This window comes from Talpa occidentalis, unplaced genomic scaffold (assembly GCF_014898055.3).
Source record: "Talpa occidentalis isolate TD23 unplaced genomic scaffold, MPIMG_talOcc4v2.1 talOcc4.7, whole genome shotgun sequence".
Lineage (NCBI taxonomy): Eukaryota > Metazoa > Chordata > Mammalia > Eulipotyphla > Talpidae > Talpa > Talpa occidentalis.
In genome coordinates this window covers 3,472,635-3,575,758 of record NW_023605083.1, presented here as the reverse complement: position 1 = coordinate 3,575,758, position 103,124 = coordinate 3,472,635, and the positions used below count along the sequence as shown (strand labels likewise).

The window sequence follows — 103,124 nt, the reverse complement described above, 5'->3', positions numbered from 1 at the left end:
AGAAAATCCCTGAAAAGGCAAATTAGAATGGTAATCAGGATGAGAGAATGGGTAGAGGAAGAAGGCATTGAGGTCTGAGTGGTGTAAGAACAGTGTCAGCCAGACTGGGAGAGCACAGCTAAACCAATTACCATCTGAATTTATAAGTCCCAGTGCTAAATTTGGGCACAGGCTTTCATCCACTCTGTGTCCAGTACCTCCCAGCGACGACTTATGAGGCCAGTAACTAAGCTCAGCACCATTTCTCAACCCAGCGGGATTATTTCTAAAATACATAATAAAGTAACAATGTCTGACACTTGGCGTTGCTGCTGTAGTTTGACCCTAATAGCAATAATAGCAATTGCAGAAAATGCGTCGTCCGCCCCACAGATCAGCGTTTTCTTGATTCTGAACAGCACAGTGGGGAGGCTATGGGCTTCGAAGCAAGCTCAGTCTGGGCCCAAATTGTGACTCCCGCACAGACCAGTGGCCTTCAGGTCCCGTCTCTGCCGTGTGTCTGGGTCACGACCGGTAACCCAACAACCTGGGCCTTTTCTCGGAGTTTTCCTTAACGTGACTCCGTGTCCACCTGTGAAGCGGGGCCTTTATTCCAGCTCCTCTGAGGCAAGTGCGGTTTCCTTAATGAGCCAGCCCCTTGATGTCCCGAGGAAAGTGAATTCCTTAGCCGTGTCGATACTTTCCAGTCGTCTGTGTTTTCGGCAGTTAGTTTCTGGGGGTACGGGGTGGGGTGGGGATATTGCTGGGCGGGGGCGGGCGCAAAGGAGCTCGATTTCCAGCGGCCAGGCCGATTGCCTCCCCTTTAGGCTCGAGGACGCAATCCAAGTCCGGCTCTGGGAAAATCCAATCCGCAGTTTTCCGCTTGCTTTGGCTCCTCGCCGGTCTTGCTACCGCTCCGGGGAGACGTGGGCCAGCCCTGGGCCGGGCGGCGAGAGTCCACCGGCCCCGGGAGGGCGGGCCCGAGCCTCCGGAGCCGGGAACAGAGCGCGGGCGGGGCGGGTGCCGCGGGACTACAAGTCCCGGCAGGCCCCGCGGGCTGCGCCGAGAGCGATTGGCTGGCAGCTCTAGTCCGACCGCCCCTCGCCGGCCAATGGGATGGAAGAGGGCGACCTGACCCGGTTCTCGAGGACCAATAGCCGTGCAGAGGAGGCGGGTGCTTCCTGACCGCTCACCTTGCGAAGGGGAAAAAATCACACTTAAAAGGTCGCGCGGGGCCGGGCGCCGGCGGCCTGGGAGGCCGGAGTCGGAAGACGCCTCGGCGCCCCCCGAAAGCGCCGCCAAGAGGGTTCGGGTCCCCGCGAGGGGCGCGCCGGACGTCGCCGGGGGCGGGGCCGGGGGCGGGGCCTGGCCTCGTTGTGGAGCGGCTCGTAACCATCATGGCGGCCGCGGGGGTCGGTGCCTGTCCCTGAGCGACGCCGGAGCCGGAGCGGGCCCCGCGGCTGAGCGGCCCCTCCGTGGTCCACGGCCCCTGCCCGAGCGGGGAGGCTGGGCTCCGCGGCGGAGCTCGGGGCATGTGACTGCTCGGCGGCGGCGGCGACCTCGTCGGGGCCGGGGGAGGGGGCGTCTCGGGCAGAGACCCCCGGGCCGGGGGCGGCTGAGGCGGCCGGGCCTCCGCCCCCCTCCGCCCGCCCCCCGCCGTCGGGGCCGCGGGAGCCCTGCGTCCCTGACAGCCCCGCCCCGACTCTGGGACCCCGGGGGTGGTCGCGGTTTCCTCCAGACCTGGGACGCCCCGTTTCCTGAGGCGTGAAGGAGCGTCGCCCCGAGTAAGCCGCCCGCCCCCCCCGCCCCCGCCCCGGCAGCCGCCCTCTTCCCCGGCCGCCCCTCGCTCCGACCCGGCCCCGAGTTTGGCCTCGGAGTCCCCCCATTCAATCCCCTCCCCGCTGTCAAGCGACCTCCCCTGACCCAGGTTGCGCCCGCGAGCCTCTCATGCCCTGACTTCTCCATGTCACCCCCGGCCCCGTTTCTCTCAGCCCAGCCACAAACTTTAATGCAAAGGAAAAGCCTGGACTGGTTTCACAGGCCTTTTAAAAAGCGGACTTAAAAGTTGCTGGCGGTGCATTCCTGCTCGTCTGCGTGGAGGGCGCGCTCGCCGAAGTCGGGGTGACCCGTGGCCTTTTCCGGAGGGCAGGGTAGAGGAGCAGGGCCAGTGGGGCAGGAAATGTGTCGGAAGATGAAGAAGCTGAGCTAGGGGGTGGGTGACTTCCACAGGAAGAGTTCTGGAGCAGTTTCCAAAGACGATCTACATTTCCTTTATGTGTGGGAAGCAAATGCTGGCGTGTGACTGACCCTCTTACCGCATCCCCTGTGAATATTTCTGTTTAGGTTTTCTTCTCGAAAAGAAACGGCTGCAGCCAGTAACAGACTCAAAAGCAAGCAGCTTTGGGGTAGCATTGCAATGCCATTACTTGGAGTTGATCAACTGCAAAAATAATCAGAACTCCTGTTTACACGCCCCTCAAGTGTGCTGCTCCCTGCTGTGCTAGAAGATGTCCTCTTGGTGATGGACCTGTCACTGCCCAGCAGGGACGCGGTGAATGTGAAAACCTCACGTATGTACTGTCTCCCCTCTGCACTCACTGACCTTCTGGAATAGCTTGAACCCTCTTCTGGAAAGGGGCGCCTATCCGTACTTTATGGGGCAGCAGCCTGGAAAAGTTCTTGGGGACCAGAGGAGGCCAAGTCTGCCCGCCCTGCACTTCATCAAAGGAGCAGGGAAGAAGGAGTCGTCGAGGCATGGGGGGCCGCACTGCAATGTTTTTGTGGAGCACGGTGAGTCTTTCGAGCTTGCTACTTCTGTCTTTCCTTCCGCGGTCAGCCGGGGAGCGCCTGGGGAGCTTTGGAACTGCAGGTTTGTGGGGTTCTTGCCAGTTTGCCCGGAAACTTGCTGGCCGTGGTTATCTCTCTTCTGTGTATAAGAAAAAGCTACTTAGTGACTCTGTGGCTTTATTCAGAACCTCTCGGAGTTACTTACTTATTTCTGGCCCGATTCCCTTTCTAACTTATTCACGGTGGACCTTGGACAAGGCAATTTACAGTTCCAGTTTCCCTAGGAGGTTGGACTTATCAGAGGCTTCTCAATTTGAGGATTCGGCTCTGGCCCGAAGCCCAGGCTCGTCCTCTGAGAACAGGGATCCTTCCCTGCTTCATCTACCAAGCGCCTGTAATCATCTCCTCAAAGCAGTTTGCCCTCCCCCCCCAAACAAAAAGGTTAAGACCCACAGTGTCTAGGTGACAGGAGTACCCTTGGCTTTTTCACGAGTTGGACTCAAAAATGCTCTTTGGATGGATGGGATGGAAGGATGGAGCATCATTCCTCCTCTTCAAGGGGACCTGCTGCCCAGTTCGCCACTCACGCACAGTGCTCAGGGATGGACTTCCATGGGGCTGGGATTCCCTGGTTAGGATGACACTTGGGGCAAGAAAGGTTGTCTTGAACGTTTTGATGACTGTTCATTCCCAGTCATTCTGTGTGAGATTTTAAGGCAGAGGGTCAGCCCCAAACCAATTCTTGGGGTCCTGTTTGCACTGTGGCAGCAGCCATGCTTCGGACTCTGTACTCCGTAGCAACAGAAGATACCAGTTGAGCTCACCCGCCCCATAAGCAAACGGAATTGTGGAAGTGGCAGATACTTTGAAATTCAGCCACTCCGCCTGTTGACAACCCGTGTCTGCAGTACACAGAGGTCTCTGTTCCGAGAACTTGTACTTGATAGACGAGGCTTTGCTTTCTCACAGAAAAAGATCCACCCTGTCCAAAATTATTTGATTTTGAAATACTCCATATATTTTAGCACGGCTTTTAGATAGGTAAATGTGGTCATGTGTTGTGGCGCTTCCTGAAGACAGGATTTATGAATTTTTTGCATTTTTAACTAGTGATGACCCTTCAGCTTTAGTGCAATTGATAGACTTTTTGGAGCGCTTTCGGTGAACATCAGAATGTAATTTTTCCAGTGATCCCACCTCTGGGAAACTCCTGGTGTAGAATAGCAGAGTCCTCTAGGTGCTTCCCATGCCCCTCGTGGGTCAGGAGGTTAAAACTGCTTTAGAACTGGTGCAGTTCTGACGGTGCTGAAGTAATGAAGGCCCCTTAGCGCGGTAGGGCTGGGGCAGCTCTCTGTGCTAGCAGCCGCTGCAGTCTGCCCGCCGTGCACTCTGTGGGGCGAAATCTACTTTCACTAAGGATGTCCTTGGTGAAGCAGCCAAAATTGTTGACTTTATTAACTCTTGATCCTTGTGGTTTTTTAAAAAGATTTATTTTTATTTATTTATGCATACAAGAATGGGGGAGGGGAGGTGAGCGGATTCACCAGAGAGAGTGGGGAGCAGAACAGGCGGATCTGCTGAAATGCACTGCTGAGGGGAGCGGCGGGGAGACAGGAGAGGTCTGCTGCGCCATGTGGGCGGCTCCCTGGCCAGGGATGGAACTCGCGCCGCGGTGGTTGCGGACAGCCTCATAGTGCTGAGATTCAACCCCTTGCGCCACCAGGGAGGCCCTTGATCCTTGTGTTTTTATCTGTGTGTTCTGTGAGATGGAATGGGAAGTATACATCCAGCATATCTGATGTGTACTGGAGGACAGCAGTTATCTCTAGGAAGGCTACACGGGCAGTTGTTTTAGTTGCAAGCTGAACTAGCTGCTTTTTTTTTCATGGACTGCCAGTTTTACTTGCAACTGTGACAGACACAGTATGGTTATTCAGCCTAAAGAAATGTATAAAGAAACCTTTTCAGGAAAACAACTGGTAGTATCTGTTGCCACTGACAAAATTTCAGCTTTCCAGTGAAAATCACAATTTCGGAAAGCCTCTGTCTGCTATTACGATGTAGCAATTCATGGTAATGTTTACATATATGAGATATTTTGGAATCTTGTGATGAAATGTATTATTTGGATGATTTACATAATTCAGCAAACTGATAGGTTCTAAATGATCCCCATATATTATAAAATAATGCACAGATAAAAGATCCACGAAGGTACAAGATGGCTAGTGGATTTTTATATAGCAGAATACAGAAGTTCATTGATAAAGTTTTAAATCCTACATTGCAATTAACCTTTAAGAAACTGCACCTCACTGGGTTTTGGTGCAGTTTCACAAAAGAATAGCCACAGTTACCTAAAAAGGCCACATTGGGGAGGAGAGCACTTATTTTTCAGTAATAATAAAAATACCTTTAAACAGCCAAATAAATACGTAGTTTAAACATTTCAGTTTAAACCTCTTACATGGTAAATGTTGACGAGGAAAGCCTTTTGGCGCCCTTATTAATTTTCAGGAGTGTGAAGAGGTCCTGATGCTGGAGCGTCTTGTGGAGAACGCAGGGGGTGTTGATGGCAGGCGGGTGGCCAAGTGCTGACAGTGAAAGGGGTCCATGCAGTTTTTAAAGAAAAAAAATTTGGAGACCAGTCTGCAGAGTATGGCCTCATTTTGTAACACAAAGCTTATTTATGTACTTGAGTGTGCATGAACTCAAATGTGGCAAGACTTAGAGTAGTTGTTGTCTCTAGGGTCTTGGGGTTTAGGTGGAATGGAAGAAAACTTGGATGTTTCATTTTGCATTTGTGATGTTCCAGATTTCTTTTTACAACAAATTTGTGTTAAATATGAGGATATAAAAACCCAATTGATGCCGTCCAACCAAATAGTCACTTCTGTGGGGCACCTGTTTTTGAACACATTTCTTATGTCATATTTTACTGTTAAGTCAAATCAATTTTTTGGCACCTTGTCTATTCTTTTTCTAGGGGAATAAGGTCTTACTTTGTGTTACAAATTGTTCTTGACCTTTTCATGGGCAGATCTTTCTAGAGTTGGTTAATATCCATATAGATTAGATTAAGAAACTTTGTCATGAATGTAGTGTTGGAGCAGGCAGACACTACTCTCACCGGCAGGTTGGCGAGAGTCTGAAGGCAGAGGGCAGATGGTCACTTTTTACCAGAACTTCAGGGTCAAAGAGCTTGTGGTAGGGACGGGGAAGTGAGGAAAACAAGACATTATTTCATGGCCCATTTCAGTGTCTTGACTAAAGAAAATTCTGATAGGAGAGTTGATAAAACAATTGAAAGTATTTCGAGTAAACTTTTTTCCTTAGCATTTCCTTTTTCAGTCAGTATTTATTGAGCTCATGCTATGCGCCAGGTAGTATTTTAGTCACTGGTGGCACATTCGTGAACAGAAAACATCTCCTTGCTCTGTTTGAACTTCCCTACTAGTGGGAGGAGACAGACCACAAGCCAAAGGCGTGAGATACAGAGTACAGGAGTTGGTGATGAGTGCTGGGGAGAAAAGTAACACAAAAGAGGGGAAAAGCCATGTTCTGTCGCGGGGTGTGATGTTAGGTCTGGCGCAGAGAAACCCGACTGAGGAGGGAGCATTTGAGTAAAGATCTGAAGGCAGGAGATGGAGGGAACAAGCCATGAAAACAATGGGGTAAAAGCCTTTCAGGCAGAGAGGTTCAGGGTGCACAGGCCCCGAGGCAGACCACGCTTAGATGGTTGGAGAAGAAAAAGCCCAGAGTGGCTGGAGCAGAGAGCGCCGGGAGAGCTATGGGAGACAGGATGGGGTGGGGAGAGAAGGGCTGGAGAATGTGGCCTTGTTGTCCATATCAAGGATTTTGACTTGGACGCATGTGGTTTGGGAAGGCTTTGGGGCGTGCTGAGAGAGGAGTAACAGGACGTCATTCATGCTTTAATAAACTCTCTGCTGCTGAGGGGACTGCACTCAGGGGTTATTGCACTGTCTGAAGAAGGATGAGGAGGCTTGGCCCGTGATGGGGGGTGGGTGTTGGGGCGGGGAGAGTGAAGGGGTCAGATTCTGAATAGACCTGGAGGGGAGCTGTGCCGTGTGAGAAAGTCAAGGGTGAGTCCAAGGTGTCTGGACTAATAACTGGAAGGGTGGCGTTGCCTTTTAGTGAGATAGAGGAGCAGGAGTTTTGGTAGCGGGTGATGCAAATCGGAAACTTCTTTTAGGGCGTGTCACGTTTGAGATGTCTGCCTGGCACTTGGGCTTTGTCGAACAGGCAGTTGAGTCTCAGAGCTTAAATTCAGAGAAGCCGCGCTGGCCTGGGAGCCATGAGGGTGTTGATGGTATTTAAAGCTGTGAGAAGATTGTACTTTCACGCCTACAGTTTGCACAGCTAGAGAATGGAGAGTCTCGCTATGTGTCTTTCATACATGGAAGGTGGCGTTCAGGAGCTTGTGAAATTAAGACTTTCCACTTTTATGTAGGATTGGTTTGAATCTTTTTTGAGGGGGCTGACACTTAAGTTTTGCACGGAAATGATTCTAATTCATCTTGAAGTTTTCAATCCCATTTTCTCTGGATTTTTTTCTAAGTCAAAGTTGCAGATTTTGCAAAATCTGCGCACATTTTCCCCTACTTTTCTGGGTGGAGAATGTTTTAAATGTAAAATAATTTCCATTTTAAAAGTTTTGTAATGCTTTTTGGGTTAAGTGCTTAAAAAGCTGAAGCTTTTTTTAAACAAATTATTTCTGGATTTTCTAATTTTAAATTGGCACAGCTCTGTCCTTATTTATTTCATGTATGTCAAATGTCTTCTTAGGAGCTTAGGTGAGAAATGATTTTGAAAAATTGTCTGCTCTCAGTTTGAATCCGCTTTACACTTCTCAAATAAAGCTTCATTCGAGGTCAGAGGGCAGGGACTTGACAGGTCAGCACTGTGGCTTCCTCACTGCTGAGGGATGCCAGGCACCTCACGGGCAGACACTGTGGTGGAAACAGGCAGCAAGGAAGTCCAAGCCTTAGAGAGGTTGGAAAGATTGCATCCGGGAACTTATGGGGGGGCTGGATTATGGCACGTGAACTGTGAAAATGCAAAGTTGTGTGTAGTTTTCCTGAAACTTTTTTGCCCATATGCTTGTAACATAGAGGGAAGTAGAAATTTCGGTTGTGTGCAAGGAGGGTCATCAACGACAGTTGAACCAAAAGAATTTGTCCCTCATTTAAGTGAAGCATCCTAGCAAAGACAATAAAAATTGTCCGTATAATTGTCAGCAGAAATTGGAGAAAACCAAATAATTTTGTCTGGTTTAAGAGCCCCACTGTGCTGTGTTCAGCTCTCCACGGGTATACCCCGTGTTGTGAGGTATTTTTTGAGTGGGACGAAAAGGGATGAGTTCACAAGCTGGAGCTGGGAATTATACCCACCGGAGTATGTCAAGCTTATTATTTGGGTCTAGGGGTGAAAAGATTCAAGTTGCTACCTGGAAGGTACACTTCAGTGAAGGAAGCCTCCCCCAAGGCTAGGGGCGCAGCCCCGGCCTATTCCTGGCCTCTTGCCTTTCGGTGCTGTGCCCGGCTTCACCCTCCTGTGCCCTTCACCTGCTTGTCTTTCAAAGCTGCTTGGGCCCCTCAGCCAGGCGCCATGGAGCACGCACTCACTCAGGTGACCTGCCCCAGCAGCCTGGAGTCCCAGTTCTGGGAGGTGGCTCTCAGCTGAGCTCCCTCTCTGCACCTTGGCTGGCAAGCACCCCAGGCAGGAAGTTGGAGGGAGCGTTATTTTCTTCTGGCCAGCTTCATGGCACTGCCTTGCCTGTGGTCTCAAATAGGCACTTCAGATTTGCATTTGCTTCGGGCAAAAGGATATCTGCTGTTTGTGACTAGGCCTGGCCAGAAGCAGTTCAGTTCTTCTGTACTTCCACCTGAGCAAACTTTTTTTTTGGTGATTTTTTTTTCCACTCAGCATTATTTTCGCAATAGTCATTGATGATGTTGCAGGTAACATTACTTTGTTCGATTTCCTTGTTATTTAGTGATCTCGTATTAATATTCAAGAGTTTATTTCCCCCCGAGTTATTTTTTAAAGAGAAATGGCAAACTATTGTATGTGTATAGAAGGGTAGTCTAGTTGTCCTCTGGAGGGCCTCTCAGCTTCTTCCTCTGGGTAGACAGAGATACCACCTCAGTCTCTTACCCCACTGCCCTGGCCACCTGCCCCACCTCCTTGGCATCCTGGCTGCCAGGGCCTCCCTCAGCTTGTTCCCCTGGCACCCAAGAGAGCAGCACAGCTGGAAGGCCATGAGCAGCTCCCATATCCATGCTGTCATTGATGGACATCCGGGTTTTCTTCAGTTTGGGCTGCGTAAGAACACCGCTGTGAACACCCTTTCTTGTGTTTATACTCCTCCCAGGACTGTCGCTTTCCAGTGACTCTGACTACCCGGTGGAGTAAAACCTCCAGTTTAGCTCTTTAAGATTGTCTTAGCTGTTCTTGAGCCTATGTTTCCAAATGCAATTTAGAATCAGTTTTATCAATTTCTGTACCCAAACAGAAACACCCGTCAGGATTTCCTACTGGAGTTACACTTAGCCTTGAAATGACTCTGACTCCAGGAATGGAATATAAAGACTTCTTATTGATGAGGCCACTTTTTTTTTTTTTTTAACTGTTAATGGTAAAGCCTATGTATGGTCCCTATAAACTGGTGCAGTTTTCAAGCTCTCTGCTTCTTCCACAGTCACCCTGCTGTCATTTAAAAAATTGTTCTTCTTTGACACTTAGCGCGTGGTTCCTAGACGGGGGCAGCCGTGGTGATTCGTCTTCAGTGGCCGAGCGCTGGCCTTTCACAGCCTGCATGCTCAGTGGGTGTGGAGCTAAGTCTATAATTGGGTGTTTATCTCTGTGCCCACTCTGTAGCAGGTACTGTGTCAGTCGGGGGTTGCACAGCAGATTTCCCCAGAACAAGGGGCCGAGACAGCCAACACAAGACTCTTTGTCGTGGGGACCGCCACTGGCCATCTGCTTGGGAGAAGGTCGCCTCAACAGTGTGGGTTCCATTCGCAGACGGGCTGAGCCCAGGCACTTGCTCCTGTGACCACTGCTGTTAAGCACTGTGTGGGGCGGGGGCAGGGGGGGGCGGGGGGTGGTGGTGGCGCCCAGCAGCTCCCTTCATCCCAGTTCTCTCCTTCGTACAGTGTGGCTACTTCTGGCCACTCACTGAGTCTGGACGTGTGGTACAGGCGTGTCAGGCTGAAACGCTCTGCGAAACCATTTTTATTGGTTTCTTTTTGATCCTGCCAGGATTTTTTTTTCTTTTGCAAATACAAGCAAATATGCACGTATTATGCAAAACTAGCATTTAGGCTATTATCATTTTATCCTTTCCTTTCTTTCCTCTTAATATGTCCTCCTCATCACTGCCTTTTGTTCTTTTAATGACTGCGTTGTAGTCTTCTATTTTGGAGGTGACGTTGTTTCAAATGATCCCTTATTTCTGGGCATCCGGGTCATTTTCAGTCTTTAGCTATTGCAGACAACACTGCAAGAATAACCCTCTGTCCTTCTGGACCGTGCAGGTGTAGCTAGCTGCGGGAGAGACTCCCACAAGTGGGAGTGCTGGGCGGATGGGAAATGCATGTGTGATTTTCATTAGTAGGTCCATGGTATAGTAGTAAGTAGCTAGCTGGGGTCAGTCAGTGATCGCTCGCAGTGTAGTTACTATATTGGTGGCTACTGCTCCCCAGTGCCCTTCAGCAAACACTTGTGCTGGTTCACACTCCCGTCACTTTAATGTCTGAGAGCAGCTGCAAACCCAAAGCCTCAAAGAGAGTGTGTTGTCAAGCTTTGGACCTTTCGCCAGCCTGAAATATAAGGAGTATCATGTGGTTTACTTGGTGGCTTAGGAGTGGAGTGAGCATTTTACCGCACTGGAGGTGCCTACACATTTATCTTTCTGTGAACCACCCACCAGGCTCTGCGCAGCAGATCCTGAAGTAGGGACTGCATGTATTATGCAAAACTAGCCTGGCTGGCTGCACCGCTCATGGGACTGCCGCATCCTTAGCCCAGAGAGGGTCCTGGTAGGTGGTTTTCAGCCCTAACCTAACTGTAGGTAGAATTTCCTTAGGGGCTTAGAAAGACTGTGCCAGGTGCCTCCCAGGGGCTGATGGGTAGGTCTGGGGGAGGTGTGGGCACCTGCTTTTGTTCTGTTTTTGAGTAAGGAGGGGCTTTATTCAGAAGGCCAAGAGCCGGGGTGGGGTGAAGGGACTGTTGGAGGGCAGAGGGTGTGCTCTGATCAGGAGGCCTGCCAGCCGCTTCTTGGTTTTGGTTTTGGTTTGAATTCCCCAGGTGCTTCTGACTGCAGGCTCCAGGGTCACTGCTCCAGTGGGTCTGAGCATTTTAAAGTGACCCAGCCTGACTGGAAGCAAGGCCTCTTCTTCCCTGGTCTTCCCTGGGAGCCAGTGTCAAGCGCTGGGAAAATGGGGCTGCTACATCTGGCTCCCTCTGGACTTTGGGTTATGGGACCCGATCATTTCCTTATTGCCGATGCCATCTTGATTGGGCTCACACGCTCTTAGTGGGGCAGCCAGTGTTGCCCCTTACCTCTCCCGATCACTGTGCCAGCTAGCGCCATAAAATATGCTGCTGGAATACCTTGGATAGTGGCACTTTGTTAGAGATAATGTTACTTTATGGCCTTCAAGCCCCATCCTGGGTGGTGGTGGCCTGGTGGCTCTCTCTTCAGGAAACTGGCAGGCCAACCAGTGCCGGTCCTGCTGCTCCTGCCTGTCCCTGCACTTGGCTCCTCCGAGCCACGTGTAAAGAGCACAGGACCTCTGGTTGGAGGAACTTTCATGTTTGTTCCAGGCTGTGTTGCGTAGAAGTCCTAGGCTGCAAAAGCCTGCGGAGGGTAAAGCTGCCCGAGAGGCTGAGGCTGGTGAGGAACTCAGTGCAGTCCCAGGGCCTCCTTGAAGCCCACTCTGACCGCTGTTTCCCTACGTGTTAAAACAGCTCTGACCTCAAAGAGTGTCCATACTTGAAGAATGATGTTTGATTAGGAGGAAAGTAAAGAAATAAGTCCTAGCGCACAGAACCTCAAGGCTTAAGGTACAATCACGAGGCTGCCCGAGGGGGAATGAACCCGCACAGGGCAGAGCTGGCTTTCCATGGCCTTCCCCGTCTGGGCAGAGCACTGGAAGGTCCCTCCTGGCCCTGGGCACTCACTTTTGCTCTGCGGCGTGGAAAACATGAAGGCTAAGAGTCCATCGTGTCAGCGCATCTGGAGAGTTTGTTTTATTGAGACAAACTCAAGCAGTCGCTGGGAGGAGGTGGTCTGTGTAGATGGAGAATACATGAAAATGTTGAAGCATGGGATTCTGTTTCACCATGTATGGGGGTAGGAATCATTCCTACCCCCACCGCCATTCAAAACAAAATCTATTGTTCAGTGGGTACAATGTCAGGAAAAAAATTTTCCCCGTAGAGTATCTCTTTTGGTGATAAAGGAGCCTTTTCAGCCCAGCAGGAGAAACAGATCCCGTGAACCCCAGAGAAGCATGCTGGGGCTCAGTTGGTTGGCAGTGAGCTGCCTGTCATGCTGGCAACATATATGGCAGCTGATCCATGTTCGTACCAGTGTCAGTTAAACTGAATTCTTAGTGTTTCCCGGTTTTTGGAGAACTTTTTTAAAGTTTAATTAAGATATGGGCTTATGGAGAAAAGTGTCCAGGAGGTATCAGGAAAGTTTTTTTGTTTTTTGCTTTTAAAGATTTATTTATTTATGCATACGAGACCTGGGGTACAGGCCAGAGATGTGGGGGGTGAGAGGATTCACCAGAGACAGAGTGGGGAACAGAACAGGTGGACTGACAGAAATACACTGCTGAGGGGAGCAGCGGGCGAGACAGGAGAGGTCTGCTGTGCCATGTGGTTTCTCTCTGGCCGGCTAGGGATCGAACTCGTGCTGCAGAGGCTGCAGATTACTTCATAGTGTGGTGCTTAACCCCTTGTGCCACCAGGGAGGCCCAAGGTTTTTTATTTTTAAAATAACTACGTTTGGTAGAAATAGAACAACATACATTCATCTTAATTACTCAGTCAAGGAAGATTCGATTCAGAAAGTGCTTTGCAGTTCAGTCAGTGTGATCAGTGCAACTTTCATTCCTGTTCAAATGACAATCAGCCTCTCCCGGTCGAATTACTAGTAATCAGAGCAGGAGACACAGGTGTGCCGGGATCCTTTGGGCTGAGTGCTCCCGGTGACAAGGTAGTGCTCCTGGTGGGTTTTACACGTTGGTCAGACCCTGGGTGAGACGTTCCACTGCTGGCCGGAAGCCGCACCTTTGCGCTGTGAGGGTGTATACATGGTGTGGCTGGCGAGTCAGCTTCTTTGGTCGAAGAGAAGTTTTTAACTTAAACCGGCCAGTGGAGCAGTTACCAGCAAGTTCCTGAATCGTGTAATGAAGGACCATAAACACACAGCTCGGGGCTCTGGAGTGTCCTCTAGTCACAGGGCTGCAGCAGACCGGGGTGGCTCCCTGGTGCTCAGGTTCAGAGTCCCATCGGGGTGCTGGCTGTTCTGCTGGGCGTGGGTGCTGGCCTGAGATGCCCTGAAGCTAAGGCAATGCCCTGGCAGAGGGAGGAGCGAGGGCAGCCTGTAGGAGAGTGCACTTTGGCCAGGATCTGGGGTTATCCCCAAGCAGGACTCCTCTGCCCTGAGGCATTTATGTGCCATACAGAGACACAAGCAAGGGAAGGAAATGGGGCGCGAAAGGAGCTGGAGAGGGCCCGGGGAAGGGGTCCCCGTGATCCGGCACGCACAGCACAGTGCCAGGTGGGGTGTGTGCCCGGCTCCCACCTTCGTGGGCTGGGGTCCCTCTCTTGTTGCTTTGTTCTGGCGTGAGGCGCCTTTCGAGGTCTCTCCCAGGTCACAGTGTGTGCGTGCTGTCTGGTTGGCCCTGGTTTTGGCTAAACTCAAAAGATGGCCGCTTGTGAGGGGCGTGGGTATGCTGTGCTGCTTAACTGGTCTGCTCCCGTGGTGCTGGGGTCACTGTGCAGAGGCGCAGCCAGCGCTTCTGGCCCCGAGACAGGAGCTCTCCTGACAGCCTCTGAGAAGCGGGGGAGCCGCTTCTGCGCTGACTGGAAGCGAAGCCCATCCCCACGAGAGCTCGTCCGTGCCTCGCACGTGTGTAGAAAGCTGGGGCCGCTGCTGACGTGGAGATGGTGGGCTGTGTATAAAGGACCCGTCTGGGCACCGTCCCGTGTTCCCGGCTGTTGCAGCTGCCGTTCGGGTGTTTGCCCCGCTGGGCGCTTGCGCTGCCAGGGGACGCCAGCGCCCTGTTCTAAGTGCAGTCGCGGTTTGGGGCTCTGTAGGGCGACACGCTCTGTGGGTCCCATTATGAAGAGCAATATTCTGTTTTTTAAAAAATCATGTGCATTTATCATCAAACTTTTTTTTGAGCAAGCAGGCATGTTCTATATATGTGCCTGTGCATGGAGACGTACACTTTCATGTGTGAGTATATGCCGCTATGTCAACATTGTAGATCTTACAAAGCGTTCATAAAATAAAAATTAAAATGATGAAATTGATGGTATTTTAAATATTTAAAACTTTTATTTAACGTGTTAATGGTATAAATTTTTTTTTTTTCTAAAATATTGCTGAGGGCGCGCCGGCCCACCTCTCCTCCCGCCAGCCTGTCAGCCGGCCACGCTCCTCCATGTCCGCCCCCCTCGCTGAGACAAATCCCGGTGCCCTGTTAGCCCGTTACTAGTTTTGTGTTTCTGTATTCCCATTGGAAAGCAGGCTAAGGGTATTTTTAGAAATCACATACTCTGTACAAGTATGACTCTTTTAAATTATAACAGGAATTTTATCTTTAAGACAGATTTTAGTGCTGCTCTTATTTTTCTGTTCTCTCATTCACCAACTTTCTTGTGGAAGTTCCTGTCACAAGCCTTCTTTGTATAGCTCATTGCACCAAATCAGTGAGTGATTTTTTTTTTTACCCTGGGAGAGACTAAAATTTTGAGTAATTGTTTGCTTTTATAAACCAGATTTTGCTCTATCTTCATCTAGAAAGAAGTCTTTTCTCCTTGGTTTCCTCACTATTCCTTTTACAGAGGGAACATTGAAATCACATTGGGTGGCCTGCCTTGTGTTAGAAGTTTGGAAATTGAATGCTTTCCACTGTTTGCTTTCTGGAGACAGCGTGGGCCAGGAGTCAGGTGGGCAGGTGAGAAGGGCACTCTGCGCTGAGACGCCCGTTGGCCTTTTGGGTGCTGTGCTGGGCGCCGGAAGGACCAGCTTCTCCATTTCTTACATGTATTTGGTCTTCGCAGTTTCCTGCTCACGGCTCCCCCTGGAACTTCCTGCCTGTCTGTGTGTGAAAGGTGTCTGAAGGTTATGTTAATGAAGGTGACTTTTGGAAAACACCTGAAAGGGGAGAGCTGGGGTGTGCCTGAGACTGTGACCAGGTGTCTGCAGGGAGGGGCAAGTCTTGGGAGGCTGAATCCTTAACCCGAGAAGTCTGATAGACTCTGGGTCGGTGGTGTGAGAGTGGAGTTCACATGGAGAGACCTTGAGGAGCTGGAGTCTTCTCCTTAGCGCGGGGGAGCCCTAGCACCCGCACTCCCACTGGACATGTCTGGCAGGGCCACCCACCAGTGTGGGGACTACCCCTGCCCTGGACCTGGGTTGTGTCCCGTGTGGGTGGTCTTTCCCTGGCCTGCTTAAATGGCACCCCAGGTTTTGGTCTGTAGTTATCTATAGAAGGAAACACATTAAGCAAACAATAGCAAAGTTCTTGGTATCTCCTTGTTTTCCCTTCCTCCCTCCTGCCCACAAGTTCTGGCTTTTGATAGGAAATGGAAAGTCCCTGAGTAGGGAAAATGACTTCCACACTTGGATTTCTCATTTTAGAGTTCTTTGCCCCAGAGTTCAGCCTGAATTCTTTTGAAAGTGGATCGCAGTCCTTGTTCTTTGAAATGCATGTAGAAGGTTTAGCAGTGTTGAAATTTGGCGTTTTTTATCCTATAAAACTCCTGAATTATTGGAAGGAAGAGAGGAAGGCGAGAAGGACCGGAGGAAGGAAGACCTGGAAAGGTCATTTTCTAAGCACAGCCCCTCTAGGTGCTGAGAGCACAGCGGTCTCTCCAACCTCTCCGCGTCTCTGCTTCTAGATGTGCAAAGTGGGAACTGGTGGGACTTTTGATAAGAGAATTAAATTAGGTATTTGTTTATTAGTGCCCGGCACTGGGTTAGCACCTAACAAATAATAATTATTGCCTCTATTAGTATTTGCAATCTAGAACAACTGTCACCCATGAGCAGGCCAAAAAGCACTAAACCAAAGGATGGGTAAGAAATAAACTGTGGTATAATCACATTGTGCTGAGCACCTTGCCTGCGATGAGGTTGTTGTCATTAAAGATTATACAACCTGTGAACTATATCTGGAACTATATCTGAGCATAGGAAGACACTGGAGTGCCCCTCTAAAGAAAATTCTAGAGAAAATCCATACTTGACTCTAAGCACTTTTAAGTCCTTAAAAGGTGGCTGGGGGATGGGAACAAGAGATCTTTCTTTCATCCACTCCAGGGGGTTGTACTGGGAACCTCCTTGCTGTCTGGTGCTCAGGGGGGCCTTTTGCCGGGAGAAGCAGCTCCTGGGCCAGAGACTGCTCTTCTTTCCTTCTTGCATCTTCAGTCTGGTCCTTCAGTCTGGTCCTTCCGTCTGCTGCTGCTTGCTCAGCACACTTCCCTCCTTTGGCCCTTTGCTCAGCGCACACAGGTTTCACCGCGGAACCTGCAGAGAAGACAGACCGGGGCACAGTGTGGTCTGCCGTGGCCGCGGGCAGTCTGTTGGAGGTGAGGGCTGAGGTTTGTGAGCGTGTGTGGCCGTTGGCACAACCTAGAATTACTCAGGAAAGCAAACTTTCATTTTCCCTGGTCTACCACACTGTTTGTACTTTTTCCTTATGTTGTTGTGATGGATAGTTTTCCTCATGACCGTGTGGGACTCTGTCAGTTTGAAGGAATTGAAAGCAAATCTTACGTTCTGCGCCACCGGCTATTTGGAGATGGGTTTTCCGGGCCTTCGCTCTCCTCCCCGGTGCCTCGCATCATCAGCCCCGCTGCCCTTTCATGCCGGCTCCCCTCACACCGCAGGGTGAAGAGAACAGGCAGATTTCTTTGTGGTTCCTTTCACAGAGGAGCATTTGGGGCTCCAGTTCTTAAGTTTGTGTGTAACTCCGAAGCGAAAGTGGGGTCCAAATGCCTTGGGAGAATTCTTCTGGCACGGAAGTGCCCGTGTTACTGTGCTGGTGCTGAAGCAGCGGGAGGTGCAGCGAGAGCGAGGGCTGGCGGTGGAGGCTGTAGCCCCGGCCACCACGGCAGTGTGCAGAGGCCAGCGCCCCAGGGCCCCTCCTCCGGCAGGCCCACCCTCGCGGCCCCTCCCCCACCACCTCCAGTCTGTTCCTGGCACTGTATTTTGTCTTTTTAAAGGGATAATGGAGGGCCTCCCCGGTGGCGCAGCGGTTGAGCGCTGGCTTGCGAAGCTGCCTGCAGCCTCCTTGGCGCCGGTTCGATCCCCGGCTGCTCCCCGGCCACCGGAGGAGGGTCCCCCATGGCGCGCAGACCTCTCCTGCCGCCCGCTGCTCCCCTCAGCAGTGCGCTTCGGTCCTTCTGCCCCCGCTGTTCTGCTCCCCGCTCTGGCTCTGATGAATTCTCTCACCCTCCCGCGCTTCTGACTGTACCCAGTGCTTGGATAAATAAACAAACAAATAAACAAACAAACAAATAAATAAATAAAAGAGATAATGGAGCCATCCAGTCTGTGGCCTTCTCAGTGGGCCTCTTTCAGGGAGCTGAGCACCTTGAGACCCGCCCCGCGCCCTGGCCGCAGTGCCGCCCTCTCCCGGCCGGCTGCCCCCACGTCGCCGCCTGGGCTCCGGCAGTTTGGTCGTTCATCTGTGCGCGGACCTGTCGGCTGGTGCCAGTTATTGATGATTATAAATAGAGTTGTTATAAGCCTTTGTTTGCAGTTTTTGTGGGAACATTGATTTTCAATTCACTTAGCATTATTTGTTTCCTAGGGCTGCTGAAACAAATTGCCCCCAATTGGGGGACTTAAAACAGTAGAAATTTACCTCCCGGCTGTTCTGCAAGCCAGGAGTCTGAAGTTAGTGCTGCTGAGCTGAAGTCACGGTGTGGGCGGGGCCGGCCTCCTCCGGCTTCTGGAGGCCCCTGCCTCGCCTGGCTCCAGCCTCGCTCCCCTTGTCACCTCCTTCTCCCTGGGCCTCCCCCTTATAAGGAGGCTTGTTTCGGTACCAGGTCCACCAGGATAATCCAGGATATCCTCCCTGGCTCAAGAGCCTGAAGTTAATCACAGCCACAAACGTTCTTTCTTAGCCAGAGCAGGTAACTCACACAGGCTCCGGGTTGTAGTATCTGGCAGAGGGCGTTTTTTTCAGCCTGTCACACTTGGGTCCAGACCTGGGGGTGAGCATCACTAGACCATGTGCCAAGCGCAGGCTTAGTTTCATCAGAAACTGCCCGGCAGCCTTGTGCGCAGTGTTACTGGGATTTTCGATTTTAACCATACTAGGGAGTATGTTCTTATGGTTCTAATGTGCATTTTCCTGATGGCTGATGATGCTGAGCCTCCTCCATGTGAAAACTGTGAGTCTTTGAATTTTGCTTTTCTTTTGCCCTCCTGAGTGCATGCGAGGAGGTCAGGATACAGAAAGAGCATGGTCGGAGCTCAGCACCATGACACTGGGGCTCTCGTCATCCATCTTGCGTCATCTGTTCAATTTCTACATGAAGTTTTGTCTGTGTTGGTGCGATAGGTGCTTGATTGTAATTGAAGAAGTGACTCTTACATAGCTTTGTAATGAATAGTAAAAAGTCTAAATCACAGTGACTCTACCAGGTTTTAATTTTTATTTTTATTTTAAATTTATGTTATTAATTCATGCATACAAGAACTGGCTAGAGGTGTGTGTGGGGGGTGTGTGTGTGTGTGTGTGTGTGTGTGTGTGTGTATTCACCAGAGACAGAGCGGGGAGCAGAACAGGTGGATCTACGAAAATCCACTGCTGAAGGGAGCAGCAAGGAGACAGGAGAGGTCTGCCGCGCCATGTGGGTCAGCTCCCTGGCCAAGGATCGAACTCTTGCTGCAGTGACTGGTAATAGCTTGATAGTGCTGAGACTTTATCCCCTGTGTCACCAGATAGGTACCTTTACCAGATTTCAAATAAAGGCCTTTGCGCACACAGACTCTCCTTTCTTGCTGCTCTCAGGAGCAGTTCACAGGGCTGAGGGCCGCTGTGATCACTGTTAGATGATAAATCTTTTACACTAGATTTCAAGTACTAACCATTTATTTTGTCCCGAAGAAGTGATTTATAGTAATAAGTGATACTAAATTCTCTTTTGGCCCTTGACTGAGCCCAACACAGTAGCTTCTGTTGCCTGAATTCTTAGAGTTATAAGGGGGAATTGAATGAATGATGGTGATGATCTGAGGATTAAAAACCTCACTTCAGAAAGGCAAGGCAGAGCAGCACAAGCGACTGATGCAGAATAAATGATGTATCCTGTGTTGCTCTGATTGTGTTCATTTTAATATAACATGTGGGGTTTAATATACATAAATAGTGCAAGGTTCAACCTCTGGAAACTGAGGAGTGCTTTGTTTTAAATGGTCATGACTCAGAAAATGGGATTACTTGGCCTTTCCTTGCTCACCTAGAAGCTACCCTGCCCAAAGACTCCTGATCTGCTAAGTTATCAACCATCTGGGCTTTAAAGTCTGTCACCATGACCAAACATTTGCTGTTTGTAAAGATTTGCTTCTTGCTCTGGTTCTGATACTGAAAGCCGTGTGATCTTGGAGAAGGCACTTAGCTGGTAGCATGGAACTGCGGCCCACTTTTTCCATCTGGCAAATGTGGATGACAATATACTCTTTCTTTGCTCCCTCCCAGGGTTGTCAGAGGTGGAGATGAGCTGATGTCTGTGAAAGAGCTTTGGAAACTGGAGCATGTACAGGATTATTATTATTTCATGAAACTGTTCATTTTTCTTCATAATCTGAGACATAAGGTCTCTATTCAAGTGCTAACACTTGTGGGGGATCTTCTCGTCTACTTAGTAAATGCCAAGTAAAATTAGATACTTAGAGGCTGGCTGGGAAAGACTCTTTCATTCCTGACTTTTCAACTTGTTTCTTCTGCATCTTGACAATTAAATAGTACGGGTGAATTCAAGAGGAGAAAAAAAGCCTCCCTGTAACATTCAGCTGCTCTCTTGGTGGGACTGGGGTGATGGTGGGGCTGGGGGAGGGGGAGAGTGTTGGCAGGATAAGAAACAGGTTTTATCTTTTCCTGAAAGATGTTGGAAATATGAAAAACGCAGGCATACAATGTTTAAGACTATGTAAATGGCACCATCCTGTGCATATCATGGAAACTTGCCTTTTAAATTCACACTGTATTTAAGATTTACCTGGGTAGATGCATCTAGACGTAGGTCCTCATTTTAACTGCTCTGTGGAGGTTTCCAAAGTATGATTAAGCCATACTTTATCCATTCTCCCTTCCGGGCTGCTGAGATTGCTCCCAGCGCTACAGCGACACCCCTCTGCACCCCCAGTGCACACGTGCGAGCCTCAGGGTGGTGAATTGAGCAGATGGGCTGGGCTTTGCTATGGTAATAAGCACCCCTCAAATCACAGTCTCTTTACTGAGAAGTTTGTCTTTTGTGCGTGTGAGTGTGGGTTGTTTCAGGGACCCCAGCTGATGGAGACCCCAGCATCCTTTGGCTGCGCCACTGCAATGTGCAGCCTCCTTGATGGCAAGGAAGGGCAAGCAGGGAGGTTGTTTAGTTTAGTTTTCCAACCTGGAAGGGTCACAAGGTCATTTCCTGTTGCGTTCCACATCCAGAACTAGGTGCAAGGTCTCACCCCTCTGCCGTGGGCAAGGAAATGTCGCCTGCCGTGTGCTCAGGAAAGGGAAGGACATCAGTTGTTTGTGGGCGCCAGTTGTGTCCTCCAACGACAGACACCGCAGGGGTGGCTCTGACTGCCCGGTCCTGTGTGTGTATCACCCTGTGGGCCGCTGCCGCGCCACTCAAGCCCCAGACAGGGGCAGCTTGTTCTTTTCTGATTAGCTGATTTTGAAATTTTGAGTTTGGGAGCCCTTTTGTCTTAAATTACAACTTGTGGATCATAGACTTTTATTTTTTTAGCGTTAATAAAGCGCAAGGTGGACATGAGAACATCAACTATTTTTATAAATCTAGAAGAGGGGTTTCTGCTAGTCTGGTTTCAGCTATAGAGAAAAGAACCTACTATAGCCAGTTTTGCTGGATGTGGACTTACTATAGCATATTAAATAGCTAACGTATTTATTGGGAAGACTGAAAAAGCAGGTTCTGGATGGAGCTTCAGGAATGAGTCCCACGATCACGCCGCAGCCCTGGGCCACCACGGCAGCTGAAGCCTCTCAGTCATTGGCAGGTGCCAGCTCTGGTCCCCTGCTACAGCCAAGACTGCTCCTGCTTGGGGCCAGGCTCTCCCTCCGCGGAGTAGGTGTCTTGTGTCCTCCACTCAGCCCTCAAGCAAACACCTCAACTTAGGGGGCCTTGTTCTGCCCAGAAAGCCAGTGCTTCCACAGTGAGCTCGCCCCTGCAGCAGCTTCCACATCTCAAGTGCCTGTGTTGGAGGGTGAAATTTAAATCACTCTCAGGCCCTAGCCGCAGGACCGTCAGTGGCACCTGGGTTCTCGCTTCTGGACACTAGCGGGTGGAATGGGCACTGAGTGCCAGTCCAGCACATTCACCCCGAGGTCTTGCCCTGAGAGTATACATAGAGATTAGGGAAGCTTGAGGCCTGGGACTTCATGCACACTTTTGTGAAGGTGCCAAGGACATTTTTCTGTGGCAGGAGGCTGTCCCATCGTTAGATTCTCAAAGGAGCTGATGACCCAACAAAAAGTAAGCACTGGGGTGCTTCCCTGTGGTTCTGTGATCAGTGCCCAGACTCTGAAATCAGGTGGGCCCAGGTTTGAATCCTGTCTCTGCTTACTGGCCATAAGGCCTTGGCCGTGTCACTTCACTTCTCTAAACCTGATTTTCTCTGCTTGAAAATGGGGCTCTTAGTTCCCGTCTCCTAGGTTGTCACATGTGTGAGTACAGAGAGCACGTAAACGCCTGCTGTGTTGCCTAGCCTGGAACATGCCACCTGCAAAGAGGAAATTCTTCCTTTCATTTAGTCATCCTTCAAAAGCAGGCAGCCAGCGTGAACACTGCTGTGTTGCCAGCTCTGTGGAGAGCGCCTCGTCACTCCTGCGCTTCGTGTCTGACGGGGCTTAGATGTTGCCTCGATCCCACTGCGCCCCCTGCTACTGCCTGGTCTTCATCACAGTTTCATAATTGCCTCTCTGTCACTTTCTTTTAAATGTCTTTAGAGCAGAGGTTGTGTTGTGCCTATCACATAGTAGATGTTCATTAAATATTCATTAAGTGAATGAATGAATCATGAGTAGTTAAAGAAACTGGGTGATATCTTGGCTCGGCAAAGGAGAGGCTAAGGGAAGATATGTTAGTTGCCTGAAAATATTTGAAGAGCTGTCATGTAGAGGGGAGTTGAGCTCACGCCACACTGCTGTGGCAGGCGGAACTAGGAGGGGGAGGGAAGCTGTGGCTCCCTGAACAGAGCTCTCAGACGGTGAGAGGACACGAGGAGACGGGCAACGGGGAGAAGGGCAGACGCCTTGGAAGACAAGGGTCACTCTGTCCTGGGGATGGTCAGAGGGAGGTGAGATGTGAAGATAAAGGTGGAGTCCAAGACCGTGGGCTTCTCTGAGTGCCTTTACAGGGAGCAGACAGGGAATAACCTCTCCTGAGCACCTAGTCAGGCAGAGAAGCGGAAAGTACATTAGGAACAGCTTGGGGATTTAGGGAAGGGTGTGGGCTAAAGCAGGAAAGACATGTTTGGGTTGATTCAGAGGTGACCTGGAGGGCCAAGCCAAAGATTTTGGAGCTGTGGCGGACAGTGAGGGTCACAGATGGTTCCCAGGAGGATGCTGGCACCGTGAGGCACCCTCAGTACTTAGGACAGCACATGGTACATACTAGGAGTTGGATAAATAGCTGTTGAAGGCATTTGTTTAAAGATCAGAGCTGTGATTTAGCAAAATTAATCCTTAAACCAAGCTTAATTGGGGGTTGGAAGGGCGAACACTGAAGGAGAGCCCGAAGAAAGGGGATGACCCAGAGCCGTCTGACGTCTGACGGCACTGACTGGAGAGGGGGCAGAGATGGCTGATTTTGGTGGTGAGCCGTGGAGACATCACAGAAGTCCCAGGGCGCCTCCTGGTAGCGCTTCCTCAGCGGAAGGGGAGGCTTTGGGCTCGGGACTTGCTGCGGTAGAGGGCTTGTCTGTCCCTTCCCCCGACGGCTGGACCTGTGTCCTCTCTCTCATCATGTCTGGGAAGTCTGGGTCTCTGCAGAGAACCCACCATAAAGGCCAGAAAAACTGCCTGGTAGGAATATTTTCTGTGGTCCCGCCAGACCTCCGGGTTTCCCGCTCACTCACAGGTGTGCTTGACGTGCGAGCTGCAGTAGCGCGTCGTTAGGAGGCCCTCTTCACCGCGCTCCCTCTTTCCACCTTGGAAAAAGCAAAGCTCTGTTTCCTTTGGACGTTGCCGCAGGTGCTGGTGCTCCTTTCCCTGGCCGGTGGGGTCTGTGGAAGCCTGACCGTCTGGGTGGAACCAGCCCCAGGACCTTTGTCTGGACGCTGCCCTCCCCGGTTTCCAGGGACGGAGTCGGTGACCGTCCCCTGAAGGGGGTGACCAGGAGGACAGGGCACTCTGCTGGGCTCGTGTCTCCCAAGGCTGGTCAGGCTGGTGGATGGGGGTCCCCATCGTGCGTGCCGTTTAGTGTTTCAGAGGAAGCCCTTGAAGCGCTTCCTCCCCGAGAACAGGGCGGCACTTAGGGAGCAGACATGTGAGCGGGTTATAAATGCCACTGGCAGCAAATGGGTCCAGATTCATTCTGATGTAGCAAAGCGGCTGAATTGGGGAGGTTTCGTGTTTTCTCCCTTCCCTTTCTCCTTGACATTTGACAGCCAGGTTAGCACCAAGGCTTTCTGGTCGTTTCCTCCTGGAGGACTGCTTCTTGGGCTTTCTGTGTTTGGAGGGATTTATTTTTATTTATTTATACATACAAGAACTGGGATGTAGCCAGAGATGTGGGAGGTGGAGGACTCACCAGGGACAGAGTGGGGAACAGAACAGGCAGATTGACCCAAGTACACTGCTGAGGGGAGCAGCGGGGAGACGGGAGAGGTCTGCTGCACCATGTGGGTCTCTCCCTGGCCGGGGGTCAAACTCATGCTGCAGAGGCTGCGGACAGCTTTATAGGTTGTGTCTTAACCCCTTGCACCACCAGGGAGGCTGGAGGGATATTTAAATGAATTATTTGGCCTAATGAAATCTAGACAGTGGCCTCTGACTTCCACACACTATTGCCCCATCTTTAGATTTCAAATGAGCTACTTCAGTGGGGCTTCCGGTTCTTCACGGCTTTGAAAACATTTCGCATCTCTAGCACGGCAGGCGGGTCCTCTCTCAGCTGTTTTTCAGCATTGCTATAAATGGAAGTTTTCCTGTTCCAAACCACCGAAGTACCTCACGCTCTAACATTTCTTCCTCACCTTTGGGATTATCTTGATAGTTCTTTGCCAAAAAAGAGAAGTTTGGGCTCGGAGAGTAGAGGGGAGGGGTCTGTTTCTGTGATTGCTACTTCGCGGTGATCTTTCTATGTCTGAGAGAAACTTCTGGCCAGGAGGGTCCGCTGCCCCTAGCCTTTGCCGAGACAGCATTGGCGGGCTGTGTCCTAAGCTGGGACAGCTAACGGTGGCTACTTTGACTTGACTGTAAGAAGGCGTTGAGGTGTGTGTGACTGTTGGTGTTTAAAAGGAAATAAAAACAATGCCCCTTCTTGCCTCATGCTCATGCCTATGGAATTTGGGCGTTTGGAATCCTCCAGGCTCTCAGCCCAGGCAGAGCTGGCTCCTCGGGCACTGCCTGCCCTAGGCACTGCCCAGTGCACCCTGGGGACAGCGGCCTGTTACCGAGTGCTGGTGGAGGGAGGGACTTGGCACTTTCGTTCTGCAGGATTTGCCTCTGACCCTGCAAGAAGGCAGTTCGGGGCCGGAGCTTTCTTTAGAAATGAAGAAACTGAGGCTGGCTTGAATTCACACTCTGAGCTCAGTTCTAAACAGAACAAGTTGTTCTAAACAGTCTCTGAGACTGCCCACTTGGGGAGAGCTCATCCCTCGAGGAGGGTGCGCCAGATGGTGGGGCGTTGACAAGCCCCGCTTCCTGTGGAGAACCTGGATTTTGGAGACATGGAGGGGTTTGAGGAGACTGTGAGAAGGTCCAGAAGCCGTGGCCCCTCCTCCGCTCTCCCGGCTTTGTCTCTTCTCCCTCAGTTTCCCCTCCATCCCCTTAGCTGTAAAATGGGACTCACAAGCCTTCCTGGGAGGGATGTTGTCCCTATTACTCAGCCGCGTCACCAGCTGGGGATGAGAGCTGCTCAGTGCTGGGTGCCGGACGCCCTGTTTCCATCCTGATTTGCGAAGCAGCCAAGAGTTTGGGTCCAGACATGGGGTGGAGCGCTGACTCCGTCTTTACTAGCTGTCAGATTTAGCTAGTTATTTCAGCCAAAATCCTGTCAATTTCTCTGGGTTCGGGAGGCTGACTAAGGAGAGGGCGTTATCTCATTCATCGGAGTGGAGATAGGCCTGTCAAGGTGCCTTCCAAGGTCGTCGGGGCAGTGGGCTGGGGTAACTGCACCCCACCAGCTCAAGTGGAAGGAGCATGAGTGTTTCCCCCGACATCAGCCATTGAGTGTAATAGCTGTCGAGCTCCATTGTGTGTCTGAGCCTCCCCTAGGGGCTTGCCTGAAGGCTTGGCTCAACCTCCCCAGCTGCTCCTCAGGCCCAGCGTTGTTAGCCACACGCTCATCTGCTGAAACTGACTTACGGAGCTGTCTCCATGTGCACCGGGACCGGACCACGCTGAGGTGGCTTAGTTTTTTTAAAAAATATATTTTTATTTTTATTTATGTATACAAGAACTGGGGTGCAGGCCAGAGGTGCAGGGGGTGGGAGGATTCACCAGAGACAGAGTGGGGAACAGAACAGGCTGATTGACTGAAATCCACTGCTGAGGGGAGCAGCGGGGAGACAGGAGAGGTCTGTTGCGCCATGTGGGTAGCTCCCTGGCCCAGGATCGAATTCTTGCCACAGTGGCTGGTGATAGCTTGATAGTGCTGAGACTTTAACCCCTGCGCGAGGCGGCTTAGTTTTAACCATTTACCTGGTTGAACTGCTGTGAACTGCTACAAACCTTATGCTTGGGCCATGGACTGGTCAGGCCAGCTCTGCCACGCCTCGCTGGTACATCTTACTGCGGTTGAGGTGCCAGTTACTGTACCAAGGATGAGCAGAGGCAGCCTTTGGTCTCTTAACCTCCTTAAAGCCAGCCTTGTAGTGGGGGCTTCCACTGCTGAGAACTGGAACATGATTACCAATCAGAAGCTCCTGTCCTTCCATCCAGCAGGAGAGGTCTGTTGTCCTTCCAAGTCTCACAAATGCCGGTGGTTCTTAAAAGCAGGGCATATTCTGATCTTTTGCAAAATCATAACTGACCTTATAAAGAGCCCTGAAAAAGTTAGATGACTTTTCTGCTTAAATGTTAGGATCATGAATTCTTATACCGCTTCTCTACTTTTTAAGGAAGAAATTTCTTATAAATTTTTTGGGGTTAAATTAATTTCTCCCCTTTTTTATGGCTGTTCCTGGCCTCTGGCCTGTCATTAGAGTCCCATCCCTGACTTCAGGTTGGAAAGTGGAATCCGTCTTTTCTCCAGCTGTGGGCCCTGCCCTACCTGGAAGCCTCTCACAGCCTTTTCTCTTTGCGGAGGGAGTATCTTTGATCTGAAACAAGATCAGGACCAGGAGAACAAAATCTGAAATCTGAACGAAAAGCTGAAATACCCTGTTTTAATCACTTTCCCTTTTTTGGGGGTAAGATTTAATTTATTATTTATTTTTGGGTAGAAGAACTAGAATGTAGGTCAGAGGTGCAGGGTCCTGGGGGAGGGGGGCGAAAGAATTTACCAGAGACAGAGTTGGGGGCAGAACAGGCGGATCCACTGAAGTAGACCGCTGCAGGGAGCAGCGGGGAGACAGGAGAGGTCTGCTGCGCCCTGTGGGTCAGCTCCCTGGCCGGGGATCGAACTCAGGCTGCAGCAGAGGGCCATTGTGGTGGTAGTGCTGAGACTTAACCCCTAGGCCACCAGGGAGGCCCTTCAGTTTCCCTTTTTATTATAGAAAGAGTGCTGGACATTAACGAGTACAAAGCGACTCTCCGCTGTCAGGTGGGTGAGCTGCGCTCCTTCCGCACCCTTGAGAGGCTGCAGCAAGGTCACCAGATATGCAGTTAACCTTCCCGGCCTCTGCAAATGTTTAGTGACCTATCCAGTAATCTTTTCAGAAAGAAATTTTTTTTTAGTACATGGAAAGGTTTAGTTTCTTTTTCATAAATGAAAATGATTTTATATTTATCTCTATAAGAGAGTGTTCATAGTTTAAAAAGAAAATTGAGAAGTATAAAAAGAGAGAATGAAGAAAGTAAAAATCACCTTCAATCCCATTACTTCGAGATAACCACAGCTTTGCTTGTGAGACCTTTCAGATTCTTTCCTCTTCTTAGAATTACACTCCACTTACACAGAAGATTCCCTATTAGAGCTGCTCTTCTTATTTGCTTAAAAAAAAACCCATAACGATTTATTGTAAACATTGTCCCTGCCATTGAATATAGAACACGGAAGCTTTTCATTTTGTGTTGTGCACATGGGTGCACACTGTGCAGTGGCTGTATGTGCCTGGAGTTCTTTTTGACTGAGCTTTACAAGGAAAAAGCATCAGCCATGGGCAGTGTGCAGTGCATCAGGCATGGTGCACCGTGCAGACAGCGCCTCACCGCCGTCCCTCCACGAGGCCCTGCGTGCCGGCCTCCTTGCGGATGCGCCTGCTCTCAGCCTTCCTGCCTTCCAGCTTATTTTTCATACAGAAACCTGAATAATCTTTGAGGAATGCAAATGAGATCATATTGTCCTTTGCATAAAACCCTCTAGTAGCTTCTCTTTCTACATCAACTGAAAACAAAAGGCTGAACTGAGGTCTGTTTTGTGTGCCCAGCATCCCCTCAAGCTGTGTTGGCCCACCTTGCTAGTCCTTGCATATGACAGCTGTTTTTTTTTTTAATTTATTTATTTATGCATCCAAGAATGGGGGTACAGGCCACAGGTATGCAGGAGTGAGAGGATTCACCAGCGACAGAGTGGGGAGCACAACAGGCAGACTGACTGAAATACACTGCTGAGGGGAGCAGCAGGTGAGCCAGGAGAGGTCTGCTGCGCCATGTGGGTGAGCAGTCTGGCTGGGGATAGCTTCAGTGCTGAGAATTAACCCCTTGCGCCGCCAGGGAGGCCCTATGACATCTGTTTCAACCACAGGGCCTTTGCACTTCTCTCTTGTTCCTCTGTTCCTAGATGGTGGAGATGTTTTCATTTATATCCCAGTTCAAATTGAATTCAAATGAGATGAGCCCCATAATACATGTATTAATATTAGTACTGTAGGAAGTTTTAATAATTTAGCCATGTATAGAATAGCCCATGTCACCTGTAATCCTACTATCTACTCTTACCACTTTTGTGATTCTTTTTATTTTATTCACTCCTTTTATTCATTCTTTTGACACAATACCTGGGATATGCGGGGTATGTTGTCCTGGTGCTTGGTGGGGGACAAGCATCACAAAGGGCAGGCACGACTGACCTCTGCGAGGCTTGCTGGGCGTCCGTCCTCCTGCGCAGGAGGCTGCGTGGTGTGACTGTCAGGACTCAGACCCCGGAGCTGGGCTAGCAGGCTTGACAGACTAGTTCGGCCACTGATAGTCATGTGACTGTGCGCTTGTGCCCAGAGCATTCCCCCATCAGTGTCACCTGTTCTGCATGATGAACCACCTCAAAATGTCGAGGCGCAAAGCAACAAATACGTCTTACCTCATGGTGCCCGTGCCAGGGGTTCCGAGGAGGGTGGCCTGGGTGGTTCGGCTTGTGGCCTCCACTGCGGCTGCGGCCTAGATGTCAGTTGAGCTGCGTCATCTACCAGCCTGCTGGGTGGGAGGCCTGGGCCAGGGCAGCTCGTCCAAAGGGCGGGCAAGGTGGTGCTGGCCATTCCTGGCCGCGCACAGCCCTCTTCACAGGCTGCTCGAGTGTCCCCGATCCAGCCTCCAGGAGACCACTGGGCAAAAGCCACAAAGCCTGTTAGGAAGTCACGCTGGCACTGTGCACTGTCTGGTCACTTACACTGGTCAGCGAGGGAAGGGATTAAACAGGAGAGTCGGGAGGCACCATTTTGGAGACTGGCTTCCCTCTTGGCTGTGAAATGTGCACAGTGGCCCGCATGTCCTGGGTGCATAAAGAGGGGTACATGAGGAAAGGGCCTGGGGCATAGGAAGCATTTGGCAAATCTTAGTTGTGGTGGTGACATCGTTATCACCACCACCTCTGCCTGCCCAGGGGCCCCGGGCCCAAATACTTGGGCCAGAGGAGGGCAGGAAGGGCACCCCTGGAAAGAGGCATTGTAGCCGGCGTGGTGGAACATTCTAGGCAGAGGATGTGAAGGTCTTGAGTGGGCAGGCCATGGAGGGGTCAGGGGCAAGTGGGGGTGAGGCGGGCGGAGGCCAGGTACGCCCAGCCACAGATTGCCCTTTAGGAAGTTTTTTTCCCTCTGTACCTCAGTAGCTCAGTTTACCCAGAAGCCGGCAGAGAAAAGGGGCTGAGTTTTCTGGGATGCATTTGTCCTATAAAGTGAGATTTTTGTATCCTTCACAAAAACCTGAGCTCTTGAAGTTTGTCCCCCCCCCGCCCCCGGGAAGAAGCTGGGTCTGCTGGTTGGGTCTGAGGTGCTGTCCACCTTTGCGCTTGTGGAAATGCCTCTTCCATTGGGGGGCCATGTTCTGTGTCAATCGTGTGTTCGGTTTCCTCAGCAGGATCAGATTCTCCTTCTGGTGAACATGTCCAGAACCTTGCCATCTGTTCAGATTTCCCCTTCCCTGGGGTAAAGTGTATTGTGTTTTGTGTTTCTGACACCTTGGGTTTAGATTAATTCAGTCCTTCCAGAGGATTCTATCAAAAGTAGAGTGAATAGTGTGCTTAGGAGCCTGATCCCCAGTCACCCCAGAGGTCGGGGTTCCCCACCCTACTTCTTTGTGGGGAAACTGCCCATATCCCCACGCAGGGCACCTGACAGAGGCTCCTGTGGCCGGCTGTGGCGCCTCCTGGGCCTCTGCTGGTGCGCACTTAGGCCGTTTGCTGTTTTCTCCCAGAATCTCTGTGACCCGCTGTTGTACTTTCTCATTATTACCGTGGGGTATAACAGAGGTGGCGCTCCACAGCAGAAGAGTAAGTTCTTTTGGAAGTACTTCAAGCTCCGCCTCTGGAAGGTGTCGTTCTGCTTACCTGTGTGCTGACGACGGCAGGTGTTCATGAAGGGAGCAAGTCCAAGGCTACTTGACCTCACAGCCCCCTATTTCTAACCTGCCTCTTAGGTCCCCCAAGAACCTCTTCTGTTTTATTTTTCATGCCACAGGTTTAATGTGTTCACAAATGCTGGACGTTTCGAAAGGTCCGTAAGTCTGTTGGCATAACAACCTGCCAGGTCTGCCTGGTTTGGCCCCGGCCGTGGGAATCAACCATATGTGCTTGCTGCTGGTGGCAGAGCCCGCCTGCTGGCAGAATCAGGTTAAGAGAGCAGTGACAAGGACCGTATCTGTCTCCTTTGAGTACCTCTCTGAGGAGAGAACAGATAAGCAGAGAATTGGGTGAATTCTTCAGATCGTAGTGGGCAGGATGGAGACCAAGTGGGTGCAGGTCATCGCCCACGACAAGTTTCCCAGGAGCCTCAGACTGAGGGCCCCAGGCCGGGGCGTGCTGGTCGCTCTGAAGAATGTGGCCCTGGCATTCCAAAGGCACATACCAAGCACACTCGCCTCCCCCAGCACCCTGCCAGCTTGCTCGCAGTCACGCTGCACAACCAGAGGAGCCACGTGACCACCGCGTGGAGCAGGGGACGCCTCGGTGTCCGGGAGAGACTGTCACCCGCAGCCAGTGGCGCCCCGCCCGGGGTGGCTTCTAACGGGAAGCGGAGAGCCGAGTCGGCGGGCGGTGGGCAGTGGTGTCGGTGTCGGATGTGCCTCATCAGGTACAGCCGGGGGTGTAGCCTGCAGTTGTGAAGACCAGACCCGGAGGGGCTTGGAGGGCCCTCCCCCCCATGCTAGGCTCCCATGAGACGTTCTAGTCTTCATACTCTAGCCCCAACCTCTTCTGTGACTGCTCTCGCTCCTTAAATTTTGTGATAATTTGTAAAATAGAGTCCGGCGTGTTCACGTAGCTGATGGCGCAGAGTGGCTGCCGCTCCCTTAGGCCGCTCTGGAAATAGGGGAGACTGTGCACAGTCCCGGCCCCCACGCCTTGGAGCAGCCTCTTCTTTTCCTCTTTCCTCCTGGAGAGAAAGGTGGGTGGCAGGATTCACCCGGTCGGCGCGCTTGTGAGCCTGGAGAGCAGCTCTGCCCGAGGAGGGCACAGCCTCCCGGAGGCTCGGCCCGCTGCCAGCAGCGGCGTGGGGCCCGCGGACAGTCGGTGTTGCCGTCACTCGCCGGTAATGGACGGTTAAATGTGTTCCAGTTGTTCTGAGTTCGACTTTTCACAGAAGCCCTAATTTAATTCTCCCGCCGATCCTGCGCCGGGCATGGAGCACATCAGTTCTCCGAGCCGCACTCCCCCTCCTGGGACAAGTAAGCTCTGGGCCGGGTTGGGCATGGAGAGGAAGCCTCGTCCGGTTTTGTTGAACTTTCACGGGGAGCGCCTGCTTCTGAGAACATGACCAGGCTTTAATTTGGAGAGCCAGACTGTGGCCCTGGTCTTTTCTTGTATTGCAGCTTTTTTTTTTTTTTAAGATGTATTTATTTATGCATGCAAGAGCTGGGTGCAGGCCAGAGGTGCGGGTGGGGGGGGGGGGGCTGTGAAATGATTCACCAGAGACAGAGCGGGGAGCAGAACAGGCAGATCCACTGAAACACACTGCTGAGGGGAGCAGCGGGGAGACAGCAGAGGTCTGCTGCGCCATGTGGGTAGCTCCCTGGCCGGGGATCAACTCGTGCTGTGCAGCAGTGGCTGCGGATAGCTTGATCGTGCTGAGACTTTAACCTCTGCGCCGCCAGGCCCACATTTCAGCTTTTTAAGTGGAGTTTATTGAGGAATGATTTCTATACAGCGTAAACGTACTCTCTCTAGTGCCCAGTTCTGTGCACTTTGACGGACACATACGCTTATGAGGTTACCCCCACATTCAAGATGGAGAACGGTGAGTGCCATCCCTCCGAAACTCCCTGTGCTGCCCTGGGTAGTCCCCCTTCCCTTGGCCCCCATGACTGGCGATGGCCATTGATTTGTCTTCTGTTCTTACAGCTTTGCCTTTTCCAGAATGGCATAGAGATGGAATCATAGAGTGTGTGGACTTTGCGCCGGGCTCTGTCGCTCAGCATTGAGAGTCATCCTCATGTGCAGGTCCCTCATCCGTGTCAGCGGGCGGCCCCCCTCAAGGGGATGTGCCAGTTTATCTATCCCCTCACCAATTTAAGAACATGGACTGTGAGCTGCTGCTCTTACCCTCATTTCTACCAATGTGCCTTCTTTTTTTTTAACCCTAGAAGATTATTGATATTTGTAACGCACACTGTTGTTTCAAACCCTCCTATGAGACAAGCTGGAGGTTTGAAATTGATATTTGACACATACAGTGTTTATTTACTAAAGCGTGCCAGCACTGTTCTAAATATGGCTTTACAAATATTTATAAAGTGCTTAGAATAGCTGCAGGCACGTAGTAAGTGCTAAATATGTGTTTGTAAAATAGATAAAAAATTTAAAGTTGCCAAGTAGTTTGCTTTTGCTTTTCATATTGAAAAGAGGGGCTGGGGGAGTCCAGGGCAGAGGCAGGAGACGGGCTGTGGGCCGTGCACCGTCGCTTCCCCCTTCCCCTGGGCCCGGTCACAGGCTTGGTGCCTTGGGTGATTGACTTTTTCTGGTTCCCATGAACATAATGACAATCATAATCTAAATCTTCCTGAAGGGAACAGATAAAATCTGTATTGCAGTATTTTAACTCTAAATTTTGGTCATTGCAAAAGTAATATTAAAAAATATCCTAGAAAATGTGCCTCTGTCTACTCTTTTGACGTGGGTTATTTCCTGTCTTGTCAAGTATAGCTGGTCCTAGTGTGTCTTTATTAAAGGTGTGCAAAAACATTCACCACAAGGCGGCGCTCTCTGAAAGAAAGAAAACTAAATGTTGAAAGTCAGCCTTTGAGTTTTATGCATGGAATTAAGTAAAGGCAGCTGGAATGCCAAGTCACGTTCTATATATTTGTGCTTTGAGTTTTGGGAGACAAACAGGGAAATAGACTCCTGTCGTTTTATTGGCTCAGCAACTTACGCAGATGTCAGAGTATAGGAACGTTTGTTCTTTCTTAAACACTATGGCATATTCAGTGTACATTCACTGATGCTGTACTTTTAAAATGTTCCAAATAGCTTCACTTGGAAACTTGTGTGCTTGACAGGGACAAGAAATACATCTGTAAAGAAAATATGGGTATTTCTCCTTTAAAAATTGTTGTTTTAAAAAAAAATGTCGCCTGGTCATTGTAGGGAGTACAATTTAACATTTCAGCTGTGATTCTCTTGAAACTGAGTGTACCTGCCTTACAGTTTTGGCTGAATTCTTCTACGCTGTTGTTACCACGACTGGCTGGATTTAAGTTATTTGCATTAAATGGGGGGGGTGGCCTGACCCTTATGCATCTTTGCAAGATATAGCCCATCATGTAGCTCTCCCTTTAGGATTTTACTTCTGCTTATGTGCACCGATTCATTTCCCAGTCTTGATTGTTTATTCACACGAGCACAAGGGATTGTGCTGGAGCCGCGGGAGACGCAGAGATGGTTCTGATGGTCAGGAATCCAATAGAGAAGATGGAACCCCTGAACCTGTAATTCAACTTTGGGACTCCATTTCATTCCCATTGTCATCTGGGTCAGAAGAGTCATATGATTGAGAGGGAAGAGGGACTGTTCCTCATTAAAGTGGCTGGTCAGGGAGAAGTGTGGGAGTGGGCTCTTGGAGGCGGGGATCAGAAGGGAGAGGGAGGCAGCATTTGGGCAGAGGAAGAGGCCCAGAGTAAGGAGGCCACGCCACACGGAAGGTGACTGCAGAAAGGAGGGTGCAGAGGACGCAGATTCGGGCCAGAGGGAATGCCCCAAGCAGAGCACGAGGAGAGGAAATACAGGGTGTGTGGGGTTAGATCAGGATTTAGCTCTGTGTGCACTCCCAAGGGTTTGTTTCATTGTTGAAGGATTTGGGGTGGGGTGGGGTGGGGGCAACATGATAAAACTTCAGGAGAATTTGGATTGCTTTCAGACACAGTTCTGAGGGAGACTTTTGCTGGCAATGCGACAGATTAACTATTCTGAAGATCCACCTAATAACACTGAGGCATGATGTTTAAAATGTGACAAACATCCTTTTTTTCATGAACAGCTGAACTTTCAAGAAAGGAGGATAATCCTCAAAACCCCGAAAATAAACGACACATTGAAAATAAAAGGGGCAAGCGAAAACTGCAGCTGTCTTGAGTCATTTGTTGAATTCAGTTACCAAGAGCCTTTTTTCCCAGAGTTTTGCTGGTGTGTACTTAACATACAGGGAACTGCACATATTCACAAGGTATGATTTGATAAATTATGACATGTGTACATGCTCATGAAATCACTACAATTGAGATAACGAAAATATCAGTCATCCCAGGCCACAGGCAATAGTCCCACATGGCGCGCAGACCTCTGGTGCTCCGCCCGCTGCTCCCCTCAGCAGTGTATTTATGTTGTCTGCCTGTTCTGTTCCCCGCTTTGGCTCTGGTGAATCCTCTCACCTTCCTGCGCCTCTGAACTGTACCCCAGCTCTTGCATAAAAATAAATAAATCTTGGGACCTCCCTGGTGGCGCAAGGGGTTAAGCACCACACTATGAGGCAATTCGCAGCCTCTGCAGCATGAGTTCGATCCCCGGTAAATCCTCTCACCCACCGTCCCTCGCATCTCTGGCCTGTACCCCAGCTCTTGTATGCATAAATAAATAAATCTTTAAAAAAATTGGGAGAAATGCATTTATTAAAAAAAAAAAAAGAGAGATCCTTGGTTAGAGTTCCCAGATACTTGGTAGAAGTCAATGCCTATCCTTTTGAGTATACCTACGTTTAACCCCATCTTAGACTACGATTCCCACAGATGAAGATGAACTCATAATCCAAAACTTCAAAACACAGGGAAACAAACAGGAATAGAGAGCAGGAAAAAAAAGTAGCAAAACAAAAGTGTTGATATTAGAATTATCAAATTTGGAATGTAAAATAATAGTTAAAAAGCTGTTTTTCTTCATTGTTACGGGGTTTTCCTTTTTTAATTTATTTGTTGTAATTTAAAGGTATCGCATGCAAGAGAGAGGGAATGCACACAGGTGCTCAGCTGCCACCTTGCCCTGAAACCCAGTGTTGCTGGATACCTTGGATGGTTCAGGAGGGCTACTGCAGATAGGGAGAATAGGCCACAAAGTCAAATATTTATTAGCCTCTTGGATATTACCCAGAGTTGATTTCGTATTTTTTTAATATATTTTTTACATCATTCTTCATTTTTTCACAATGTATGCATTTTCATCTTGGTTATATTCCCCATACAATTCCCACCCCCCTTGTGTTGTTCCTACTCCCTTCTCTCCCCCTCCTCCCCATAGTGTATCTCTGGTTTATAGTTGCTTGTTGATTTTGATTTTTACTTTATTATAATTAGTCTTTTTCCCGATCACTTATTTAGGTTTTCTAAATTCCTGCTATGAAAAAATACAGAATGCTTCACGAATTTGCGTGTCATCCTTGCGTAGGGGCCATGCTAATCTTCTCTGTATAGTTTCAATTTTAGTATTTGTGCTGCTGAAGAGAGCACTGATTTTGTATTTTTTTTTTTTTAAAGATTTATTTATCCACACAAGAACCGGGGTACAGGCCAGATTCGTGGGAGGGTGAGAGGATTCACTAGAGCCAGAGCGGGGAACAGAACAGGCAGACTGAGGAAATACACTGCTGAGGGGAGCAGCAGGCACGACAGAAGAGGTCTGCATGCCATGTGGGACCCTCGCCCGCCGGCGGGGATCGAACCGGCGCTGCAGAGGCTGCGGACAGCTTCACAGTGCTGCGCTCAACCATCTGCGCCACCAGGGGAGGCCCTGATTTTGTACTTTTTAAGAATCCCTGGGAACTTGAAATTTTTTCTCCTTGAAAATTAACAAAAACAGTTTGTGGCATATAGGGAAGAAAAATGGTTTCTAATTATTGAGAATTATGATTGAGATTTAAATATTATATTGATGACAACTGAGACATTTTAAAAAACCTAAGAATTGATTTCTAATTACTTGTTCACAAAACAGCCCCCCCACCCCACCCCGTGACGTGATAAAGGCTTTGGCCTAAGCAGCTGCCAGGTGAATGAAAGTCATTCTGGAGCAGAAGTGGCATTAACAGCCCTGGAGACGCACATGCAGTTTGTTAAGATGATTCAAAGTAGTTATGGCAACAAAGATCAACAGAGGGGGAAAGAGGAGATACTGGAAAAGCAGCAGCACATTTTAGTAACAGTCATTATTCACAGTGGCGACGTTGTTTACTATAAAAATTCCATCCTCCTCTGCCTCTTTGCTGGCCTCCGCCATTTTTTACTTTATGTGGAGCTCGCTGATTCACGGCCGGATGCTGTTCATTTTCACCTCAAAACAACGTCAGTGAAGTTCCAGATATGTGGAACACTTTGGTCCCAGCTAGTAAGTCACGAGAGGACTAATACTGTTTAATCCTTTCTGCGCGGGAAAGGGGAGCTGAGAAATTGACAGAAGTGGATCCAAAGTGGTGCATTTGGTGGGGAAATGCTCCAGCTAAGCAACATGGCCACTGTGAGAACAGCAGTGAGCTGTGTGGAGACACCCTGTGAGTGACCAGCTGGGCCGGAATCTACCTGGGCTTTAAAGCAGGCTCATGCTCTTGATGCTTTAGGTGGCTGATGCCTTGATAAAGATAAATTAGAAATATGGTGAAGTTGCACTTATTTTGAGAGCTACTACTGGCAAAGCCCAACATTTAGCTTGGTTACAAGAGGTTTTATTATGTTCGGCCGTGTTAGCAGAGCCCACACTGCTTTCAGGCACCAGGGGTGCCTTTTTATTTTTTTTAATTCCCCGTACAATTGCAACCCCCTAATTTTGACCCCAATCCCTCCTTTCCCCGCCCCCCCCCAAAGTGTGTCTCTGGTTCATAGTTGTTTGTTGACCCAGGGGTGCCTTCAAATTTTATAATTTGAATGTTCTCAAAAGAACAGTGAAAATGATCAACCCTAAATGTAAACTGCTTTTTGCAAAGACACATTTTATGTTGGCTTATCTTCTAGTTTTGGTTTGTCCATTTTAGGAAGGCAGCTGTAGGCCCTTTGGACATACAGTGAACCAGGACGCTCAGGTTACCTGGGCCCAGGCTCGGATACAGCCTTGTTTACCTCGGGTGTATTGAGCCAGTCTCCAGGTGGGACCTCGGACAGCTGTAGTGTGGGACTCTGCACACTCCGTGGTTATACTGTTCCAGGCCCTTCCTTGCTTCAGGCCTTGCCAGCTGCCTTTTCTAGGTGAACTGCCCCCTCCCCACCCTTCCCACGTCTGCAGCATTCCTCTTCCTGCTGACCCCACCAGGCCTGACAGTGCATGTTGCTTTCACGGGGACCTTTCCAGTCTCAGTCAGATTCTCTGGCACTTTCCACCCTTACAGCCCACCCCACTGGGATAGCAGTTATTGAAAGCCTCCCTCTTTCACTAGACCTTGAGTTCTGTGCAGGGTGGGCTGTGATCGTCCTGCCCTGCTCCCGATGCTCCTCGAGCCTGGCGTGCGCCCAGCACGGGTGCTCTTCTTTCCTGATGGCTGGGAGGATGGCCTGCCGTGCCAGCCCTGTTGGTTACCGCTTGTACTCACTGCTGGTGAGTGCAGCTGGGGGCTGATTTAAGGGGTTCAGCGAGCCATTCAGGGCGTCTACTCAGGTGGGAAGAAATACTGAGCTCTAGCTAGCTAGCCGTTATTTCTGACAATGGGTAGGAGAGCATGGGTCATTGAAGTGGCGCTCACACACCCTACGAGTTTTCTTTTTTCTTTTACTTTTCTACATAAAAAGACTAGCGGTAACTCCACTTGCGTGGGATACCCGCATGGGAGAATTTGAACTAGATTTCTGGTTCCCGTTCTTAGCACATGAGCAAGTAAGCCCAGGAACGTTGATTGGACTCCCTGTGGGCAAGTGAAGGTGGATACAAGTTCCGGAAGAGGCGAGTTCCGAAAAGATTTAGAAAATCTGGGCGCTGTTTCCCCAGCTGAAGGCAGTCCCCAGCCCGGGAGAACTTCCTCATCACCTGCCCAGGCCCGGGGAGTCTACGAACAGGGCCTGATGGATGGGTCGGCTCCGCAGGCAGCGGGCTGGACACACGCAGTCTGTCCTGCAGTTGTGCAGAGAAGCTCACTTGCGTCATTCTGAAGATGCAGTGAGTCAGCGCGATCCCCAGAGAGCAGGAATGGCCTCAAACAGAAACTTGGAATGAAAAATAGCTGTGAGTTTAAAGACATAGTACTTTCTTCCTATGACTTCATTTGGTAATGGGCAGATTAATTCACAGGAAAAAACCTTCCTTTAATGGCGGGCCTCCGACCCGTGTGGAATGATGGTTTTCCTTCACTTTCCCTGTGCAGCCTGTTCATAGAGGACATCCAGTTGGGTGCTTGGTTTGGGGGTGGGGGGCGCTATTAGAATATTCTTTCCCTATTCACTTGCCCAGTGTGGAGTCACCCTGCTCCCCACCCCAGCTGCTCTGGGCTGCAGGGGAATGCCAGTGTGCTTCTCTTGGGTCCTTCTTGACCTTCAGTCATGTTGACACGCTTTGGGAGTTTCAGCGGAGAAGAATCAGCAGAGGGGAATCTTTTCATTTCATTTTACACTGACTGTGTAGGTACTAGTTCAGCTTGAAATTTACAGTGGTATCTTGACAGAGTTGCAGATAACCTCTTGCCATCACAGACATCAAGGGGGTTATCCAAATTCCTACTCAAAAATGTCTTTTATATTAGCAGATTTGCCAGCTGCTTTATTATCTGTTTGTATGTATATTATTTCAGCTTCTTCTGAGATTAGCGAATTCCCAGTGGAATTTTTCCCTTAACCCTGTAAGTGCATTGCCTTTTTTCCCCCTCTGGCCTCCTCAGCAGGGAGGTTTCTGGACAGGAAATGAAAGAGGAGAACAATACAGAATTTGCAGAAAAATACAGAATAATGCAGTGGCTTTCAAACACCGTGACCTGCATGAGGAAGACATAGTCTGCTGACACTGTGTTTCCGGGTCTGTTTCTGAAGAAAGTCTGAACTAACACCCCTTTTATGGAGCATAATGCTATTTTCTATTTTCACTTTTAAAAATGCTGGCTAACTAGTGGATTTCATGGCCAAGATTGAGTCCTGACCCAACTTTGAAGAGACTGGTAGTGTAGAGTGTAGGCTACCTAGATTTAAATCCTGGCTCCCTCCTACTCACATGGGAACACACGGCCACTGGATTGTCCTCTGAAGCTTTGGCTCTGACTCCTGTGACGTGGGAGTGGTGATGACAGCGACCGAGAGGGTGCGGAGACAGAGGGCACCAAGCGCTAGCCCGGCCCGCGCGCAGCCCCCGTGGCGCTGGCCTGGCCGTCCTTGCTGAGACGCAGCTGCTTTGGCTTCACAGGATGTTGTGGCCCTTCCTTCCCTGAGGATGCTGCGAAGGACGGAGTGCGTTTATCAAGAGGACCTATTAGTTTCTTAATTTTATTATGAAAATTTTCAAACAGATAGAAAGTTGTGCAGAGAGTAACCTATGTATCCCTCGCCGAGATTTATCAGCGTGACACCCGCTCCGCCCTCCCCACTCCGTTTCACCAGCCGCCTAGCACTCGCCCACAGGCTCACGGCAGCCGGAACAAGGACGTCTTCTCACCGGGCACCGTCCTTAGGCATAAGACACAGCCTCAGTGCACTGCGTTCTCCGGCAGGCACGCCTCGCTCAGGTTCCCCCTTGCCGGGAACATGAAAGTGTGAACCATTCAGAGAACGCAGGGTGTCCCCCGTGGCTCCTGCAGCTCCACGCCCCGGGGGTGGAGGTCCCCGCTTGCCAGGAGCACACTCGTGTGCGGCGCCAGGCCTGTGGGCGCCTTCCCACCCCTCCGGGACTGGCTGTTGGAGGTGGTGGTCGTCCACCCTTGTGGGGCAGTGGCCCAGCAGTTAGCTCACTGCCCCGGGGTGGCATCCTTCACCTTGCCTGTTCACGAAGACGTGGGGAGAACGGGGCAAAAAGATATACCCCAAAATGCAAAGTGGCTGAGCAGTAGGCTACATCTGAATTTAAATAGCTGTGAATTAAGGCTCTTGGTTGGAATTAAACTGTGTCCAGGTAGGAATTTAAGTTCTTCCCTCAAATTGGGAATGACAGGGATGGCTTTTTTTTTTTTTAAAGATTTGTTTATTTATGCATACAAGAACTGGGGTACAGGCCAGAAGTGTGGGGGGTGAGAGGATTCACTAGAGACAAAGTGGGGAACAGAACAGGCAGACTGAAGTACACTGCTGAGGGGAGCAGCGGGGAGACAGGAAAGGTCTGCTGCGCTGTGTGGGTAGCTTCCTGGCTGGGGATCGAACTCGTGCTGCAGAGGCTGCGGACAGCTTTGCAGGTTATATCTTAACCCCTTGAGCCACCAGGGAGGCCCCAGGGATGGCTTTTAAGGAGAGAATTTAAGATGCACGGCCTGGAAGTTTGGACATGTGTATTTTTAAAGTAAACATTCACACAGGAATTAAAGCAACTAGAGGAAGTGTCCAGTAAAAAGTAAGGACTTAACACCTTGCTAGTTTCTTTTGGATTTTTCCAGAGCTACCTTAATTAACTCTAAAAAGTACATATCTCATTTAAAAAGCCTGTCAAATGAGGGTGGCTGTCATAAACAGCAGAATGCCATGGTTTGGTTGGTATGCGGTTTAATGGCATGCAGAGAGAGGCTTACCTAGCAGTGGCATGATGGGATGTAATAGATCATTCAAGGTAGGGGTGTGTGTGTGTGTGTGTGTGTGTGTGTGTGTGTGTGTGTGTATGTGTGTTTTGCTCCCCCTTTTCAGACACATGGGAACGTAGTGGGGCCACAGGTTTGCATTCTGCAGAGATACTGTGCCTTTGAAATCACCCATAGGGCCTCCCCTGGTGGCGCAGGTGGTTGAGTGCCGTGCTGTGAAACTGTCCGCAGCCTCTGCAGCGTGGGTCCCACATGGCGCAGCAGACCTCTCCTGTCCTGCCCGCTGCTCCTCTCAGCAGTGTATTTCATCAGTCTGCCTGTTCTGTTCCCCGCTCTGTTTCTGGTGAATCCTCTCACCCTCCTGTGCATTTGGCCTGTACCCCGGTTCTTGTATAAATAAATAAATAACTCTTTTAAAAAATAAATAAAACCACCCATAGGGCTTCCTTGTAAGTTGCTGTCTTGTAGTGGGGAGAAGCAAGAGGAGGTGTTTTAATCAGCCTATTCATAGGTCTCAGATTTCTTTGGTTTAAATACTAACTTTTGGGTCCCTTTGGAGGGTTTCCTACCCTCCCCCCGCTGTTTCCCATTAAAAAAGAGCTTCTGGGTGTCTTGGGGGCTTATGAGCTCTTAGGGGACGAGGAGGGTACTTGGCCGTGCTCGCCTGCTCTCCCGGCCCTTTGTGCAGGTGTCCCCTGAGGGGTAACTTGCAACCTGCGTTTTCTTCTTTGCCACCACCAGGTCCAGGAGACAGCCCTGGCTTAGCCTTCCCGCTGAGCTCCTTAGCAGGCCTGGCTCCTTAGCAGGCTTGGTTGCTGCTCGCAGGGCAGAAAGGAAGGCCACGCTCCTCTTACCACACACGTAAGGGAACCGTGCTGGAGTCGTGCCCGCCCCGCCTCTGCTTGGTTCCGTGCTGTCCAGTGCTGGTGGTGGGAGGTTGCAGCCGCAAGGTGATCTCCCAGAGTTTCCATCAGGAACTGGGGCAAAAGCCCCATTATTTCCCTCTCCCTCTCAGTACCTGTTAGCCTCCAGCCCTGACCTCCAGCTGCCAGTTAGCCACATGTTGCCCCTCATCTGCACATCTGTTCTCTGCCCTGCTTTGTGGCGTGGGATTTGAATCCTGTAACCTCGCCTCTGTCAGCTGGCTGAATGCTAGACTCGGTTAAGAGGGGCGGAGAGGCCTCCTCCTGGCGCTGGTCCTCAGTGGGCTGTGTTCAGGACACCGAGGGGCTGCGGCCCCAGCTGCAGCTGCTCACAGCCTTGCAAGGTTTCTCCATCCGCGCGGCCACTCCCAGGGGCCCCGCTGCGTCATGCCGGTAGTGGCTGTGTGTGCGAGTGTGTGTGTGCAGCCGTGCCCTCTGCAGCGCTCTGAGTCCCATCCTTGGGCTGAAGGGAAGGCTCGTCTAAGTTCCTAGTTCCTTCTGTGTTTTCTCTCCCTCGGCCCTGGTTGTCTGGTACTGGTCCTGGTGGGTTTGGGGCGGGGAGATCCTGGCTTGGCTTGTGAGTGGGGAAAGCGCAGCTCAGAGTCCGGGCCCCGGGGAGATGTAAACAGCTTTGCCAGTCCTTTGCCAGGCAATGTAATGGACAACTTTGCCAGTCCATTCGGCCCCATAATTTGTTGTGCCAGTTAGACAAATGGAGAATCTGGGAAAACAGAGCGCCCTCGTGGCCGTTGTGTTGGCTGACACCTCTTTATATGCAGTTTTCCCTGTTCCAATTGTTGGTCTGGTTTCTGTCCCTGACTGGCCCCTGACGGCTGCAGCACGTCTGCCCTCAGAAGTGTGCAGGGGCGGGGGGGGGGGTGGTGGCGGTGGTGGTGATGACACACTGTGTGGCTGTTTGCTTCTTCCTCTCTCCACACTCTGCAGTGATGGAAGGGCTGGGCCTTCTACTTCTTTCTTCTGGATGGAGCTCCTCTTACGTCATTTCCTCCTCCCCTGGTGCCGTAAACATCTCTGCCAGCTTGTCATGGAAGGGCATGTAAGTTACTTTGCCAACACAAACAGTCGTACAGTGAAAATATGGCTTATTTTGAAAGCAGTCATTAGCTTTAAAAGCTAGTTATCACATAGTAACTTAATAAGTGAAAATAATTTGGACCAATAATGTTGGAGGAAAAGGGAAGAAATGGCTAGTCAGAATGAAAGACTAAATTACTGTTTCTGGCTTTATTATTTTTATATTTCGAAGTGCTGTTATCAGACACACTCACACACACGTAGGGTTGTTGTGCCTGTTTGTTGAATGGACCCTTTGCGGTTTTTAACCTTCCTCTCTGCCCTTCACGTTCCTTGTTCTGGTCTGTGTCACCATCACGTCATCTCTTTTGATAATGCTCACACACTATTTCTTTTCTCCGTCCTTTTGCTGACCTGCCTCTGTATCCCTTGTACCTGTGTCTCTTACCTGGCGATGACTTGCTCTTTGCTTTTTTTCTTGGAGTCAGACTCTTGGTGGGGGAGCAGGGAGCGTCCTGGTCCCAGGAGCTTACTCATGGCCCGTGTGCCTGCCCTCCATGTGCCATGGAGTGGAGAAGGGGCAGGGGTCTTGGGTGGGATGGAATGTCCCCTGTTCCTGCCTCCCGGGGGGCAGAAGATACGTACTTCTGCCAGCGTAGGATCTAGCACACAAAGACTTTGTACCTCACCACCAGAATCCATAGATCTTTACCCGTGTTCCAGGGGCAGGGAAAGTTCCTTGCCCTTCCCCGAGTGAGCAGGGCTTTTGCGTTGTCTGAGAGAAGGATCTAGAAAGTGGTCACACTTTCATTGCAGCTCAGTATTGAGGGTGCTCTCTCCAGTCTGTTCTGCTCCCGGGCTGTCTCACCAGCACCTGGTAGAGGCCCCACCGGAGGGAGCTTGCAAGTGAGTTCAGACAACCCCTCACGTCTGGGCCTCCATGGGATTACCAGGTCATTCGTGACTTTATAAGAATTCATTAAAATTAAAGCTGTTTTTTCCTGACTAATTTAATGGCATCCACCTCTTTATCCTGCGCTCTTGAAAGGTCACACAGCTTGCATGTCTTAGCTCCTCGGGGGGACTTGGCACTCTTTAGAATTCAGTTCACTTGGTTACCTTGTGACCTCAGCTCTCTGAGTAGTTCAGGAGAAGTTAAGAAAAATCAAGGTTTTATAGATTATCTAGTTTTTTCTTGTTAGGATGGGAATGATGTTCTCATGTGGTTTTTCTGTCACAAGTAGGTATAGTACTCTCTGTTATTTCTTCACCTGTTCCTTAGCAGAATTTTAGAGGTAACATGGAGTTTCGGGGTCCTCACTGATCAATGCAGTTTGCTAATGCAAACTTACAATTTACAAGAATTCCCACATGACCTTTACTTTGATTTATCAGTTTTTAACAGGTTGCCCCATTAAATCTGTTTTATGATTCTTCACATGCGCGCACATGTGTGTGTGTGTGTGTGTGTGTGTGTGTGTGTGTGTGTATTCTGTAAAATTTGTTTTCTCTGGGTCAGTTGAGATTAGGTTATAACGTTTTGTCCCTTTGTGCTTTATTGCTTTCAGTGTATTTCCTTAGAACAAGGATATTCTCATCTTTAACTATGGTATAGTTATCAACTTTAGGAAATTTAAGTTTGACAACAATAATTTTATTTAGTCTACAGCTGTACTTCATTTTTCTCACTAATGCCCCTTCATTTTCCCACTAATGCCCTCGTTTGTGCAGGATTCAGTCCAGGATCTTGAATTGTGTTAATTTGTTGTGTTAATTTGTTGTTGTTAATCTACTGTACTCTATGTTTCTCATATAACACTGATATTTTTAAAGAATGTGGCCTGGTAACCTTATAGAATTTCTGTCAATTTGAGTTTGTGTGATATTTACTTATGTTTAGATTCAAGTTACCCATTCCTGATTAGAACAGTGCAGAAGTCAGGTGTCTTTTTCATCGTGTCACACCCATTGGTGCACACAATGTCCCTCTGCCCGAGAACTGTGCAGTGGAGGGAGTAGTGTATCTGGGACAGGCTTGGGGCTCTTAGAGTGGAGAAAGGGGTCAGTGAGCCAAGAACATTTCTTGTGAAGCCAAGATTTGAGAGAGGCGGACACATGGATCAAGCAGCAAGGAAACGATGTTTCACCTCAGGATTTGGGTATAGGGCAAAGGAAAAAAAAATGACATGGGAGAGTTTGTGGTTCCTGACCAGCTTCCACTGGGAAATGATTTTATACTATGTGTGTGGCCCCCAATAACTTCAAGTTGGATTTGACTTAAAGTGGACCTTTAGTTTTAGATTTTTAGAGTCTCTAGGCACTTGGCAGAAGAAAATTGAAGTCTTCTCTGGACTCAGAGTTCTCATAGGTCATTCCAACTAATGGGAACACACCATAAAAGAAAACAGATCCTCCTTCCCCCACCTGAAACAGAAAAAATATGTCATGCACAGGAGTCAATTGAAACAAGAGTAAACCCTCACCTCTAAATACTGGATGGTCTCTCTTGTAGCAGGAATTTAGAAAACTTAAATAAGGGACCAGGAAAAAGACTAATTAGAATAATTATAATAAAGTGAAAATAAAAATCAACAGGCAACTATAAACCAGAGACACACTACGGGGGGTGGGGGGAAGGGAGTAGGATCAAAACGAAGGGGGTGTGAGTTGTATGGGGACTATAACCAAGATGAAAATGCATACATCATGCACAAATGAAAAATAATGTAAAAAATATATAAAATAAAGATTTCAGGCATTGAAAATATTGGAGATAGAATAAAATTCATTTAGTGCTTTTGAGGAAACAAAAGAAGGAATTGAAAATATGAGTAAAGAAAAAGATACCATAAAAAATAACCAGACAAATTTATTTTAAAAACCAAATATGTGCAGAAGTGAAAAGCATAATCACTGAAATAAATTCAAGGTGAGGTTAAATATCATAAGCGATAGCACTGAAAAGAGAAATAAGTGAAAGATAAATCTGAACAAGTATTACAGACTGCAGGATAGACAGACACGACATGGAAAATCCGCGAGGTTAAAAACCAAGGTTATGGCAAGAGGGCCCCACTTAGGGTTAACTGGAGTTCTGGAAGAAAATGCTACGGGGAATGGGAAAGAAGCGATCCTGAAAGAGACAGCGGGTGAGGATGTTTGTGATAAACAAGCACACTTCCCTGCACCTCGTGGAGACTAGTGCAGCAGTATAAACAGAGAGCCACGTAACATTTAAAAGTCCCAAGTGTAACAAGCTGTTAAAATATGTTCTGTACTTCTGTGTTGACAAATATACCTTCATACCCACCTCCAGGGCCAGGCTTAAATTTAGAGTTCTTGGACTCCACAAAGTTCCACACTGACATGTGGCAGAAGGCCGGGGCGAGACCCTGGTCTGTGACCCAGAGCTCTTCCCTTGCTCCCCAGCTTTATCAATGAACTGTGTGGTGAGGAGTCTCCCGCACACGTATAGACATTCCAGCCCGCGTATCTAAGCACTGTTCACACTCTCCCAAATGTGCCGCTTGCGAGCACCCCTGGCCTGTGCCCACACTGCTGGTGCATCCACTTTCAGAACAGACCTGGGAAAGAGGTCCATGCAAACCCTGAATATGGGCTTGGAGCTGATTAGGTCGGGAACCCGGGACCCTAACTCAAAACTCAGAATATGGTTGTTAGGCCCTGGGTAGGCACATGCCCTGAGCATAGAATCCAGGGCAGGGTCCCAGAAGGTTGGTCGTCAGCTTCAGGAAGGTCATCAAGTCTGAAAACCCTCAAAAGGAAAAGAAAAGAAAACCTGCGAGCCTATAGAATGTCAAAGATAAAAGATTCTGAAAGGACAGATTCCCAACAAAGGAACAACAATTAGAATGATGACTGACTTTCCTGCAGTGGAAGCAGAAGCCCTTGTAGAAGGGCATCTCTAAGACATGGTAGAATCCAAAAGAGGCGGAAAAAATAGCAGTCAGCTTAGAGTCATGGAACCTTGAAACTTTTAAGAATGAGAATGATTTTCAGACATTTTCTGATAAATGAAGACAAAGGGACTTTACCACTGAGAATTTATCACTACATGACATGCCCAAGGATGTTCTATTTCAGGAAGGGAAATGACCCCAAGAAAAAAGGTTTAAAATTTGAGAAGTCATCAGAAAGACCCAAAGAGGTGTATTCATTTACCTGGAATCACAGACAATTTACAGCTGATCCTGGACTTAAACCCAAATCTGTCTTGAGGAATGGAAGTAAGAAATGCAGTGGAAACCAGAATAGCATCTCCACCCGGGAGGAGACACTGGCCTGGGTTTACTTCTGAGCTCAGCGCCGCATTTTCACCAGAATGCACTCAGGCCAAGTCCAGCACCTTCTGGGGGTTCGCGCTCAGCTTCTCAGTACTCAGGCTTTGTTTAGTACTGGATTATGGTGGACTTTGTAACCGGGGACGCCCACCTCATTGGGGGTTTCTTGATGCCTTTCAGGACATTGTTTTTCTTGTCCTCTCCATGCATTTTAGAAATTTTAAACTATTTCTTCAGGGAAACAACGAACCCATACCAGCTGCATTGTTAATTGCTTTTTTTGATTTGAATGTTAGTACTAGACTTCGCCTGTTGTTTAGATGCAGGCAAACCCGGCTAATGAATGCGGCTTCCAACCTAAGTCACCATTACCCTGCAGATGACATTGGATCATGGTGTATTATTCTCTTGTTGATGTAAGTGCTTCACACTGCAGAGTTTATGCCTGCTCTTAGGTCTTTTTTTCTTTTTACCTGTGGACTTAAAACCATAAAATTAGCAGAATGTTATCGTCAAAAGACTTTGTTTTATGAACTAGCTGATTTATTTTATTCATTGCATGAGCTTAGGCAGAATCTTTTTTTTTTTAAGGCCAAGTTTAAGATACCTTAGACCATGGAAATGTGTGTGTTTCCTGGCCTGTTCTATCTTTCGAAAGCCAGATTTCATCAAAACAAATGAATCACTGTTTTTTCTTCCTTCATCATCCCCTAATTGGTTTCCAAAATAAAATGATTAATGGCCGCATTTCTCAAGTGCACTGTTTTGATTACAGCCCTTACTGGCTATACTGGTGGTACATTGGGTAACGCTTTTTCAAAACTGGTGACCACATGTGTAAGGGCAGGAAGGGGCACAGGGCAGGTTTTCTGACCCAGCAGACCAGGTAAAGGAGGAGTCAGAGTCCTCAGTGGTTTTGCAGGTCTTTTATTTAGATTTACCAGGCATATGGCAGGCAGGGGTGCCGGGGGGGCCGGGAGGCTGGCTCTCCTCCCAGCCCCCAGCAAATCCTCACTCTCTGTGCCTCTCTGGCATTCTCTCTGCTTCTCTTCTTCTTCTCTCGGCTTCTGCTCGTTCTTGGCTTCTGCTGGCATCCCCGTGATGCCGCCCTTATAAACTCAGCCTCTCAGCCCAGGTGTACCCACTCAGGTGCCCGCCATTAGGCATGCACTCAGGACCACAGGGTTCCCTCATCTGTCCTAATGGCAGGAGGGCAGAAAAGCCTGATACTTTTACCTTACCCTACAACATGGCTTCAGCATGGGTTACCCAGATTTGTTGCCACTAGAAGTCTTCAAACGACCAAGCTTCTAACCTTGTGTTTTGGTTATAAGTTAAGGAAAATGATTTTGAATAATGAATCCTCGGTTGTGATCCAGGCTCCATATTTCTTGAGCTCTGTTTTAGTTTCCAGAGAGAGCCTCTTTCTAATTAATGGAGTTTTGAGCCATCCATTGTGTGCAAGCATCGTTAGGCCACCCTCTGGCAGAAGATGCTGATTATTTCTGACTGCAGGGCCCCTCTGTCCTGGTACCCGCAAAAGAGCAGCTCTCTTCACATTCTCCAGCACTTGAGGTGATGAGTGGTACAGAAGAATCGGCTGGCTGGGCTCACTGGTGCCACCCAAGGGCTTCTTTCGAGCAGCCACTGACACCACACCCTTGGTCCACGGGTGACTGTTCCTTGCCACGCTGCCCATGGCTCGCCGGCCATCGCAGGTTCCGCCTGTATCAACAGGGAGGAATAATTACCCGACACGATGAAGTGGGTGGATTTAGAATTCCGCTTCCGATGGCATTGACCCTTAATGCAGCTGGTTTCACTTAATACGTTTTGTTTAAACAAACCCTGTCCCTGGAAATGGTTTCAGAATAGTCTGTTCCTATGCTCTGACTTTTAAAAAGATTTTCCCAACAATATCATAAGTGCGTGAGCATGACAGATTAGAAGATTTTCCTTCGTTGTTATAGTTATGAATGGATCGTGTCCAGATAGGATACATTGATTATCATATTTAGTAGCTGAGAGATTTAATTTGGTGCCTTTATTCTGTAAAACTGGCCAAATTCTTTTTGTTGTTTAAGTGTGTTCCCCCTTAAGGGACTCTGATGTCTAGAAATCTAGACTGAAAAACAGATAAACTAGAGATGAGTGTTCTTTGTAAATATGAAAAATTCTTCACAAAAAGGCCAGTGATGGGCTAATTAGTAACCATTATATTTCCAGTGGTATATAGATTTCTATTTTAGATATAAGACCACATAATTTAGATTAAATTTAACAAAACTGAGTGGAAGTACAAATAAGATATTAGTTTCTACTATGGCTTCAGAAACAAGGTTGTATCACTTTATTTAAATTGTTGATGAAAGAACCTTACGAAATTGTAGTTTAAAAAACACACAACTCAATCGCTTCTCGGCCTTTTGGCTAAGATCAAGTGTAAAAAACACACAACTCATAAAGAACTTTTTGTATAAACTTCCATTTTCTTGTATTCTCCCATAGGATTTATTCTAGTCTTCGGAGAACTTATCTCAGTTTGTAATTATACATTAATTAGTGTGATACTTTGTTCAATACCCCTGCCTCCTGGACTCCCTTAACACAGGGACCATGCCTGTCTTGAACTTTATCAGTGCACAGTGGTATCCGCTGGCACTGGTAGGTGTTAGTAGGAACCCAGGGAATGGACGAGTGAGTGAGTGAATGAGTAAAACTCGCCCTGGAGTGCAGCACAGCAGGCGCTTCCTAGTCGGCTTTACCGGAATGAACTCCCCTCATTAAGTTGGGAATGAACTTCCCTCATTAAGTTGGGAATGAACTTCCCTTAAGTACCGCCTGGTAGCCACATACAGAGCTCCCAACAGCTTGCTGGTTAACATTTAGATCTTTGTTGCCAACACCTTTATTATTTGTGTCTGGCAGCTATTCCACTGTCCATATAGGAATTTTTGGCAACTACAAGGACACAGGCTATTTTCCACTCCCAGGGCTGGTGCCTTCGGGCTTCCAGGAGCAGGTCTCTGTTGCCAGGCACCGCGGCCCTGTTCTCAGGCTCCAGCCGAGTCAGGGACCAGACCCAGAGGCCTGCCCTTTTTCACCTCCTTTTCTTCCTTTCCCGCTCTCTGAATGTCATTTCTTCAGCAGTTCAGAATTGATACAGCTTCCAGAAACTTCCAGTAAACAAATGGTTAGGTTTTTTGGGTTTTTTTTAAGATTTATTTATTTATTTATTTAAGCACTGAGTACAGTCAGAAGCATGGGAGGGTGAGAGAATTCACCAGAGCCAGAGCGGGGAGCAGAGCAGGCAGAAGGACCGAAGTACACTGCTGAGGGGATCAGCGGGTGGCAGGAGAGGTCTGCGCGCCATGCGGGACCCTCCTCTGGTGGCCGGGGAGCAGCTGGGGATTGAACCTACACTGCAGAGGCCACGGGCAGCTTCGCGCTCAACCACTGCGCCACCAGGGAGGCCCTGGGTAGCTTGTATTCTTGCTCCAATGAGTACATTTTGATTGTAATTGTTTTGATTACCAAGCTAATATTTGCCCATTATTTTATTTTTTTAATTTTAATTTTATTTTTATATTCCCCATACAATTGCAACCCCCTTATTTTGACCCTAATCCCTCCTTTCCCCGCCCCCCAACCCCCGTAGAGTGTCTCTGGTTCATAGTTGTTTGTTGATTTTGATTTTTACTTTCTTATAGTTATTCTTTTTCCTGGTCCCTTATTTAAGTTTTCTAGATTCCTGCGATGAGTGAGACCATCTGGGATTTTTCTTGTTCTTTCTGGCTTATTTCGCTGAGCATGATCCCTTCCAGCTCCATCCATGTTGCTGCAAACTGCATGTGTTTATCTTTTTGATTGCTGAGTAATATTCCATGGTGCATATGTACCACATCTTCTTGATCCAGTCATCTATTTTTGTATTTGCCCATTATTTTAAGTAAGCATTCCTGCCATGGGTAACCCCTGCTCTTTGTCGAATAGTCACTATACCTTTACCCCAATGTCTGGACTGTTTAAGGAATTTCTTTCTAGGTTGTATTTTGAAAACATTTTATCCTGCACCTTCATATAAAAGTGGATGTTTTGCTTCTCAGAATGCAATTTAATTTACTTTGCAGACATAACTAATAAAAGGCAGAGAAGACATTATATCCAGTGGTAAGGGTGAGGCTACAAAAAGGGCGTTAGTGATGACCGCTAAGTTATTGCTTGCAGTGAAATCTGTAACGTATCCTGTCAAGTTCGTCTAAAGTTGCTAAGTGTATGACTGGATTAGAATAGGTAGTTGAGTGACGAAAACAGAAACTTGCGCCCAAATACAAAATATAAACATGGATATACAATCTCTAAGAGCCCTTTGGCAACTCAAGAGTGATCCCCAAACTCTCACTACTGAGAACACTTAAAACACAGGGGAGGCACAGTACGAGAGACACCTGTGTCACCATCACACTTTTTCTACTTAGAAATCCTGAGGCCCTTTGCCATGGTTTGTGTTCTGGGTGAATCAGGCACATGAGCCTTCAAATATCTGTCCCCTCCGGGTCTCATAGGGCCAAAGGAGCCCCGATGGCACAGCCCTGCTTCGGCACCACTCTTGTCCTTCCACCAGTCAGACCACTCAGAGTGCACCATGCACCGGGGAGCCCCAACTCTGGGCAGTGGGTTCCCCTGAGTAATGGGGCTTTGAGGGAAGAAAATAGTATTTTTATTGAAATCATTTACTTACAGTAGAAGTCACCCCTTTAGTGCTGGCGCTGTGCATTCTGACATCACCTCCCCAATGCAGCCCTGCCCTGCCTCCACCATGCCTCCTTCTTCTGGCTACCCACCCCCTCTCAGCCCCAGCAGCCACTTCTGACTTTCCATCCCTAGAATTTTGCCTGTTACAGAGTATCACATGCAGGCTCCAAGCAGACCGCTGCAATAATACAAGTACTACGACAAGGCAAGTCATGGATTTTTTGGTTTCCCAGTGCATATAAACATGATGTTTGCACTATACTGTCGCCAGGTAAGTGTGGGCCAGCCTTGCTCCCCCAAAATGTATGCACCTCAATAGAACAGGACACAGACACGGTGAGCAGAGGCTGTCAGAAAAGTGGTGCCAATAACCTGCGCCAAGCAGGGGACCCAGACCCCCGATTCGCAGTAAAGCAGGATATGCCAGTGGAATGTGGGATTAGAAAGTGAGGAGCCATCAGCCATGATGCATTTGACTCACCCATGCTGTTGCGTGTGATCCGCACCGTGCACGCCGCCTGCTGGGTGGTGTCCCGCATGCGCAGGGTCCGAGGTGTGAGTATCCATCCTCCTGCTCATCTGCTGTCACGAGCTATTATTACCAAAAGACATCTGAGTGTCCGGTTTTTGATGCTTTGGAGTGAAGCTCCTGTAAACATTCACATGCAGCCTTGGGGTGAAACTTAACTTTCACTTCTCCTGGGTAAATGATGAGGAATGGACTTGCTGAGTCACGTGTTCAGTGGATGCTGGGCTTAGGAGAAGCTGCCAGGCGGTTTTACAGGGTGACCGTACCATTTTGCATCCCATCCGCTGCTCACACCAACTGCTCTGCCTTCTCGTCGGCACGTGGCATCTCTCTCAGTCAGCGCCGGGACTTTTCATGCTCTTAAAAGTGTTTTTAGATGACTGGAAATTTTAATTTATGCTGAGGTTCAGTTATCCATTATTTCTCTAATGTTTCATGTTTCAGGTATTGTGCGTAAGGAATCTTTGCCTAATCTAGTCACAAGGATTTTCTTTTCTGTTGCTTTTCTAGAAATTTCCTAAGTTTTTATTGAACATGTAGGCTTCTGACCACTTTGCATGTGGTGCAAGGTATTGATTTGCAGGTGGATGCCCAGTGGCCTAGTAGCCTGGGTTCAAAAGACTATTCTTTTTCTGTTGAGTTTTCTTGGCACCTTTGCAGAGAAGTGACAGAGCACATATGTGAGGTCACATGTATGTTTTTAATTGATTTTTAAGCTTCTTAAGAAAAATGGTGACAAGGAAGTGCTTCCACTGTGTGCACTGCCGCTTTCCCTACCGGGAGACCTTTGGCAGACCCGGCCTCTGCGGGCTCCTGTAGCCCTGCGCGGGCCCTTGGTAGCCAGGCTTGCCCACATTTGGACTTTGCTTTGGTGTCTGCTCCTCCCGCTGCCTCACCTCTCGGTCAAGACTGTACATTGAGGCCTGAAAGTGTGTTTCCTTTTTACCATCTTCAGCACCACTGGCTCCACGGAATGGACCGTTCTCAGATCTGTGACTGACAAGTCAAATCTTTGACACGGAATGATGAGTCAGGAGTTTCATGGGCACTGTGCAGTCAGATGAGACCAAGACGTGAAGGAGACCCAGTTCTCTTCACAGCAGAAGCTGTTGCTCGTTCTGCTGTGCCACGTGACTGTTCTGCCGCCTGTGTGGGGTTGGCCTGTGAAGTCAGGCACATTTGGGTCATTGGTGGGGTCTCAGCATCAGAGAACACTTGGCTTCTGGAGTCTTCTCTTGGGGAATTCCTTCTCAGAGGGCTTCGGCCACAACACTGCCTCCGGGCATAAGCGCCTCCTCGGCTTCCCTTCAGTGGCTTCGGAAGTCAGATAGCTGAGCAGAAAGACTGGCCAGCGCTGTGAATTATTGATTAACTTGTGCAATTTCTTTGTTTATTAGAAGCTGGAGACTCATGAAATATTTATTGTTAATAAATTCCAATATTTAATTGATTGTTTCTCCTCTCAGCACTTTGGAAACATTTACCGCATAGAAATTTCCTACGGAGGATCTTAAGCATTATTATTAACGTTTTGCTCTCAATCTACCGTGACACTCCATTTCTATGAGATTTAGCCATTGGGACTGTATTGTCCAGAAAGGGGGGGTGGTGCCGTGTGACTGGAAAGCTGCGGCTGCTGAGACGCACTCCCCGCGCCTCCTGAGAATCGGGGTGCGTGTCTGTGCGCTTCCAGCTCTGCGATTTCTCTGTTTTAACCTACCTGCGCCACACCTCTTGGCCAGCCGGGTCCTGATTCTGTCCATATGTACGGAGCCTTTTGTGGACACTCCTTAGCCACACTGAGAGTCGGGAGGTGTCAGAACGGGGGGAACACTTTCGCTGTCATCGCTGGGAACACAGTTCTCATCGGAAGCATCCTCTGCCAGGTGCCAGCCACGCGAGCGGCGGGACAGTCTGGCATGGAACTGAGCACACGCCCCGCTTGCGTTTCTCATCCTTTGTCTCATGTTAGTGACATCCAGCTAGAACAAGCTGTCAAAGCACACGTGCTTTCTCCCTCTTTAGTAACAGTTTGTGAGGCATAATTTACATGCCAGCTACCACCGTCTTAGGGAGGTGTGGGTCATTTCTCCATCGCCACCGGCCAGCTTTAGAACATCTCCATCATCCCTGCCAACCCCTCTGCCCCGGGGCTGTGTCTCGCACCGGCCCCAGGCAGCAGCCCACGGCCTCTGCAGATCTGCCTGCTCTGAGCTCACGGTGAATTCGCGCTGTAACCGCGCGTGGCCCTTTCCTGCCACAGGATGGCCTGCACATGCCGGCCTTCGCTCCTCTGCGGTGTTGAGTGCTGCACCTTTCTTTGGATGGGCATCTGGCTGTCCATTCGCCCATCCGTGGACCTGTAGGCTGTTTCCAGTATGTGACTGTTGTGCGTAGTGCTGCTGTGAACACGCGTGTGTCAGTCTTTGGGTGGGGGTGTGTTCTCATTTCTCTGGGGCAGATTCCTAGGAGTAGGATTGCTGGGTCTTGTGTTCCACTTTTAAGAAACTGCCGTACTATTTTCTAGAGTAGCTGTACCATTTTACATTCCCACCAGCAACGTTTGAACCTTCCAGTCTCCCCCCATCCCAGCAGCACTTGGCTTTATCTGCTTTTGCTGATGATTGCATAGCTGTGTGAGTGGCTGTGAGGGCGTATCTCCTTATGAGTTTAGCTTCCATTTCTTGCCGAGCATCTGTTCATGTGCTGTTACCCACTTGTGTGACATGTCTTCTTGGGGATATGTCATGTGGGAGCTTTTACTCATTTTTTTTAAAAGATTTCTTTTTATTTATTTATGCGTACAAGAACTGGGGTGCAGGCCAGAGGTGGGGGGGTAGAGAGGATTCACCAGAGACAGAGTGGGGAGCAGAACAGGCAGGGGTACTGAAATCCACTGCTGAGGGAGCAGTGGGGAGACAGGAGAGGTCTGCTGCGCCATATGGGTCAGCCGGGGATCAGACTCATGGTGATCAGACTCATGCCACAGTGACTGGTGACAGCTTGATAGTGCTGAGACTTTAACCCCTTGTGCCAGTAGGGAGGCCCCTTTTACTCATTTTTTAGTTGGTTTGCATATTGTCTTATCAAGTGGTAAGAGTTTCTGTTCTGGATACATGTTCTTTAACAGATATAAGATAGAATATGTGTTTCTTTTTTTTCTTAAACCTTCATCACACCCGTGCCAGACGTTGTGGAAAGGGAAAGGAACAGGTGATTTGGGGAGATTTCAGATTTATGCCTGTGGAAGCTGTTCATTTAGCATTATCACCCTGGAGCCTTAATGGCTGTTATAAAAGATGCAAAATCCCAGTGGTTTAAACAAGCTCAGTGTTGACTCCTCTCCCCTATGGCAGGCAGAGGTTGGCAGCCATAGGAGTGTGCGGGGACGCCACAGGGTCAAACACTTCCATCTTGTTCTTTTAAGATGTGGATTCTAGCTCAGGATCCAAATGGCCACTGTGCCTTCCAGCTATCCCGTCCCCCTGAAGCAGTGAGAGGGGCCATGCCCATTCCTTTTAAGAACCAGGCCCAGAAGGCCTACATTTCTGCTCACTCACCATTGAATTGGTCACATGGTAAAGCCTGGGTGCCAGAGAGGCTGGGAAATGTACTCTTTATGCGCGGGCAGAGTGTCCATCTAAAACTTAGGGGTTGAGAGTGAGAGAGAACAGAAGGAGGGTCCCCCATAACCAGTCTGTGTGGGATTCCCATTCATTTTCTTTTTAAAGATTGATTGATTTATACAAGCACTGGGTACAGTCAGAAGCGCGGGAGGGTGAGAGAATTCACCAGAGCCAGAGCGGGGAGCAGAGCAGGCAGAAGGACTGAAGCACACTGCTGAGGGGAGCAGCGGGCGGCAGGAGAGGTCTGCGCGGCCATGTGGGACCCTCCTCTGGTGGCAGGGGAGCAGCCGGGGATCGAACCGGCGCTGCAGAGGCTGCGGGCAGCTTCGCAACCCAGCGCTCAAGCGCTGCGCCACCGGGGAGGTCCCCCATTCATTTTTAATCAAAGAAAGTCTAATTGATGTGAATTATTGGCCTAAACTTTGTTGAGGAGTTAATTTTACTATCGTTTTAGAATTGCACCAGAACATTCTTTATGGTGAGGTGGCCATAAATAGGAACATTGCTTAGGAAATGTGAAAATAACCTAGGAATTAAATAGATTTGGGGGTTGCTGTACTGGATGTGGATGTTATATTCATAAGATGATAGGAAAGAAGGCAGACAAGGGCAGCTTCTAGAAGGCCGGGTGCTCTTTGAAAGCAGAACTCTGTTTTATAACCTTTTCAAGTGGCTCTTTCCTTCAGACATCACTGCAGTGCCCTCAGTGACAGTTTCTCCAGCATTCGCCGTGGCCGCCGTGGTCTCCTTTCTTCTTGGGTTAACATGCCAGACCCTTGCTTTAGGAGGAGGAGCAGTCCTGTGTCATCTTGAGGTGCCATTGCTTCTCTGAGGACAATGGGGATTTCTAACAAGCAGGAAGAAATCTTCTGGATCCATTTGTCCTTTGTGTGTGTTTAAAAACCTTGACAACAAAACAAATTGGTACTGAATGTTTGCAAGAAACAAACATAACCCTCCTTTAGTGTTTCATTTCTAGGCTTTCAGCCTTGGCAACGATTACCAAGAGATCTGCTTCCTGGGTGCAGTTCTAGGCCACAGAGGGGCCCTCATACCAAGGGGTTTGTGCTTTCAGAGCCTGTTACAGCTGCCCCAGAGATAACTTGGATAAACACGGGCTCCTCCACGTACCCCCTAATCCCTGCTGGGGCTCACGCTGCGGGGAACTTCAGACAACTTGTTTTCTTTCCCTTCTCACCCTTCTCCCCACTCTCCCCTCCAGCTGCCTTCCTCCCCACCCCCAAAGTAATGTGATCGCCTAGGCCTGGTCTGCTGCTTTCGCAGATTCTTTCAGTCTAAGAGAAGAGAGGAAAAAAATTAACCCCTGGTTTCCCAGTTCAAAGTTAACAAAACTATAAAAGCCAAGAGCAATGTGTTTGAAAGTAAAAGTAATACTCCTAGTTAGTAACCCACTCTGGGGCTTTTCTTTGAGCAATTGTTTCTATGTAAAGTATGCTTAATTTGCATTATTAAAAAGATAATAGTTTGAAGCCTTTTTGTGATGTTGCTATTTTTGATTTGTTGATATCCTGGTCTTTATTTAGTATTCAGGTTAAAAACAAAACTATTCATAATTTAAAATAAGATTCTGTTGCATTTATTTCAAAAGTTAACCAAAAGAAAGGGACAAAGACAATTTGTGAAAACACTCAAAACCTCTTCAAATTGAATTTAAGCACTTGAAGTTTAATGAGACTATCCCAAACTATTTTTGCTTAATAACATCTGTTTATAACTTAACTTTAAGGTACGGTGTCGTAATTGGATTTGAGAACTCGGGGTTTGGTTGTTTGATTCTCCACCACCCGCAAAATTAAGATTTGAAACCTGTAGTTTACAATAAATTTTAGGTTTTTAACCTGGTGTCCTAAAACTGGCCTGACAGTTTTTAATTATAGGCACTTAGGGGGTAATATATAATGGAGGAAAATCTAACATGTTACTTGGAGATTTGGGTTTGTGGCTCTGCCACTAACTTGCTGCGCAAACCTTGGGCAAGTTATTTAACCTGTCTGTGCCTCAGTTGTCTCTCATCTGTAAAATGAGCAAAATAGATTCTGATTTAAAATGTTTACAGATTGAAGGACCTGTTGGTTGTTTTTTTTTTTATTATTATTATATGATTTGAAAACATGTTTTTATCTCTATTCCCTCCCCAAGTTTTACTGATAAGACCATAAAGACAGGTATCAAAGTGAAAATGCATGAAAACCAAAAGATAAGTGAGTAAGAAAGATGAACACATTCTTAGAAAATGGAAGGCAGTCACAGTGGTATTAGATATAGCAGAATTGGGGAAGCAAAAGCTTAATTTCTTCTTTTTTAAAAAAAAATTTATTTATTTATGCATACAAGAACAGGGGTGCCCAGGGCCAGAGGTGCCCAGGGTGGGGGTGAGAGGATTCACCAGAGATAGAGTGGACAACAGAACAGGCACATTGACTGAAATACACTGCTGAGGGGAGCAACTGGCGAGACGGGAGAGGTCTGTTGGGCTGTATGGGTCAGCTCTCTGTCAGGGGATCGAACCTGTACTGCATTGGCTACGGGTAGCTTCATAGTGCTGCGACTCAACCCCTTGCACCACCAGGGAGGCCCCTGTTTGCGTCTTAAGAACCGAGTGGGAGAACCAGAAATTAGAGGCAATGTTGTAGCTGGGTCTATAGCTACAACTGAAGAAATCAGTTGGAAGCCTATAAAGGAAGTGTTCAGACTTTTCACATCCTTCCTCAGCTTCCCTCCTCACCTACTTGACTGGAGGTGTCATATTGAGAACTTGCCCTATAAAGACAATGGACCCAGGGGCATTTCCTCAGCATGGGTGCCGACAAGGCATGGGGCTGAAAACTGTAGGTGGGCAAGAACAGATTTTTTTTTTTAAATCTGCATACTGAACAGTGGGATTCTTTTTTTTTTTTTAAAGATTTATTTGTTCATGCATACAAGAACCAGGGTATAGGCCAGATGTGCGGGAGGGTGAGAGGATTCACCAGAGACAAAGCAGGGTACAGAACAGGCAGCCTGACTGAAATATACTGCTGAGGGGAGTAGCGGGCAAGACAGGAGAGGAGATCGCCCGCCGGAATCGAACCCATGCTGCAGAGGCTGCGGACAACTTCACAGTGCTGCATTCAACCACCTGCGCCACCAAGGAGGCCCTGAACAGTGAGATCCTTAGCCCTCAACCCATCCCTGTGAGCCAGGGCCTTAACAGAGAAGTCATAGAAAGATTCTTTTCTGGGGGAAAAGTAAAAATTGAATGGCCCTGGAGAAAAGCCCCACCCATACCAACATTTGGGGATTCTCTTTATGATGGCTGTTTCAGGATAGAACTGCCAAAAAAAAAAAAAGAGAGAGAATTTAGGAAACAGTAAATATCAGGAAAAATTTCAGAGCATAGTCACATGTATGTTTTCTAGAGCTAGAGCTCTGGATTAGCCCCCAAGTGCCTGGCATAATTAATACAGGAAAAAAGACTCACACTGAGCCATAGCATTGTGAAATGTCAGAACTCCAAAGGATTAGAAGATCCTAAAAACATCCAAAGAGAAAAGCAGGTCATATGTTCAGGATCAAGAATCAGAGTATGATTGTATTTCTAAACAATAATACTGAAAACTAGAAGATAGAGAAATACTTTCAAAGTTCAGTGGGAAAAAATTATTTTCAAGCTAGAATTCTATACCCAGCCAAACTATCCCAAACTTTGTCATGCACCCAGGGTGTTTGTTGTTGTTGTTGCTGTTTTTTAAGGACTCTATTGGAATTTTTTTTAAGTTTCTTTTTTTAAATTTTATTTATACAAGAACCGGGGTACAGGCCAGATGTGCAGGAGGGTGAGAGGATTCACCAGAGACAGTGGGGAACAGAACAGGCAGATTGCTGGAAGCACACTGCTGAGGGGAGCAGCGGGCAAGACAGGAGAGGTCTGCTCGCCATGTGGGTTGCTCCGAGGCTGGTGGGGATCGAACCAGCACTGCAGATGCTGCAGACAGCTTCACAGTGCTCCACTCAACTGCCCGCACCACCAGGGAGGCCCTCTATTGGAATTTTATTCCAGCAAAACAAGGATGTAAGAAAGTAAATAGAACCAATATTTAGAGTTTGGCAAAATACTCTTAGGTATTTGACAGATCTTTGAAATATTGGAGGAGGGAATAGTAATTGGTTTATATAGAAGACAAATCAAATGAATAAAATCAAGGCAATATTTGCAAGATAAAGTTATATAATAAAGGAAATATCATAGTATGTTATTGTCAGAGCAATGAACAATATTTACATCATAATAATGTAAATACTATTAGTGTGACTAAAAGTTGTGATTTTTTTTCTACTGTTTAAGGAGGTTGGAGGAAATGATAGTCTTATAGCTGTAGTTAGCAGAAGATGTGGAAAACTGATGAATCCAGAAGCAACAATATGAGGATGTTAGAAATCTGAAGGAGGCTGCTTCTGGGGAAACAAACCAGGTTGTGGAATTGGGGACTGCTGTTTTTATTACAAGAGTTTGATTTTTAATCATGTGTGTATATTATTTTGATTGAAAATAAAAATTAGTGAAAATAAAATGGGCATATTAATAATACCCATTTCCTCCTGGAGAAAAATTGTCTACTAGTTATGTTTGGCTTATTAATTATAAAAATGTATTAGAGTTTTGCTGTAATGAGATTTTCTGGAAAGTGGATTTACTTTAAGGTAGTTCAATTTGCCCCCCCCCCCCCCCCGCTGAGAACTGTAAGCCTGGAAATAACAAGAGGATTAACAAATAGCATAATCTGAAAGACAATTGTGTGTTCAGCCTGCACATCCAGTCCTGGGTTTGAAGCAGGCCCCACTAAAGATGTGGGGTGTGGAGCTGGTGTTTGCCACAAAGCTGTGGTTGCAAAACCTTGGCTTTAGGATTAAAGTTAGGACTCTGTGTGACATTTGAACCTTAGTTGCTACTCCTACCCCATGGCTAGTATTTCTTTCCTTTAATAAAATAAATTGATTTCCTTGGAAAATCTCCAGACTGCTTTCATTCCCTCAGACTGCTTTCTGGAATCATTTTCACATATCACTTTTGTTAATTTTAGCTCTTGACTTAGTCCCAGTAAGTCTTGGGCAGGAACACGAACCATCACCTGATATAGAGTCTTCTCTTTTGGAAATCACACTTGCTACTGTTTATTGAGCAACTTCTATCATTACCTTTTGTCTAATCTTCATAGCCCTCCAAGAAAGCTACTTTTACTCCCACCCACCCAGTTTTACATGTGAGGCTCCGAGAGGGGAAGTTGCTTGTCCAAGCCACCACAGTTAGTGGCAAATCTGAGTTTTGGAACCAGGTTGCCTGTATTGTAGCTAGCCTCCTTGCCTTGCTTCCCCTCTTTCCCCAGTTTGCCCCACCCAGAGTCACCAGGCCTGTGTGACACTTGACCAACAAGTAGTATCATCCTACTGGAAATTTCTGAGACTTAAAGAGGCATGCGTGTCCTTTTACAGCAGCAAAAATAGGTCAATGTGGCCATTTACTAAGCTGTGTTCTCCTGCATTTGGGTGCACACTGGGCCCCCAGCTCTCACCAGACTGTGTTTGCAGCAGAGAAAGTGGGCTTTGTGGGCATGAACACGTGGAATAGCATGCCCATCCCCAAGGGCTTTGCTCCTCCCCTCTGGCTTTGCTAGTGTGATCCACCTTTCGCTTAAATTGCAAATTACGTATTTTGGAAAGTTCGAGTACTTTGGACTTGACTACTTCCGAGATATGTGAACTTGAATACCAACCTCCCCCTCAGTTTTCTTATCTGTGAAATGGATTTAAACCACACAAAGTTCATGGGGTTGTTGTGAGGCTTGAGGTAGGTGCCCAGCACATCTTTGGTGCCGTTAAAATTCAATTCCTTTCCCAAGCTGAATGCAGCTCAGCAAACAGTAGCTCATAGTTTTTCCCATTTCTTTCTTTGTTTTTTTTAAAGTTAATGACTTAAGGTTGAAGGTTGCTTAGAAGGAGTACTTCCTGGGCTTTTCGTCATTCTAGTAAGAAAATTAAGTCCCTCCTTTATTTGCCATCACAGAGTCTCACAAGCCTCGGTGTGGTTGTGTAGACTTCAGCCTTGTTTTCAACATTTGTTGCTGCTAATTCAGTGTTCTGCCAGACCTGTTGATGCAGAGTTTTATAACATTTTTTAAAGATTTGGACACAGTTTATGAGCATTAGTCATTTTAAGAGGATGTAAGAGGAGAAGGTCATTTCAGACTCAAGATAGACTATTAGTAATAATCATCAGCTTTTAAAAACAAAGTTACCTCCCGATATGAAGTACATACATGCAAATAGATTTCTGGGCTTATATTAACTGATAGTATCCATGCTTATGGTTAGAAATGCAAGAAATGCCCAGTAATGTGTAATTCTTGACACTAAGCTGCCAGTACACATACTACCCTGCTACATAACAACAGTTAGCCCCACGCCCTTTGCCTTTCCAGAATCGCACCAACACAGGCATCGCATTTTCAGCTTGTTTGTACCGGTGGCGTTTTTTGGATTTTATTTTTGGCATTACACTCGGAGGTGGAGAGAGTCGAGCCAACACTAAATAAATCAGCAGTCATGACACACTGTCTCTCTGCCAGCAGCAGTGCTCCCAGATTCTAGAGAGCACCCACAACCCTTGCACTTGTCTCCCCATGACCAGGTTCCCTGCGCCACCCTCCCTGACCTGCTTTCTTGGGTGCTCATGAAGCCTGACCTAGTACCATGACACTAACTGTAGGTCCCTCAGCTACAGGAAAAACACATTTTGTGCATGGATCAGAATTTGGCAGAACACTTGTGAAAAGTTAATGACCCCTGGCTGAGAATCCCTGTGACATACGCTACTCACATCCAGTCCAATCTTGAATTTTTATGTGCTATTTTTGGGAGACCTAAGCAAAGATCTTGTTACTTAGCCATTCCTGGTATACTGAAGAAACCCGGGATTTTGTCCTTACAGGATAGGCTGGAAATTACAACGTTTGAGTCCAGCGTGGCTTCTGGGGCTGATCACTGGGTCTCAACCCAGGCTTCCTCTGAAAGCCTTCCACATGACCCCCTTAGTCACTTAACCAAAGAGCACATCTGCAAAGCGCTAATCGACTTGGAATTTATTCCAGGTTGGAGGGGCCTGCATAAGCCACTGGTCAGGAGGAGCCTGATGGTCTTGGGGCCAGACCCACCTGGGTGAGCCCAGCACTGCCTGTTCAGCTATTAGGGCCTTGGGCAAGGTGCTTGACTTCCCTCAACTTAAGGGTAATAATCCCATTTTCCTCATAGTGCAAATACACTGCTGTCAGGTAGGGAGCTGGCTTCTCACAAGGCTGACAAGTGTGAGATCTGCACACACTGAGCTGCATTGTTCAGGGGCTCCAGAGGGAAGAAAGTAACTGTCTCCCTGTTGCAATTTAGTTAACTGACACTATTGATTAAATAAATTGTGTTTCCTATTGTTATTGAAATGTATCTGATTTTTATTAAATTATCTGGTATGGGTAGGTTCCCCATTGCGTCCCACAGATCTGGATTTCTGGTTTCGTGCCAAGTAACACATTATTGTGATTATTGTTATTTTAACATGTTACAGCATTGTCTGTTTCACTCATAACCATAGCTGTAAAAAGATTTGCGCCCAACACAGCAGTGAAATGGGTTTTGAACAACCCCCTGGAGGGGGCACGTTTTCTGCGGAAGAAAAGGACGCCAAGGGGGAGATGCAGGCCCTGCCTCTGGAGCCGCCGCGGACACTGAATTCCCTTCGCAGGGACTCGGGCATCCGACCTTGGGCGTCTCTCCTGCCCCAGCCCCGCGGGGCGGGATGTGGGGTTCGACCAAGGTGCTGCATACCTGTGCGCCGTCCCGTGGGCTCACGCGCCGGCTGTGCAGTCCTCCGACACCCCTCGAGCTAGCTCCCCCAGAGTGAGCTCGCGGAGCAGACGAGCGACCCGGACTGGCAATTCCAGAGGAATGTGCATTATTCACCAAGTTCTCCAGCCCAGAGCTCGCCGGCGCCACGCACGTGCGGGCGGGGCGGGGGGCTCGGCCCGGGGTGCGGCTCGGCCCGGGGTGCGGCCCCCGCCAGCCAGGGCCGCCCGCAACGCCCGCGCCTCCTCGGGGTGTGGGGCCGCGCGCCCCGGCGCCAGGAGCCGCGAGCCGCGTCCCCGCGGGGCTCCGGGGCGGGCGGGCGGGCGGGCGGGGCGGGGCGGCGCCGAGCGGGTTAAGGCGGCGGGGGCGGGCCTCGCGGGCCGGGCCGGGCCCTTTGTTAACCGGCGCGCCCGGAGCGGGACGGAGACGCGGCGGGGCGGGCGCGGGCGGCATGGCGGGGCCGCGGGGGCGCGGGACGGCGCGCGGGGCCAGCGGGGCCAGCGGGGCGGGCCGGGCCTGAGCGGGCCGCGGAGCGAGGGGGGCCGGCCCGACGCCGCCGGCGCGCGAAGATGCTGGAGATCTGCCTGAAGCTGGTGGGCTGCAAGTCCAAGAAGGGGCTCTCCTCGTCCTCCAGCTGCTACCTGGAAGGTGAGCGCCCGCCGCGGCCGCCGCCGGGCCTGCCCGGGCCTGGCCGGCGCCCCCGCCCGCGGGAACCCACGTCCGCCCGCGGGCGCGGCCCCACCGCGGGGCGCCCCGAGAAACTTGGCGAAAGCGCCCCCGCGGGCCTCCGGGGCCTGCGCCCACGCGTGGGGCGTCCACGTTGCGCGGGAAGTGGGGGTCAGAAAGGGCCCGGTGGTTGTGAACGTGATTTCCGTGGAGCGTCCGCACAAAGGGACGCGGCTCTACCATGTATGGACAGTTTCGCGCTCCCGGCCCCTCCACCATCTTCCCTGCGCGCCGCGGAGCGGCCAGGCCTGGGGCGGGCTCCGTGGGAGCAAGGGCGGGCGCGGCTCCTCGGGAGGCCTTTCCGGCGAGCCTGGCAGGGTCGGGGCGGGAGGGGGCCGCGCGCCCCTGGGCCAAGCCGCGGGGAGGCCCGCGCCTGGGCTCGCCCTGCGCGCCTCTTCCCCGGCCTCTTCCCGGCCGCAGTGTTTTCTTCCTGTTACTTGTCTTTCGTTTTTTGTCCTAATAAGGGGACAGCTGAAGGGAAGGAAAAAGCACATTGAGGATGCGGGGTCCTCCTCCTGCAGCGTCAAGATGGGTCTGAAGTTGGTCCGACGTGCGGTCTGGTCACCCCAGGTTGTTGCCTTCATCAGAAAGGCCGGGGCCTCTGGAGGCCCAGGGGCCCGCGCCTGCGGTTGCGTTCTGTTCATCCAGAATCCAGGCTGGGACAGGACGGCGGCGCTCGCTGTGAGCGAGGACCCTGCTGTGGAGCCCTCCGGGGCCATGTGGGCTTCATGGAGAAGGACGTGGGCCTCCTTGGTGGCTCACCCCGTTTTTGCTTTCCTTCCATCTTTGTTTTTCCCCATCTTTTGACCTGAGGACCCACCTGGGGTGAACACGGGTGATACAGGTGAACCCCAAGCTGTGTCTATGCAGGCCCCCTTCCCTCTATGGGATTTCCGGCCTTGGCAGCAGGAAGAGATGGTTTATTTGCCCCTAAAAGTTGGCATCTGAGCAGGCAAAACCCACTTCAGTTAATACCTCAATTATTTTTCTAGATGCTCAAAATTCTGAGGGCATTCTCGTTTACATCTGTGACAAGTTAGTGTTAGGCCTTAGCATCTCCATTTTGCAGATGACTGCCCCCCCCCAGTGGATGAATGGACTTTTGTAACCGCCTGGAGGAAAGTTTAGGTCACTGCAAAGCTGTGACAGGGTTTTGTTTTCCTGGGGACACACTGGAGATTGGTGCTTGTACCTGGCTGGTTTAATTGTTGGGGGGTGGGGGGCTCCAAGTGTCTTATTCCAGCAGGTCTCAAAATAATGCTGACTCAGATCTCAAAACAGTTCTGGAGCAGCAGCTGCCTGGGGTCAGGGCAGCACCCAGGAAGGTGTCTCCCTGGATTCCTTCCTGTGAGTGTGCTCTCCTTATTTCTTCGTTATGTTTAATTAGAGTAAGTAAACGCAATCCTTGTTTTGTAGTTGAGAGACGTTAGGGCGTCCTTAGCTCAGCCATCGTTTAAAAATTGGATGTGCTCTTAGTTCTTGGGGGAAACAGTTGCGACATCTGGATAAGCAATCCAGCCTTTCTGTTTTCACTGACATCCTAAATCAATCAATCAGTGTTTATTGACACCCACTTGGGGCCCAGGCTTCTCAGGTCACGGAGAGAATTGAATGTGGTCAGAGTTTCCATTGTTCTGTCTCAGAAGGTTGAATTGTGCCTTGCTGGCCTGGGGCCATCCCTTACAGGCTCTGAGTGGGGCTTTGAGTGGGACGGTTGAGACTCCATCTGACTTAATTCACTTATTTCCCATGATGGCTGTGTGGTTAATGCCGTTTATAGATGAGGAAACTGAAAGGTTAAGATCTTGTCTGGGGTCCCAGAGCCAGCAAGTGGGGTGCTGGGATTTGACCCCCAGCAGTCCTGCCTGGAGAGGCCTGTTTCAGCCACCCTGGGCCTCGCTGACTGACTGAGCCCTGGGGACCCCTGTGGGTGTGATGCGCTATCTTCAGAACTGCTGGTGCCTGGAGGAAGGAAGGGTGATTTTCTTTCTCTTTAGAAACCTAATGATGGGGCCTCCCTGGTGGCTGCAGTGGTTGAGCGCTGGGTTGCAAAGCTGCCGGTAGCCTCTGCAGCTCCGGTTCGATCCCCAGACGCAGGGCGAGGGTCCTACATGGCGCGCAGACCTCTCCTGCCATGCCCGCTGCTCCCCTCAGCAGTGTTCTTCGGTCCTTCTGCCTGTTCTGCTCCCTGCTCTGGCTCTGGTGAATTCTCTCAACCTCCCGCGCTTCTTCTAACTATACCCAGTGCTTGTATAAATAAATAAATAAATCTTAAGGGAAAAAAAAAAGAAAACTAATAATGGCAAAAATCATTACTAGTGTGGAGTTAAAATTTGTCATGTATCTGAAATAGCTGTGAATGATAAAAGATTCTAGAAGAGTAGTTAGGGGAAAGTAATTCTGTCTCCTCTTCAGTTTCCCTACCCAGAGGGAGTCACTCGGGAGACTGCGTGCCCTTGTAGAAATAGTGAATGCAGGGGAGCTTTTATAGCTGTTGAAGTTTGTGCTCCCACTTTGTGGAAATGTGTGTTTACAGCAGTATCTCTTCACCGTGACCACATTCAGCTTTATATATAATCTCGGGTCCACTTCAAACACGGGGTTTCTGGTTCCTTCTTCCTAGAGAGATCTGAAAGGGAACTCGAGCAGCAGCCATCCTTTTCCCGCTTTGCGTGTGCGCGTGTGAATCACGTGTGCGGTTGTTGCACGTGGACAAGTTAGTTTTGTCTTGGGGAACCAAACACTGATGTCCGTGAAATGAACTTTTCTTGAACTTTCACAATTTATTTTAAGACCCTGTTTTTAAAGGCTTCTTTTCAGCACTTAACCGTCTGGCAAATGCTGTACGTGGTGCCAGAGTCAGAGACACGTTTAGAATGTGAGCTTCAGAGCAACGTCCGCTCTCTAAATACTCTTATGAGGGCGCCATGGGCTCCCCTGGCTTAGTAACAACATCTGAGGTGCTTTCTGGGACCCAATAGGAAGCCTGTCCTGGGCCTTCCCTGGTGGCGCAGCGGTTGAGCGCTGGGCTGCGAAGCTGCCCACAGCCTCTGCAGCTCTGGTTCCATCCCCGGCTGTCAGCGAGCGTCCCACATGTTGCTCAGACCTCTCCTGCCGCGCCCGCTGCTCCCCTCAACAGTGTATTTCGTTAGTCTGCCTGCTCTGCTCCCCACTCTGTCCCTGGTGAATTCTCTCACCCTCGCATGCTTCTGACTGTACCCAGTGCTTGTATAAATAAATAAATAAATCTTTAAATTAAAAAAAAAAAAAGGATCTTGACCTCCTTCAGCTTTAGTTTCTGTGTCTCTAAGACAGTCCTGACTTCTGCATGGGGCCCACCTCAGAAGACTGTTAAGAACCGCGAGGTGACTTAGGTGAAAGTTTTGAAACCAAGAGAGCACTCAGTGTTTGTGTTTATACCTCCGGTCGGGCCTTTGGGAGTGTCGTAAAGTCCAGCCATGTGTGACGAGGGTATTGCTGAGCCCCCTTCTCCCTGAGGCGTGCCAGCCTGAACCCCACGCCCGCCCACAGGCTGCTGCGCCCTTGGACAGGTAGCTCCGTGAGTCCGGTGCTGTCATTTCTAGGGCCCTGAGCCAGAATTCCACAGGTTAACTGTTGCGATTTTAAACTAGTGCTTTGCAGTCTGAAATGTTGCTGCTGCCCCCTACTCTAATGGCTGAAGCGATGATAGAATTGAGCCAACCCATCCTAGCTTTTCTTGCTGTTCTGGAAACTTTTGTTTCCAAGTCTGCCTTGATGTATACAATGAATACTTCCTGTCCTTGGTTTTAAGCAAAAGGTATCTTCCCTTCCTCTGGCCTCTCTTACCCAGTGGTGACTATTTTCATTGTGGAAGGAAAACTCCCATTGGCTCAAGGTGGACATTTTATTTCTCTCCAGAGGCAGTGTATCTACAGCCCCAACATGTGAAAACTGAAAATCTCACACTACCCGCTACCTTATTGTAAAATCAAGTTGGAATTTCGCCAGTGTGATCACTGATCTGAAATAGAAACAGGAAAAGACATCAGTGGATAGATTTTTTTAAATGTGCAGCAAGATGGAGCAGCATGGCTGTGGCAAGCAGTGGCCCTCTGTGAGGCTGAAACTGAAGAGAGGGACTGAGACATTCTCGTCACAGGGAAAGGTGTGACCTTGAAGTGATGGGCGTTAGCTGTGCGCGCTGTGATCAGTTGCAGGTGCCCACAGTCATTGTGCTGAGCACTTGAAACTTGCAGTGTCACGTGTCACATGTAATTACATCTTGATTAAACGGGACTATTTAAAAATATAAGAACTACTGAACATACATCATTTATTATAGAATTAAGTTAAAATCAAGAACTAAAGCTCAAATGGGCCAATGAAAGAACTTAACCTTTTCTCTGTAATGGTGGATCATAATATAAAATAATTTCTTCGGTTAGTTTTTTAATGGAACAGTTTTAACCTGCAGCAGAGGCACATCGTGTAACAAACCCCCTTGTGCTCATCACCCAACCCTAACAACGGTCAGTCTTGTTTCCTTGCCTAGTAAAGTGATCTTCCGAAGCTGTTGGAAAGAATAGCTCACTGGGTTCTTACTTTTGAGAATGTAGTTTTGTCCTTAGATGATGAGGGTTGTAACTCTCAGAAATTGGTTTTCAAATCTTTTCTTGACCCACATCCTAGATCTTCTGCCTTACTGTGTTGCGTGCTGGTGATAGGAGACAAAAGAAGGGCACTAGAGGAGCAAGAGGAGAGCCAGGCGGGGTCTGGAGAGGTCAGGAGATGGGAAACTCTCCTGCTTGGTGTTGAGCAAAATCTATCTGTCCGGGAAGACAGAGGACAGGGAGGATAGCCAGAGTGGAGGGCGCAGAAGATCCAGAAGAAGCAGCAGCGCCATCGTGGGGCAGACGCAGAGCAGGAGCCCAGTAAGGGAGATCAGACCCAACTGGAGGGAGGAGAGGCCCTGAGCATCTCCGCCCACCCCACCCCACCCCCCAACTCCCGCCCACATGCCAGGACAGCAGAGTCTGCTTAACCAGGCTGCGGGGGTTCCAAGCAGAGGGATTGGGGTTCTGAGCAGTGGAATTGCTGGCACAGAGCTGGCACTCAGCAAGGCTGGGAGAGTATTAGCTGTTACTCCGCCGCCTGCAGCTGCACCCACTTCAGCCTGCTCACCTTAAATTCACTCTCAGACCTACCCCTTATCAGTCCTGCCAGTCCTGAAATTTCGCCGCGATCCTTGTGCACTAGTACTTTCACATGGACCGTGCATGACATTGGCCGTTGCTTTTTAGAGCCAACCACCGCCCCCTTTTTTTATTTTTTAAAATTATTTTCTTTCTTTCTTTTTTTCTTTTTAGATTTATTTATTTATTTATACAAGCACTGGGTACAGTCAAAAGCGCGGGAGGGTGAGAGAATTCACCAGAGCCAGAGCGGGGAGCAGAGCAGGCAGAAGGACCGAAGGACACTGCTGAGGGGAGCAGCGGGCGGCAGGAGAGGTCTGTGCGCCATGTGGGACCCTCCTCCGGTGGCCGGGGAGCAGCTGGGGATGGAACCGGTGCTGTAGAGGCTGCAGGCAGCTTCGCAACCCAGTGCTCAACCGCTGCGCCACCGGGGAGGCCCCACCCCCTTTTTTTAAAACTCGGATCAGCGACGGCAATAATAACGGCTAAGAGACTTTCTGGGGAAACTGCCCACCCCTTCACTTCAGCGACCCTGGTCTAAACTGACCCAGGGCTGGTGGTGACACTGGAAAGGAGCGCAGGAAATGCGGAGTGAGGGCTTCCAAACCCTCCTGGGCCTGGGCCTGGGCCTGCGAGGGCGGCTTTCAGTGAGTGACAGAAGAAAGGTGCTCCTATGGCAGCGGCTCCCCACGGCAGGGAGGGGGGCTCAGCACGGGGCAGATGGGGGGCCTTCCTCCCCCCACAGTCCCATTCACTCCTCCCGCAGACAGTGGTGGAGGCTGTGGAACCCGCCGTGCTGCGCCGTGCTGCGAGGTAGCGGGCTCGGAGAACGCCAAGCCCTGTTTTCCTTTGAAAGCAGAGAAGTGTACGTTCACGTTCCTCCTGTTGCAGGGTCTGGGAGACGGTTTACCTTCCATTAAGACAAAAAACTGTTGCCTTTCCTAGATCTTCATGGTTTCCCAGTCAGGTCGCACTTGCTTGTCATCTGTACTGTGTCTTTTCTCCGTCCTGTTCCAGACGTGGGGATTGGGACGCTCCAGGCACGTCTGCTGCTTCACTGTGCCGAGGGCGGGTTGTGCACCTGGGCGCCATCTGGAGCAGGGGCTGGGCCTGAGAGAAGAGCAGTGTCTGCCCCAGGAGAGCTGCCTCTGCCCCGCGGGAGCTGCTGTGTCTGTGCAGCAGCAAGGGAAGGGACGGAGGCACCCTCATCTCACCCTTAGCAGCCTGCGCTGAAGCCCCTGGACGGCCCTCCAGGCCCACACTGTTGTGGCCCTGTTGTGAAGCTGGGAAAGGAGTGTCTTCAAGACTGTTAGGCTGAGGTGCGAACAGGGCTGTTTGCCCAAGGCCAGCGCATGCCCCAGTGGGCAGTTCCTATGCAGGGTGGTCCTAGAGATGCCAGGTCCTTGTGTGGAAAAGCAGCTGATGGGGGCAAGGCAGGCAGAGAAGGGAAGTCCAGTCAGGTTTACTAGAGGTAGAGAGGTCAGGGAGAAGAGGAGGCTGGGAAGGTTGGGTTCCAGGGGGACCAGATCACACCTGTCAGGGTACACACGGAGTGGAGGGCAGGCCAGGGTTTGGGGAGGCTGGAAGGAAAAGTAAGGGGCATGTGGGACAATGATCTAGACCTGACCCCCAGGGCCTCAGGGCCTTCTCCCCTAGTGGTGGTGGCGGAGGCAATGGTGGGCCTCACCCCCAGCCAGGTTCTGAGGGCCGGTCCCGTCTCTGCCAAGTGCTGGCGTCGGGTGGAGCGGCTGTGGGAGGAGCACAAGTAGCACTGCCCCTGCTCTGCCCCAGGTGCCACTGCTTGTAGACAGGCAGGCCCGCCTCCCGGCTCCCCTTGCCTCTGGGCTGGCAGCCCTCTTCCAGGGGTTTTGGCAGGAGACTGGCTTGGTCAGAATGGCATTTTAGGAAGACCCTCTGGTGGCTTTGTGGGGGTGGGATGGAGGGGCTGGGACACAGGGCCATGGGAAGGCCAGGCGTGGTAGAGCGAGGTGGGAGGGAGCAGGCCAGGCTGTGGGTGTGCGCGCAGCTGCTTGGGGGCCTTTGAAGAGGGTGGGCTCCTCAGACAGGTCCGCGTGCTCCATTTCCAGCAGTTGCCAACCCCTTTGACAGCAGACCCTGGGAAGGTGACACAAAATGACATTTGGTTGCTTGCTTTCTGATGGAGGAGCACAGGAGCAGGCTGCGTGTGGCGGGGCTGGTGCTCGGGCCCAGCTGGGACAGGTGCTGCCCGTGGCCCGCGGCGCAGGTGCAGACGGCTCCCTCTCGGCGGTGCTTGACGGCCTGACTTTGAACCCCTCCCTGTTTAGCCCTGCTTCCTCTGCTGGGCCGGTCGCTTTCTGGGTTCACCCCCTCCCTAGCCCCAGTGGGTTTGCCCCTTGACAACTCCCAGGTCTCCATGTGTGTCTTCTAGTGACTTTCTCCAGCTCTTGTTTTCTTTGACTTTTGCCACATACATTTTCATTAATTATCCTTCTCCCACAAGGATATTCTCAGCATCGTTACCACCTTGCCCCCCATCCTTGTTCCCCAGCAAGCTGGCACAGTGTTTTGGGGTGCTGGGAACGTTTTGTTGAGAATGTGAACAGAATGCCAAGGCTGGATTTAGCTAAACGTGTTTTTAAAATAATTTTAACTGCGCTGAGCAAGAGTGTAAATTACAAAAGGCGCATGTAGAATGTAGATAAAAAGACTTTCGTCAAGTTCAAATTGTGGGAAATAATACTTTTCCTCTAAGCTCATGTTATAAAATGTTGTATGAGACTGTTCTAAACTGACTGGAGAACAGTCTGAGCATGACCTCACCAGTTGGAACAGAGCATGAAATAAAACACGAAGCCTTTACTCTTTTTTGCAGGATCTGTTTAGAAGATTTTTAAATTACAGAGATTCCTTGAACTGGAGGATAATAGTGAAGGGCCCACAAAGGAAATAAGAATCAAGCAATGAGGCTTTAAATCACTGAATGTGAGCAAAAGTGAAGGGAGTGTTGCTGGGGTCTGAGCACTGTCCCCCCAGCAGGAGCCCTGGCCAGCAAGGACTGCTGTGTGGCTGCCCCGCCTGCAGAGGGCCGGCCTCGCAGGCCGGCCTTGGGCACTGAGCGCCGCCAGGAAGGTGGGAAGCTTCCCAGGGATGTTTTTGCTGGAGGTGAAGGCTCCCCTCCCCTGGGACTGCCAAGTGGCCGCTGGAGTCATGCGGAGTCATGCGCGGTCCTTTCTCTTCCTGTTCCGCCAGCGGCAGCTCAGCAGCAGCCCCTGGAAGTCTAGACCCGATACCCGTGTAAGGGATCTTTCGTAAACATTTTTGATCAGTGACTCACTGTCTTAAGAAACGGATTTTTTGTATAAAATGATCTTTACATTGTCGTTTAAGGACCCAAACCATTTTCTTGGAATACCATCCAGGCAAGTTCATTTCCCCAGAACGGGGAGTTTTGTGCATTGTCCTTTCTGCGTCTTCAGATGGATGCTTTGATGTCCTCATAGTTGGGGCCCATAGCTCTTCAGAGATGGGGAGGCATTTGTCAGGTGTCACCGCTCTTGGCCCTCAGCTGACTAATGAATGACTCTTCTGAGTTTTGCTGTTGATGGAAACCTTTTCATTAACCAACCACTCGGTGAAATAACAAAAGGGTTTGAAATGGGATGAGAGGCACTTTTGAAAAAACAAATCTTATATTTATTTAAAATAAAACTCAGAGGGCCTCTCCTGGTGGCGCAGCAGTTGAGCGCTGGGCTGGGAAGCTGCCCGCAGCCTCTGCAGCGCCCGTTCCATCCCCAGCCGCCAGCGAGGGTCCCACAAGGCGCGCAGACCTCTTCTGCCACGCCCGCTGCTCCCCTCAGCAGTGTATTTTGTCAGTCTGCCTGTTTTGTTCTCCGTTCTGGCTCTGGTGAATTCTCTCACCCTCCCATGCTTCTGACTGTACCCAGTGCTTGCATAAATAAATAAATCTTTAAAAAAATAAAATAAAACTCAGGAAGGATGCTGCAGAAAATGTTCGCTAAAACAGAAAAAGGAAGAGTAAGAGCAGATGCTGCAATTTCTTTCCAAGACTTAACAGTAGTCAAAAGATCCTTTGGAAGAACAGAAGAGGGGAGTTATTTGGAGTGTCTTTTTTAAGTGAAATCTAGGGGCTACTTCAGGGGTCTGATTCCAGCTAGTGAGCCTGGGAGACTCAGTTCCTTCTGCAGCTTCGGCCTTGTAAGCTGTGATCATTTTAAGTTTGACGAGCAGAGTGCAGTATGAAATGAAGCAAGGAACTTGGCATTTATACACCGTGAGTCAAGTTTGACATCAGTCTGGATTGGGAATTGACTGGAAGGTTTGGTGTTGGACTGTGGCTCCACGGCAGTGTCTTGACCCAGAGGCATGCATGAGCAATACTTCCCGTTGGGCCTTGGCCATTAATCTGTGGAATGAAGCAAGAGCTGGAGAGGAAAATCGAGAGACTGCCTTGGATTTCCTGACGTCCTGTTGAATCAAAAAAGCAGTAGGAGGCCCTTTCCTTCCTGACAAAGGCCTCGCTTGTCCCCTCTCCTGCAGTTCCCAGCATCTGTCTCCACATTGGGGACGGTCCCCCTCTAACCCATACTTGAGCTCGCCAGTCACCCCGGGCCGTGTCTGCCTCTGCCTGTTCCAGGTGTTTTACAGGCCACTTCCCCCGATTATGTTACTGTGATCAGATCCAGATGCTGCAGAATGTTTGATAGAAGAGGTCAAATGGCATGTGAGAAGAAAAGCATTTCTGTATTCATGACTTTGGTTTAATTTCCTGTGTGGGCCTGCTCATGACCTCGAGGCTGGGACACTGGAGCCAAACACACAAATACTTTTTCAGGATGGCTTGAGGAGACCCTTCTTCCCAGTATACTTGTTCTTGTTAGGTTATCAATGATTCGTGTCTGCTGACTTCTATTTTTAAGTGTTCCTATTTTCGTAATTGTAAATAGTTAACAGATCCTGTCTCTGGCACAGAGAGCTAGAAATAAAGGTGTAGGTCTGTGACTGAGGATCCAAAGGTAACCGGCAGATGAGAGCTGGGCTGGGGTTGTAGTGGGAGAGCTGGTGTTGACAGGGGAGGTGAGGCCAAAAAAATGGCTCTTGCCTCTGCCTATAGAGAAAGTGGACAGAAAATGTTTGTCATTATAAATGCTCTTGTACCATTTGATATTAATTTTGATATATATTTAATGTTCTCAAGTAGCAGGCTTTCATGTTATAAGCACTATAAAAGACATAGGAAGAAAGACTATATTTCTAAATAAGTTCATTTTGTGTTTTGGGTTTTTTTTGGATTTATTATCTATGTGTAGAAGAGCTGGGGTGTAGGCCAGAGGTGTGGGAGCTGAGAAGATTTACCAGAGACAGAGTGGGGAGCAGTGGGCGAGTCAGAGAGGTCTGCTGCGCCTTGTGGACAGCTCCCTGGCCAGGGATTGAACTCAGGCTGCAGTGGCTGGTGATCGCTTCATAGTCTTTAACCCCTGTGCCACCTGAGAGGACCTAATTGAGTTAATTTTGAATTAATGAATTTTAAAAGTTTAAATTACTTGGGAATAGTAGCAACCACCTTGGAATGAAAATACTTCTTTTTTTTGTAAGCAAGATTTGGAAAGGAACTGATGAAAAGATTTTAACCACCCATCTTACTAATATATTATGTATACGGATGTTAAGAAATGGAATAAATTGGGCATATATGATGTTGAAAACATAGGCTTTTTTGATACTGATAATAAAAATAATTTCCTCCTGTTCTCCCTGTTTCTTCTTCCCTCTTCCTCTTCCAGAAGCCCTTCAGAGGCCAGTAGCGTCTGACTTCGAGTCTCAAGGTCTGAGCGAAGCTGCTCGGTGGAACTCCAAGGAAAACCTTCTCGCTGGTCCTAGTGAAAATGACCCCAACCTTTTCGTTGCACTGTATGATTTTGTGGCCAGTGGGGACAACACTCTAAGCATAACTAAAGGTAAGAGGGCCGCGGGCAGCTGCCGGTGGTTGTGAGGCAGAAATCGGGGAAAGTGGCTTGACTGGCCACTGCTTTGCTTGTTGAAAGAGCAGATTTAATCTTGGAAATGCACAACCATCACTCTCCCCTTGCTCCCCCCCCCCAAAAAAAAAAAAAAAAAACCAGCATTTTTAGAAGAGAGTCGCTTTTCCTTAATTAAGGAGAAGGGTCCCTGACAGTGGTCCTTAGCAAAACCAAGCTTCCCTCTTCCGTACAGAAAATGATATCTGGACCAAACACTTTCTCTTTAAGTATTTTTTCACTAAAAATCTTCCTTGTCTTAACTGGGAATAGAGCACTTGCGTGAACAGAGCAGACATGTAGAGACGGGGCTCCGTATTTATCTGTGCATTCGGTGCAGTCAGGAACTTTGTGCGTAAGCATGTATTTTTATGCGCTTATACATGGATGGGTTTATGTGGGCTTGTTAAAGTGAAATAGGTATTTAGGAACTTGGAGACTTGGAGTAATGATACCAGAATAAACGAGAAAGAGCAAAGCCAGCCTGTGAAGCGAAGGTGCCTGATTTGGTTGTTTATTCCTCAGGTGAAAAGCTCCGGGTCTTGGGCTACAATCACAATGGCGAATGGTGTGAAGCGCAAACCAAAAATGGCCAAGGCTGGGTCCCAAGCAACTACATCACGCCAGTCAACAGCCTGGAGAAGCATTCCTGGTACCACGGGCCTGTGTCCCGCAACGCCGCCGAGTACCTGCTGAGCAGTGGCATCAACGGCAGCTTCTTGGTGCGGGAGAGCGAGAGCAGCCCCGGCCAGAGGTCCATCTCGCTGAGATACGAAGGCAGGGTGTACCACTACAGGATCAACACTGCTTCCGATGGCAAGGTAGGGCCCCGGGGAGGCGCCCAGGCGGGAGCCCTGGGCAGAGGTGCTGGCCTTTGGCTGGTGGCGCCCAGAGCGTGCTGCTGGGTTGATCAGGCGTTGCGGTAAAGCTCAGCCAAGGTGTGTGAAGAAGCTCTGAGTAAACAGCAGGCGTCACTTCTCCAGCGGGACGCCTCTGGGTGGCCTGCGGAGCCCTGCCACTGGCCATCGGTTGAGCTCGGTGCAGTGTCTGCTGGGTTTTGGACATTCTGCTTGCATTAGGACTCCCTTAAAGGGGTGCTGTGTCCTCAGCAACAGCGTTCCCGCAAGAGACGGGTACTTTGAGGCCACCTTCACAGCCCCTCTCGACACACCCCCTCCGCGGGGTGAAGCCACGGTTCTGTGTGCACATGTGCATACGTGTCCTGCATACACATAGGTTTTTTTTTTAAAAAGGAGATGCATTTTTACATGAGGGATGTGGAGGCTTACGGGGCGAAGTGTCTAGGCAAAGGTCATGTGTGAGGGGCTGACGGCCTGGGCTCTGCTCAGCGGCTCGGGGCAGGCAGCGAGGCTATCGGGGCAGAGTGACGTCTGTTTTTTAAACGTAAGGCATGCACATGGTTTCCCTTTTTATTAAAAAGGAAGAACAAGTGAATTATGGTGAAAAGGAAGTCAGACTCCTAAATCATGCCCTCTGCCAGAGGCTGCCCCTCTGAGCGCTCCCCCAGAGTCACCTGGGGTGTGCATGCGCACATTTTTGACAAACAGTGATGCATCCTCCACGCTGCTCTGGTCTTGCCCTTACCCATCTAGTCATAAATTGTGGAGACTGTTTTATGGCCACACATTTAGAGCTGCCTCGTTCTTGTTGATCACTGCGTAGCCGGGCGGGTCATCGTTTTTTGCGGCAGTCCGCCGGTCGCTAGGATGGTTCCAGAGCATCACTGCCATATGCAAGGCTCTCCAGCCTTTCTCAGCCCACTGCAGAAACAGTCTCCATCAGCACCCGGCACTCAGCCTAGTGACACACCTCACTTCCCTTAACATATGCAGAGCTCTCTGCGACGTTTCGTGTTCTAATCTGTTCTGTTTCTCAAAAAATTCTGGTCGTGATCCAATACATTTAGATCCAGTAGTGGGTCAGAACCTGCAGTGTGAAGCTACGTGGCAGGAGTTTCTGGGAGGTTGTTAGAACTGGCAGGAGTTTCTGGGAGGTTCTGTGCGTCTGGGGTGCCAGGTCACCCTCTGTAGGGGCCGCGCACGCAGGCTTTCTCCCCAGCGGCCAGCGAGAGTGCGGTGCCCCTGCCCTCACAGGGTCTGCTCTCAGCCGTCTGTCCCGGGCGAGGAGTGCTGTCCCCTCATACCCATTTCACGTGTGTCCCATGTCGTTTACCGGTGGCATTTACTAGTCTTTCCCTTTGCGTTTGAAATGCGCTCCGTGTGAGTATGTCCTTTAGGTCCACCGCTCTGCTCTCCTCACCCGCTGGCCTGGGCATACGCCAGCTGGACGGGCTCTCAGCTCTTGTGATGTGTCAGTGTCTGCTGGCTGCCCCTCTCCATCTTTTTGGCACCCTCACAGGTATCCTCACACACCTGCCTCTGCCCGCCCCCCGCATTCTCTCTCTCTCTCTCTCTCTCTCTGTACTTCGTGGATGTATTTTCCCACCTCTCTCAGTACTTTAAGATGTGTTTTCCCACATCTTAAAGCCTTCTGGCCCAGGTCCTACTGCCACTGCTGAGCGCGTCCGGCGCTTGCAGAGAGCCCTCCTTGTGCCTGTGCTGTGGTTCGCGTGGCTGACAGCACGGTCAGTTGTTGGTGTGTGCTGGAGATTGGCCTTTCAGTTCGTCTCAGGGGCTCCCTGTTCTTGCCCCCACATGTGCAGCGAGGGCCTTCCATACTGCGGGATGAACACCAGCCTGCTGGGCCTTTTGAACCCTGCCTTCAGACTGCAGGCTGCCTTTCGGCGAACCCAGACCCCAGAGGGCCTCGCCCACGAGGGAGGTGTTCCCTGGAACGACAACCGGCTTCCTTTCTGTCGCTGCCGCAGCCCTGCCACGGCGCCGGCGCACACGGAGCAGGCGGGATGGCCGCTTTTCCCCCGAGTTGTTTAATCAGCATCCTTGGAACAGATGCCGGCAGGCATGATCTGGTTTGGCCACTCACTAGCCAGGGCTCAGTGTAGAATGCTGTTCAGAGGGGAGAGCAAGGCCTGCCAGTCTGATGTGCGGTGTTGGCGAGTCCTGGGAGGAAGCCGGCTGTGTCTGCAAGCTGGCACGCCAGGCGGCTCCTCGCACTTCAGGTAGCGCTCGGGAAGCCCCTCTCAGGAAGCCTTGTCTCTGCCACTGGGTGTCTCGTCCACACGTCCCCAGTAGGCACCGTGTTCCCCCTTCCGGGCACAGACTCTCCCTTCGGTTGTCAGGGCACCTGGAGGCAGGGGTCGGCTGGCGGACCCTGAGGGCTGCGTGTGAGAGGAAACCTGTTGGGTAGGGGCGTGTTCCTGGACCGGGTGGGACAGCTTCAGGGTAGATGGGGTGTTCTGTGCAGCTCGGGGCACTGAAAATGCCGCTCACGTAGGAGGGCTTTCAGGCAGTCCTTTTTGGATTTCTAGGGGGAAAATTTAAGATTGGTAGGCGGGCCAGCCAGGGGTTGACTGAATTTAATTCTTTTTTTAAAAAAAGATTTATTTTTTATTTATATAAGAGCCAGGGTACAGGCCAGATGCGCGGGAAGGTGAGAGGATTCACCAGAGACAGAGTGGGGAATAGAACAGGCAGACTGACTGAAATCCACTGCTGAGGGGAGCAGCGGGCGAGACAGGAGAGGTCTGCTGTGCCATGTGGGTTGCTCTGAGGCTGGCAGGGTTGGAACCGGCACTGCAGAGGCTGCGGACAGCTTCACAGCGCTGTGCTCAACCGCCTGTGCCACCAGGGAGGCCCTGAATTTAATTCTTATTTTCAAATTAGCTAATCTTTAGAAAACAGCTGACTTTACAAGATTCTTCTCTAAGGCCCAGGGGATTCCTCCCACCTCCACCCTCTTGCCTCTGACTGACCTCTCTTCCTGCTCCTGAGCCTCAGGCTGGTCAGCCAGCCCAGGGCCACCCGCTCAGGGCTGGAGTCGAGCGGCCTGGCACCCGTGGAATGGCCGCTGCCAGATGGAGCCATGGCTGTTAACAGTTCAGACCACCTTGAGAATCTACCCAGGGATTTGACTGTCAGTGCTGATGCCCTCTCCGAGCTTATAGCCCTCTGCTCTCCTAGAAGAAGACGGGTCTTCTCCACCGTCCCCTGCTGCATCGTCTCAGCTGTTCTGGATATTTGTGTGTACACCTGATTTACTTCTGCAAGACGCCACTGTCAAGTTCCACGGCCCCTTGAGCTCCACAGCCCCTTGAGCCCTTGATAGAGTCTTCCCTTCATAGAGATGCCAGTTGCGTTCTTGGTCTGCTGATGAGTCAGGTTCAGGGTGATAGGGGTGGCGTCTGGGTTACGCTTCAGCAGAGGCTGCTGGGCAGGCAGGTGAGGGCCTTCCAGGGAAAGCCTCCTCCAATGTGGCGGCCCGCCACTTGCCGTGGTGCCCCCCGGGAGCATTTTTCAGTGCTACCTTCCTGCCGGGACACGAGGCCCTCTCGGGGGACAGGGCCTAGCAGCCTGTACGCCGTCTGAGGTGGGACTCCAGGGTCTGCGGCCGCCAGAGGTGCGCAGGTCTCAACTCTGCTAGCCTGTGAGTCTGGCTGTTGGGAGGAAAGCCATTCCTGATGTCTTTGACAAGGCCTGACTTTCCCCTTCCGGCGTGATCGGGAAGCGGCATGGCCTGGCCAGCCCCCGGGGTGTTCACATCAGCAGGTGCATGGTGTGATGACGCGCCGTCCAGAATGCTTGCTGCACTTTCTGTTCTGGAGCTGCCGTGAGTCCTGGTGAAGACTAGCCTGCCGCTAGCTGAGTGCCACTGCAGAGGCCGCGCTGACCTACAGGTAGCCCAGATTTGACAGTGGAAGATGGGCGCAGCACACTTAGGGGGACGAGTTTCAATATTTAATATGTGTCGGTTATTATGTAAATTTTATGTTGAAAGATGAACTGAGTTACAGGGTCTGTAAATTTAATTATTGAAAAGGATAAAGTTTGTCCATTCTGCAGAGCCTCCCATAACTCTGAAGTCAGACAGGGGAGGCTGAGAGTGAATCACTTGAGACCAAGAACAAATTCTGCATACACTGGGGCTGAGGGGCGCCATTAGCATGCTGCCCGCAGAGGAGTGCGGCCTGCTGCTTGGGGAGCCCGCCTTTCGAGTTGACGGGGAGAAGCAGGTAATGAGCCTGGATCCCCAGTGACCTGCCCAAGCAAGACACGCTCTTTCACCCCTGCTCTCCCCGTGATTTCCACAGTTAGAGGGGGCCCTGATTCCAGGCAGTGCCTTCTGGAATCGCTTTTCTCTCACACTGTCAGCTGAGCTAATCCGAGGGGAGAAGGCCGAGTATATGCCACCTGCAGCGAAGTAGTTGGACAACTGACAGACTTTTCCAGAGAGGGCAGGGATGAGGCGCTGTCCCCACGCTCCCTCTGTCTTCACGAGCTGCCAAGTGTGTTGGCGTGTGGGCACTGCCTAGGGCAGGCCCCATGGTGTGCTGCCTCCCCCCACCCGCTCTGCCCGTGGGCACCTGAGCACAAGCAGCAGTTCTCTTAGAGGCTTCTCCTAGGGGTTCTGAAGTACAGGAGAGGGGTCCCCGCACTGTCTTGCAAAGCTCCAGTCTTTTTGGACAACTCGTGGGTTGTTTAGAATTTTATTTTAGTAGGATGCTACCAAAAGTTTTCAAGTTACAATCCTCTAAGCCAAGTTTGCCGACGCCTTGCCTAATTTTTAAAAGCTCCTTTACATCACCTCCGCAAGCAAAGAAGAAAAATCTTGTTAACGAGTCCTAGTCACCCTCTTCACGGCTGTAGATGAAGTCGGCTCGTGTTTTGTTACTATTTCTTTTAAAATCTTTATATTACCTGAGAATACAAATGTGCAGGCCGTAGCGCTGTCCATCACCCACGGCCGAGACCTGGACCCCGCGTGAGCTTCCTGCTGCTGCTTCCGTTTTTCCAAAGGAGTAAGATGCTGGAGCTCCCGTCCGCCCTCCCTGCTGCCCAGGCGCCACCACTGTCCTGTGTCTTTGCAGTTTGAGCGCATCTCAGGGCAGATGCCTGGCTGTGATTTTACATATTCCTTCCTCAGCGGGTCGTTGGCTGCCTCAAGTGAGTCAGTCCACCCAGGTGTGTTGCTGGAGCCCAGATGGTCTGCAGGGGTCATAGTGGGGCATTGTCGGTGAGGAAGCATCCCCTCCCCACGTCACTGAAGCTAACAAGAAGAAAGAGCTGGCACCAGCCACTTTATTGCTTTCTGTCACCTGCACGTTCCACCCCATCTCAGCTGAGTCCAGAACTCCAAAGGGGCCCATGGGGGGAGGGTCCCCGTGCAGGTTTCCAGCCGCCCGTGGAGCTCAGCTGGGGGTGTGGGCTCTTGTGTCTGAAATCGCCTTTCCACTTTCCTGCGATGGGAGGCTGTCTGAGCGTTGTGCAGCCCCCACGCCCTCTGCTGCTGGGGTGCCGAGGGCACACCACTGGGACTTCAGGCCAAGGCCTCTGGTGCTTCCCAGCAGCCCAAGTCAAGGCGGGAGGGGGGGATGCGAAGGAGATTTATGTTGTATTTGGCGACTTTCATCTCTGATCTCTGTTCAGTTCTAGTTAATTACATAATTGTAGGTACTAATGATAGGTGCTACGTAATAATTATAATTGGAATGATTGTTGTTTCCAATCAGCAAACACCCAAGTTACTCTTCAGGAATGAACAGACATTCATTGGGTGCCTTTTATGTGCTCATTTTCTGGTCTTGACATTGGAGATACAAGGTGGGAGCAGCTAGCCGTTCCCTCTGCTTTCTAACAGCACAACGTTCCCACTTGGTGTGATTCGGTAGGCCACTTTGGGGGTCTGGGGGTGCTTAAAATTTTTCCTTATTAATTAATGGTAATAGCATCCCGAGGCCCGAAAAATAATCTGCAAGTTATACCAAATAGGAATGTTTTACTTTTGGGGATGCCCGTGGCTTTGGGCTCTGCGCTCACAGAGTTGGGCCTGGCGGGTGGAGGCAGACAGCGCCGCTGAGCGGAGAAATAGGCAGTGATCGGTGGTGGTGGGAGCAGCTCAGGGAGGCCCCAAAGCTGCTCCTCCGGCTGGGGGCTGCTTCGTGGACATCGCGTTGGGCCAAGAGAGGTGAGCGAGAACTGGGATGGGAACATTAGGTGAGCGGACGCCTTCGGGCAGACGCACGGCAGGTGGGAGGGCCCTGGGCGTTTACTGCCTCTCTCAGCTCTAGAAGGGAGTTAGCGCCCACATCAAGAGACTTGTCGGGCATTTTCCTGAACACGTGGTCCCGTGTGGAGCGCGTGTTTCTCACCAGTGCACTGAGCCCGGAGCTGCGGAGTCGGCAGCGTCTCCTCTCGCGCGGACTCAACTCTCCCCTTTGTCCTCAGCTGTACGTCTCTTCGGAGAGCCGCTTCAACACGCTGGCCGAGCTGGTGCACCACCATTCCACAGTGGCCGACGGGCTCATCACCACCCTCCACTACCCGGCCCCCAAGCGCAACAAGCCCACGGTCTATGGCGTGTCCCCCAACTACGACAAGTGGGAAATGGAGCGCACGGACATCACCATGAAGCACAAGCTGGGAGGAGGCCAGTACGGGGAAGTGTACGAGGGCGTGTGGAAGAAGTACAGCCTGACAGTGGCCGTGAAGACCTTGAAGGTAGGCTCAGCGCCTGCTTACCTGCTCAGCCGCGGCGGCTCCTGGTCTGCTGCGTGGGCCTCCGCTTCCAGGAAGCCTGCCAGCGCAGAGCCATCAGCGTGTCCCCAGCGGTTCAGGCGAGCAGTGCTGCAGCCGGGGCTCGTCGTTTGGAGAGGTTTTTTCTTTCTGTGGCATAAGGCTTCTAAAGCCATGGGTCTCTGCTCTCTGTTCTCTGTGTGTGGCATTCGGATCACTGTCTACTGAGAGTTAAGAAAAAGAGAGAGAGAAGCTGTCTGTGTTTTGAAAGGAGATTGCTGACGCGTGGGCTTCCACGGGCAGGTTAGAGGCATGAAATCCACACAGACTAGGTGCCTGGTGGTGCGGCCTCGTGGACATGGAAACATGTTGGCGGTTCCTGGCAGGTGACCAGACTTGTGGGACGGAGGGGGCGGGACCCCTAGGGAAGGCAAGGCGGGAGCTTGGGGTGCGCATCCTCTCTCCCTGGCTAGCAGCAGCCTCTCCACTGATGGGCCTTTGTGACTTCCAGGAGGTCTTTTTCCTTTTGAAGTTCTTTGAAATCCTTCGGATGCCCAGGCCTGAGAGTTTGCCTTCACGGCCTGCTGAGTGCTGCCTGTGGCGAGAGCGCCCCCTGGTGCTGGCCGGCGTTACTGTCGCTTGCGGATCAGCACCCTTGGCATTGACCTGTGCGCAGGACCGAGAGGGGCCCCTTTTTTTAGCTTTTAGAAAAGGAAAAGAACTGAAACACCCACCACAGAGAAAAAGGGAGCCACGTGTGCACGTGTGCCTCAAGACTCAGATGCAGGTTTTGGCAGGTGCCAAACACTGACCTTGGGGACGGAAGCTTCCCCTCAAAGGCGGAGAGGGGCGTGAGGACTCCCTGAGGCTGAGTGTGGGGCAGGTGCCTTCCCTAGTGCAGGAGTCAGCGCTGCTCCCTGCCGCTCCCACAGAACGCGTCCGTAGCCCAGCCCTTGCAGGACTGAGGTGGGCGTGTGCCCGCGCGTGTTAGAGGCGCCATGGTTTGGGCCACCTTGAAGACACCTGGATATTTTCCACAATGAAGTTTTTGTTTAATTAGCATTTATTGCGGTCCTCACTATTTTTCAGACCCTGGGACTGTGAGGTGAATTAATCACCTCAGAGTTCGTCACCTCAGGCCAGTCTAGGTAGCTTGAATAGTCCGGTCAGTAGTAACAGCCTGGCTGTAGGAGAAACAGGGAAGTGTGACCACAGCTGTGGCACTGCGGGCCGAGGCCGGGGGCCACGGGGGAAGGCGCGGATGGCCTGGCGAGCTCTCTGTGAGGTGGGAGAGCAGGAAGGAAATGGAAGCCGCAGGGTGGAATCAGCCAAGGGGACCGAGGCTAGGTGGGCCAAGCTGGCAGGTCAAGGCACAAAGGGCTTGTGGGGTCTGGGAAGCAGTGGAGGACACCTTGAAGGGTATGTGGGCGGGAAGGAGAATGAGTGGGTGAGAGGCTTACAGGTGGCTGTGCTGGCAAGCCCGGACCCACGGTTTGAGGCAGCGGGCCTCTCCACCTGTGCACTGAGTGTGGGGCTCAGCGGGTAGTTCCACATCCCTAAATAAAAGAAGACTGAGAACAGCCGCAGGCTGTCGCCCGCCTACCAGGCCAGAGCAGGGAGGGGTGTGCTTGGGCTGCAGTCCCCACCTGACCCCGGACTGGAGCCCAGGCACAGAGAAACCAGCTGGGACCGGCTTGAGCAACTGGAAGGCCCAGGCATTACCCCCCCACTTGTCAGGATTTGCAAAACTAAGAGTAAAAGCACCATATTCACTAGAATTCAGGAAAGCTTGCTTAAAAGCTTTCAAAAGAGATAAAATTTGCCCAGCTTTAAGTGGGAGCAAACCCACCCCAGTAGCCGGAGCTGGGGCTTTGTTTTCTGAATTCAGAGGAAGGGGGTTCCAGAGGAGGGGCCTCAGTTTATACCAATGAGTCAGATTGTCTGGAGCGTGTGCCTCTTAGGAGTGTACTTGCCAGATCATTATTCTTGAACTTTTTATTATAGTTTTAACAATTGTCCCTAAGAGCCTTATTAACTATAGTCTCACAGTTGTTAAATAAAAAATTACAGAATCTAGTCGCATGCATTCCTAGTGGCCACTGACAGTAGCAATAACTAGGGAGACGAGAAGGCGTCCCTCCCTCGAGCACCTGCGCCATCGCTCGCCCCTCCTCCCCTCACCCTGCACACTCCCTCTCCAGCCTCCACTTCCCGCTTGTCTGGTAAGATGAGTGTCCATTTCTCTCCACACTGGGAGCTGAGCCCTCGGAGTGGGTGCTGACTCCAGTGACGACTGAAGTTGCCGAGCTGCTGCCGAGCTGGCAGAGCTGAGAGCCCACAGCATCCCCTTCCATCCCCACGACAGCCACATCCCCACGTTCCAGGCCGAGGAGACAGGAGCAGGTGTGCAGCAGCAGCAGCGTTGGGTACAGGTGTCCCGTGCCACCATCTCCTGTTGTTGTTCATTGTCTGTTGGTTTTATTTTTTATACATTTTTTAAAAGATTTATTTATTTACTTATACAAGCACTGGGCACAGTCAGAAGCGCGAGAGGGCGAGAGAATTCACCAGAGCCAGAGCGGGGAGCAGAGCAGGCAGACTGACGAAATACACTGCTGAGGGGAGCAGCGGGCATGGCAGGAGAGGTCTGCGCGCCATGTGGGTAGCTCCCTGGCTGGCCGGGGATTGAACTGGTGCTGCAGAGGCTGCAGGCAGCTTCGCAGCCCAGCACTCAACCGCTGCGCCACCGGGGAGGCCCATCACTCGGGTTTTTATTCTTCGTACTCCATGAAAAATATGCACAAACCCCATTTATTCACCTTGGAAATCACCTCTCCCCTCCTTCTCACCTCCAGAGACTGTAGCTGAGGGGCACTAAGGTCCTGTCCCCGGCTTTCCGTCTGGCCTCTTTGTACCAGGCCCTCCTGACTGGCCCTTCCAGGGCAGTGGGTCTCCCAGCAGAAGGGGGCACAAGGCCCCACTTTAACCCTGGCTCCTAGGCAACACTGGGCTTACACCCTCAGGGCGGGGACCCAGAGAGCCGCAGCAGCTGGCCCCTGGGGGGTCCCTGGAGGGCAGCACGGCCCCTGAGCAGGAACCGAGGGCATGAATTCGACAGTCCTCGGCAGCCCCTTCTCGACCTTCCCTGTGCGGTGTGTGACGAGCGGGGCGCCTCTGCCAGCTGTCAGGTACACGAGGCCCGAGTTGTAGACAAGTTTCTGGCTTCCAGAAGTTTGAAAGTCGGTCTTTCTCCTTCTGTAAGAGGTAGAGCAGGAAAGGCAGCTGTGGATCCAGTTGTGGCGTTGAGCTTCATAAGCCAACTGAGTTTACTACTGAAGGAAAACCATGTTGTTGAAAATGTTAAGATTTTAAAATTGTACCCAAGCCTTTGCCAGTTTCATAAACATGCGCTGAACACACACGGTGCCCTCCACCTTGGTTTTCGTGCCTTTCCAGAAAGAGCCCATGTGTGTTTCTAACCGCACGGCAGCAGGTGCCCTGCCTGGAGGCCGACTGCTTCCGGGCTGTGGCGGCCCTCCCGGGGCAGAAGGGGTCCATGCGGCCGGCCTCCCCTCTCAGCAGATGAGCCAGCAGCGGCGAGGAGCTCACTGTGGTTCCGCAGCGGCAGAGCTTGGTGAGGTGATGTGCGAGCCACCCTGCAGCCACCGCTGCCAGCCTGAGCGCCATCCTCGGCCGGCCACCTTGCCCAGTTGAGGCCCTGCGCACAGTGGCCTTCTCCCTGCGCCAGAGCTAGTTGAAGTAGAGACTCGTCTGATTCCAGCAGGGGGAGACAAGCTCACGCTGATTTGTTTTCTGGAAGGAAAAAAAGGAGTATTTATACTATTGTCTCAGTGAGTGTGTGTTTGTGTCTGTGTGTTGTGTGTCTCTGTGAGTGTGCTCTGTGTGTGTCTCTGTAGAGAAAGGACCGTATTGTTCCTTATGCATGTGCTTGTTTTTCAAGATCTAGGACATGGTTCTTTGAGAACTAAAAGAATGAATGAATATTTCTGAAATTATTTCGTTGTACGTGGTTTATAATGTGGGACTGTAGACAAGAAAAAGTCTGCTTGTCTAGAAAGCTTCGTTTAGAGCGTCTTTTTGAACAAGTTGGCCAAGCAGGTTCCTTCACGCCCCCAATCCTGCCCCCTGCCTCTGCCCGTGCCCGCTCCTGCCTGACCTTAGTGAGTCACCCTGTAAATCAGAGCACCCCCGCCAGAAACCACGGTCTGCTGAGCATGTTAAGGAGCAGAGAGGACTCAGAAGAATCAAACAGCCAATGGGGTGTGGGCAGGGATGAGTTCTCATCCTCCTCGGCCCCCCACAGCTCGACACAGAGACTACCAGCGAGGTTTAATCGACATTAAGAGCAACTCGCCCTTTTTGAGCAGCAATAAATTGTTTCAGAGTTTCAGCCTCATGGCCCAGAGCTAACTGATAATGGGTTGACACATACTCTGCTGGTCACGCTTCGCTTGTAGACACGATTGCCCACAGCCAGCAAATGCCGTGTAAAGGTTGCCTCGTCCTCTGGACGCCTTCCTGGGTGCGTCCAGGACGCCGTGGCTCCTTGGCCCCCGAGTGCCCTCCCCACCTCCCCCGCAGTCTTTCTGCCCAGAGAACTCAGGCTCCATGTGGAAGCTCGGAGGGGGGTCTTGCTTCACTCTCTGCCTCGGTGGCTGACTTCTTGCAGCTGAACAGACCACGTCGTCTCCCGCCCCTGCGTCGGGTTCAGTGGCCAGTGTGAGGACAGTGGTCCTCTGTCTACACGGGGCTACGCCATCCGCCCAGCAAAGGCTGCGGTGTAGCCTGGCACCCCAGCTCCCCAGACTCGAACCTCGACAGAGGGTGTGTGAGGAAATGCGGGACTCTCACGCCACCGGCTCTGGGCATCCGCTGGCGCCTTTGCGCCCCCCCGCCCCTTGGCATGTCGATGCTGTGGACTTGCTGAGACGTGGCGGGGACTGATGACACTTGCAAGCCTCTTGCCGGGGGAGCTGCGAGCGAGGGTTATTTTAGAACCTGAGTAATTGACCTGACAGAGAGTGGTGATTGCTTCATTACGAGCCCCGCGACACTGCATCCTAAGCAGCGGCATGTCGCCGCGCCTGCCCTGTCTCCAGCTTTGTCCCTCCTCGCGAGTGTGCATCTGTCAACCAGTGTCGCTCCCCTTAAATCAGGCACCTTCCAGGTTCTTCAGGTGATTTTTTTTTTCTCTGTTAAGCATTTTAGGATCCCTTGGAAGCCACGCATTCCTCAGGGACCGGCAGCACGTCCATGGCATTTGCCTGTGTACATGTCTCCCCACCCTGCCCACAAGCCCCACAAAGGATAGACAGAAATACAGTCTGCTCTCACCGCGCTGACGTGCTGCCCCAAACGTTGACGTCCAGCCCCAGAGCGGAGGGTCACCGTGCCACTGGGGCGGCCATGGGCCTCACGGAGACTGCCGAGAGCAGAGTGGTCGGAAGGGTGGGCCGGGCCATCATTCATTGGTGTGTCAACCACTCGGGTGCTCCTTGCCGTGTTGAAATAAGTTCACCCCTTCCTTATTTTCCTGCAGGAGGACACCATGGAGGTGGAAGAGTTTTTGAAAGAAGCTGCAGTAATGAAAGAGATCAAGCACCCTAACCTGGTGCAGCTCCTCGGTGAGGCAGAGCTCCAAGGAGAGCCCCAGAGTTTCACGGGGCCCCCAGGGGTGTGGCTGCTGGTGCCTCCATTCTCTCGCTCATCCCTGGGCAGACGGAGGCCTTTGTGGGTGGGGTCTGCGCACATGAGAGAGAGGTTTTCATTTTGAACTGACACCTAAAAGCCGCCCAGTGCAGATCTCAGGTTGGCCTCTGAAATTTGGGGTTCTCTGGAGTGCCTTTGCCCGTGGGGTCTGTGAGCAGACGTGACCGGCTGGTGTAGACCAGCAGTGATTGGCTCATTGAATGTGAGCCTGACTGCTGCTTCTGAACTCGGTGGGGGCCTCTCCTGTGAGGTTCAGGTCTGCCGGCTTGAGAGGAAGGGAAGAGTAGCCTGGCCCCTTGTGCGGGTGTTTGGGGTCGGCTTGGGGCACCCGGCAGAGTCAGAACTCGCTTCAGAAGCCCTTTCCTTAGGGCCAGCCCTTTCCTTTCCTGTCAGGAGAGGCGCAGCAGTCTGAAGCCTCCCTCGATGTCTTGTTGGCAGGGGTCTGCACCCGGGAGCCCCCCTTCTACATAATCACTGAGTTCATGACCTATGGGAACCTGTTGGATTACCTGCGAGAGTGTAACCGGCAGGAGGTGAATGCGGTGGTGCTGCTTTACATGGCCACTCAGATCTCGTCCGCCATGGAGTACCTGGAGAAGAAAAACTTCATCCACAGGTAGGAGCCTGGCGCAGCAGCCCTCCCACAACCCTGGAGCCCGCCTGGAGCCCGGGCGCCCTTACGGAAAGCCCTGGCCTTCGAGGTCGCGTGGCGCAGCAGCCCCTAACTTCATTGCTGGCAGCACACGGGGCCTCGGAACGCAGGCCGGCACTCGGTTCCTGACGGAGCCAGCTTTGGGCACACAGCCGGGACTAACCCAGCCGGCCCGGACCCTGGACTGGCGGAGCACTTAATCCCGGGGTAAGAAATATTCTACTTCAGAACCATTTTGCGCCAGGGGGGATATTAAACGAAGTTGCACAGCTCCTGATCGCAGCTCGCTGTGCCCCCGCGCACCCCGCCCCCTGCCCCAGCCGCCTGCCGTCCTGGCCTCGCCAGCCAGGCTCACTCCCCAACCCGAGGCAGGCAGAAGCCAGGGCCTGGGTTTTATTTATTTATTTTTTTAAGTTATTTATTTATTTATTTATTTATTTATACAAACACTGGGTACAGTCAGAAGCGCGGGAGGGTGAGAGAATTCACCAGAGCCAGAGCGGGGAGCAGAGCAGGCAGAAGGACTGAAGGACACTGCTGAGGGGAGCAGCGGGCGGCAGGAGAGGTCTGCGCGCCATGTGGGACCCTCCTTTGGTGGCCGGGGAGCAGCCGGGGATCGAACCGGCGCTGCAGAGGCTGCGGGCAGCCTCGCAACCCAGCGCTCAAGTGCTGCGCCACCGGGAAAGCCCCCCCTGGGTTTTATTTTTGTGCTGCTTGTGTTTTCCCTCCTTCCTCTTCATTATCATTTCATTCTCCACTTCCCTCGCTGTCATCTGGCGCCGGGATATTTCCACAATGGTCAGAACTGTGTGCGTGCCGTCTAAAATTAAGCGTGTCTGTTGGTTTAAAGCCTGGAGTGCTTTGACCTTCAAGCGCGTCACAATTACCTTGGTCTTCACATTCTTGGCTGGCACAAGTGGCTTCCTAGCACAGAGCTGGCCTGTGCCGGACGGAGCCTGACGGGCTCGGTGGAGTCTGTTGTATAAGACGTTCTCCACGCCAGCGTGCTGACCTTTCCTCCCCAATTAACTCAGGCGTGAGGCCGTGTGTGAGACTCCCAGCGCAGCGCGAGGGCGGCATGTGCGCCCGTGGGCTCGTAGGACAAATTTCCTGTGCTCCTGTCACTCAGGGAAGCGAGGCCTCTGAGGCTGCAGATTGAGAATTCCTGACTCTGGTTTGCCTTGCATGGCCGGGTCTGTCTCGTCTTCATTCAGGCAAACGTAAAACTCTTCACCTAAATCCTGTTAGGCACGGCTCTTCTCTCTTTAATTTCTGATTGCGGGTGATCGGGCTGTCTGGCGCAGCCATCTCCTTAAGCTGCGGCTTCCTCTCCATTCCAGCTTGCCTCATGATTTCATGGTTAAGGTCCACGAACCAGAGTGGACGCCCCCCGCCCCGGGAGAACGGGACGGGCGGCAGCTGATTACACGGGGGCGGTTTCCAGGGTAGGTTTGGATGAGCGTGAGGAAGGAGGGGACAGAAGCGCTGCTTGGGTAGGGAACGCTGTGGCTTTATTTCCGCTTGTCCTCTGAAGTCTGGATGGGACCGTGGCAACTCATGCTGGTGTCGGCTTCACGCCATCCGGGGCTGGCCCTTGCTTGTCCCTGGCCCGCCCGTGTGCGGTGGTGATGAGGCGACACTTACTGTTCTCCAGGCGTCGGTCAGACCAGTTTCCATATTCATTCATTGACACTCGCACCAGCCCTAAGAGGCAGACGCTGTTATCACCTTCATTTTACGGATGAGGTACCTGAGTCCCAAGGTAATTAACTGGCTCCAAGTCGTGGGGCCAGGGAGCAGGCTCCTAGCGTCCCCTCTGCTGCTTGTCCCTGCGGTGGGAGCGGAGGCAGGTGCTGAGGGCAGCCTCTGTTCCTGGTGGGGCGCTAAGCTAGTTTCTAGGGGACCAGACTCAGTTTCCATTGTGGACATCCCACCTGCACTTGCAGGGGGGCTTGGGAAGCTGGGGAGCTGGCCGGGACGCTCACGGGTGCACTTTTCCTTCCCAGAGACCTGGCTGCCCGGAACTGCCTGGTAGGGGAAAACCACTTGGTAAAGGTGGCGGATTTCGGCCTGAGCAGGTTAATGACGGGGGACACGTACACAGCCCATGCCGGGGCCAAGTTCCCCATCAAGTGGACCGCGCCCGAGAGCCTGGCCTACAACAAGTTCTCCATCAAGTCCGACGTCTGGGGTAAGGGCTGCTGCTCGGGGCTGCCTCGCCGGCCAGGCCCTGCCCGAGCGTTCTCCCTGTCACTGTCCCTTTCTTTATTTTTTCTTTCAAATCCTTTCTCCTGTTTTCTCTCCAAAATGAAAGAAAAGTGAGCTTTTTCTTGCAAAGTAATTCAAATGAGCAGTAACAGTCCTGCCGTCTTTCTGTCTCCCACGTCTGCTCACGGGGTGTTGGGGGCCACGGGCCAGCCCCGCAGGCAGCAGAGGCACACCCCCACCCACACCCCAGCCTCGACTCCGGTCCGTTTGCGCCGTAAGTTGCAGATGCAGACTGCCCTCTGCAGCCTCCTGGCTGGCGTTTTATTTTTACCTTTCAAACAGACTTTTTTTGGCCAAGTGTAAGTTGCGCTGGGGGAGACGGAGCAGTGAGGGCCAGTGGCTGTCACCCCTGACGCCTCGGCGCTCCTCCCGGCCTTGTCACTTTGAAACAAATCCCAGACATCATACTATTTTGTCCAAATAATGTTACCTTGTTCGTGTCATGAGTCTCCTCAAGACAATGTTGTTATTCAAATGACCACGTTGCCCGTCGTCTGAAAACAGTCCTTTCTGACTGGTACCAAGTATCCGGGATGCGGATTTCCACTTGCGTCGTAGTGATTTTTTTACAGCCTGTTTGATTGGTGTGATTCTCACAGCACAGCGGGCTCGCGTCTCTGCTGACCTCTGACTTTTTCTCCCTCTCGTTATTTCCCTGGCTGTTTATTGTTGAAGAAATCCTGTTACTTGGCCTTTGAAGCTGTCCACGTTCTGGATTTTGCTCACGACACCCTCGTGGTGGCCTCTGATCCGCTCCCCTGTCTTCAGTGTTCCGGGCCGGGCGGGGGCGGCTGGACAGCTCGGTCGCATTCAGGCTTGGCCTCTCTGGTAGTAAGAGCGCTTACCAGGCCAAGGTGTGCTTTCTCGTCAGTCTGTACATGATCTGGATTTTTCTCTCTTTTGTGACTTTGGTGGTTACTGACACCCACTGCCTAGATCAGCCAGGTTATCGGGGTGGCCAGGTAGCGACTTCGCACCCCTTACTCCTCTTGAGCGCAACACTCTCAAAAGAAGAAACTTCAGGTTATTTGGGAGCGTAGCTCACATAGGAAAGAGGGGTAAACCTTGGTTTCCTTGCCAGCTGAGCTGGTGTCCTAATCCTCCGGTGGCCCCCAGGTAGGCTTTTGTAGTTCCGTCCTGCGGTTTCCTGCCCTCCCACGAGGCCTGTGGTCTTCGCTGGTATCTGCGCTGTTTGGAGCCAGACACTTCTGTTTCACTCACTGCCCCAGCCCCAAATTACCCGCTTCTCCAGAAAAAGCCTTTAGTGGGAGCTGGGATTTCAAAACTTTGAAAGATTCCATAAGATTCTAGTGACATTTTTGAGTTGGAAGGGCCCTGGAGATAACCTTGTCTGCCCGGCAAGGAGAGGGCCTGCCGTAGGGGTGAGCGGTGGAGCTACGTGCAGAATGGCCTCCGAATGCCCAGCCCCAGGTATTCCACCACATCATGCCCCAGCCGGTGGTCACTTTATCTGTAAGACCTGAGGGGGCCAGGTAACCCAGGCCTGTCCTCCCGGTCAGCGAGTTTTAGTCTGTGGCAGTGAGTACATGGGACGTCCTCTCCCCTGCCCTGGGCTGCTGGTGATTAAGAGCCTGGGGCGATGTCAGCCCCGCCTGCTGCTGCTGCAAGCCGGGAGCCGCTGGGGTATGGCTGAATCTTACGCCCCACCCCTCTCTCTTTCAGCGTTTGGAGTATTGCTCTGGGAAATTGCTACCTACGGCATGTCACCTTACCCTGGGATTGACCTGTCCCAGGTGTATGAGCTGCTGGAGAAGGACTATCGCATGGAGCGCCCCGAAGGCTGCCCAGAGAAGGTCTACGAGCTCATGCGCGCATGTGAGTCCCCCCACCCCAACCCCAGACCCTCAAGGCTCCCAGGTGCCTGCCCTCGGCAGGAGCAGCTAACGGGATGGGTCATACATGCTTTTCCATTCTTTCCAGTGTTTCCATGCACATTTCTTTGGTGTCTGGGTCTTTGTTTTTGTTTCGTTTTGTTTTGTTTAAAGATTTATTTATTTATACAAGAACTGGGGTACCGGTCAGATACGCAGGAGGGTGAGAAGATTCACCAGAGACAGAGCTGGGAACAGAACGGGCAGACTGATGAAACACACTGCTGAGGGGAGCAGTGGGCGGGACAGGAGAGGTCTGCTCGCCATGTGGGACTCTCGCTGGCCAGCAGGGATTGAACCGGCGCTGCAGAGGCTGCGGACAGCTTCACAGCACGGCGCTCAACCGCGTGTGCCACCAGGGGAGGCCCAGGGTCTTTGTTTTTAATACAAAAATGGGACTGATGCATCCCAAACCTGAGGTCCTTGTTAGGAAATACAAATTCCTGGCCCTTCCCACACCCTGCTGGAGTAGGTCAGGACCCTGTGGCATTTATCCCAAAGGCTTTATTTTACATATAAAAGTGAGGAGATGATTTTTTTTTTCCCCCACCCACTGCCCCACGAATGATTTCTCTCTCTCTCTCTCTCTCTCTCTCTCTCTCTCTCTCTCTGTGTGTGTGTGTGTGTGTGTGTATCCCTTCAACTTTTATTGCACTTGGTAGTGTAACAGGCACATCTTTCCATCTTTCCATGTCTGTACGCCAGAGGTCTCGCGCCTTCCACTCCTCCTTGTATTTGAGTAACACCCCTTAAATGATTTAATCACCGACCCAGCCCCCTTGATGAACAGTGTTTCACACATTTGTTTGGTTTTTCCCGTTCCAAGCAGGGCGGGGATGAACACCCCCGCGTAAGTGCCTCTGGATTATCCTGGTGCTTCTAGAATTTGAACTTTTGCATCAGAGGGCTCTTTGCATTTTAAATTTTGGTAGAATTTTTCAAGTCGTTTTCCACAACAAGTTGTACGAATTTCTGCTCCCTGCAGAAGTGTGAGAACCGCCCCACCCACCACCAGAGCACCCCATGTCCTCCACCACCCTCCACTGTGCCCCCCACCCATTTTCTCAGCGTCTCTTTGCTAAGGAGGAATTTGGACTTTGATAACCACAAGGCTAGCTGCTTGGCTCAGTAACTCCGCCCTTGCTAGAAGGGGGTTGGAAAAAATACATTTGTACGTGCGGTTCTTGCCGTCCGCGTCTCGGGCCTTTCCAGCCTGTATTCCTGCCGGTGTCTGAAGTCCTCCCAAGTTCAGTGTCCGTGACAGGACACAGTAGCCTTTGTTACTTTACCTTGTCATGGTGAGAGATGGTTGGCAGGACTGGAATGCTGCTTCTATTTCCAGTCTTTTCCTTGAGAATTGCTAGCCCCAAACCAGCTGCACAGCCTCCTGGGTGGTCTGACGTGGGTCTCACCCTTCAGGTTGGCAGTGGAACCCCTCAGACCGGCCCTCCTTCGCAGAGATCCACCAAGCCTTTGAGACGATGTTCCAGGAGTCCAGCATATCCGATGGTAAGGCCATGGGCGCGGTGCCTGCGGGTGGAGAGGTGAGTCTGGGGCCGACTGTGCAGGACGCCCCACCCTGGGTTCCTGTTCCTGACCGCGGGTGCCCAGAAAGCTGTGCGGGGTGCCGAGTGCTGTGCCGCCCTCGCATCCAGAGCCTCTGCAGAATGCCAGAGCAGCGTTTCTTCAGCACCTCCCTCTTCTGTGGCAGCACCTAGGCTGCTGTCAGTTCTGAAAGAAACAGTAATCAGCATATAAGGTGCCGCCGGTACTGATGCTGCTGGGTTTTGTTTTTGTTGGTTCTTAGAAGTGGAGAAGGAGCTGGGGAAGAAGGGCACGCGCGGCGGCGCAGGCTCCTTGCTGCAGGCTCCCGAGCTGCCCACCAAGACCAGAACCTCCAGAAGAGCGGCGGAGCACAGAGACACCACCGACATGCCCGAGGCACCCCACTCCAGGGGGGCGGGAGAGCCTGGTATGTCCCTCCCTGCCCAGCCCCACCCCACAGAGGCCCAGGGAGGGTGGACAGAGGCCATGTGGGGTCTGGCATGGACCACAGGAAGGTGCGCCTTCCCACAGCAGCTTTGGGCCACCAGGCGGCGGTGCCTGAGAGAGCTGCTGAGACACGCACCCCTCTCTCCACGCACTGTTCCCGGCACCTGCATTGCTCCTTCAGGGCAGCTACTGCAGTAGCAAGTGCTGAACTGAAGGAAAGCGCTGATGCGGAGTGCTCGGGGACACCCCGCGCGGAGCTGGCCCCGTGGCCGCCGAGCAGCGTCTTCTGGGGGCTTTTCCCTGCATCATCAGGGAGGGGCCTCACGTTGCTCTCAGGAAACTCTGCCAACACTGATCTCGGGCAGCAGAGCCTCCCACCCCCACCAGCAGCCCCAAAGTCTGCTGCAGACCCACTGGGCCACGGGCCGGAGGTGGGCCGAGCACCGGCCTTGGTCAAGGTGCCCGGGCAATGCCCTGTGTGAGTGGGAGAGACCAGGACACAGCGGAATTCTGGGCATTCAGCCACAGCAGAATCCGTAGGCCTGATAGTCAGTGTTCTTCATTGTATACGCACGTTCATAGAAAAAGAAAGTTGAACGTTCCCCTTTCTATAGCTATCTGTACTACGTACCTGAGCTTTTGCACAAATATATACTTAGAAAATGTTCCACAAGTGCACACTTTGAAAGTGTACATAAGAACTTGAACTAGATTCAACTGCCTTCTTCCCCCACCACCCTGGGCTGCTGCTCGGCCCACTTCGGAAGCTGCGCGTGTGGGCTGTCCAAAGCCCAGACCCCTCTGCCGCCTGTGAGTGGTGACTTTAAGGAGTCCCATCTCGGGGCGGGGGGGTGGAAACCTGGGACTTACTCAGAGCCCAGGAAGCACCCATGTTCGCCCAGACCCGGCATCTTCTCCTGGGGCATCTTCTCACATGGTCCCTGGGGAGCCAGGAGCGCCGATTAGCTATTGAGCCCAGAACTAGTGCTACACCTCATCTCCCTCCTGCTGGGTGATGGTTTCAGGAGGCCTGGCCTTCGGACTCAGGCGTCCTGGTGTTCTGGTGAAAGCCCTACCCCTCTGCTCCCTGCGGGTGCTGACAGCCACCCTCTAAGGGAACACCCTCATTCCCTAGTGGGAGCTGGGCAACACCAGAGCGATTATTAGCAGCTACTGTTCATATGTAAGTAATGCCCATTAAAGATTTCCTCTCTGGCCCTGCGGAGGCCTCTGGGGCTGCAGGCAGGTCCTGACTTTGCCTCCTTCACGGTTCCTCACTCCAGAGAGTGGGTTGAGGGGACTGTGCTTTGACGACACTTGTAGGGGGTAAGGGGCCAGGTGTCCTGGTTTTTGGTTCTGCCACCTTCAAAGTGAGAGGCCTAAGCATTTGCTAATGTAACATGACAGCTCACGCTACTAAGAAACGTGCCAGCATCTGTGCCGTGCCCCATCTGCCGCCTTAGCGCCTTCTCCCAGCCAGGAGAAGGGTAGGCAGCCTTGTTTTGATTTTTTTTTTTATGTTTTCAGTGATGTGAGGACTTCTTACGGCATACCTGTCGTGTGTGTGTGTGTGTGTGTGTGTAAGAACTGGGGTGTAGGGCCTCCCCTGGTGGTGCAGCAGTTCCGCGCTGGGCTGCAAAGCAGCCCGCAGCCTCTGCAGCACTGGTTCGATCCCCAGCCACTGGCAAGGGTCCCACATGGTGCACAGACCTTTCCTGTCTTACCCGCTGCTCCCCTCAGCAGTGTATTTAGTCAGTCTGCCTGTTCTGTTCCCCGCTCTGGCTCTGGTGAATTCTCTCACCCTCCCGTGCTTCTGACTGTACCCAGTGTTTGTATAAATAAATAAATCTTTAAAAAAAAAAAAAAAGAACTGGGGTGTAGGCCAGAGGTCTAGGGGGTGAGAGGAATCACCAGAGACAGAGTGGGGAGCAGAACAGGCGGATCTACTGAAATACACTGCTGAGGGGAGCAGCAGGCGAGGCAGGAGAGGTCTGCTGCGCCATGTGGGTAGCTCCCTGACCAGGGATTGAACTTAGGCCATATGGGTGATAGCACTGAGACTTAACCCCTAGGCTACCATCCTCTTTTTTTTTAAATATATTATATGGAAATTCCAGGTTTAATATTTTTTAAATAATTTTTAATATCAGTTGCAGTTATTTTTTTTTTTTTTTTTTAGATTTTATTTACTTATACAAGAACTGGGGTACAGGTCAGAGGCGCCAGAGGGTGAGAGGATTCACCAGAGACAGAGCGGGGAGCAGGACAGGCAGATGGACTGAAGACACTGCTGAGGGGAGCAGGGGGCGAGACAGGAGAGGTCTGCTGTGCGATGTGGGTTTCTCCCTGACCGGCTGGGAATCGAACCCTTGCTGCAGAGGCTGCAGACAGCTTCACAGCGCAGTGCTCAACCCGCTGTGCCACCGGGAAGTCCCCATCCTCATTTTATAGATGAGAAAACCGAGAACAGAAGGGAGGTGCTGGGCCTGGTAACCAGTGAGTGGTGAAGGGGGTGGTCAGGCCTGTCAGCTACCTCTGGCCTCCCCCAAGCCCCTCCCTCGGCCCTCCCAGGAGTTGTTCAGCTCTTCCTGCTGTGTTTCAGATGCTCTGGACCACGAGCCCGCTGTGTCTCCGTTGCTCCCTCGAAAAGAGCGGGGTCTGCAGGACGGCAGTGTGAACGAAGACGAGCGCCTTCTCCCGAAAGACAAGAAGACCAACTTGTTCAGCGCCCTGATCAAGAAGAAGAAGAAAACCGCTCCGGCCCCTCCCAAACGCAGCAGCTCCTTCCGGGAGATGGACGGCCAGCCCGAGCGCAGGGGCGCCGCCGAGGACGAGAGCCGAGAGGTCAGCAACGGGGCGCTGGCGCTTTCAGCCCCGGACGCGGCCGAGCCGGCCAGGTCCTCCAAGCCCGGCGGCGGGGCCGGCGTCCCCAATGGCGCCTTCCGGGAGGCAGGGGCTGCGGGCTTCCGGTCTCCTCACCTGTGGAAAAAGTCCAGCACCCTGACCGGCGGCCGGTTAGCGGCCGGAGAGGAGGAGAGTGGCAGCAGTGCCAGCAAGCGCTTCCTGAGGTCCTGCTCCGCCTCCTGCGTGCCCCACGGGGCCGGCGACGCCGAGTGGAGGTCGGTCACGCTGCCCCGGGGCCTGCCGTCCACGGGAAGGCAGTTTGACTCGTCCACGTTTGGAGGGCGCAGAAGCGAGAAGCCGGCTCTGCCGAGGAAGCGGGCAAGTGAGAACAGGTGTGACCAGGTGGCCAGAGGCACGGTCACCCCCCCGCCCAGGTTGGTGAAGAAGGTGGAGGAAGCAGCTGACGAGGTCTTCAAGGACGCGGCAGAGTCCAGCCCGGGCTCCAGCCCCCCCAGCCTGACTCCAAAGCTGCACCGCAGGCAGGCCGTGGGGGCGCCTTCCTCCGGCCTTCCCCACAAGGACGAGGCCGGGAAGCCAGGGGCCTTGGGGACACCCGCCACCTCCGAGCCGGCACCCCCCACCGGCAGGGCAGGGCCAGGCTCTTCTGGGGGAGCCAGCAAGGCCCCCACCGAGGAGCCCAGGGTGAGGAGGCACAAGCCCTCTTCCGAGTCCCCTGGAAGAGACAAGGGGAAGGTGTCCAAGCTCAAGCCTGCCCCCCCGCCCCCCCCACCAGCCTCGGGGGGCAAAGCCGGGGAGGCCGGCCCCGGCGGGAAGGCCAAGCCCACCGCCCTGCTTGTGGATGCGGCGAGCAACGATGCCGCCAAAGCCAGCCCACTGGGAGAGGCCGGCAAAAAGCCTGTCCCGTCCATGCCAAAGCCACTGTCGTCCACCAAGCCGGCGGGGGCCCCCACCAGCCCGGGCGCCACTCCCTCCACGGCGCCCCAGGCCGCCTCTGCCCTGGCAGGGGAGCAGCCGTCCTCCACCGCCTTCATCCCGCTCATATCCACCCGCGTGTCTCTCCGGAAAACCCGGCAGCCCCCGGAGCGGCTCAGCAGCGGGGCCATCACCAAGGGCGTGGTCCTGGACGGCACCGAGGCCCTGTGCCTCGCCATCTCCAGGAACTCCGAGCAGATGGCCAGCCACAGCGCCGTGCTGGAGGCCGGCAAGAACCTCTACACGTTCTGCGTGAGCTACGTGGACTCCATCCAGCAAATGAGGAACAAATTCGCCTTCCGGGAGGCCATCAACAAACTGGAGAATAACCTCCGGGAGCTTCAGATCTGCCCGGCGAGCGCGGGGAGTGGCCCAGCGGCTACTCAGGACTTCAGCAAACTCCTCAGCTCTGTGAAAGAGATCAGTGACATCGTCCAGAGGTAGCAGGAGCCCCCCGCAGTGTGTGAGGGGCTCCCCATGCCTGCGGCGATGGCCACGGCCCAGGGGCTCTGTGCCAGGCGGAGTGGAGCCACTGTGGAGGCTGCCTTACTCCCTGCCGTGCCCAGTGCCCGCCCGCCCGCCCTCGGCCCGGCCGGAGCCCCCCAGTCTGAGTCAATCTGTGAGCCCCGCTCCATGACCGCAGTTGGCTGCAGGGCCCGCCAGCCCTGCCCAGACAGGGCTTCCGGGGGAAGGGCCTCTCCCTTTCCTGCGGCTCTGCCTTCACACGCCCCCCAAGGAGCGCATGAGGGCCCGGAGCAAGAGCGTGTCACCCAGACCTGGGCACCGCGGCCGCCCCTTGCCCGGTGGGGGGAGGCTGTGTACCCGTTTCCCCGTGCCCCTGCGCTAAAGCCCTGTTTCCGGAACTGCACCCCAGGAAGCACCCCAGCTGCACACTGTGCCCTCCACACCGCCCGAGCTGGTGCCCTCGCCATCTTCTGAAGAGGACGGCTCTTGAGTTGGGGCTGCAAAACAGGGTGCTAAAGCCCGCCGGCCTCTGGTTCTGGGGCCTAGTAGGGAAGCTGAAGAAGCCCATGGGGGTGGGGGGGTGGGGGGGGGTCTGTCATCCCTTCTCTGTGTCCCAGCCCAGAGTTCCTCGGGACGTGCACAGCTGACCCTGGAGAGAAGCAGATCTCACGGGTGGCGGCGGCTGTGCAGCGCCTGGGCTGGGGCCCGGCCTAGCCAGGGCTCCCTCTTTCACATTGCCAGACGCCCTGAAAAGGTCTGGATTTCTGAACGCCCCCGCCATGTACCCCTCTAAGACAGAGTCGCTTCCTGCAGGGCCCTCCCCCATGACCAGCCAGTCTTCAGTTCTCTGGCGTTTGAAGCATTTCAAAGCTCTGCCACCCGCGTCAGGCGCCAGCCGCAAGCAGGAGGAAGGGTCTGTTGGCATGAGAGCCCCACCAGCGTCAGCTGCTCCCTGATGGGCCCCTGTCTTTATTTAATACATGAGAACTCCTGGCCACGTGTTTCTGTTGGGGCCATCAGGGATGACAAAAGCCACAGAGTGACTCCCCGCACTGTCTCCAGGAGCAAGGCCCGGGTCTCCTTGGCCTTGATGCGGAGCAGCTGCTGAGGGGCAGCTGGCACGGCCCGGGCCTCCCACCAGCCTGGAAACAGCCGAGAGCGTCTGCTCACTCGAGCCTGCGCCTGGGTCGCCTCGCTCAGGGCCCCGGCACTCACCCCCCGAACTTGGAGTCTCGCGTGGCTCGTCTCAGGCTGTCCTCAGAGCACACGGCCTCCGTGCCCCCCAGACTGCCGAGTGACAGACTGAGGGGCAGACGCCGCCGGCGGCCTTGCAGACAAAGCGAGACAGACCCACCGCTGCCCCGACGCCGTTCTAGGAGGTGCTGGGCTCTCACAGATGCGCCACTATACTCTGCATTTATACTTGGTATTACACTTTTATAGACGTGCGCTTTTATACGTGACGTGTAAATAGTCGCCCACCGTCCTCCCTCCCGGAACGTCCGTGGTCTTTTTCTCCCCGTTCGGTCCAGTACATCTTGTCTCTGTATATGACTGTGTTTTTTGAATCCACATCTCCGTAGTATTTTTTAAATAAATGTTTACAACATCGAGGCGTGGGCCGGTTTCATTGGTCCTGAATTCCTCCCGGGGGCTCGGCGCCGTGGCCTGCGTGCGCGCTTCGCACGCCTCCGCCGCAGCAGGAGCCCCTCCTCCTCCTCCGGAGCGGTTGCCTAGCCCTATTCGCAGGCCCTTCCTGGGCCCTGGATGCCTGATCTGCCGGCAGCCAGCCCCTGTCAGCTGCCCTGCGTGGGCGATGCCACCGGGGCGCCCTGTCAGGCCGTCTCGGCGCTGTTGAAATGGGCAGGCCCTTGCTGGCCCCGGGGTTCATCCCTCTGTAAGCAGATGCTTCTCTCTGCCCTTGAGCCCGCTCTGCCCCTGCCCTCAGGCCCCCACGGGGCCCCTCGCTTGTGTTCCCCGTGCAGGTGGCCCCTTGCAGCACGTGGATGTAAAGGGACAGGGTGTGCTGGCCTGAGGGGCCGAGGCGCTGTCCCGGGCCCTCCTGTGGCCTCCCAGCCCCCACCCACCAGGGGGGCTGCTTTGCGGGGGGAATCTGACCTGTCTTTCGGCTCAGTCTCCATTTAACAGCAGCTGACAGCTTGGGAAGTGGCAGTCGGGGAAGTGAGGATAATGATACGTATTAAAGCAGCAGACTTGTCACGGGATCCAGAGCCTGCTCACCAAGCGTGCCGGAGAGCGCGGTTCAGTGCGGCCTCTCCACAGAGGCCGAGGCCGAGGAGGCCTGTGTGTGGTGGGTGGGCGGGCAGCCTGCACCCGGGGCGTGGACACAGCCCCCCCCCCCCACTCCCTGCAGCCTCAAGCTGAGACGCTGCGGGCGAGGGCACAGACGCAGCCCGAGTCCTCACCCCCACCCCACCCCCTGCCGCTGTGTCCAGTGACTGAAGACCCCTAGGCGCCAGGCCCCTGGGGAGAACAACTCCCAGGTTGGAGCGAAGGCCTGGGTGGTCTCGTGATGGCCGCTGCTGGCTGCCTCCCCATAGAGCCCGCGTC

The 103,124-nt window shown here is 51.4% G+C and overlaps 2 protein-coding genes, 1 non-coding gene and 1 pseudogene across 5 annotated transcripts; 3 read left to right on the top strand and 1 right to left on the bottom strand.

Moving 5' to 3' along the window:
* The first annotated feature begins 1,648 nt into the window (after nt 1-1,648).
* Nucleotides 1,649-100,664, top strand: ABL1 (ABL proto-oncogene 1, non-receptor tyrosine kinase). Of its 3 annotated transcripts, XM_037494075.2 has the most exons (12): nt 1,649-1,763; nt 2,323-2,769; nt 75,874-76,047; nt 76,633-76,928; nt 83,430-83,702; nt 89,278-89,362; nt 89,886-90,063; nt 92,106-92,290; nt 94,051-94,203; nt 95,679-95,768; nt 96,067-96,231; nt 98,854-100,664. In XM_037494075.2, the coding sequence occupies exons 2-12, from the start codon at nt 2,634-2,636 to the stop codon at nt 100,530-100,532; spliced, it is 3,414 nt and encodes a 1,137-aa protein (XP_037349972.1). In that variant the 5' UTR covers nt 1,649-1,763; nt 2,323-2,633; the 3' UTR covers nt 100,533-100,664. The 3 variants fall into 3 exon arrangements, with proteins under 3 accessions (XP_037349972.1, XP_037349971.1, XP_037349973.1); XM_037494074.2 differs by lacking the exon at nt 1,649-1,763 and having other exon boundaries at nt 2,040-2,769; XM_037494076.1 differs by lacking the exons at nt 1,649-1,763; nt 2,323-2,769 and adding an exon at nt 64,723-64,838.
* Nucleotides 1,800-2,041, top strand: LOC129144898 (uncharacterized). Its single transcript, XM_054689469.1, has one exon. The coding sequence runs from the start codon at nt 1,943-1,945 to the stop codon at nt 2,039-2,041; it is 99 nt and encodes a 32-aa protein (XP_054545444.1). The 5' UTR covers nt 1,800-1,942.
* Nucleotides 35,854-35,960, bottom strand: LOC119233082 (U6 spliceosomal RNA). The gene has a single exon (XR_005122249.1). It is a non-coding gene; the product is annotated as a U6 spliceosomal RNA (small nuclear RNA).
* Nucleotides 49,801-49,966, top strand: LOC119233225 (U2 spliceosomal RNA; annotated as a pseudogene).
* Nucleotides 100,665-103,124: the final 2,460 nt, after the last annotated feature.

What these genes read in the sequence shown, in the direction of transcription:
- LOC129144898 (XM_054689469.1), top strand. Translation starts at nt 1,943, where the DNA reads ATGTCACCCCCGGCCCCGTTTCTCTCAGCCCAGCCACAAACTTTAATG.
- ABL1 (XM_037494075.2), top strand. Translation starts at nt 2,634, where the DNA reads ATGGGGCAGCAGCCTGGAAAAGTTCTTGGGGACCAGAGGAGGCCAAGT. An exon ending in CAATGTTTTTGTGGAGCACG is followed by an intron (nt 2,770 to 75,873) that starts GTGAGTCTTTCG and finishes TTCCTCTTCCAG; the next exon opens with AAGCCCTTCAGAGGCCAGTA. An exon ending in TGGCCGTGAAGACCTTGAAG is followed by an intron (nt 83,703 to 89,277) that starts GTAGGCTCAGCG and finishes ATTTTCCTGCAG; the next exon opens with GAGGACACCATGGAGGTGGA.